Below are 144,179 nucleotides of genomic sequence, written 5' to 3' on the forward strand. Positions count from 1 at the left end.
AGGATCCGACCCAAGGCCCCCTCCCAGAGACCCTGCCTTCCCAGGGCCAAGCCAAGCATGGTACCTCCTTTCCCCTACTCCCCTCCACATTGTTCCTCACGCTCTGGCTTCCCTCCAGAACACCACAAAGCCTCCACCTTGGTTGCCACAGTTTCCACTGTCTCCACATTGCCCCTGGGGAGGGTGCTGTTGTCTCCTGCTGTCTCCCTGCTTCCTCTTCCTCATCAGTCTGCTCCTGACACAGAAGCCAGAGGGTCCTCATCTATATCCCTGGTGCCACCCTCTGTACTCAGGGGATGCCAGGTTCTCACAGGCCTTCGATCCCTGCAGGATGTACCCCCAGACCCAGACTTAACCTCCTTCCACTCAGCCTCTTCTCATCCTGCTGCCCCTCTGTGGGCTGTCCCTCTGCCCAATGCCCTTCTCCGGGTATCTGCATGCTCTCCTCCATTCGTCCACTTTCCCTCAGTGAGCCTCCCTTTGCCCCTCCCTCATGGAGGTGCTATGTGGCGTCATTCTCATGTTTTTCTGGTGCCTGTACCCTCTAATGACTGCACCTCACATCTATCCAAGGCTGTTTCCTCTCACACCGCATCCTCTCCTGGCAGAATGCATGCTCCATAGGACAGAGTGGCTGGCTCCCTGCTGCTCTGTGAGCACCCAGGCATCTCCTGGGACACAGTGGGTGCTCAGTCAGTGATATGGGTTGAGTAAGATGCTCAGGCAGTGGCGTGAGGTGTCAAGGCCATTGGAAGGCAGACTCACTGGGAGTTTAGGGCTATGAGCTCTTGGCACAGCACTCAGGGCAGGTTGTGGGAGCCAGTTGTTCCTTTTCTTGCAAGAAGGTGGTATAAAGAGAATGAAAAAGGAGCAGTGTGTGTTTTCCCTCAACTACTTAAAAGCTGATGACCTCATTCCATTCTTACAGCTGTGAATGGAAACCCTTAGATCAACCCTGTGAGGTGGGTTCTAGGATTATCTGAGATTCTGTGGAGAGTATATGGTATTCACCCGCCACAAGGATGGTTCTTAGTAACCATCAGCTTTTAGTGCTGTGATTTGTGCACTGGTTGGGGGTGGCCTGTAGAGATCAGCCTGCTGTGGGAGTGCTGCTCATCCTGGTCAGCCAAGCAGCTGTGGACCTGCCCTCTGAACAGTTGGTCTCGCTGTGGGAGCACTGCACACTGACCACCAGAGGGAAGCTCCTACTTTGAGCATTGGTCTAACTGTCTTTCTGATTGTTGTGCCATTTGGTCATTGGGCTTTTATTATGTAGGATTTTAATTATCCCTTATTAGATGTATCATTAATGAATATGTTCCTCCATAGAATGGGTTCCTTTAGAATTTTGAGGATGGTATCTTTTGCTGTGCAGAAGCTTTTTATTTAGATGAGGTCCCATTTATTTTTCCACAGTTTCTCTTGCCCTAGGAGGTATCAGTGAAAATTCTGCTACATGGGATGTCTAGATTTTACTCCCAATGTTTTCTACTAAGATTTTTATAGACTCGCCAATTACATTTGTCTTTTTATCCATTTTGAGTTTATTCTGGTATATGGAGTAAGTTAGAGGTCTGGTTTCATTTTTTTGCATGTACCTTGTCTAATATTCCCAACACCATTTATTGAATACTAAAGGCCTAGTGCACAAAATTCATACACTGGTGGGGGTCCTCAGCTTGGCCTGTGCCCTCTTGCAGTCCGGGACCCCTTGGGGGATGTTCACCTTTGGGGATCGGACCTAAGCCAACAGTCGGACATGCCTCTTGCAGTCCAGGACCCCTCACTCCTTACCACCTGCCTGTTTGCTGCTCCTTACTGCTTGGCTTGCTGCTCCTTAGTGCTGTCACAAAGGCAGGAGAGTTTCCTGCCACCACTGCTGCACTTGCCAGCTCTAAGCCTGGCTTCTGGCTGAGTGGCACTCCCCATGAAGTGCACTGACCACCAAAGGGAAGCTCCTGCATTGAGCATCTGCCCCCTGGTGGTCAGTTCTCATCATAGTGATTAGTTGTTCTGGATGTTCCACCATAATGGTCACTTGTATATAGACTAGTGGCCCATTGCACAAAGATTTGTGCAATAGGCCTTCCTTCCCCTGGCTGCTGGCACCAGTTTTCCTCCGGCATCTGGGACCCAGGCCTTTGGTCTGGCTACAGCAGCGAGGCTTGGCTTCTCTGCTCCGGCTGCTCCCAGCCCCTCCTTTTTTCCCCAGCTCCTCCAGCAGAGCCGAGGAAGGACTGGAAGCCTGGGTCACCCCCGGCAACCCAGGTCCCCAGCCCCTCCTTGAGTGGAGCTCAGGTAGGACTGGAATCCTGGGTTGTCCCTGGTGACCTAGGCCCCCAGAAACTCCTTGAGCAGAGCCCAGGACCCCAGCCCCTCCTTGAGGGGAGCTCAGGGAAGAATGGAAGCCTGGGTTGCCCCCTGTGACCCAGGCCCCCAGCCACTCCTTGAGCAGAGCCCAGGGTAGACTGGAAGCCTGCCCCCAGTCACTCCTTGAGTGGAGTCCAGGGCTGGCAGAAAGCTTGGCTTTCTCCATTGCTGGGAGCAACCCAAGCCTCCTGCTGGCTCCAGCTCCATGGCCACCACCATCTTCAGTCTTTACTCTGTGCCTGCATATGCAAATTAACCACCATCTTTGTTGGGTTAATTTTCATAGTTGCTCTGATTCACTGGCAGGTGTAGCAGAGTGGTAGAGTGATGGTTAATTTGCATGTTTATTAGTGTAGATACCTATTATATAGATACTTAACTCCACTGTATGCTCTTACCTTCTTTGTCAAAGATTAATTGATCATAATGGCTTGGGTCAATTTCTGGGTTCTTTATTCTGTTCCATTTTTCTATATGTCTTTTCTTGTACCAGTACCAGGCTGTTTTGAGAATAGTGGCTTTGCAGTATAACTTAATATCTGGTATTCTAACCTCTCCAATTTTATTCTTCTTTCTCAAGATTGCTGCAGCTATTTGGGGTCTTTTTTAGTTCCATGTAAATTTTTGGAGTATTTGTTCTAGATTTGTGAAATATGCCATTGGTATTTTAATAGGAATTACATTGGATTTATAGATTGCTTTGGGTAGTATGGACATTTTAATGATATTGATTCTACCAATCTATGAACATGGTTGATTCTTCCATTACTTTATGTCTTTTTTCAATGTCCTGTAGTTTTCCAAGTACAGGTCTTTTTACCTCCTTGATTAAGTTTACTCCTAAGAATCTTATTTTTTGCAATGGCAAATGGGATTGTTTGTTTAATTTCTCTTTTTGAGATTTCATTATTGGTGTATAAAAATGCCATGCATTTCTCAGTTAATTTTGTATCTTATGTTGCCAAAGTCGTTTATTAAATCTCTTAGTTTCTTTTAAATGTAATCTTTAGGTTTTTCTATGTATAATATTATGTCTCTGCAAATAATGGCAGTTTACTTCCTCTGTCCCTATATGAACAACTTTTACTTTTTCTTCTCGTCTGATTGCTGGGGCTAGGACTTCCAGCACTATTTTATATAATAAAAGCCTAATATGCTAAGTTTCCAGTCTGCCAGTTGTCTGTTCAACCAATCAAAGCATGATATGCTAATGATATGCTAAGGCTACTCAACTGCTTTCTATGATGTGCACTGACCACCAGGGGGAAGTCAACTGGTAGACCAGTTGCTATGATGTGCACGGACCACCAGGGGACAGATACTCCATTAGCTTACAGCTAGGGTCCAGCCAATCAAGATTGAGGGAGATGGGCCAGACATGCCCTGGAGCCCTCCCATAGTCCTTCTCAGCTGGCTAACCTCCTGTGTCCTTCCCTGGCCCTCGTGCACTAGTGGGGTACTCAGCCTGATCTGAGCCCTCTCAAAATCAGGGACCCCTTGGAGGATGTCAGAGAGCCGAGTTCAGCCTGATCCCACAAGCCAGGCCAAGGGACCCCATTGGTGCACGAATTCATGCACCAGTCCCCTAGTGTTGAATAAGAGTGGTTAAAGTGAGCATTCCTGTCTTGTTCCTGTTCTTAAGGTTTGCCCATAAGAACTCTTTTAGGTTTGCCAATTGAGTATGATGTTGATTGTTTTTCATATATACCCTTTTTGTTGAGGTATGATCCCTCTTTGCAGTTTTGACAATTTTTATCAAAGTGTGCTCTATTTGTTGAATGCTGTTTTTGGTATCTATTTATATGATCAATTGATTTTCATCCTTCACTTTGTTTATGTGATGTATCACATTTATTGATTTTAAAATACCATTTGAGTCTTGAATCCTCAAAATAAATCCCGTTTGGGTCTGGGGGATTTATTCTTTTTAATGTATTGTTACATCTAATTTGCTTATTATTTCATTGAAGATTTTAGCATCTATGTTATTCCAGGGTTTTGTCCTATAAGTTTGTTGCTTTGTAATGTTCTTATTTGGTGGTGAAATTTGGATGACACTGACCCTGACATCCTTTGAATAGTTTGAGAAGTATAGGAGTTTGTTCTTCTCTGAATGTTTGTAAAATTGGCCAGTAAACTCACCTGTTCCATGGCTTTTATTTGCTAGAGTTTGTTTTATTTTATTATGACTTCATTTTCATTAGTTATTGGTTTACCCAGGTTTTCTGATTCTGACTGAAATTTGGAAGATTATATGTTTCTAGGAATTTGTCTGTTTTGCCCATGTTGTCCATTTTGTTGGCATAATTCTGTTCATAGTATTTTCTTACAAACCTTTGTTTTTCTGTGGTGTCAGTTACTTCAGCTCTTTCATTTATCAATTTGAGTACTCTATTTCTTGAAGAGTCTGGCTAAAGGCTCATCAATACTATCTATATTTTCATAGAAGCAGATCTTGGTTTTATTGATCATTTGTATTGCTCTTATTTTAGTCTCTACATCATTCTATTTCTATCTGATTTTTTTAAATTTTCTTCATTCTACTTACTCTTGATCTTTTATTGTTGTTCTCCTAAATCTTTTAGTTGTAGAATTACATAGTTTGAGTTTTTTCTTATTTCATGAGATAGGCCTGGTAAACATTTGTTCATGATATCAACTTCTCTCTCAGGACTGTTTGCTTTGTCCTGGAGATTGGGTTTGCTGTATGTTCATTTTCTTTTCTTTTTTTTAAAATATATTTTATTGATTTTTTACAGAGAGGAAGGGAAAGAGATAGAGTTAGAAACATCGATGAGAGAGAAACATCGATCAGCTGCCTCCTGCACATCCCCCACTGGGAATGTGCCTCCAACCCAGGTACATGCCCTTGACCAGAATTGAACTTGGAACCTTTCAGTCCGCAGGCCGACGCTCTATCCACTGAGCCAAACCGGTTTTGGCATGTATGTTCATTTTCATTTTTTTTTTCTTGATCTCATCAAAAACCCATTCATATATATATATATATATATATATATATATATATACACATATATATACATATATATACATATATATATACATATATATACATATATATATATATATATATATATATATATATAACCCATTCATATATATATATAATCTAATATGCTAAGTGTCTGACCAATTGGTTGACCATTCGGTTGACCTCTTGAAAAGCTGATATGATGCATACTGGCCACCAGGAGGCAGATGCTCTGACAGTAGGTTAGATTGCTGTTGGGGTCTGGCTAATTGGGACTGGGCAAGATGGAATGGGCATGCCCTGGAGCCAACCTCACATGGTCCCTCCCCAGCCTCTAAAATATTTCTTCTAATTAATTTCCTTTCAATGTGCACAAATTCGTGTACTGGGCCTTTAGTTGTTTAATAACATACTATTTAACCTCATTAGTTTGAAGATTTTGTTTTTCCTATAAATTTCTAGTTTCATTCCATTGTGATCTGAGATGCTTGATGATTTAAATACTCTTGAACTTATAGAGACTTGTTTTGTGTAATAAAAGAGAATGTATATTCTGCAGCTTGGGGGTGGAATGTTCTGTAAATATCAATTAAATCCATTGCATCTCATGTGTTGTTGGTCGCTGGATTCCTTGATTTTCTTTTTTTTGTCTAGGGGATATATCCAGTTATGTCAGTAAGTCCCTTACCATGGCTGTATTGCTGTGGATCTCTCCCATAAATTCCTTGATATCAGATATAATATTCATTTTTTATATATATTTAGGTGTTCCTATATTGGGTACAAATGTTTACCAGGGTTTTATATCCTTCTTGGATTGATATCTTTAGTATTATTCAGTGACTTTTCTTTTGTTATGGCCTTCATTTGAAATCTATTTTACCAGATATGAGTATTGCTACTCTAGCTTACTTTTTTTCCCATTTAAATTTTTTCCCCCCATACCTTCACTTTTATCCTTTTTGTCTTTTGTTCTAAGGTTGGTCTCTGATAGATTGAATATTGTAGAGATATATAGATCATGTTTTCTTATTCATTCAGCTACCCTATGTCTTTTGGAGTATTTTATTAATTTACATGTAAAGATTTTATTTCTTGAGATAGACCTGTAATCATATCAACTTCTTTACTTGTTAATATCATTACTTGTTTATTGCCAGTTTTATTCTTTATTCTTAATTTGTTCATTTCTTAATTCTCATCCAAGGATATTTTTCCACTGATCTTTAGATAGAGTGGAAGAGAGAGGGAAAGATAGAAATATCAGTGTGAGAGAAACATCAATTGTTTCCCTCCTGCACACAACCAGACCAGGTCCTGGGGCTGGGAGGAGCCTGCAACATAAGTATGTGCCTTTGACTGAAATGGAACCCAGGACCTTTAGACCTACAGGCCAATACTCTATCCATTGAATAAAACTGGCCTAGGGTGCCAGTTTTATTATTTATACCTATGTTCCTTTCTCTATATTTCTTATTTTTATAGCAGTATCTGTAACATTTCTTGCATGGTGGTGATAAACTCATTTAGCCTTTTTCATCAGGGAAGCTCTTTATTTTGCCTTCAATTCTGAATGATAGCCTTGCTAGATAGAGTAGTCTTGATTTCAAATCCTTATTTTCATTACTTTAAATACTTCATGCCATTTACTTCTGGCTGATAGTGTTTGCTATGATGACTTCAGCTTACAGCCTTATGAAGCTTTGTTTCAAGTAACTGGCTATTAATATTCTTAGTCTTCAATGTTTGCTATTTTAATTATGATGTGTCTATGTGTGGTTGTCTTTGGGTTCATTTTGATTGGCACACTGTGCTTCTGAACTTGTATCTTTTTCCTTAATCAGCTTAAAGGAAGTTTTCTGTGATTATTTCTTCAACAGGTTCTCTATTCCTTGCTCACTTCCTTCGCCCTCTGTTCCTCAATGATAGTAGTGTTGTTCCATTTCATGTTATCCCGATGTTTCCCTGAACTATCATCATGCTTTTAAGTATTTTTTCTTTTTGCTGCTATTTGTTTTTTCCTACCTCATCTTCTAATTCACTTATTCAATCCTCTTCTTCATTGATCTTTTTATTTGCATTAAATATATATATATATATATATATATATATATATATATATATATATATATATATTTATGGATTTTAGAGAGGAAGTGAGGGAGTGACAGAAGCACCAATGATGAGAGTCATTGATTGGATGCCTCCTCCACACCCCCTACTGGGGATCAAGCCTGCAACCTGAGAAGGTTTCCCAACTTGGATTGGAGCCCATGACCCCTTGGTTCATAGACTGAACTACTCTGGCTAGGCTCCAGTATATTCTTGATATCAGATATAATATTCTTCATTTATGCCTGGTTCTTATTCATGTTTTCTGTATCCCCTGGCCTCCCCTACCCCCCAGTGTCTTATGTCCATTGGTTATGCTTATATGCATACATACAAGTCCTTCCGTAAGTTCCTTATAGTTTTAAGTTTCTAAAACATCTTTATAACCATTACTCTGAACTCTAGGTCTGGTAACTTTCTTACCTCCATCTCATTTAGGTCTTTTACTGGTGATTCGTGCTTTTCTTTAATTTGGGGGTTGTTTCCCAATTTTAGTTGTCTTTGTGTTTCTATCTATATATCAATATACTTGATATGCCTCCCAGGCTTCATGGTGTTGGCTTTTTTAGTATATGTCCTGTGGGACTCAGTAGTGCAATTTCTACAATCTCCTGAGCTGGACGTTCTAGAAATGACACTTTTGTGGATTACTTGGGGTCTCCTGTGGTAATTGAGTCTTTATTACTGTTGCCCCACTAGTGTGTGAGCTCTCCTCTCAGGGTAGCAAACTGTAAGGCTTAGCCACAATAACATTGTGATAGCTATTGTACATGTACTGACAGGGTAAAACAAAACCAAGCTTAAAAAGTGGGAAACAAACAAAAACATATTAAAGATCCCAACAACAACAGCAGAAACAACCACAAAAGAAAGAGAATTAGGAAAGAGAAAAGATAACAAGAATAAACAAAAAGAGAGGAAAAGTTAATAGGAATAGTAAAATAAAAAATAAAAAGAATACAAGAAAAGGGGCAGTAAGAAGATTTTGAAAGAAAAAAAAAAGGAGAGAAAGAAATCAATGTACAGTAGAAAAGGAGGAAGAATAAAGGTACTGGAATCTTTGAAGCACCAAAATATTTTAATATATAAGGAGAAAAAGGAAGGACTATAGGAAGGGGTTGAGAGATGAGGTATATTTGCCTTTGTGAAGTTTTATTTGCCCCAGTCTAGAATGAAACTGGCTTAATAAATCAATCACTGTATTCTGGTCCCAGTAATGCCTCTGGCATATGTTAATGTAAAAAAAACCATTGAAACCTGTAAAGAATTTTTGGTGAGTTTATTTGAGCCCAGCTGTCAACATATGCTGGGAAGCAGAACCTCAACGAATTGAGATAGTGCTCCGAAGAATGGCAGGGTTACAATTGTATTTATACATTGCAATCAAAGGAGGGACATAAGTGAGTTACATGAAATTCATTGGTGATAGATTAAGGAGGAGGGATAAAGTAAAGTGGGGAAACCTCCGGGTTTGGACAAAAAGTAAAATGATGGACAGGAACAGTTAACATGATAAATGAAGGAATCTGTGGTATCTGTCCTGGGCCCAGCACACTTGGCTGTGCCCTAGGGGCTCCATAAAAAGGGAAGTCACAAATTACCCAGACATCCCAAGGACATGTTATCATAGATGCAAAAGGACAGATAGGCTCAGTTACGGTAAAGGTGGACCTAGTCAGTGAAGATACTGGCCTAGGACGAAACTGCCCATCATAACTGCTTTTAGTTAAAGTTTAATTCAGACCATCCTTTGTGATTACTTTAGGTCTCCGAGTTTGCAAAACTGCTATGCAGGCCTCCTCTGAGCTTGTCAGGTCAGCATGTGGCCCCTTTCGTCCACACATAAGACTTCGGGAAGAAGAATACTAGATATTATGTATAGGACTTGAGCCTAAAACACTGCCTTTACTAGTTAGGTTATTAGAAACTCTGAAGGGACAAATTCTCAATAGGAAATAAAGTTCAGGTAACAAATAGGACTAGGAGGCAGCAAAATTTTAAAAAATACACAAACACTTTTGTGCTGTTGTCACAACTCTTGCTGCTGAGGGTAGGACAAGAATAGCAACGAGTTACAGAAGGAAACGAGGTTGTGAGACCTGAATCATTTTGTCCTAAGTTATTTTGGTTCCCGCTCATTATGTGACTATGGACTGTAGAATGTGTCAGGAGTATATTATCATGATCTTCTTCCTCTTCATACCCTTTCTCCTCTTGAACCTCCTCAGGTTTAATTCTTGAGCACCGGGGCTTTTTTGGCTCTACCTCTTCTTGAACAAGAACCTGACTCTTTCTACCCAGATTTACTTTCTGCTGCTGCTGTTGTAGCTTCTGTAATGTCTGGACCCTTGTCAAACTTCCTTGATGCTCAAGCTTCTCCACCTAGAATCATATACAGACAAGAAAAATAAGTTGTAGGCCAGTAGTCAGGCTTGCACTCTCTACCTACTTGGTGTAACTTCTTGGCTATGAACTGCTGTTTTACCTCTAAAAGTGTATGAATCTGTTTAAGGTCTGGAGGCTGCCCAGTCTGCAACAATTGCCAGAAGCTATTGTGTTCATCCAGTCTCACCTCAAGAAGATCCCCCTCCAGCATGAGCTCCTCCAGTGGGGCCCAGGTCTCCTCAGGCAGCTCCAATATGGGGCCAGTGAACTGTGGCAATAGTGAGGATAGCAGCCCCAGGTCTGGGTGGATTATGGGACAAGATAATTTAGATATTTGCCTCTGGCTGTATCCGTAAAGCCAAAAGACCATATATTCAGTAGTAATATCCAGTCAACAGCCTATCCACAGCCCAGACCTTCCTGTTTTCCTTAAGCCCTGTGCTAAGGCTACCTTCTCAGGACTGGTCAAGCTATCTCTATTCTCTGGCAACCTTTGAACCTGCCAAGGAGAGCAAGAATGGATTAACAGTACTAGAAGAATTAGGCATTATTCTTCATCCTCTAGCACAGTGGTTCTCAACCTTCCTGATGCCACGAACCTTTAATACAGTTCCTCATGTTGTGGTGACCCCCAACCATAAAATTATTTTTGTTGCTACTTCATAACTGTAATTTTGCTACTGTTATGAATCATAATGTAAATATATGATATGCAGTATGTATTTAGGCGACCCCTGTGAAAGGGTCATTTGACCCCCGCAAAGGGGTCGCGACCCACAGGTTGAGAACCGCTGCTCTAGCAATAACCTAGGGACCTGTCCACCTCCTGGAGGAGAAAGGCAGACACAAACTGAGAGCAGGGATGCAAAGTGGCAGGATGAATGAAGATAAAAAATGAGATAATAGTGATAGGACTAGACCCAAAAATAGGGGTAATGCTAGGCGATATAAGTTCAACAGCAGGGTTGCACAATTTACCTTAGGTATATTCTTGCCACTGACTTCTTTGACAGGCCCAGAGGTGGGGACTGAAGGATGGGTGGGGTCTCCTTGAACCTGTGTTCAGCCTGTAGCTGTTGATGAACTTCAGAGAGTCTTCCCAACAGAGTCATCACATTTTCAGAAGCCAGATCCTGTCTGGCATTGCCTTGCCAGACAATGGCTCTTTCTGTGAGGCACTGAAGGGCCTCACCCTCAGGCAGCCACACAGGCAGTCTCTTCAGACCTACTAGCAGTGCCAGGACAGTCTCCAGGCATGGGTGCTATGAGCGCATGCACAATGGACACAAAAATTTGATGTTCCATTCCCACCAGGCCAGCAGTGGGGATGAGGTGGAACTGGCCCTCAGGGAGCTGAGGAGGTGGGGTACTGGAACACATTGCCCATGGAATCAGTCTTGACACAGGTCACATTGTATAGCTCCCATCCCAGCTGGCACCTGACCACACAGACAGACGGAGGTTGCAAAGGATGCTGTGGTTGATGATGCTAGTCGGCCAGGCTTGGCGGAGTTGGTGTGTTGCAGCTGCAGGATACCCTCCTTCTCCTTCTGTTCCCCCATCTTGAAAGCCACAGTCTGTCATGCCCAGGATAGGGGAAGAAGTCAGTAGTCCTCCCTTCTTTGGTACTATTAACACCCTACTTCCAAACTAGGAGAACTGAGGCCCAGGGAACAAGTGGTCACTCAGGTCATAAACTTAATTACCCATTTGGGCCCAAATCCCTTACCACAAGGCCTGGATCCCTGAGGTCCTGTGCAGACAATCCCAGCAGCTCTGTGTCAGGTTGACATAATCAAAGTTCTTTGTCTGTCCACCGGTTGTGCCTGGTACTATCTGAGCTCAAATTTGCACATGGGCAAATCACCTGAAGCAGGAAAACAGAGAAGAAATGACCAGGATCCCCCAACCTCTTCCTCTACTCAGCACACAACACTCACCTATGTAATCATGAGTCATCTCAAACCAGCCAGGCCAGGAGGAGAGTGGATGGGTCAAGGCCTGAGGTCTTATATACAGCAATGTATAACTTGTATTCTTCAGGAAGGTCTTGGAGGCCTTCTTTCTCCAGGAGTGTGCTATCAGTACCTGCTGCTCTAGCTGTCTCAGCTTCTCAAGACACACAGGTAAGTCCCGGCCAATAGCCACTAGCCCCCCCCCCCCCCCCCAAGTCATCCAGGCAAGGATAGTGGTCACCATTCTGACATAGGGGCATTAGAAAGCTCATTAAAATTATGTCACCAACAAGTATATCTTGACTGCACTGAGAAATATTGAATATTTTCCTGTGCAGTAATATGTTATTAAGGAAAACCTACACTATTCTGAAAGAGCATATATTCTGATATTCCTTTCTCCCAGAATTCCTAGTTTCACTGCCTCAAAAAACAACAATACCCACTTAACAGGCCAGTTATTTGTTATGCTTTGATTCTTATTGACAGTGTCTGCCTAGACCCATATATATTTCTCTTCTTTCACTGTTATCCTAACAACTACAGTTCCTTTAGGCCTCCCTCAACCGGCTACCTCCTTTTTCTAACCAAACCCAATGGAGTTAAAAAGTCAAACTATCTTTTTTTGCCTGCACACCAATAGAAAGATATGAAACAAGGTCCTCACTTGGATCTCATCCACATCAGCTATCCATGCCTGTGCCTTAGTCAGCACTTGTTTGAGTGCCTAAATGTTAGGTAGGTGAACAGGGATGTTTTCTGCCTCATGAATTATGGTTTCCAGTATAGCTGGTCGATATTTCTGGCTAAATGTAATGGATAAAAGAGAAATACATCTTTAAAAGTCACATGTATGCAGGGCATATTTTTGGTCCTATTTCCTTGCCAAAAGCATAAGCTGGAAAAAATTGAACAGGGTAACAGACCAATAATTGCTGAAGTATGAGGAACTCTCTAAATAGTGAGGCAGACATGTGAGTATTTTATAAGTCAGGTGCCACATCTGTGATCTAAGAACTAACTCAGTCTAGGAATATTTCCTTTAATTACTGTTTTGACACAGTAGGAACATTTATGTAACTGGATGCCAAATATTTACAGTTTACCACATGCCTAAAGAGAGTCTGGTGCCACTGAACCCATATTTAGGATCACACACAAACTCTGAAGACTAGAATCAGCGTACATATGGGAGAAAGGCTAAGTCCCACCTGGCTTCCAGGCAAAAATGGGCTTTTTATTCCCAGTGCTCTGCAATGGTCAGCAGCTCCTGAAGCTCAGCCTGAGTCTTGTCCACAGAAGGGCTGCAGGCTACCTTGGCACCCCTAACCAACAACCCCTGCATGATAACCAGAGAGTCCCTTTGAGCTGAAAGGGGCCACTGCTTGCTTCACTTCATCTAGCCATCATGCCTGTTCCACCTGCTGCTGGAGCTGATGGGCTTCAGGCACCTTAACACCCAGCTGTTGCCCCCTCTCTAACAGCGATCTCAATAGCCCTAGACGGGGGGCTGTGAGGCTAGCTAGGGCCTTCCTGGCCTCCACTTGATAGACCTCCACTTGTTCCAGGATATCCTGCAGAGATATAGGATAAAGAAAAAATTAAGTCAGCTGGAAAAATGAACCACCTGGACCTGGTCTGCTACTCACCAACCTCCAGTGGCCTCTCCCCCTGCCTGGTCCACCCCTGATTGGATTCTCCCACCCCGATCAAGGGTGGGACCCAGCCAGCCAAACTCCCCCCACTCCATCCTCCCCCACGGGCCAGCCCTATCCCTGATCAGCCTGCTCCACCACAATAGGTCTGCAGCCCCTCCCCGCAGCTGGCCTCACCCCTGATCGTCCCACACCCACCTCAATATGGGGAGGGGCCGGTCAGCCAACCTCCTACAGCCCCTCTCCCTTCCCAGCCCCACCCAGATTGGCCCCCCACCCCAATCACCCATGATCCTTCCCCCAGGCCGCTGGCCCCTGGTTGGCACCACCCACCCCATTCAGGGGTGGAGCACCCCTCCCCCCAGTCAACCCAGCTCTGATAGGGTCGGATTGTGGCAGGCTGGCTGGCCAACCTCCTACTATCTCCTCCTCCTGACAGGTCCAGCCCCAATCCTCCCGGATTAGGGTCGGGCTGCCCAGACCCCACCCATGCACAAATTTGTGCATTGGGCCTCTAGTAAACATATATTGATTTACACTTATCTTCAACCATGCCCTGAGACATGTGCTTGATAGGTCCTGTATTTACTGCACAAAAACCTGCTTTTCCTGTAATTATCTGAAAACTTCTTGAGACTTTTTCTGCTTACCATTTTGTTTGGAAGGCCATCCCCTATTATAAGCTAACAGGCCTGAGAGAGTATTGGACTGCCCATATCCATAGCTTCTCAAAGAGATGTATTTATAAAGAGCTACATAGAATAATCAGGTTCTCAATTTTCCCTACTATCTGAGACTTCACTGGTATTTATTTTTAACCAGAATTCCAGCTTGCTGGGCCCATCCTCACCTTGACAGCCCTAATCTCATCCATAGCACAGGGCAGGCTGCCCATTTGCTCAAGAAGGATGTGGAGCTTTGTCAGGGTCAGCTGTGGAGTTTCAATCCTATGAGTCAGAAAGAAAGAACTCACTAAGTGAACCTTCCAAGGCTATAATTCATGAATCCAACATCCTTATTTCTCCTCCATGTCACAGTAATATCTTTGAAGGTTATCCTCTACATTCAGGGACCATCACCCAATACATTTGTATTTCTTTTCAAATACAGAAGTTAAAAATGTTCTATATGAAACATGAATTCATTAATATTGCTATCTTTACATTTTTAAAAACATAAGTGGACACACTACAATATACCAGTGATGTACTGTAGAAGTTTACACAAGAAATCTACATAATTTTATTAACCAATGTCACTCCCCCCCCCAAAAAATAAAGCATTGGTCGGTATGGCTCAGTGGTTACAACATCAGCCTACCACTGGAGGGTTGAGGCTTTGTTCCTGGTCAAGGGTATGTACATGGGTTTCAGGTTTGATCCCTGTCCCCTGTCATAAGCTTGAAGGAGGCAAGCAATTGATGTATCTCTCATATTGATGTTTCTCTCTCTCACTCTCCTCTTCACTTCTCCGTTCCACTCTCTCTAAAAAATCAATGGGACAAAAACAGTATCCTTGTGTAAGGATTAAAAAAAAATTAACCTGTGCATTAAAGAAAAGATTCCAAGTACATTTTAATAGTAAAATTGAAGTCTAAAAACTCTAAAGAAGCCAAAAGAAAATATAAAAAATATGCCGTAATTTTTATGAAAACTTTTTATGAAAATTTACACTACAAGTTGATGAAAAACAATACAAAGGTACATAATAGACTGTTAATAAGGTAACAATCCCTTAATAAGTTAATGTAAAGTAGTTTTAGTTGTTTTTTACTAATATAAGATAAATGAAGCATTCATAAGTATATTTTAAAAATCTAAAAAAAGGAGAAACCAAGATGGAAACATAGGTAAACACCTGAAATTGCTGCCTCACACAACCACTTCAAAAATACAACTAAAAGACAAAACAGACATCATTCAGAACCACAGGAAGGCGGCTGATTGGAAATTCTACAACTAGAAAGAAAGAGACAAGCACACTGAGACTCAGAGGAGGTGCGGAAGTAAAGTGCTGAGGTACGGAGGTCCTGCGCAGAAAGGGCTGGCAACTGAGGATGTGGTTGTCTTTTTCAATCCGGAGGGAGTCACAAGCTGCTCTGAAGTCCAGTTCTGGGTGAGTCTCTGGGGACCCAGACTCATATGGGGAGAAACTGGACTGTCTGTCACCAGGCAAAACTCGAGGGCAGCTTTCTCTCAGAGGTGCTTGCAGAGATTACCGAGGGACACTGAGACCCAGGGCCTCTTAGGGCAGGGCTGAGGATCAGCCATAGTGGTTTGCTCCATGCTGTTGATTCCCGGAGACCTTGCTCCACCTAAGCTGTGTGCAGAGGCTTTTGCAAATGAATGGCCTGGCCCTTTGCAATCTAAAATTACCTAACAAACTGCAGCTGGGTCAGAAAGACCCAGAACATCCAAAAGAAGGCCCAAGGCCCCACAGAAGCTTGCAGAGGCTAAATTAGCACCTCCTTAGAGATCCAAGAGCCAGTGTCCCCAGTGGTCAGAGTGGGACCATCCAGATTACAACCCCTCAGATCCATAAGGGATATACTCAGGGGGCAGACTCAGAGAGCACCAAAGCCCCACTGAAGCAAGACTTGCCCCATAAGTAGACATAGCTGATTCTCACAGCCAATTGGCCTGGAGGTCAATTCTTCCCACTGATACCAACAACAATCAAGGTTTACCTACAACAAGACTGTGCACACAGCCCACAAAGGGGTGCACCAAGAGTGTCCAACTCAGGTAACTAGGGAGGCTGAGCCACTGGGCCCTATAGGACACCTAGCACACAAAGCCACTCTATCAACACAAGGAAGCAACCAAAATTCAGAGACAAAGAAACAGGTCACAAATTACAGTAATGTAGGAAAGCAAACTACTGGATATAGAGTTCAAAACCACAGTTATAAGGTTTTTCAAGAATTTTCTAGAAAGTGCCAATAAATTTAGTGAGACACTTGATAAATCTAGTGAGATCCTCAAGGATATGAAAAAGGACCAACTAGAAATTAAGCATACACTGACTGAAATAAAGAATATTATACAGAGATTAAACAGCAGACTAGAGAATTGGAAGAATCAAGTCAAAGATTTGAAATATGAAGAAGCAAAAAACACCCAACCAGAAAAGGAAAAAGAAAAAAGAATCCAAAAATATAAAGATAGTGTAAGGAGCCACTGGGACAACTTCAAGCGTGCCAACATTTGAATTATGGGGGTGCCAGAAGAAGAGAGAGAGAAAGATATTGAAAACCTATTTGAAGAAATAATGACAGAAAACTTCCCCTACCTGGTGAAAAAAATAGACTTACAAGTCCAGGAAGTGCAGAGAACCCCAAATAAAAGGAATCCAAAGAGGACCACACCAAAATACATTATAATTAACCCCTAGAGTGCTGGGGAGCGCGATCGAACTCCTCCTGTCTTTCACCAAAAGTGCCAGGCGCGCTATCAAAGCTTCGAAATGGCGTCCAGTTCTAAGGCTGCTTTTATTAGTCATGATGATATTGCTAAATATGTCAATGTAGTAAAGGTTTCCTTAAGTTTTGAATATGTAACTTCATTTACTTGTGATTCATAATTTTGTTCCTAAACTGCTGTAAAATGAGCAAAAATACCTTGGCAATTTTAGCATAGTTCCTAAGACAGGGGTGGGCAACCTTTTTGTGAGTGCATGCCAAAACCAGCAAAATCTCTGACTCAAAATTCTTCTGCGTGACAACCCTAAGTTTTTTGAGAACATGTTACGCCTACTTGATTAGTTCTTAAGGTGTATGTATGTGAAGAACCTTGAAGAAATAATGAAATTCATTCGAGCGACAAAAAAACAGTATATGATGATGAAAAATACACTTATTTTTTAATGTATACATGTACATTGATAGTCCGACAGAAAACTTTATGACTCCATTTGATATTATCAGTGGGACTTCTGCTGCTGCATCATGATGACAGAGATTTGACATCAGGTTTATATTTTGTGACCATCAGAGATATGCACGAGCTACTACTTTCATCTGTCAGGCTACTCCTATTACGAGACTTAACAAAATTCATCACTGAGAACAAAGATTCACAAGCATATGTGGATGAAACCAAAACACTGGTCGGTTCTAGGAAGGCAGGGAGAGTTAAGGCAGAGTCCTAGAAATTACTCTTTCCCTCTCTCGTCCATCCATATCTATGGTCTTTAAGATAACTTGTTATGTAAAATTATTTATTTATCTAAGATGCACGTACACTGAATTTATCTGAAAAATAAAAAAGTCAATATTAAGAAAAAAATTGTAAATGGAAAATTATAAGAGAGGGTTTCGCGTGCCAATAAAAGTTACTGGCATGCCATGTTTGGCACGTGTGCCAGGGGTTGCCCACCCCTGTCCTAGGATATTGGTTGACACTCAAAGGGTTAAAATGCCAAGAGCAAAAGCAAAGGGAGAATCTTAAAAGTAGCAAGAGAAAAACAGTTAGTTACCTACAAGGGAGTACCCATATGATTGTCAGCTGATTTCTCAACAGAAACTATGCAGGCCAGAAGGGAGTGGCAAGAAATATTCAAAGTGATGAATACCAAGAACCTACAACCAAGATTATTTTATCCAGCAAAGCTATCATTCAGAATTGAAGGTCAGATAAAGAGCTTCACAGATAAGGAAAAGCTAAAGGAGTTCATCACCACCAAACCAGTATTGTATTAAATGCTGAAGGGTATTCTTTAAGAAGAGGAAGAAGAAGAAGAAAAAGGTAAAGATAAAAATTATGAACAAATGCATATCTATCAAGTGAATCTAAAAATCATAAAAAATACATATCTAAAAATACATATCAACAAGTGAATAAAAGAACTGATGAATAGAATAAACTGGTGAATATAACAGAATCAGGGGCATAGAAAGGGAGTGGTCTGACAATTCTTGAGGGGAAAAGGGTATGGGTGGTTCAGGAAGAGACTGGACAAAAATCATACACCTATGGATGAGTACAGTGGGAGAGTAAAGGCAGAGGGTGGGGTGGGAACCGGGTGGAGGGTAGCTATGGGGGGAAAAAAGAGGAACAACTGTAATAATCTGAACAATAAAGATTTAATTAAAAAAATTTTAAGAAAATCTGACTTGTACATTATAATAGCTCCTGTTCTTTCTATTCTTTTTTTTAAATATATTTTATTGATTTTTTTACAGAGAGGAAGGGAGAAAGATAGAGAGTTAGAAACATTGATGAGAGAGAAACATCGATCAGCTGCCTCCTGCACATCTCCTACTGGGGATATGCCTGCAACTCAGGTACATACCCTTGACCGGAATCGAACCTGGGACCTTTCAGTCTGCAGGCCGACGCTCTATCCACTGAGCCAAACCGGTTTCGGCTGTTCTTTCTATTCTTACCAGAAATTTACAAAGTATCTACACTAATATGTCGAGTAAGACTCCCTCCACGTTCTGCGTGGAGTAGGGTTCGCTATCTGAAAGAGGAGCCGCACAACAAATGAGAGAAAAAGACACGAGATAATTTTGCAATATTGGGGGACCAGGCGGCAAGTCCCGAAGGACTTCCACCAATGCTCAGGCTGCTCCAATCTTTTATTGATCTGGAGTAGCCCTTAGGGTAAGGAGGTTTCAATGACACACAGATCAGCAGACAATTTCCAGGAATAGACAAAGTATCTGATTAGCTCATCAATAGATTTCCAGGAATAGGCAGAGTATCTGATTAACAATAATCAACAAGGATCTACATAAGTATCGAAGGAATTAAGTGAACTAAGGTGGGGATGCTTCAACTATTATTAACTAAATTAACTGGGTGGTTCCTAGATTAACTGGGTGGTGCACAGCCCTGACCTTTGCTAGGACTTCAAAGGTTACTAGCTTTTGGGGGTCTCTGTCTAAACTCAGCTAGTGAAGACAATGAATGGACTCCAGCACTAATAATAGAGAAATATGTAAATTGGCCATACCTCTGTGATTCCCCACAGCCAATCAGGAGGGAATATACAAATTAGGACAAAGATGGTGGTGGCCATGGAGCCAGCTGGAGCGGGCAGCAGTCTTGGGTCACCCCCAGTGACTGAGGAAGCCAAGCTTCCTGCTCACCTGGGCTGGCCACTGAAGAAGGGGCCTGTGGGCAGTGGCCATGGAGCTGGCCTGAGCATACGGGAAGCTTGGGTCGCCCGGCCGGCTACCTAAGAAGGGGACTGCAAATGGCCCTCAGTCCCTCACCCAAGCTGGCCATGCCACAACCAAGGTAAGTGTCCTACTGGGGGATGTGGCCAGCCTTAAAACGGTCCTTAGCCCCTTACCCAGGCTGGACATGACCTGTGGGGTGAAGGTCCCTGCTGGGGGGTGTGGTCAGCCTGCAAATGGCCATCAGCCCCTCACCCAGGCTGGCAACACACCCCTAGGGAACCTCACCCCATGTGGGCATGGCTGGCCTGCAAACTGCCCCAACCCTAGCCCAGGCTGGCACCATCCTCAGTGGGGACCCATGGGGGCGTGGCTGGCATCCAAACCACCACAGGCCCCTTGCCAAGGCCACCCACCTCACAAGAGAAACCCCACCCTGATCCAGGACATGCTTCAGGGCTAATCAGTCAGCCTCCACCCGTGCACCAGGCCTCTATCTATACTAATAAAAGGGTAATATGGTAGACTGGGAGACCTTCCAGGAGACCTTCCAACATTCTTCTGGACAAAGCCATGGTGGCAGGGTCGAGGTAGAGGCGGTTAGGGGCCAGCAGTTGTGAGTGATCAGGCCAGAATGGGATGGCAGTTGTGGTGATCAAGCTGTGGGGACAGGAGAGGCACATTGGGGGTGATCAGGCTGGTAGGGGGACAGTGGGGGTGAGCAGGTTGGAAGGGGAAGCCAGTTGGGGGCAAGTACGCTGTCAGTAGAGGACAATTGGGGGCAATAAGGCTGGCAGGAGGGGCACAGTTGGGAATGAGCAGGGCAGCAGAGGGGGCAGTTGGGGATGAGCAGGCCGGCAGGCAGAGCAGTTAGGGGCAATCAGGCAGGCAGGCGGGTGAGTGGTTAGGAGCCAGCAGTCCCAGATTGCAAGAGGGATGTCCAACTGCTGGTTTAGGTCCGATCCCACAGGGGTCCCAGATTGGAGAGGGTGCAGGCCATGCTGAGGGACACCCTACCACCCTGTGCACGAATTCGTGCACCAGGCCACTAGTGTGTATATAACTATTAACTTGATTTCTCAGCCAGAAAAGTATCATATACTTTTGATGACCATTACATAAATATAATTTAAAAATTTCACTTTAACCCACAAAGCCAAGAATGACTTTTGTTTAAATCTTGATACCCAAATACATTTATGAAATTACATAAGTATGGTAGGACTACAATTCTTCTTTCCCATCTTCATTCTCATTGTTATTCACAGTAGAAGAAATATAAGTATTCCTCAGAAATATTACAGATTCAGTTCCGACCACTGCAGTATCTTGATAAAAAAAAGTCATAATCTTGTTGCTGATGGAGGATCTTGCTTTCAACTTGTAAAAAACAAAACATTCATGAAGCACAATAAAGTGAGCTATGCCTATACATCCTATATTTGAAACTCTTTTTCAATGATTTCTAGTTCATATTACATTGTTTCATGTCTTCTCTAGCCATTGTCTCTAGAATTTAGTGCTGAATCCATGATTCTTCAAATAGGTTATATGTAAGTTTTTATCACTAATGTGGCCACATATTACTTATTAACTTTTGCTATGTATATTATTTGGGATCTATCCATTTTTGTTATCCATTTCACATAATGCCATCCTTTTTCACCCTTTTCTTTAACTTACCTAGTCTCTTGGCCACTGATCAGCCCCAGGACTTCGGTAATACAAGCTTCTGCTTCATTCTTCAGGTGTTGAAACAGCTCACTGTTAGAAAAGCATTTCTCATGGGCCTCAGACTCCAGTGCCCTTAGCCCTTCAAAGTCTGCAGTCTCTTCTTCAAAGAGAAAAAGGAGGAAGAAAAAGTCTGTGAATGCTGAAACAAAACAGTTTGCCCATGTGTCTTTCCATTTCTCATCAACTTACTGCGCTTCTGGCCATTCTCTACCTCCAAGGCCATTCGTACTTTGTTTGCCCAGGAGTCACAGGACTCAGCTCGAATCTTCAGATTATGTAAGATAATGAGTAGCTCATCCAAGGTGTACCGATATCTGGAGGGGGGAAAACAAGGCAAGAAAAAAGACATCTGACACAGCTCTGATACTTCCTCTGTATCCTCTAAAATGATTATGTAAGATAATGAGTAGCTCATCCAAGGTGTACCAATATCTGGAGGGGGGGAAAAAAGGCAAGGAACGTTTTGTTTTTTTACAAGGAGACTGGGACAGCAGCAGCCTCTCGCAAGCACTGTTAGCGCACCCACTGTTAGCACCGGAAGCCAAGGGACCGAGCCCCACAGTGGAAGGGGCTGAGCGGGAGTCTGGAGGATGGGCTGAGACCTGCCCCTGTGCCCACCACAGCTTCACTGCCCAGTTTCTTTCAAAGTGCACAAATTCATGCACTGGGCCCCTAGTACACTGTAAAGACCAGGAGCAGGATTATGGACACCCCACTTCAGCAAACACTAAGCCCTTTTGTGGGCTCAGCCTTGTTAGGATAGCTGAAGGGAAATTGGAAGGAAAAAATATAAACACATGGTCTCTGTTTCCATTTAAAATGTCTGACTTAGAGATGCAGCATAAAGTGCTTATTCAATTTTTGTCTTTGTCTCTCTTCCATATTATACTTCAATGAATTTCTGAGCCCTGTACCCACTACCCACCCACCTTCTCCAACAAAGCTTTTCATAAACGTCGCTCCTCCTGCACCATTATGAACATCTCCTTGTGCACAGACCTAGCCAGATTCAGATCCAACTTCTCTGGAAAGGCAGCCATCTTGCAGATGAGCTTCTCATAGGAGAAGACACAGTAGCGCTGAAGCTGGCGGTAGTGTTCAATACATTGGCGTCCAGCTGGTAGCTGTAAGTAATTTAAGACACTGTACTATCTGGGAGTCAGTGCTTAGATGCTCCACAGTGACCTCTACCTTTAATCCTTGTGTCTGTCCATCTATAAGCCCACCATATCCTTAACTCACCCAGTCAGCAGTGCAAAAGTTGACAGCCTCAGCCAAGTTGTAGCCTTGGTTAAAACCACTGTGGTAAGCCCAAGGGAAAATAATAACAAATTCTCCTGCACACTGGTTTGTGTGAACAACCTAAGAAAAGAGAGAAAGGGGTTTGAGTCAGGACTAATGGCATGTAGGCTTAAGATTACCTCTGAGTCTTCTTACAGGTGCAGGGAAAGGAAGAGACATAAGCTCTATATTCATGTACGTGCTTTAAAAGAGAAAATGAGAGTGTGAGGTTAAAACTAATATTACAAGCCATGGCCTGGTGATTCAGTTGGTTAGAACACTGTCCCGTTTACCAAAAAGTTTGTGGGTTCAATTCTCACTCAGAGCAAAAATGGGAAACAACCAATTTATGTTTCTCCCTCTCCCCTAAAATCTATCTCTAAACTCAATAAACATTTCTTTGGGAGAGGATTTTCTTAAAGCAATACTTAGAGAAAAGTACAAAAAAAAAAAAAAAAAGAATGTGCAATACAAGAACTAAATATAAGTGAACCATAAGTATGAGAAAAAAATTTCAATTTCTTCAGTTAATTGAGAAATATAAATTCAAAAAGTTAGAAACTGCCACCAGAAATAATGAAAGGTAAACTCCAAAATTTCATCCCTGTACTAAACCAATGGTTAAATTGGAAGAAAACATCAACGTGATACCTTTGTAATTAGCTAGTTATTAATAAAGGAAAGGAGCAAAGAGAAGGCCAGGCATTATAAGCATGGTGATTTATGCAATTTGTCCAGGAAGCTGCACCCTCACAATCCTCAGGGATCACCAACCTATGCCCTACAGATCACAGGGGAAAGGGTCCAACAAAAAGGAGACAGTTGCATACCGAGGGAAACTGTGGTGACATACGGAAAGTATTAGACAGTTATATCTGGGGACAGATATCACTGGCCAGAGTGGATGTAGCCACTGTAAACTCATGAAAATTTGGGGATACATAGTCCCATAAACAAAGTAGTTCTCTCTGTTGTTCTTGTGACTCTTGGCTTTCTTGTATTTGCCTGTGTGGCCAAGGGCCAGGCAGATGCAACATGCAATAGACTGATGAACTGCAGCAGGAAAAACAAACTAAACAAGCCCAATGTTGGACTGGACTATACCCTGACATGGAACAGAGACTTTGGACACTGGCTCTAATTCTAGCCTTACAATTAAAGCCATAGCTACACCTATGGCAGGACTGAGGAAAGGGGGACCTTTGAAATCCAGGGTTTAATTCCACACAAAATCACTCGTAATTGCACCAAAAAATTCTTTTTCTTGGAATATTGCAAGAATTTCACTCCAACAAGCAACAGGTAGGGATGAGGATCTATCCCACCAGAAGCAAAAGTATTTTCAATACTGTGTAGTAGAATCACAAACTATAAATACCAGGAGAACATTTAATATAAAGAAACAAAACAGCAAAAAAGTAACCTCTAAATTTTGGTAAAAGAGTCTTGTGCTGTAATTATTTCAGCCTGTCTACAACCCCTCCAATGCATTCTCAGCAGCTACAATGGCAACAGCAGTGTAAGATCCTGATACAGCTTATCAGTGTCAGAGTACAATGTGGACCTTATTTCAAAAAAGTGAGAACATGTGTATTATTTCACCTGCCTGAGAGTTTCCTCAGTACTCAAGTGGATTCACAGGCTCTGTTTTTTGAAAGTATATAAAGTCAAATGTATTAGCCACAGTACAGCTACCTGTGGTAAGAGGAGAGACGATACAAACAACAGAAATTCTGAAATGCCTCAGAATAAAAAGGAAGGGTACAGAAATATTTGGAGGTGGGTTATTAAGTGTTCTGAAAAAGCTCCCACTTATTAGTGGAAACTGAAAAGGCTAGAAAAAGACATGAGAAGACCCTAAGTCCCCACTCTGGTAATCTTTCAACTAAACAAACTATGACTACTACACAAAAATCAGCACCAACCAGAACTGGGTATTGTGGGTAGACATGAGTTGTATAACATAATACTAAAATATTCAGTTTTTAAGAAAACACTAGGAGACATACAAAGAAACAAGAGTGTATGATATATTCAATACAACTATCCCTGATAGCCCAAGCACTGGATTTTCTCAACAAAACAGAAAATAAACCCTTAAATAGGCTCAAAACCTGAAAACAACAATAAAAAAACAGAATGATGCTCCACAAGAAGAGAATCTCAAATAAAGATGTAACAATTAGAAAAAGGCCAAAGAAAAGTATCCTGAAAGCTAAAAACTACCACAATTGAAGTGAAATTCACTAGCCAATTTTAATAAAGGTGGAAAAGCAAAAGAACTAGTGGGCTTTAAAATAGGTCAATTGACATTATTCAGTTTGAGAAGAAGAGCAAAAAGAGAACATAGGAAAATAAAGAGGCCCTGCAAGACCTATAGGGTACCATAAAGTAAACAATATATACAAATGGGACTAAAATAGGAAGAAGAGAGAGATAAAGGGACAGAAAGAATACCTAAATAAATAAAGGCTAAACAATTACCAAATTTTAGGAAAGAATGAATCTATACATCTAAAAACCTCAAATCCAGGTAAAGATAGTATAATCAAATTGTCAAAAACTAAAGACAGAGAATATTGAGAACAGCAAAAGAGAAGCAATTCATCAAATTAGTAAGTCCTTAATAAGATAACCCACAGATTTCTCACCAATCAGGGATGGCAGAAGGCATTGGGATAACATATTTTAAGTAGTGAAAAGGAAGGAGAAACCCTTAGTGATTTTGTCTGCTGTAAATATCTGTATCCTATCTAATAATAGAGAAATATGGTAATTAACCGTAACTTCGCTACCCTTCCCATTGGCTAATCAAGATATGCAAATTAACCACGAGCCAAGATGGTGGTTAACCACCAACATAGATGGCGGTTAATTTGCATACTGCAGGCAGGGTAGGACAGCGCCATCCCACCTGCCCACTGCCATCTGGGCCAGCTATTTGTGACCTGGGTGGCAGGCAGCCTATATGGGAACAGACCCAGGCTGGCATGGAACCCCAGCGATTGGCCACCAGCCACGCCCACAAACGGCCCTCCAGCGGGGATCCCCGGCCTACAGGTGCTAATGCACTGATTTGCCAAAATGCACACCGGGGCAGCCTTTGCCCTGCACAAACTATGCAGCCGGGAGAGGGGAGTGGGGCCACTGGGAGCAGGGTGGGAACTTCCTGGGGTTGATGTCAGGCAGCTCAGAGCAGCGTGGAACTATCCCTGCTGGTAGCTGCTTGCTCCTTTACTTACTCCTCATTCATTCACTCATTCACTCACTCATTATTCACTCACTCAGCAAACCCACTCAGGTCCATGGCACCAGGCCAGGCACTGAAGTTGAAACAGGATAAGACAGAGCTATGTCCTCAAGATGTTAGTAATTCAGTAGGGCGAAGCAGGCACATGAACGAGGCAGTTGTATGCACAGATGCAGTGTACTGGGTTCTGTGAGGGCTGTAACTAATGCCGACTTTGTTCTCTTGATAAAATGGGGCCTTGGGAGCCAGGCTGCCCAAGCCTGTAGGCCTGTGCCTAGGCCAGGAGTGGCCGGGATTCCGGAACATGACAGAGGGTGCAGGTCGGGCTGAGGGGTCTGGCCCCACTCCTCACACTCACCCCTGAGTACACAAATTTTTGTGCACCGGGCTACTAGTATATATATAAAAGTCTAAACGACCTTTAAAACCAAACAATAAGAATGACTGGTGAGTGGGGGCACCAGAACAAGGTGGGGTGCTGGTCACTGTTATTGGGGTAAGCCTCTGGTGGTTACTGATAATTCTTTGCTCCTGTGCACCACTTGGTACTCACACCTGCTGCCCTGATCGCTCAATGTAGTCAGCTGGTGCAAACGGTGGTTGCTGGTCCCAATTGCCCCTCAGGGCTTCTCCATCTCCCTCTGCTCCTGAGGAGTGATTGGGGCATCATCTGCCACTTGCACCCACTGTGGGTGCCAGCCCCAATCACTCCGTGCTGTCAGTGGGTGCGAACAGGGACAGTGTTGTCAGCATGTTGGAGCGGCGGCAGCAGGAGTGGGCTGCCAGCAGAGAGGGGACTAGGAATCACGACAGGAGAACCTGGATGGGGTCGTGGAGAATGGGACAAGACCCGCCCTTGTGCCCACTGTAGCCTCTTGGCCCACATTTCAAGGTGCATGAATTAGTGCACTGGAACTTTAGTCTATAATAATGATAAAAGGGTAATATGCTAATTAGACTGGACTTCATTCCAGATGTCCTTCCAGAGGGAAGCCCTGGTCCGAGGTATTTGCTGGCAGCTGGAGCGAAGCCCTACGGTCCAGGTGCCAGAGGGAAGCCAGTGCCGGTGGCCAGGGGAAGGCAGGTATACTCTTGCAGAATTTCACACTTCAGGCCTCTAGTCTATATATATAAAGAGGCAGTGACTGTGATGATCAAAATGAATGTTCAACCAGTCACCATGCGGTGTTAGCATAGATGCATAGACACAGGTAAAGTCTATGAGTGAACAAGGCAAATGCTTGCCTTTATGGAGCTCACACTGTAAGAAGGTTAGGTCAGGGATGAGAATTCAAAATTGCCAACAGCACACACCTGAGGTGCTGCTTCTCAGAGAGGACAGAGATACACCTGGTAGTGGACTGGGGGAGTGCCTGAAGGGCTGACATAAAGGCGGGCCATTCTGGATTTCCCAGAGGAGCCAATGGCTACCTAGGAGGCAGAGCTTTGGACAGTGACTGCCATAGAAACTGACCAATCAGAACCAGAACCAAATCTGGATCAACTGTGAGGAGCCAATGGCTGCCTAGGGGTTATGTGTTTTTTTTGTCTGCCAAGAGCATCTCCTCCTGCTGAAAAAGGCTTTCCCCCTCATTTAAGCAATCCTATCCTATATAATCTATCTATACTACTAAAAGGGTAATATGCTAATTAGATCAGGTCAACCAGCCATCTTCCGGATGTCCAACTTCCTTCCAGACAAAGCCATGGTGGTGGAGGCCAAGGCAGAGGCAGTTGGGGGCGAGATTAGGCCATCAAGGGAGGGCAGTTGGGGCGAGATCAGGCCTGCAGGGGAGGGAAGTTGGGGGCAAGATCAGGCCAGCAGGGAAGGGCAGTTGGGGACATTACGCAGCCAGGCAAGTGGTTAGGAGCCATTGGTCCTGGATTGCGAGAGGGTGCAGGCCAGGCTGAGGGACACCCCCCTGTGCACAATTTTCATGCACTGGGCCTCTAGTCTGTATATATAAAAGCCTAAGCAACTATTATGAACAAACGATAGGAATGACCAGTCACTATGACACACAATGAGCACAGGGGTCAGATGCTTAATGCAGGAGCTGCCCCTGGTGTTCAATGGGCTCCCCCAGTGGGAATGCCACTCAACTGACTGACCCGTGGCCATCAGCCTGGCCGCAGCCACTCACTCTCTCAGTAGTTCTGAAAGTCCAATCTCTGGAGAACAGGCCAGGCACTGATGGACCTGTACTGCTGGCATGATCCTGATAGCGCTGCTGGCCCCCTGGAAATTGGCCTTGGGCACTGTGGCCACTTCCTCTCTGTAGATGCTCCGCAAGGAAGAAAGGATATAAAAGCAGCTGCCAAGTAGCTCCTGACAACCAGCACGAACGTCAGTGGGATGGGTCTGGATCCCGGGCTGGCAAGGGTGTTCCACTACCTGCCCAGAGGGCCAATAGCATCCAGGCCCATACCCACCTATGCATAAATTTGTGCACTGTGCCTGTAGTTCTATATAAAGGCCCTGTCCAGGTAGAGCTTAATTGGTTAGAGTATAGTCCCAATACTCCAAGGTTGCAAGTTTGATCTCTGGTCAGGGCATATACAAGAATCTATCAATGAATACATAAATAAGTGGAACAACAGATCAGTGTTTCTCTTTCTCTCTTACCCTTCCTCTCTTTCTTTAAAGTCAATTACAAAAAAAAAGTGCTGTAGGAAGTCCTTCCGACTGAAATGACACTAGAGGGTAACTAGTAAAGGTGCCAAAATTGAATATTTTATGACTTCCTTATTTTCTTCATAATTGAAAAGTGCATGAAACAAACAGTAATTATGAAACTATGATAGTGGGCAAACAATGTGTAAAGATGTAATTGTGACATCCTATCCTATATAATATAAGGCTAAAATGCTAAGTGTGTGGTTGTTCATTCAACCAATCAAAGAATAATATCCTAATGACATACTAAGGCTGCTCAACTGCTCGCTATGACATGCACTGACCACCAGGGGGCAGACATTCTGACCGATAGGATAGATTGTTTCTCTTGCTGGGTTCCAGCTGATTGGGACTGAGCAAGACAGGCCGGAGTCCTCCCATGATCCCTCCCTGCTGGCCAACCTTCCATGTCCCTCTCTGGCCCCGATCATACACTGGTGAGGTCCCTTGACTTGGTTTGTGCCCTCTTGCAATTCAGGACTTCACAAGGGATGTACGAAAGCCAGTTTCGGCCCAATCCTGCAGGCCAGGTCGAGGGGCCCCAGGGTGCACAAATTTGTATGGAGCCTCCAGTAATATAAAGGAAGAGGTACAGAGCTAAATAGGATCATTTGTGTTTTTTAAACTTACTATTAAAGGTAAATTGTTATTAATTCAAACTCAATTGTTATAAAATAAAAGAGTAATTGTAACATGAGAATAACTAGGAAAATAATGAAATATATAGTGAAGATAAACATTAAACCAGAACACTAGAATAACCCACTTCATCTCAAAGAAAAAAATGGAAGAAGTGAAGAACAAAAAGATATGACATGCAGAAAACAATGAAAGAAGTTCTTCCTTATTAACAATTATATAACTTCAAAATTAAACTTGATTTGTTGGACCACTTATTTATATACTTGAGGCCTGGTGCACATGCACTGGTGGGGATCCTCAGCCTATCCTGCTCCCTGTCACAACCTGGGACAATTCAGGGAAGGTCTGACTGCCAGTTTTGGCCTGAGAGATGTCGTAGTATGTGAAATGGCAAGCAGTCAGGGAGGAGTCTGAGCTTGGGCCAGGTGCTGCTCCCACTCATCCCAGCCCCACTATGCCTGCTGCAGCTTGGTAGTGCACAGCCTTGGAGGTGGGAGAGGCTCATGCCACCACAGCTGTGCTCACCAGCCATGAGCCCAGTATCTGGTGCCTGTCAGTCAGCTGAGCAGTGCTCCTGCTGTGGGAGTGCACTAACCACCAGAGGACAGCTCCTGCATTGAGTGTCTGCCCCTGGTGTTCAGTGCGCATCATAGTGACCGGTTGACCAGTTGTTCAATCATTCAGTTGACAAGTCACTTAGGCTTCTATATGCAGTATATAGACTCATTGGTTGATTCTTGCATGCGACTTGACAGGCATATCGTGAAAATACTCTAACCAACCGAGTTAGCCAGCTGGGCCAATTATTTTGAGTAAAAAATTAAGTTATTAAGTTTTAAATTAAGTTATTATGAAATTTAGAAGGGTATTACATTTTGAGAAAATGGTTAATTCAGGAAGAAGACAAATGAAAAGTACAAAAGTAAAACAACAGACAATCAAAAAACCAAAATCTAGCTCCCTATAATAATGAACAAAAATTGATGAACACTTAAGTAAAACAATGACAAAACACTCAAATTATAAAGATAATATATAAAAACTAGAGGCCCAGTGCACAAAATTTGTTCACGGGTTGCGGGGTGTCCCTCAACCCTGTCTGCACCCTCTCCAATCTGGGACCCCTCAGGGGATGTCTGACTGCAGGATTGGGCCTAAACCGACAGTCCTCTTACAATCCGAGACTGCTGGCTCCTAACCACTTGCCTGGCCTGCCTGCATGATTGCCCCTAATCGCCTCTGCGCGCCAGCCTGATCGTCCCCTAACCACTCCTTTGCCGGCCTGATTGATACCTAACAGATCCCCTGCTTCCCTGATGGCTCCCAACTGTCCTGCCCTGCTGGCTTGACCACCCCCAACTGCCCTTCCCTGTTGGCCTGATCGCCCCCAACTGCCCTCCACTGCTGACCTGATTGCCAACAACTGCCCGCCCCTGCCGTGACCCACCTCCTCCATGTGAGGCGGCAGAGATGGCAGGACTGGCCTCCTCTATGCCGCACAGAGCCACGGGACCCCCAGGCCTTACCATGCAGAGCAGACGCCAGGCCCTGCCTCCGTTGTGGATGCAGCCATCTTGTGGCAGCTATCTTGTGATGATGTAGTATGAGGGCATGATGCCACCTAGGCTTTTATTATATAGGATGGGAATATTGCCCTGGCCAGTTTTGCTCAGTAGCTACAGCATCAGTCGGAGGACCAAAAGGGTCTGAGGTTTTATACCTGGTTAAGGGCACACACCTTATTTGCAGGTTTAATTCTTAGTACCAATAGAGCATGAGCAAGAGGCAACCAATTGCTCTCTCACATTGATGTTTCTCTCCATTCCCCTGGCTCCTCCTTCTCCAGCTCTCTAAAAAATCAATGGTAAAAAATATCCTCTCTGGTATGGTGAAGATTATTAACCTTACTAGAGGCTCAGGGCACAAAATTGCATGAGACCGAGAGTCCCATCACCACCGCCACAGGACCCAGAGTCCTGCCGCCTCCCCAGGACCCATCCATGCACTGCCTGGTGACCAGTCTCTTGGTCGTTCCAGCATTCTGTCCACTGGATTTTTACAATATAGATAGTAGTAAAATAAATAAAGAGAACAGTGAATAACACCAAATTAGGTAGCCTAGACAAAATATACAAATTCGAGTCCTGAATATGTTTGTGTGTTGAGTATATGTGGGAGGGGAAAAAACTGTGAAGAAAAATCATGAGGCAAGACCAATGGTATAACTTGGTACTTATATGATTTCACTATCATCAATATTCAAAAGCTTATGTTTTATTGAGATAATAAGGGCAAGGGGGGAAGAGAAAAACATCAACACGGGAGAGAAACATTAATTGGTTGGCTCCCGCGAATGCCGGTGATTGAACTTACAATGGAGGTGCATGCCCTTCACCAGGAATCAAACCTCAAGCCCTTTTGGTCCAAGTGTTGTAATGTACCCCACGAATAACAGAAGGACGCCTCAAGAAGTCGAATTAAAGAGTCACATTTATTGCAATCCGGGACTATGAGGGGTCATTCCCAAATCTCATAGCAATAAGATGATGGCAAAACCAGACTTATATAGGCAAAAATAACAAAGGTATTGATTATATCCCAGGGTTTGGAATGTGGCACCTGGCTCCCAAAAAAGCAGATTACAGAAGCAGAATTAAGCATGTTAATTACAGTTCAGGTCTTGGGGTCACTGAATTGACAGAAATACATTATCTAGACTCCTTGGGTAACCTGGGTTAAACTTAGGCATGTTATCTAAATTACAGTTTTGGGTCTCTGGATCACTGAGTTGATAGAAACACATTATCTAGAGCCCTTGGGTCTCCGACTACTGAGTTGTCAGGACAATTTAGGGTAATTGTGCTGTCCTGTTTCCAAGGTACAGTAGAATGTACTCTCTAAGACCAGTATGATAACAATCAATGGAATAGTCATTCAATCGATAAGGCATTCAATCAAATGGGATGACTTATACAATTTAGAAAATCAAAGTAACCTGTCTATTGTTAAACAAAGCAAATAGGTACCATACTTCACAAGGACTAACACTCTAGCCACTAAGAAAACTGGCTAGGGCAATATCACCACGGTGTTAAGGAAAGAAGTTAAAATTGCAAGTAAAAACTGATAAAATGTCATAAACAAAAGGGAGCCTTGCAGATGCAAGTCCAATTTGCACACATGGAAAATCTAAGGGAAGTGGACATAAAAGTGATAAGTTGAGCAGAGATTAGCACAGACCTTAAAGAAGTTCATAAAAGAAAAGGTACAGTATGTTGCATGGTGTATGTTAGTTTTGTTATAGACATTAGGGCTTATTCACTCTCTTTTGCAAAAATGGCTGATATAAGTCTATCCTGGAAATTCTCTAGTCTGAAACCACTTGCAGACTCCCATGGCTTTATGAAATTAGAATTTATATGTTATAACTAGCTGTACCCGGCCACACGTTGCTGTGGCTCAGTCTGATTAAATGGAAAAGAAAGAGGAGGGAGAAGGAAAATGGTGGAGGTATAAACGGACGTGTCCTGTGCCTTGTCCTGGAGCAGATAAGGGTGATCAGCTGAAACGGGTAACATACAGCCAAATAGGCAGAGGATATTCAGCTGCAAGACAGTCTGCAGTCGGGAAAGACAGAGAACTCCCAGAAAAAAAAAAGGACGGTTGGAGACTGCTGCTGAAACCTCTCCCGGTGCACCAGCGCAGCAACGGAGACCATGTCATTTTGAGTGGCTGTTACCGGCATCCAGCGATCAGCTTCTAACCTGGAAACAAGGGATCTCAAGCAGCGTGACTGCATGAACTCAGACGAGCACTGCTTCTTCTCACAGAAAGGTTAGACTTCCCCTAAAGATGTGGTTTGCAATTCAGGTTGGAGAGAGGACCACACGCGCTGCGCGCGCATGGGGCGAAATCTGCACCCCACAGAGTCCGCAGCCTTTGGGACCACCGTGACCCGTGAGTGGGGAAGGGGCCCCACAGGGCTTCTGGCAGAAGGGAACGCTAAAAATAAGACCATAGCTGGACTGGATGTAAAAAAAACAGCCTTGGATTTTGCCAGTGTGCCGGCTGCTTGGTGCCAGGGGCAAGTGGGTGTGCAGACCTGGAAGGTGGAGGCTTGCCAATTCGCACAACGTATCAGGCTCTTGTTGTTACACTTCCCCTTAGATCCGTGCATTTGACTATTAAACCCAGTGCATGGGATTCCCCAGTTGGGGTCATTCGCAGAGCCTGTAGAGGAAAGTTCTTTTTGGGGAGCCTGGGAAACAGAGCAGGGAGTAACTATTAAAGAACAGGCTCTGGGCAGTGGACTTTCCCAAACCAGGTTCAAATACCATAGAGAAAATAACCCCTACTGATAGAGAGGACGTATAGCCTCGGAGGTCAATCCAGACACACTGCCACCCAGAGTCAGAGCCATGAACTGTCTCTTCTGTAAACACAAAGGCAGTCTGGTAAACAAATACAACCTGCCTTAAAATCAGGACTGTGGTATACAGCATGGAGGGACAGTGTATCGCAGGGAAATTCAACACTCTCCTGAATGCCAGGCAGGACTAAGGCATGACAAAAAGAAGAATAGAAGATCCGAAACACCCTCGCTGCTGCACATTTTTATCTTTTTTTTTTTAAATTCATTTTTCACCATTTCATTAAGAACCTATTTTATTTTTATTTTATTTTTTTTATCACCTGATTTTACCTTTTTAATTACTACATTTTTTAACCAGTATTATTGCTATCATTTTACCATTTATTCAAGTGTCATTTTATTTATTTTTTCTTATTTTTCCTTATTTTATTTTGGGATTAGTGTTCTACACTCTATTTCCATCGTTCCTTTAGCATTATTTCTCTCTATCTCACATTTACCCTTAAGCCATAACTCTCTCCCTCACTTTTCCCCTTTTGTTGTCCTGTTTGTTTTACCCTATTCCTGCTTTAGATTTTCCCTATTCCTTCTTTTTACCCACTGTCTAAATTTCACCCTACTTATATACCTAATTTCCAATCCCTTGCTCTAAATCCATATACACCTCTCTCTTATCTTTCTTCACTATCCAATTTTTTTTCTCTCTCTCGCTGTCGTTTTGCTAGTGTTTGCTTGATTTTGAGTATATTGGGTTTTTTTATGCTTGTTTGGGAGATTGTTTTGTTTTTCGTTTTCATTTTTCTGTTTTGCTTATTTTTTCTTTCTCTGGTTATTTTTGTGCTTCTGTTTTCCCTTGCCTCGCTTGATATTAGTGGTTGTTTGTAGTTTGCATTAATCTCCAAGGATCTGCTGCTGGAATTCTTTGGGACTAGTTGCCGTTCCATTAGAGTTTTCTCCCCATACAAATAGCCTCTTCCCCACCTCTATTTCATTCTCTCTCTTATTTTTTTTCTTTTTTTTCTTTTTTCTTCTCTCCCTTTTACCAGTCTCATTTTGGCACTCCTTTATGTTTTTTCTTTTTCTCTTTTTTCTTCTTTATCCCCTAATTCTCTTCGCTCGGGTGGTCACCTTTATTTGGGGTTATTAATATCATGAATACATTCATGTTCAGTGCCTTGTACGCTGTGCCTTGTTGTGTTGTATTTTGTGCCTTTAAATCAATGCAGCAGAGAGAGAACTACATAACCAAACCCCTGGAGAAGAGCGATCATGGTGAAACAAAGAACCAACCCACATATGAAAGAAAAACAGGCATCATCAGAAAAGGAAGTAAACAAAATGGAGGCAAGAAACCTGTCAGAGAAAGAATTCAGAGAAATGGCCATAAGTGGATGAAAAGAATGGAAGACAAATTCAACAATATGTGTAGGAACCAAGAGGAAATGAAGAAAAACCAAGAAGAAATGAAAAATGACATCACTGTGTACTGGGCTGCATATCGGGGTGCACTGTACTGTCTGTTCCTGGAACAGACAGATAGGAAGGTACTGACATCAGGTTAGGCCTTGACATATGGTCTCATGGTCTCTTCTTAATATACTGTGCTCTCTGTTCCAGGAAAATATAGATAGGAAGGTGATAATGCTATATTGTGTCGGGAACAAATTGTGTAAACAAGGCTTTGTAACTTTGTAGTTTTTGTAAATAAATAGGCTGTAACACTTGTAGTCATGGCTGCAGTTCAGCCTTTGCTTTGGTGGAGTGCTGGGACTTCAGACAGCTGGCCAGCTTAATAAAGGTTTTTAAATTTAAATTCTGAGTCGGTGGTCTATCTCTCTGAGCCAACCCATAACATTTGGAGGCTCCAGTGAGATACCCCACACCTGTGGAAAACGACTACCAAGGAGGCCTCCACTCCACACAAAACTTTCAATTTGGAAACCGAGCCACCTGGATTCTCGAGAGAGGTAAGGACCGGTCATTAAACTGGAATTGGAACATCCCATGGAAGGACCTATACGAAGGGCTGGACACAGCGTTACTCCTGGTTCTGACCCATGGCCACGACGGTGGCCGGGGTTCCTGGTTAGTGCGGCTGTAGGCTGCACTGGGTTTGTCTGTCTGATATTTATTTATCTTGATATTTATTGTCAAAAAGTTGTTTACCTCTGTGTACACCCTGCTACAATGTTTTTTGAAAAATTTTCAAAACTTCAAGAAGGGAGCTGCAGGTTCCGGGCAACCTTAGGTTGCATTTGGCTGATTTATTTTGTCTTTGTTCTTTGTTGTCTTTGTCTTTGTCAAATGGGATAGGGTCAATCACCTTCGTCGACTCCCTATCAATCAGGCCCACTCGAAATGAGTGGAAGGGGAGCTTAATCACCTCCCGGGAAGCCATAGAGCTCCCTTAAACAATTAGTCAGGAATTAATTAAATTGTTTAAACTCTAAATAAACATTTAATAAAAATCAAAAACTCAAACTGTCTAATATGTAAATATAAATATAAAAATCTATATAAAATAAAAAAAACTAAAATTCTAAAATAAATTTAAAAATTATAATATTAATGCTTTTTAATTTACAGCGATTCTATAAACAAAAGTGGACCACTTTCAGGAAAGGTGGCCGGATGCAGGGTCTTTTGATCTGACCACTGCCTACTGGGTCCATTATGTCATATATGACCGCCCAGGGCATCCTGATCAAATTCCTTATATTCAGGTTTGGGTTGACATATTGTCCAAGAAACCCCGGTGGATGACGGCTTGCCTCCTGAGGGGAAAATTGAAACAGAGACAGACAGTCCTCTTGGCTTCAGCCTGGAAGGACAAAACTCCCCCTGTTCACCAGGGTCTAAGTGAGGAGGCACTCCCCAGGGTCAGGCCTCCCCCGTATGCTCCCCCACCCGCCGGTCCGACGGTGGCTAAAAACCCTGGCCCAGAACCTCTGCCTCCTCCACAGGCAGTTTCTTTTCCTCCAAAAACACCAGTCCAGGACCTGGCTTCGTTCTCCCCTCCTCACACTAGGCAAGGGACAGTGTGTGGAGAGAGAGAAGGAGAGGGGGAGAACCTGCAGGACCCAGCGGCATCTGCCAGTCCTGCAGTTCCAATGCTGCCACTACGGTAGGCAGGCCCTTTAGATTTGGGTCCAGACGGGCAACCTTTCATGGTCTATGTCCCCTTTTCTGCCAACGACCTGTACAATTGCAAGAACCAGAATCCTTCTTACTCCCAGAACCCACTCTTTTAGAGTCTGTGTTTTTTTTTACCCATCAACCTACCTGGAATAATTACCAACAGTTGATGCAAACTCTTCACTTCAGAAAAGAGAGAGAGTCAAGACGGAAGGAAAAAATTTATACTGGGTCCCAGTGGGCAGCCTACCTCTGACCAAGATAGATTAGAGACTGTGTTTCCCTCCAAATGACCTAATTGAAATCCCAATAATAAAAGAGAAAAAAAAAAACAAAACAAAAAAACCTCTCGATCGATTAAACCAGACTCTATTGGGGGGCATCCAAGCTGTTGCTCAGAGACCCACAAACCTCTCTAAGGTGACAGAGACAATCCTGACCCTAATGCCCCGGAAAGTCAAAGGGCTGTCATTGTAGCATTTGTTTCCCAATCAGCCCCAAATATTAAAAAAAATTGCAAAACTTAAAAAACTTAAAAAAAATCAATCTCTAAATTAATTAAAATGGCCCAAATTTTTTTTTAACAATCGGGAGGACCCTACAGCAGGTTTAAACACCCGGATGGCCAAGGTCCTCCTGGCCCTAAATAAAAAAAAAAAGACCCAAGGGGCCAAAATAACAATAAAAATTAAAAAAAAAAAAACCACATAAAAAAAAAGAAATCCAACCCAAACTTGAAAAAAATCAATGTACACTTTACAAAAACAAATAACACTGGAAGAAGGAATGCCCTAAACATGCAAGGGAACTGACTCCCGTGCTGATGGAAGAGGTGGATTAGAGTTGTCAGGGCTCAGCTGGCCCCCAAAAGCCCAGAATAACTCTGACAGTGGGGGGCCAAAAGGTGACTTCCTTGTGGACACGGGAGCCACCTTCTCTGTCCTGCAACAGCCAGTGGGTCCGGTCTCTAAGACCAAAATCGCCATCAAAAAGACAACTGGAAAAATGAAATCCTACCGATAGACTAAAGGTCGGATCAGCGACCTAGGAAACAGCTCAATGACTCACTCATTCCTAGTAATGCCAGAGTGCCCTTACCCTCTGCTAGGCTGGGACTTGCTAAGTAAATTACAGGCCACAATCTTTTTTAAAAAGCCAGGGCCAGAGGTCAAGTTGCAAGACCCAGGGACTGCGGGAATCTATCTTCTAACATTGCCCTTACAGGAGGAATATTTACTACAGGAGAAGGAGCCTGGGGAAGTCTCCGCACATGCCTATCTCCAACAACTAAGACAGGCTATCCTGGGAGTTTGGGCAGAGGACAATCCGCCAGGGTTAGCTAAACACCGGCCTCCAATTGTAGTCCAGCTAACCAGCAGTAACAACCCAGTCAGAGTCCGGCAATATCCAATGAGCCAGAAAGCAAGATTGGGAATTGCCAAGCACATTAAAAGACTGAAAAAGGCTGGAATCTTGATTCCTTGCCAATCTGCTTGGAACACTCCCCTGATGCCAGTACAGAAACCAGGGACTGAGGATTTCAGGCTGGTGCAGGACTTAAGGGAAGTAAACAAGAGGGTTGAGACTATCCATCCCATGGTTCCGAAACCTTACACTCTTCTCAGCCTCCTCAAGCCAGAACACCGGTTCTACACTGTTTTAGACCTAAAGGATGCCTAATTCTCCCTTCCCCTGGCAAAGCAGAGTCAATCTATTTTCGCCTTCGAGTGGGTGGACCCAACAGAGGGAGAGCCTGGACAGTTAACTCGAACTAGGTTGCCACAAGAGTTTAAGAACTCACCCACTCTGTTCGATGAGGCCCTAAACCAAGACCTCCAGGAGTTCCGTCAGGACCATCCACGGCTGACTCTGCTCCACTATGTAGACGACCTCCTACTGGCCATGGAGGAGGAACAGGACTGTAGACAGGCCACTCAAGAGTTGCTCACCACCCTAGATCATTTGGGGTATCGGGTCTCAACCAAGAAAGCCCAGCTATGCACTACCCAAGTAACATATTTGGGTTACAACATAAAAGGGGGTAGGCGAACTTTATCCAGGAGCAGAATAAAGGCCATCTTGTCAATCCCCAGACCTACCACCAAAAGGCAAGTCCGGGAGTTCCTCGGGGCAGTGGGTTATTGCAGGCTATGGATACTAGGTTTTGCAGAAATTGTGAAACCACTATACTCTGCAACAGGGGGAAAGGAGGCCGCCCTGGTCTGGACAGAAAAAGAAGAAGAGGCTTATAAAAAACTAAAAAAAGCCCTAATAAGCGCCCCGGCACTTGCCCCGCCAGACCTAACCAAACCCTTCCAGCTACATGTAGCTGAGAACAAAGGGGTGGCGAAAGGGGTCCTCACACAACCCCTAGGACCATGGAAATGCCCCGTAGCTTATCTCTCTCAGAGACTTGACCCAGTGGCATCGGGATGGCCCAACTGCTTGAGAGCCATTGCAGCCACCGCCCTCCTGGTAAAGGAAGCCTCAAAGCTAACCTTTGGCCAAAATCTCCAAGTAGTTGCTCTGCATGCAGTTGAGACCTTATTAAGGAGCCCCCCCCGCCCCCCCCCGGAGAGATGGATGTCCATCGCCCGCATTACCCAGTACCAGGTGTTACTGCTAGACCCACCACGAGTAAGCTTCCTGAAAACAGCTGCCATAAACCTGGCCACACTCCTCACTGACGAGGAGGCAGAGCCCCCTTTGCATGACTGCAAAGAGACATTGACTTCCCTCACTTCCCTCCGAGAGGACCTTGTGGACCAGCCCCTGCAGAATCCAGATGAGACAGTCTACACTGACGGGAGCAGCTTCGTAGAGGAAGGTAGCCGGTATGCGGGGGCGGCAGTGGTGACACAAAAGAAGGTTCTCTGGGCACAGACCTTAGGACGAGGCACCTCAGCCCAAAAGGCAGAACTTATAGCACTCACTCAGGCCCTCCGTTAAGGAAAAGAAAAAAAAAAGAAAGTAGCTGAAACCGGTTTGGCTCAGTGGATAGAGCGTCGGCCTGAGGACTGAAAGGTCCTAGGTTCGATTCCGGTCAAGGGCATGTGCCTGGGTTGCGGGCACATCCCCAGTAGGAGATGTGCAGGAGGCGGCTGATCGATGTTTCTCTCTCATCGATGTTTCTAGCTCTCTATCTCTCTCCCTTCCTCTCTGTAAAAAAATCAATAAAATATATTTTTTAAAAAAAGAAAAAAATGTGAACATTTTCACAGACAGTCAATATGCTTTCGCCACTGTACACATGCATGGGGCCCTATATCAGGAAAGAGGCCTCCTGACTTCAGGAGGAAAGGACATTAAAAATTCTTCTGAAATACTTAACCTCCTGGCAGCCATACGGGGGCCAAAAGAAGTGGCAGTAATTCATTACTGAGAGCACCAAAAGGGTAATAGTCCCGAAGCACAGGGAAATTGACTTGCAGACCAAACCGCCAAGGACGTGGCTAAAAGACCAATAGGGCCCCTAGAAGTTCTCGTAGCCCTGCCAGCACAAAGGCTCCCAGAGGAGCCTACTTATGTGACAGGAGAGCAGAGGCTAGCTGTAAAACTAAGGTCCCAGAAAGAAGAGACTGGATGGCTAATCCTGCCAGATGGAAGGCCTATAGTGCCAGAAGCCCTGGGGCGGACCATCACTTCCCAGACCCACCAGAGCACGCACCTGGGGGGAAGGAAGCTATAAGAACTACTGGGAAGAAAATTTTACATCCAAGGGCTCCAGAAAAATATCACAAAATATGACTAGAAGATGCCAAATGTGTGCCCGGGTAAACCAAGGGCCCCCTGTTGTGGCCGCGCCGGTGCAGCGATTCCGAGAACAGAACCCTGGAGAACACTGGAAAGTGGACTTCACCGAGATACCAGAAGAAGAAGAAGGGTATAAATACTTGCTGGTTTTCATTAATACCTTCTCTGGCTGGCCTGAGGCATATCCAACCAAGGCAGAGACAGCACAGGTAGTAGTTAGAAAACTCCTCACTGAAATTGTCCCCCGGTTTGGCCTGCCACTATACATAGGGTCCGATAATGGCCCAGCATTCATCGCCAAAGTTACACAATCCATAGTTAAAGTCCTGAAAATTACCTAAAAATTGCATTGTGTCTATAGGCCACAAAATTCTGAACAAATAAAAAAATAAATCAAACCTTAAAAAAAAAACATTAACTAAATTAAAATTAAAAACAAATAAAAACTAGATAAGTCTCCTTCCTTTTTGCTCTCCTCAGAGCTAGGTGCACTCCACACATAAAGGGACTCACCCCTTATGAAATTATATTTGGCAGGCCACCACCTCTTCTTCCCCGCCGAAGGGAGGAAAAAATTGCCCGGCTGTCTACCCGAAATTTGCTTAAGTCCTTACAGGCTTTGCAGAGCAGCACCTTGTCGGCACTACGGGTGGTGAGAGCCAGACAGGAGGAGGACGTGCTGAGATCCAGTCCAACACAGCCTGCCTTCTCTCCGGGAGATCTCATTTGGGTGAAGTGTCACGACCCTGGCAGCCTGGAACCTAGATGGTGTGGACCCTACCAGTTGGTGCAAAGCACTCCAACCACCATCAAAGTCACAGAAAAAAGGCACTGAATTCATCGTATGCAGGTTAAAAAAACGAACGACAGCATTGAGGGTTGGTGGGTCCAGAAGACTTGAGACCCGTTGAAGGTCAGACTCACTTGGTGTTCTTCCTAACTCTCCTCATCTGCCTGCAGTCGGGACTGGGAAATACCCATTCAGCCAGAAATAACTCTTAGGAAGTCACACGTACTATTGATGGAACTGTTATAAACTCTATTGTTGAAATAGGGGCGCCTGTCATCCCGACAGATCTCTGTAAACTATTTGAAAAAAACTGGAAAAATTCCCGTAGCAAAACTGCATCGACTGGGTATGGCTCGGGGGGCCATCCCCGGGTCACCAAAGCCAGGGGTTATGGGTGCGGAGACTTAACCCTAGAGCAAGAATTGTGGCACACTCGACATTATGTCTGCCCCCAGGAAGGGGGTAGTAACTATAGAGGAGAGGGTGACTTCTATTGCGCCTCTTGGGGTTGTGAGACCCTAGCCCCAGGGAAAAAACCTCCCACCGACAAGCTCCTCCGTCTGAACAGAGAGGTTCAACCTGGGGCCCCAAAGAAGAACTGCACGATCGGAAATTGTAACCCCGTCCTCCTCATGCCTCTCGCCTGGTGGACTGACCAATGGGAAGGGGGAAAGACATGGGGACTAAGACTCTATGTAAGCAGCCTAGACCCTGGCCAGCTCTTCACCATTCAACGCTGAACTCTTCCCCAATGGTTCAACCTGATTGGCCCCTTGCATCCCCTAGACAAGCCAGAGAGGCTGAGCCAGCCACAGCACCCAGCCCCAGCTAAACCTCCTGGGTCACAAAGCTCTGGGAGCCCCAGCCCTACTCCACATGCAGCCACGACCTCGCCAGCCCTTGGGAACCTACAACAGCTTTTGAATACAGACTGTAAAGTTAATAATTTTATACACCCAATACTCCAAAATCTTAGAAAAGGACACTGAATCAAAAATTTAAATCCCAATAAAACCAGTAGGGAATGTACTGGGCTGCATATTGGGGCACGCTGTACTGTCTGTTCCTGGAACAGACAGATAGGAAGGTACTGACATCAGGTCAGGCCTTGAGATATGGTCTCATGGTCCCTCCTCAATATACTGTGCTCTCTGTTCCTGGAAAACATAGATAGGAAGGTGATAATGCTATACTATGTCGGGAACAAATTGTGTAAACAAGGCTTTGTAACTTTGTAGTTTTTGCAAATAAATAGGCTGTAATGCTCGCAGTCATGGCTGCAGTTCAGCCTTTGCTTTGGCAGAGTGCTGGGACTTCAGACAGCTGGCCAGCTTAATAAAGGTTCCTAAATTTAAATTCTGAGTTGGTGGTCTATCTCGCTGAGCCAACCCATAACACACTGCTATAAAGAACTCAATAGAAAGCATCAACAGTAGACTAGAAGAAGAGGAGGACTGCATCCGCAAGCTAGAAGACAAGTAGGAAAAAACCCCCAAACAGAACAGCTTCTAGAAAAAAAAAAAATAAAGAGCAGGAGGAGAGCCTAAGAGAACTCTGGGACAACGCTAAACGAAACAACATCTGAATAATAGGGGTGCCAGAAGGAGAGGAAACTGAGCAAGGAATAGAAAACCTGTTTGAAAAATAGTAACAGAAAATTTCCCTGATATAGGGAAGAAAAAACTCACACAAATCCAAGAAGCTCACAGAGTCCCAAACAAAATGAACCAGAAAAGACCGACGCCAAGGCACATAATAATTAAATTGGCAAACACCAACAACAAAGCAAGAATCTTAAAAGCAGCCAGAGAGAGACAGAAAGAGAGAATCTTAAAAGCAGCCAGAGAGAGACAGTTACCTACAAAGGATCCCCCATCAGACTAGCGACCGATTTCTCAACAGAAACACATCAGGCAAGAAGGGAATGGAATGAAATATACAAAGTCATGCAAAGGAATGCTCTGAATCCAAGAATACTGTATCATTGAGGCTATCAATCAAAATTGAGGGTCAAATCAGGAGCTTCACAGACAAAAATGGTCTACGGGAGTTTATTACAACCAAACCAGCAATGCAAGAAATGCTAAAGGGTCTGCTGTAAATGGAAAAAATAGGAAACAAAGAAGGAACACAGCGGTAAAGAACAAAAATGGTGACTAACAAGTTTCTATCAATAATAACTTTAAATGTAAATGGATTAAATTCCCCAGTCAAAAGGCATAGGGTAACTGAGTGGATAAGAAAACAGGACCCATATATCTGCTGTCTACAGGAAACCCACCTCAGAAAAAAAGACACACACAGACTGATGGTGAAGGGATGCAAAAAAGGTTTTTCAGGCCAATGGAAGTGGAAAAAAAAAGTTGGGGTAGCAATACTTATATCTGACAAATTAGATCTCAAAGTGAAGGACATAAAAAGAGATCAAGAAGGCCACTTCATAATACTAAAGGGAGCAGTCCAACAAGAAGAAATAACTCTGGTAAATATATATGCACCCAATATAGGAGCACCCAAATACGTAAGAAATCTTCTGGAGAAGATCAAGGGAGAGATTGACAGCAATACAATCATAGTAGGGGACTTTAACACCTCATTATCACCACTGGACAAATCCGCTAAACAGAAACTCAGCAAAGAAACATCAATCCTAAATGACTCACTAGATCAGATGGAATTAATTGACATCTTCAGAACATTTCACCCCAAAGCCACAGAATATACATTTTCCTCAAGTGCACATTTGTCATCTTCAAAGATAGACCATATATTGGGTCACAGACAAAGTCTCTTCAAATTCAAGAAATTTGAAATCATATCAAGCATCTTCTCAGGCCACAAAGGCATAAAACTGGAAATCAACTACAACAAAAACAATCCGGAAAAATCAAACACATGGAGACTAAATAGCATGCTATTAAACAATGACTGGGTTACCAGTGAGATCAAAGAAGAAATAAGAGACATCATGGCAACAAACGACAATGAAAACACAACAATCCAAAACCTATGGGACACAGCAAAAAGCAGTCTTGAGAGGGAAGTTCATAGCTCTACAAGCCTACTGCAAGAAACAAGAAACAATGAGAATAAATGACCTAACTCTACAACTCGAAGAGTTAGAAAGAGAGCAACAAAGAAAGCCCAGAGTAAGCAGGAGGAAGGAAATAACAAATATCAGAGCTGAGATAAACGACATAGAGACCAAAAAAACAATACATAAGATCAACAAAACCAAGAGCTGGTTCTTTGAAAGGATAAACAAGATTGACAAACCTCTAGCCAGGCTCACCAGGAAACAAAGAGAGAGGACCCAAATAAACAAAATCAGAAATGAAAGAGGAGAAATAACAACAGACCCCATAGAAATACAAAATATTGTTAGAAAATACTATGAACAACTCTACTCCAACATACTACACAACCTGGAGGAAAGGGACATATCCCTAGAAAAATACAACTTTCCAAAACTTAATCAGGAAGAATCTAAAAATCTCAACAAGCCAATAACTACGGAGGAAATCGAAGCAGTAATCAAAAAGCTTCCAGCAAACAAAAGCCCGAGGCCAGATGGCTTCACAGGGGAGTTTTACCAAAGATTCAAGGAAGACCTAAAACCTATCCTCCTCAGATTATGTCAAAAGATCGAAGAGGAAGGAACACTTCCCAGCTCATTCTATGAAGCCAACATCACCCTAATCCCAAAACCAGATAAAGACAATACAATGAAAGAGAATTATAGGCCAATATTCCTCATGAACATAGATGCCAAAATCCTCAACAAAATCCTAGCAAATCGGTTCCAGCAGTACATTAAAAAGATCATACACCATGAACAAATAGGATTTATCCCAGGGATGCAAGGATGGTACAATATCCGCAAATCAATAAATGTGATACATCACATAAACAAATTGAGAGAAAAAAACCACATAGTCATATCGATTGATGCAGAAAAAGCATTTGACAAAATCCAACACCCTTTCTTGATAAAAACTCTCAGCAAGATAGGAATCATACCCATAATGAACGCCATATATGACAAACCCACAGCCAACATCATAATCAATGGGCAAAAACTAAAACCATTCCCCCTAAAAACAGGAACAAGACAGAGAATCACCTCTCACCACTCCTGTTCAACATAGTACTGGAAGTACTAGCTGTTGCAATCAGACACGAAGAAGTAATAAAAGGCATCCATATTGGAAAAGAAGAAGTAAAACTGTCCTTATTTGCAGATGACATGATACTGTACATAGAGAACCCTAAAGACTCCATCAAAAAATTATTAGACTTAATAAATGAATTCGGCAATGTAGGATACAAAATTAATGCTAAGAAATCCATGGCATTTCTTTACACCAATAGTGAACTTACAGAAAGTGAAACTACAGAAGCAATGCCATTTACCATTGCACCAAAAAAATTAAAATACCTAGGAATAAACTTAACTAAGGAGGTAAAAGACTTATATGCCAAAAACTACAGGACACTGAAAAAAGAGATAGAGGAAGACATAAACAGATGGAAGAATATACCGTGTTCATGGATTGGTAGAATCAACATCATCAAAATGTCCATGTTACCTAAAGCAATCTATAGATTCAATGCAATCCCCATTAAATTACTAATGGTATATTTCACACATCTAGAACGAACGTTCCAAAAATTCATCTGGAATTAAAAAAAACAAAACAAAAAAACCCTGAATAGCTGCAGCAATCCTAAGAAAGAAGAACAAAGTAGGTGGGATCTCAATACCAGATATCAAACTGTAGTACAAAGCCACTGTTCTTAAAACAGCTTGGTACTGGCACAAGAACAGACATATAGATCAATGGAGTAGAATAGAGACCTCAGAAATCGACCCAAACCACTATGCCCAATTAATATTCGACAGAGGAGGCAAGAGCATACAATGGAGTCAAGACAGTCTCTTGACTCCAATAAATGGTGTTGGGAAAATTGGACAGATACATGCAAAAAGATGAAACAAGACCACCAACTCACACCGTACACAAAAATAAACCAAATGGATAAAAGACTTAAACGTAAAATGGGAAACCATAAAATACTAGAGGAATCCACAGGCAGCGAAATTGCAAACATATGCCGAAGGAATTTCTTCTCTGATAATGCTCCTAGGGCAATGGAAACTAAAGAAAAAATAAACAAATGGGACTACATCAAAATAGAAAGCTTTTGCACAGCAAAGGAAACCATCAACAAAACACCACGAAGACCCACTACATGGGAGAACATATTTGCCAATGATACCACCAATAAGGGTTTAATTTCCAACATTTACAGGGATCTCATGAAACTTAACAAAAGGAAGATAAACAATCCAATAAAAAAATGGGCAACGGACCTAGCTAGACACTTTTCAAAAGAGGACATACAGAAGGCCAAAAGACATATGAAAACATGTTCAAAGTCACTAATTATATGACAGATGCAAATCAAAATGACAATGCGTTATCATCTCACACCTGTCAGAATGGCTATCATCAACAAATCAACAAACGACAAGTGTTGGAGAGGATGTGGAGAAAAAGGAACCCTTCTGCACTGCTGGTGGGAATGCAGACTGGTGCAGCCACTGTGGAGAACAGTATGGACCTACCTCAAAAAACTAAAAATGGAATTCCCATTTGACCCAGTGATCCCACTCCTAGGAATATATCCCAAGAAACCAGAAATGCCAATCAGAAAGGATATATGCACCCCTATGTTCATAGCAGCACAATTCACCATAGCTAAGATTTGGAAACAGCCTAAGTGCCCATCAGCAGATGAGTGGATTAGAAAACTGTGGTACATCTACACAATGGAATACGATGCTGTAGTAAAAAAAAAAAGGAACTCTTGCCTTTTGCAACAGCATGTATGGAAATGGAGAGCATTATGCTAAGTGAAATAAGCCAGTCAGAGAAAGATAAATACCACATGATCTCACTCATTTGTGGATTATAGACAACAACATAGACTGATGAAAAGGGACAGATCCAAAGACTGAGAAACAGCAATCAGGCTATCAATCCCCAGAAGGAAAGTAGGGAAGGGTGGGGGTAAGGGGAAGAGATCAACTGAAGGACTTGTATACATGTATATAAGCCAAACCAATGGACATGGACAACAGGGGGATGGGATCATGAGTGTGTGTGTGTGGGGGGAGGTTGGGGGTTAATGGGGGGATGAGGACACATTTGTAATACCTTAACTAATAATAATAAAAAAATAAAGAAAGAAAGAAATGGGGGAGAAATGGGAGTTATGTAATACCTTCAACAATAAAATTTTTTAAGTTTTTTTAAAAATAAAAAAAATGGGAAAATAAGAAAAGAGAAAGTGCATGTTTCTAATATGTTTAATTTCACAATGCTTATGGGTATATAATATTTTTTGTTGTTCCATTGTCTGTGCAGATATAGATTGTCTGGTTTACCGACTCTAGAACACGCAACATATAATTGTCCATGTGAGAAGCAATCCGTGTCTAGATCTAAACCGCACAATTCTAAAGATTGGCCCTGAGCTTTGTTGATGGTGACTGCAAAAGCCAATCGAATTGGGAATTGCAATTTCTTAAATTGAAATGGCATATACGTTGGAATCATAGGAATGAGGACATCTTCACCTTTGAAAGGTCCTGTCAAGATTGTTGCTTCTACAACATTGCTCATTTATTATTTTACTGCAAGCCACGTGCCATTGCAAAGCTTTGGCTGGTTGATATTTTGCAACATGATAATTGGCACACCGATTTTCAATTGCAGTACGTGCGGTGGCATCCCTGGCAGATTGAGTGAATTAAAAAATTCTGTTGGATAATTTACCGCTTCATCTTCTTCCACAATGTCGACAGACTTGTATGTGACTGCCTTGCTTTGAATGTTAGACTGAATAATACTGTTAGGTTTGAGATGTCTTTGTTCTTGGCCGCAAGAATAGCTCGTTCAAAAAACAAACAAACAAACAAACAAACAAACAAAAACACAAAACGAATAGCTTGTTCACTCAGCCAATCGTGATTCTTATAATTGGATTGAATATTGGGAAATACTTTTTCAACCAATTCTTCTTTTGACATCACTAAATTGCAGGTTATGAGGCTATGAAATTCGTTCAGAGGTCAGATCAACCAGCACTTTTCTGTTCCCAATTTCCAGCAATTGATGTGAGAATATCTCAACTGATTGATCGTTTTGCAGCTAGACACGCATATTTGTAGTTAATTTTATCTACAATTTATAATTGTAAACAGAAACATTGAAATGGAATCGTAAAATATTTAGCATAGCGTGTGTTGCTTTTACATCCAACAGATGGCACTGCTTTTCAAAAAAGGCATGTTTTTACCTGTCACAGTTGTGACATCTATATAATAGTAGGTATATAGGTATATAAAAACACGCGCATATTCAAATGCAACATTGTGTCAATTTCAAAGCAATCAATGAAGAACTTTCGGAGATTTAAGATTTTGAACAAATGAACATTTACATTTTTATTTATATAGATATAAACAGAAGACCAATTCTAGACTGAAAGGTAGATTAAAAGGGAAAATCCACGTTTGAGCTTTTATGTTATTAAATAAATTATCTCAACTTTCCTTTCTTTTCCTTGTTATGATATACAAATAATCTGTATAGGTTTGCAACTTCACACTAACATAGAAAGGGAAAGATATGAGAGTGAGCCTAGTCTCGACATCAAAATGCATATAAATTTATTTCCTCAAACAAGTTCTTCCTCATTCCTTCCCCACACTTGAGCAGGATTAAATTCCTTTTGCCCTTTATTTCCAGGTACTCAGGGGAACACCATAGGCCATGAGGGTACTGGGATTCATCAGGGTAACAAGTTGATGTAGAATGTCAGGCTGGCTATCAAACCACTCAGGTGTCAGCCTCTTCATCACGTCCTCCAAATGTTCTGCTGCAAATGAGGGCACCCCATACCAGGTCTTTGGCTCACCCCTGTTCAGGTAAAGAGAAGACATAAAAGTTTGGACATATAAAGTGAATCTTGAGGTCCAGCCCAGCTATTGGGATCTGCTCATCAGTGTAGGTAGTTGATGGAGTAACTCCAGTGATTCTCAATATGCCAACAAAATGCTGAGAAAATTATGCCAACATACAACCAGGGAACCTTCATGCCTGAGATGTCTGCATTGATATGGCAAAAAACAGACTGATCCAGCATTAGCATCACATTCAGGTTCCAACCACTGGTTGCATACTCCTGTCAGTTCAGAGATTTGAAAGAGCAGGAAAGGTTCAGTATTACATAAAGAAAGGCAAATTAAGACAGACTTATACAGAATGACATAAACAAATTAAACAAAACTATGGAATAAATAAAAGTTAACAGTGATTGCTATCTGAATAACGCATCCATTCCTAATTAAAAACAACAACATGTAAAAATGGTTTAAACGAATAAAACTTTAATATAAAACATATCCATTATATTCATTGCTTAACAGACACCATTAGAAACAATTTCATTTTCTGCTATTGTTTTAGAAGCAACAGCCAAAACAGTCAGAGGAAATAAAATACCTGAATATAAAAACTAGAGAAATGACAGAACTGTACTTATCAATAGTATTACTGAAAATCCACCCAAAATTCCTACGTACTTAATATATATAATTTCAATTTTATATTACACTAGTGGCCCGTTGCAAAAAGATTCACGCAATAGGCCTTCCTTCCCCTGGCTGCTGACACCAGTTTTCCTCCAGCACCCGGGACCCAGGTCTTTGGTCCAAACCTGGCAGCAAGGTTTGGCTTCTCTCCTGGAAACCCAGGCCCCCAGGCCCTCCTTGAGTGGAGGACTTGAGCCAGAGACCTTGAGCCAGAGGCCTTGAGCAGAACCCAGGGCCAGCAGGAAGCTTGGCTTCCTCCATTGCCAGGAGCAACACAAGCCTACTGCTTGTTCCAGCTCTGTGACCAATGCCATCTTCAGTCATCTTCAGTCTTCACTCTGCACCTGCATATGCAAATTAACCTCCATCTTTGTTGGGTTGATTTGCATACTCACTGATTGGCTGGTGGGTGTAGCAGAGTGATGAAGTGATGGTTAATTTGCATGTTTCTCTATTATTATATAGGATTGTAGTTAACTATTGAGAGAAATCATAAAGAACCGAAAAGTGGAAGAAATATTTAAAAGGATAAAACCTAAAAATATTAAAGTGTTTTACAAATAAAAGTTCTAAAACTAATGTGTGACTTGGATATCAATAGTTTTGCTGGCCAAAACTTAAGGTAGAAGATAAAATTTTAGGTATTAGAGACCTAAACCTAGAGTTATAACATTAAACATTAATTTTACTGTCAAACAAGTTAATTTTACTGAAGCTGAAGAATGTAGGGAAAAGAAATCTCTAAACATAAAGTCAATATACTTTCTGCCTCTGTAAGAGAACAAACCAAACCAAATGCTCCTGAGAGTTCTGATCCATAACCCCTCATCAGAGAAATTTGAACCAGAATACACACAAAAACATGCCAAGTAAAAAGTGGATTAGAGTTTTGAATTGTGTCCTCAGTCATTTAGCAGAAAATATGATTGGTGGGAATGAAATGACTGAAAAATTTTTGAGAAATCATCAAACTACTCAACCACAACCAATAAGAGTATAGGCAGTAAACTTATCAATATATTAAAAAACAAAACAGCAAAAGCTGCAGGAAGAAAATTTTCCTTAATCTTGACCAGAAAACTCTAAAACACAATCAGGAATTCTAAATATAAAAACATACAATTAATATTAGAAACCTGAAGAGTAAAAGTGGTCCAAAAATAATAAACTTTTAAGAAAATTGGTAAATTTTAAAATTATGTTTAATAAATTACTGAAAACACAGGAGCCAGAGAAAAAAGAAAATATGAAACAGATTAAGAATCATGAAGATGAAGTTAGAATAAGAACATAAGATTATTGCATGTCATGATAACAAGAAAGATTTAAGATAAAAAGAAGTTATATTGGAAGGGTCAATGCCCAAGAATTTTCTAGAATTGAAGAACGTTGGATCCTCAGATTTGAGAAACACAATACCAAAAACACTTGCAATTAGCCAGAAGAGATCTTGTAGCAATAAGAAAAACAGATTAAATTACATATAAATTAATGTAATAATTACAGTTAATGTCTCAAAGGTAACAATATACCAAGTATTTTTAATGTTCTGAAAGAAAGTAACTCACAAATCAGATTTGAACATAGCCAGCAAAATACGTTTTTTAAGAATAAAAGTAAAGGAACACAATTTTTTTTTGTCAAATAAAAAATATCTCAATTTGCAAAATTTTGTAATAATTTACTATGGAAATAAAAATAGCACACAAAAAAAGATCGGGGTTTCAAGAAGGGTAAACAATAAACAAAAGCTATTCATGTGACGAAATCTATATGAAACATGAAAATGTAAACTGATAAAAAAATGTACCTATCCAATTTGAGCAAAAATAATATTAAGAATGCGCAATTGAGCATATCATCATGTGTCAATTTCTGGGTTCTCTATTCTGTTCCATTAGTCTAGATGCTTCTCTTGTGACAGAACCAGGCTGTTTTGAGTACTATGTCTTGGTACAGCTTGTTATCTAGCATTGTAACCCCTACAACTTTGTTCTTCTTTCTCAGGATTGCTATAGCTATTTGGGGTCTTTCTTTATTCCAGATGAATTTTTGGAGAGTTTGTTCTAGATCTGTGAAATATGCCATTGGTATTTTAATGGGGTTACATTAAATTTATAGATTGCTTTGGGTAGTATGGACATTTTAATGACACTGATTATACCAATCCATTAGCAGGGTATATTCTTCCATTTGTTTATGTCTTCCTCTATTTTTTCAACGTCCTGTAGTTTTCCCAAATACAGATCTTTTACCTTCTTAGTTAAGTTTATTCCAAAGTATCTTAATTTTTTTTGCAATGGTAAATGGGATTATTTGTTTAGTTTCCCTATCTGAGAGCTCATTACCCTATATAATAACAGGGTAATGTGAAAATTGACCCTAACAGTGAACAAGTAGAAGGACTGGTTGCTATGACACGCAATAAACACCAAGGGGCAGACACTCAATGCAGGTGCTGCCTCCTGGTGGTCAGTGCACTTCCACAGGGGAAGCGCTGCTCAGCCATGGCTCATGGCTGGCCAGCACAGCAGCAGTGGTGGGAGCCTCCTCATGAGTGCACTAAGGATGTCTGACTAACGGCTTAGGCTTGCTCCTTGTCCTAATCCGTTAGACATCCCCCAAGGGCTCCCAGGCTGCCAGAGGGATGTCTGACTGCCAGCTTAGGCTTGATCCTCTGGGGAGTGGGCATAAGCCAGCATATGGACATCCCCTGAGGGTTCCCAGATGGCGAGAACACAGGCCAGGCTGAGGTTCCCCCCGAGTGCATGAATTTTCATGCACCAGGCCTCTGTATGGTGTATAAAAATGCAATAGATTTCTGGTTAACTTTGCATCCAGCTGCACTGCTGAATTTATTTATTAAAACTAGCATGTTTTTGTATGGCGTCTTTAGGGTTTTCTATGTACCGTATCATGTCACCTGCAAATAATGACAGTTTTACTTCTTCACCAATTTGGATGCCTTTTATTTCCTTTCCTTGTCTGATCCCTATCACTAGCACTTCCAGTACTATATTGAACAGGAGTGGTAAAAGCAGGCCACCTTGTCTTGTTCCTGTTTCTCAGGGGAAATGGTTTTAGTTTTTGCCCATAGAGTGTGATGTTGGGTATAAGTTTGGTATATAAGTGTTTTATTATGTTGAAGTATGATTCTTTTAATCCCATATTATTGAGAGTTTTTTTATTAAAAAAGGGTGTTGATGTTGAAGGTGAGAGCTGTTGAAACTAGGAGCCTAGCATCAAAACTACACAGCTTGGCCTCCAAAATCCCAAATAGCTGCAGCGACCCTGAGAAAGAACAACAAAGTAGGTGGGATCTCAATACCAGATATCAAGCTGTATTACAAAGCCACTGTTCTCAAAACTGCCTGGTAGTGGCACAAGAACAGACTTATAGACCAATGAAATAGAACAGAGAACCCAGAAATCAACCCAAGCCTTTATGCTCAATTAATATTTGACAAAGGAGGAAAGAGCTTACATTGGAGTCAAGACAGTCTTTTCAATAAATGCTGTTGGTAAAATGGGACAGATACATGCAAAAAAATGAAACTTAACCACCAACTTACACCACACACAAAAATAAACTCAAAATGGAGAAAAGACTTAAATGTAAGATGTGAAAACATCAAAATCCTACCAAAAGCCATTAGCAGCAGAATTTAAGACATCTCTTGTAGCAATATCTTTATGGATACATCTCCTAGAACAATGTAAGCTAAGGATAAATTAAACAAATGGGACTACATCCAAATAAAAAAACTTCTGCACAGCAAAAGAAACTATCAACAAAATAACAAGAGAGCCTAGTGCATGGGAGAACATATTTGCCAATGATACATCCAAAAAGGGGTTAACTTCCAAAATTTACGAGAAACTCATACAACTTAATAAAAAAAAGAAAAACAACCCAATTAAAAATGGGAAAAGGCCCTATGTAGACACTTCTCCAAAATGGACATGCAGAAGGCCAACAGACTTATTTAAAAAATGCTCAAAGTCACTAATCATCCCAGAGATGCAAATAAAAATGACAATGAGATACCATCTTACACCTGTCAGCATGGCTATCATCACCAAATGACAAGTGATGGCGAGGATGTGGAGAAAAAGGGAATCCTTGTACACTGCTTTTGGGAATGCAGACTGGTTCAGATTCTATGGAAAACAACTTGGAGTTTCCTTAAAATTAAAATGGAACTCATATATCCCAAGAACTCAGTAAAACCAATCAGAAAAGATATATGCACCTCTATATTCATAACAGCACAATTTGCAATAGCTAAGTGCCCATCAGCAGATGAGTGGATTAAAAAGCTGTGGTACATTTATACAATGGAATACTAGGTGTAAAAAAGAAAGAAATTTTACCATTTGCAATAACATAGATGCAACTAGAAAGCATTATGTTAAGCAAAATATGTTAAGCCAGTCAAAAGAAGATAAATATCACATGATCTCACTCATATTTGGAATCTAATGAGCTACAGAAACTAATGAACAAAAATAGAGACATGGAGACATCCATTGGATTTTCAAACCTCAGAGGGAAGGCAGAGGAAGGTCAAGGGGAGGCAAGAGATCAACCAATGAACTCATGTGTATATGTGCATAACTCATGGACAAAGATGGTAGGGTGGTGAGGGCTTGGGAGGAAGGAAGGTAGGAGAGGGCAATGGTGGAAAAGGGGGCTTATGCAATGCTTTTAAAAATAAAGATTTATTTTTAATAATGCAGTCTGTAGAAGAAAAGAAAACAATCTCTTTAAAATGCAATGTTTATCATTTTAGGAAAATAAAGCATATTTAAGATAAAAAAATCACAAAAATATCAAAATATTTTTCATATTAGAAGAGAAGGGGAACAGGATAATAATCCTATCTAATAAAGAGGTAATATTCAAATTGACCATCACTACAACACACAAGATTGCCACCACCATGTGGACACAAGATGGCCGGCACAAGATGGCCAGCAGGGGATGGCAGTTGGGGGCACCCAGGCCTGCAGGGCAGGACAGTTAGGGGTGGCCAGGCTGGCATGGGAGGGCAGTTAGCGGTGACCAAGCTGGCAGGGTAGGGCAGTTAGGGGCAATTGGGCTGGCAGGGGAGTGTTTAGGGGTGATCAGGCTGGCAGGGAGAAGTGGTTAGGGGAAATCAAGCAGGCAGGAGAGCGGTTGGGAGCCAGCAGTCCTGGATTGTGAGAGGGATGTCCGACTGCCTTTTAGGCCCAGGGCAGTCAGACATCCCTTGAGGGGTCTCAGATTGGAGAGAGTGTAGGATGGGCTAAGGGACACACACCCCTCTGTGTAAAAATTTCATGCACCAGGCCTCTAGTCTATAATAATGGAGGAATATGCAAATTGTCCTGGACACCTTCATAGTAATGACTGAACAACAGGCTGAATGGGGCGACCAGGCCAGCAGGGGGGTAATTGGGGGTGACCAGGCTGTCACGGTGGGCAGTTGGGCATGACAAGGCCAGCAGGGGTGGGGACAGCTAGGAGCAACCAGACAGGCAGGGGTGGGCAATGATGGGAGACTAGGCCAGCATGGGAGGGCATTTGGGGGCAACCAGGCCCGCAAGCAGAGGTGGTTACAGGTAATTAGGCTGGCAGGAGGGCAGCTAGGGGCTATCAGGCAGGCAGGCAGGCAGGCAGGCAAGCAGTTAGGAACCAGGAGTCCCGAATTGTGAGAGGGATGTCCGACTGCTGGTATAGGGGTCCCAGATTGGAGAAGGTGCAGCCTGGGCTGAGGGGATTCCCCCCCTTCCCCATGCATGAATTTGTACACTGGGCCTCTAGTAGTTAAATATTGCTTGAGAGTAAAAGAGGTACTAAATAAATTTAAAGGTTAAGTTACATTAAACAAAGTATTAAGCAATATGTATATATACATACACATTTATATTCAAACTAGGGACCCAGTGCCTAAATTCATGCACTGGTGGGGGTCCCTCTACCTGACCTGTGATTGGGGCTGATCGGGGCCATCTTGCCCAGTCCCTATCAGGGCCAACCTGTTAAGGGGAGGGACCGCAGTAGGCTGGCCGCTGGCCAGCGGGAGACTGACTGTGGGAGCTCACTGACCACGAGGGAGCAGCTCTTTTGTTGAACATCTTCCCCTGTGTGGTCAGTGCATGTCATAGTGACCAGTCAACTGGTTGTTCAGTCAGCTGGTAATAATGGTTGCTTATTTTATATATATATAGATATATGTAATTACTAACCTAAGGGGTAATTAACAATGGAATTGGGGGGAAATGGCCAAAAAACCCCCCAAATCCTAAAAAATTGGAAAATTAAGTACTAAGATAGGAAAGAATGTGTGCAAATTATCAGTAATCACAATGAGTGAAAACTGACTCAGTTAAAATATAAAAACTCTACTTGGATTTGCTAAAAAGTCTCTTGCTACTTATAAGAAATACATGAAAAGTCTAAGTATACAGAAAAATACACACCACATAGAAACATGATCTAGGAATTAAGAAACCAATTGGAATGAGAGCCAGTGGCAAGAAAAAGATCACTGTATTTGCTTTATAAAAGCTATAAAATTGATTATACTACAACCTCAGTGGGGAAGGGAATATTATGTACAAAAATACTACATGTACTCATATATCTACATATACATTTGCCCATGTTTTACTTGCATATTGTATAAGTACCTTAGGCTCATATAATTATGTTAACAGTTTGCTAAAAATATAAAGTATATGCTTTAAAAAAATCTATACTTATAATAACTAATAAAAAAGTGAAGACATGAATAGTTCTCTCACTGGTCTGGGTATTCCTTGGTAGAATCACAATCCAGTTACAAAATATATAAACCAAAAATTTCTTCCTTCAGAAGAAATATTCATAGGCTCTCAATAAGGATCAAATATTGGGAGCAATCCAACAGGACAATAAATAAATAATAAAATACTAGCAGCCGCCCTGGCTGGTGTGGCTCAGTGGTTGAGCATTGTCCCGTGCACCAAGAGGATGCTGGTTCTATTCCCTGTCAGGGCATGTGCCCAGGTTGCAAACTGGATCCCCAGTAGGGGGCGTGCAGGATACAGCCAATCAATGATTTTCTCATTGATGTTTCTCTCTCCCTCTCTCTCACTCTCTCTCCCCACCTTTCTCTCTCACTCCCCGTCTGAAATAAAAAAAAAAAAATACTAGCAGCCTAGTGCACAAAATTTTTGCACAGGTGTGATCCTAAGGCCTGCCCGGCAATTAAAGTGCAAGCATCTAGCATGCAAGGACAGGTCCCAGCTGACCTCTGGGATCTGGGTAGCACCTGGGCCCCTGGGCGCCCCCCTCTGCCTGAGTCACAGTGCCCGAGTCCCCATGCCGAGATGAGGTGAGTGTAGCCAGATGCTGCAGGCTGGGGCATCTCTTCTGCCAGCCTCTCAGATGGGCTCCTGAATGAACCCATGGGGAGCCCAACCAGTCCCTGTGGTTCCGGCAGCTGTGGCCCAGCTCACCCAGAAGAGGCCATTAGGGTGCAAGGCAGCATCCTTATAGGTGCTCTGCAGCTGATAACAGGGGCTTCCCCAGTGCACAAGCCCTGGCCTCCTGTGGTAGGATAGCAGGGGGAGTGAAAGTAAGCTTGGGAGGCAACCCATCCCATCTCTATACCTGTCACCCCTGTCTCACGGTAGCTGGGGAGAGGTTGTAGCCCCCTGCCTGGGTGCCATGGGAGGTTATTCGCCACCGCCCACCCCCAGTTCTCTGACCCGACCCAAGGCCCATTCCTGATCAGGCAATCAGGGCTTGTCAGACACTGGTCGCTGTCTGAGGAGCAATGGGTTGGGGCCAACTCTCAGTCTGGCTCCCTCAATGCTTGGGAGTCGGGTGGAAGCCCTGCCCCCTGCCCATGTTACCGGTCATCATCTGCAAGACAATTGGCAGGGTAATTGCGCCTCTGACTTGCCCTGGTGCCATCTGATCACCTGCTCTACCATCCTGCTGTGGTCCCACTCTCCTCAGGGCTGGCAATGCCTCTACTGCTGTCCATTGGCAGTGATGCGTCGCCAACACCTGCCATGTTCTGCACAACCCCCTGGTGGTCAGTGCACGTCAGCAAGTGGTCAAACTCACAGTAAAACAATTTGCATTATTAGGCTTTTATTAATAGGACTAGGGGCCTGGTGCACGAAATTCGTGCACTGGGTGTGTGTGTGGGGGAGTGTCCCTCAGCCCAACCTGCTCCCTCTCACATACTGGGAGCCCTCAGGCGTTGACCCCCATCACCCTCCAATCGCAGGATCGGCCCCTTGCCCAGGCCTGACGCCTCCGCCAGAGGTGTCAGGCTTGGACAGGAGACCCCCATCTCCCCCCGATCACTGGCTCTGGCCCCCGCCCAGGCCTGAGGCCTCTGGCCCAGGAATCATGCCTGGGCAGGGGACCCCTATCTCCCTCTGATCGCGTGCTCCACCCCCTGCCCAAGCCTGACGCCTCTGACCCAGGCTTCAGGCCTGGGCAAGGGGACCATCATATCCCCCCAATCCCCGGCTCCGCCCCCCACCCAGGCCTGATGCCTCGGCCAGAGGAGTTGACCCTCATCACCCTGCGGTCACCAATCACCGGATCGGCCCCTTGACCAGGCCTGAGGCCTCCGGCAGAGGTGTCAGGCCTGGGCAGGGGACCCCCAGCTCCCCGCAGTTGCAGGCTCCGCCCCTGCCCAGGCCTAACGCCTCTGGCCTAGGCGTCTGGCCCAGGCAGCGGGGACCTGCAGTGGCAGCGGGGGGCGCCGCGATCGTGGGCTCCGCTTTAGGCCCAGGCAAGGGACCCCTAGCTCCCGAGACTGCCAGCTTCGACCTTGCATAGTTCCCATTGCTGGCTCTACCCCTACTTCCTGCTATCACTGGCCAGGGTGGCAAAGGCGCCTGATTCTCCGATCATGGCTGGGGGGCAGGGCAAAGGCGGCCCCAGGGATGCCTTTGCCCTGCTCCCCAGATCTTAGCTCCCCCCTGGGTTTCAGATCACTGTCAGTGGCAGGGGGCTTCTTCCTGCTTTCCCTTTCGCCTCCCTGCATTGTGCCTACATATGCGAATTAACCGCCATCTTGTTGGCGGTTAACTGCCAATCTTAGTTGGCAGTGAATTTGCATACAGCCCTGATTAGCCATTGAAAATGGTATCGCTGTACGCCAATTACCATTTTTCTCTTTTATTAGTGTAGATTACACTGTATTATATCATGTAAGATTACATAAAAGGAAAAAACCTGACAAATTAAAGGTGTAAGCAGGTGGCCAGTGCATCTCAGTGGTTGAACATTGAACCATGCACTAAGTGCCATTCAATTCTGGTCAGGGCACATGTCCGGATTGTGGGCTCAATCCCCAGCAGGGGACGTGCAGGAGACAGCCAGTCAATGTTGTTGTTTCCCTCTCATCGATGTTTCTATCTCTGTCTTAGGTTCAAATGTGGCTCAAAGATAGTTTACATTATGTTTTATAACTAATAAGGGGATCACATGTGATTCTTTTATGGTTCAAAATCCCATGACTAATTTCTTTTAATTTCCAAAAAGCAATTCAAAGTACACCAAAGTGTTAATAGGGATGGCCATGATTGTTTTCTTACCTTTTCTTCATTTATATTTTCAAATTTCCACAATCCTATATAATAAAAGCATAATATGCTAAGTGTCTGACAGTTCTTTTGACAGTTTGTTTGACCATTCCACCAGTCACTATGACACATATTGGCCAGCAGGGGGTAGACACTCCAACCAGTAGGTTAACTTGCTGCTGGGTTCTGGCTTATCAGGACTGAGCAAGATGAGCCAGACATGCCCTAAAACTCTCCCGGGGTCCTGGGGTCCCACTCTGGCCTCGACTGGGACTGGATGAGATGGGTCGGGCACCCTCTGGAGCCCTCCCACGATCCCATCCTGGCCGGCCAATCTCCTGCAATCATTCCCTGACAGCCCAACCTCCCACAGTTTCTCCCCAGCCAGTCAGCCCCCAATTGCTGGCCAGGCCAAGGGACCCCACTGGTTCATGAAACTGTGCATGGGGCCTCTAGTTATGTACTTTATACATAACTAGAGGCCCTGTGCACGTATTCATGCACTGGTGGGGGGGGGTGTAGCCTATGGGGACTGGCTCTCTGCGGGAACACTACTCATCCCAGCCAAGCGGCTGTGGACTTACCCTCTGAGCAGCTGCTCCTCCTGTGGGAGAACACTTTCCACCAGGAGGCAGCTCCTGCATTGAGTGTCTGCCCCATGGAGGTCAGTGCATGTCATAACAACTGGTCGACCATTGTTCTAGTTGTTCTGCCATTTGGTCACTGGGCTTTTATTATATAGGACTAGAGGCCTGGTACAAGAAATTCATGCACAGATAAGGTTCCTATGCCTGGCCAGTGATCAGGATTGATCAGGGCTTTCTGGCTGTGAGCCAGGGCCACCTTTCCCGGCTACTGACCAGGGCCTTCCTTCATTCTCTGCCACCCCGTGGTGGTCAGTGTACATCATAATGAGCAATGGGTCTCCTGGTCGAACGCCTGCAGGGGAAATTTGCATATTAGGCTTTTATATACAGACATACTTCTATTAAAAAACAAAACTGAGACCTAGCCAGTGTTCCACAGTGGTTGGAACATCAGCCCAAGCACCAAAGGGTCATGTTCCATTCCTGGTCAAAGGTGCCTACCTGAGTTGCAGACTCAGGGTGGGTGTGGAAGACAGCCAACAAATCTCTCTCTTCCTCTCCCTGTCTCTCTTCCACTCTAAGGATCTGTGGAAACATTATCCTCCGTATTAACAAACAAAAAAACAAAACCTGAGCAACCTATTTTTTTGTATAAACAGACTCTACAAGTGCTTTTATACACATACTAGAGGCCCAGTGCACAAAAATTTGTTCACTCACCGGTTCCCTCAGCCTGGCCTGTGCTCTCTCGCTGTCTGGGATCCCTCAGGGGATGTCCACTTGCTGTCTTAGGCGCACTCCCTAGGGAACAGGCTTAAGCTGGCAGTGAGGCATGCCTCTGGCAGCCTGGGAGTTCTCGGGGGGTGTCCACTTGTCAGTGGGGAGCAGGCCTAAGCTGCAGTTGGACATGCTTAGCACTACTGCTGAGGAAGCAGGAGAAGCTCCTGCCACCACTGCTGTGCTGGCAGCTGGCAGCCTGGCTTGCGGCTGAGTGGAGCTCACCCTGTGGGAGTGAACTGACCACCACGGGGAAGCTACACAATTGAGTGTCTGCCCGCTGGGTGTGTGTCATAGTGACCAGTCATTTTGCTGTTAGGGTCAATTTGCATATTACTCGTTTTTATAGAGGATAGCGGCCTGGTGCATGGGTGGGGACTGGCTGGTTTGCCCTGAAGGGTGTCCCGGGTCAGTGTGGGGGTCCCGCTGGAATGCCTGGCTAGACTGGATGAGGGGCTGATGGCTGTTTGCAAGCTGGTCAAGCCCCCTAGTGGGGACCCTCACCCCATGGGGGTGTGACCATCTTGGGTGAGGGGCTGATGGCTGGCTATACCCCCTTCAGAGTGGAGGTCCCTACTGGGGTGCCTGCCAGCCTGGGTGAGGGGCTGAGGGCCATATTCAGGCCACACCCTCTGGCAACCCAAGCTCCAGCCTGTCCTTTTTTTCCTGGGATTTATTTATTTTCTATAATTGAAATTTTGTAGCATTGAGTGGAGCCCAGTGCCTGCCAGGGCAGGCAGGAAGCTTGGCTTCCTCCATTGCCAGGGCAACCCAAGCCTCCTGCTCACTCCAGCTCCATGGTCGTTGCCATCTTTGTGATGGAATGACAGAGTGATGGTTAATTTGCATATTACTCTTTTATTAGATAGGATATATAGTAAGATAGTATGTATACCTAAAAAGTGAAAATTTCTATCTTCTTAAGTCACCACTTTTACTATCTGGACCAACTGTCTCCATAAAGCATACATTTAGGTCAATCTATATACAAAGTCAACAGCTAATTCTTTTGGCTCTGGCCAAGATGGTTAAACAAAAATTATAAAAGGAATAATTCCTCAACAATATATGAAATGGGTTATTTTTTTTTAAATTAGATCTTTATTGTTCAGATTATTACAGTTGTTCCTCTTTTTTCCCCCATAGCTCCCCTCCACCAAGTTCCCACCCCACTTTCTGCCCTTATCCCTGCCACTTTCCTCTTCCATAGGTGTATAATTTTTGTACAGTCTCTTCCCGCACCCCCACACCCCTTCTCCACTGAGAATTGTCAGTCCATTCCCTTTCTATGTCCCTGATTCTTTTATATTCATCAGTTTATTCTATTCATCAATTTATCTATCTTCTTAAAGGATACCTTTCAGAATTTCATATAATACTGGTTTGGTGGTGATGAACTCCTTTAGCTTTTTCTTATCTGTGAAGCTCTTTATCTGACCTTCAATTCTGAATGATAGCTTTGCTGGATAAAGTAATCTTGGTTGTAGGTTCTTGCTATTCATCATTTTGAATATTGCTTGCCACTCCCTTCTGGACTGCAAAGTTTCTGTTGAGAAATCAGCCGACAGTCATATGGGTACTCCCTTGTAGGTAACTAACTGTTTTTCTCTTGCTGCTTTTAAGATTCTCTCTTTGTCTTTTGCTCTTGGCATTTTATTTTATTTTATTTTAATTAATTTATTTTTTTTATATATTTTATTGATTTTCCACAGAGCGGAAGGGAGAGAGATAGAAAGCTAGAAACATCGATGAGAGAGAAACATCGATCAGCTGCCTCCAGCACATCTCCTACTGGGGATGTGCCCGCAACCCAGGTACATGCCCTTGACCGGAATCGAACCTGGGACCCTTCAGTCCGCAGGCCGATGCTCTATCCACTGAGCCAAACCGGTTTTGGCTGCTCTTGGCATTTTAATTATGATGTGTGTTGGTGTGGTCCTCTTTGGATTCCTTTTGTTTGGGGTTCTCTGTGCTTCCTTGACTTGTAAGTCTATTTCTTTTACCAGGTAGGGGAAGTTTTCTGTCATTTTTTCTTCAAATAGGTTTTCAATATCTTGCTCTCTCTCTTCTTCTGGCACCCCTATAATTCGGATGTTGGTATGCTTGAAGTTGTCCTAGAGGCTCCTTACACTATCTTCATATTTTTGGATTCTGTTTCCTTTTTGTTTTTCCAGTTGGGCATCTTTTGCTTCTTTGAATTTCAAATCTTTGACTTGATTCTTGGGATCCTCTAGTCTGCTGTTGGGTCTCTGTATAATATTCTTTATTTCAGTCAGTGTATGCTTAATTTCTAGTTGGTCCTTTTTAATATCCTCAAGGGTCTCACTAAACTTATCAGCGGTTTCTAGAAAATTCTTGAAAAACCTTATAACCGTGGTTTTGAACGCAATACCCAGTAGTTTGCTTTCCTCTATTTCTTTCATTTCTGACCCGTTTCTTTGTCTCTGCATTTTGGCTGCTTCCCTGTGTTGGTAGAGTGGCTTTGTGTGCTAAGTGCACTATAGGGCCCAGTGGCTCAGCCTCCCCAATTACCTGAGGTGGACACTCTTGGTGCACCCTTTTGTGGGCTTATGCACAGTCTTGTTGTAATTAACTCTTGATTTTTGTAGATATCACTGGGAGGAATTGACCTCCAGGCCAATTAGCTGTGAGAATCAGCTGTGGTTATGGTGGGAGAACTTCTGTGCTAGAGACACCCTTCTGGGGCAAGACTTGCTTCAATGGGACTTTTTTGCTCACTGAATTTTCCCACTGAGTGTGCCCCTTATGGATCTGAGAAGTTGTAATCTGGATGGGTACACTGGCTCTTGGATCTCTAAGGAGGTGCTAATTTAGCCTCCTCCTGAGGCTATCCAGCAGGAGCTATGGAGAGATCTGCAGATTCCTCTTCTTTGGGATTTGGAGGTACCCAGATGAGGCCCAGCTGTGAAGCAATCCAAGCTTCTGTGGGGCCTTGGGCCTTCTTTTGCATGTTCTGGGTCTCTCTAACCCAGCTGCAGTTAATTAGGTAATTTTAGATTGCAAAGGACCAGGCCATTCATATGCAAAAGCCTCTGTGCACAGCTTGGGTGGGGCGGGGTCTCAGGAAATCAACAGTGCAGAGCAAACAGCTATGGCTGATCCTCAGTCCTGCCCTAAGAGGCCCCGGGTCTCACTGTTCTGTGGTAATTGCTGCAAGCGCCTCTGAGAGAAAGCCCCTCTTGAGTTCTGCCCGATACAGACAGTCCAGTTTCTACCCATATGAGTCTGGGTCCCCAGAGACTTGCCCGGAACTGGAGTTCAGAGCCATCAGGAGCGTGTGACTCCCTTCTGATTGAAAAAGACACTGGTGTCCTCCGTAGCCAGCTCTTTCCGCACATGCCTCTGCCTCCGTACCTCTGCACTTTACTTCCGCACCTCCTCTGAGTCTCAGTGTGTTTTTTCTCTTTCCTTCTAGTTGTAGAATTTCCACTTGGCCAGCCTTCCTGTGGTTCTGGATGATGTCCATTTTGTCTTTTAGTTGTTTTTTTAAAGTGGTTGGGTGAGGAAGCAATTTCTGGTGTTTACCTATGCCGCCATCTTGGTTTTTCTGAAATGGGTTATTTTTATTTATTTCTCCCATCCAAGTACTAACCAGGCCCGACTCTGTTTAGCTTCTGAGATCAGACAAGATCGGATACATTCAGGGTGGTATGGCTGTAGACTATTTCTTATCCCCAAATAAGGTTGCTTCATCCATCAAATTGTTTGGCTCTCCATATGGGCAGAAATATTAATGTTACAACTTGGGACTGTAACTAATGGGTAATCTAAATGGGTCTTTGTCTATAAAAGAGATTACCTGTATTAAAGGATGAAATAAGTGGTTTCTGTATTGCTCCATCTATACCACAAGATGTATGCAAATGGGTATTTAGCAATGAATATACCTTCCTAGTGCTTTCAAAGTACAAAAATAACTAATTTGGTCATAGCACTTGTTTATCTCTATAATGCAGATAACCAGAATGTGGTAATCTTCTAACACTTAAATTTAAGGAAAGCTGAAGGATCACTGTGGAACCTAACTGAAAATTCCAAGTCATCATAATGTGCTTGTGTCTATCGACATCAGGAATGCAAGGAGGGAAAAGTGGTGGTTATTGTGATTATCCAAAATTATGGGTTGCTGACAGAACATCAATGGCATTAAATCTTACTTTAAGATTTAATATGTAAAAATAGCACTAAGAGGAAGGACTTATGAGGACAGAGGCTTTCAAATTGCAAAAATGACTTTCCTAGACTTATTCTTAATATGTATTATCAATCATATTACCTCATCCTCAGGGGACAGGTTTCCTTTGCTACTGCTGACAGGAAAACCTTTCCAAATTCTTTGGAATGAATGTCTGCTCCATATTCAACCATAACATCTTTCTCAACGCTGCTTAGCAACCTCCAGAATTCCTTTTCCACAAGTTCTGTACGTAACATCTGTAATAATAGATGTAGAAAACAATCATACCCACTATACTTCAGCTCATCTCCATGACAGACATCAACCTCTTCCCATCCCATAATCGCATACATGTGCAGGCATGTTGAAGTAGTTTGCCTTGAGGAATCAGCCATCTCACTAAAGCTCTGCAAAGTGTACTCCTGAGTAGCCTGCTCAAAGCCAAAGGCTTCAGGGGGCTTTTCACACTCCTAAAATAGAAACTAGTTCAGCAACAGAGAAACAAAAAACATAGAATCCAAAAGTACAGCTTATATCTCATGCTGTATCTCCATTTTTTGTTGTTGTTGTTCTTCTTTCCAGGTAAGGTAAGTTTCTTAATAACCACAAAAACAGATTCCTACCCAGCCCCCTACCCCATTATTTGTATAATGTGGACTATAGTTCTCCTTTTCTTAATTAAGGATCTACGGATCTATAAATTCTAGTCCTTGTTCTCTCTTTTTTTAAAAAATATATTTTATTGATTTTTCACAGAGAGGAAGGGAGAGGGACAGAGAGTTTTAAACATCGATGAGAGAGAAACATTGATCAGCCACCTCCTGCACATCCCCTCCTGGGGATATGCCCGCAACCAAGGTACATGCCCCCAACTGGAATCGAACCCGGGACCCCTCAGTCCACAGGCCGACACTCCATCCACTGAGCCAAACTGGCCAGGGCCTTATTCTCTTTCTTAAGTCTCCACCATCAAACAGCTAGTCTGTCAAACCATTCTTGCTTATCATGTTACTGACAGGTAATTTTTTAAAATCTTTATTGTTGAAAATGTTATACATGTCTCCTTCATCCCTCTCCCCCCATTAACTTCTTCCAGCTCACTCCTATTCCACCCCAGGCCCTCCCTACCCCATTGTCTGTGTCCAGAGGTTATGCATATATGCATATAATTCATTGGTTTATCTCAACTGACAGCTAATTAATAGCTAACAGAAGTATTAACTTAACTAGGAGGCTGCATTTAAAAATTACCAAAAACTAAATTTAAAACATCTATGTTGAATAGGCCTTACCGCCATGACACATGTTGGACACCTCCAAATCCCTCTGGGAATTTCAGGAAGAGATGGCAATAGGAAGAAGATGTGATAATTGTCATAACAGCCATCACAGAAAAGAAATTTATCATCTTCATCCTCTTAGGAACACATCTGGCAAACATGTGAGTCAATCTACCAGAAAAATAAAATGAAAATAAATATGCAATGTTTTATTCTTGACTTCATCCATGAGTTCTCTATCTGATGGCAAATACGACAAAACATAAAGAATTTCTAAATAATATAACATGTTAAATATGAACCATGATTAAGATGCTTCAGGAATAACAAAATAGACTTTCTAGACAAGGGTCAATGGTATAAACACAAATCATAAAGGTATAAACTAGCATTAATAATTCAGCGAATTACATATGGTTAACAATTTGTATAGACTGCGAGAATTTACAAATGCACTATGTTTGCATATACTTATATAATCTAGGTCACATCCAGTTCCAATTCTATGTATGTATACATGACAGAAATGCCTACATAGCTTAACTAGAGTCATATACTGTATTAATAGCATTCATAGTAGCCCCAAACTGTAAACTACCAAAAATAAATCCATGAAGAGTAAAACAGATTATGAAACTGTCAAGTAGTATTCAATAAACTTTAATGAAACACAATGAGAACTCATACAACATGAATGAATATCACAAATACAACTTTTAAAAAAAAACCAATAGAGGATATATATTGAGATATTGCTTGTTGAGAAGTAGAAAAACAAGCAGAACTAATGTTATTTTTTGTGTTGAAAGGGTGAGGGCTACGCCCTCCAGCTTACTCCAGATCCTCCATTTTGGCCATGTGCTCAGCAAGGAGCTTCTTCCCAGAAACCCAAGCCTGTGCTAGCCACACCTAGGATTTCTTTAAACTAACCAATGACAATCAAGGGAAGTGCACGCCATAGACACAACCACATCCTGTGTAACAAGACCCCGACTTGCACCTGGCCAATCAGCAGGGCTCACAGTCCTCTCTCCTCCCCTTACTCCAACTTCCCTATAACACCCCTCTTCCCACAGGGCTCTCTCTCTCTGCACTCTGCCACTGTGTTGGCAAGTGTGGTGGACAGAGAGCTCGAGATAGCTCAAATAAAGACTCTTTTTGCTTTTGCATCAGACTCGACTGGCTCCCTGGTGGTCTTTTGGGGATCCTAAAATCTGGGCATAGCATTTGGGGGCTCACCCGGGACCCCAAGATCCTTGAGGGACCCCCGATCCAGAGAGTCTGACTGGCCACGGTAGGTGTCTGTGTGTTGTGTATTCTGTTCTGAGTGTTATATGTTCTGTCCTGTGTGAGCTCACTTCTGAAATTCTGTAGTGCCCGAAGCGGTCTAGGTGGATGCACTGCTGAAGTACTATGGGTGGGGAGAGTTGGAAGAAGTTCCGCTCTTCAGGACGGATGTGTATTTCCCTCAAGGTTTTGAGACAAGGAGGGTCGTTCCCGCCGGTTGGCGTACGGCCATTGTCTAGCTTTCGGGTTTGCCTCCATGGAGTTGGAAGACGGTACTTTGGGGCCCTTTGGTTGTCTGTGTTTGTGTTTTTTCTGTTTTATTCTGTGGACTTACTGGACGGACATTATGGGACATGCAAACTACTCCTTTAAGCATTATGGTTGTTTTAAAATCAAGGGCTGGGCCAGGCCTGCCTTGCCAGCATCAGGTGTGGTTTTCCAGAGCTGCTGGAAACTTGAGACCTTGGAGCTTACTGAATTCAAATGATAAAAACTTATGTCTAGGTATTTTGAAGTGAAATAATGCTGAAATATTGCTAGAGGACAGAACTGAATCTGTTGGTTGATTATGTCTTGCATTTTTGAAGTTTATTCTTAAAAATGTTACTGATTGAGAAATGCCGAATATTTGACTTGCCAACTAAAAGTTTAAGATTCAGATTGAATTGGGAAAAATTGTGTAGTTGTGGTAGCTGAATGCCTTTGCTTATTGGTCTGATTAAAAAAGAGGATTAATTTTATGACCTCAACTGAAAATTTTTAATACAAAAACCAGTTTAAATTGAATTGATATTCTTTAAGATAATTATAAAAGGTATAAACAGCTAATGAGATTTCAGTTTGTCTGCAATATAATGTTGGCCATCTATCTTTTAGGGATTTTGGTTTGCTTGGTCAAAAACAAAACAGTGTAGACAGCCACCATTTTGGGCTGCATGACTTGGCAGCCACCATGTCAGCCACATGGCTTGCCGTGCCCCTGGGGGCTGCCATCTTGAAACAGCAAAAGGCCCCTCCCTCTGATTTAGCAAAAAGGGAATGTCTGCTCTCTGAGGCAGGATGGAATTTCAGGGGTGGAGCTTTAATGCAGAGTTTTACTACAGAAATGTGGATGGGGCAGGAAGTGTGCTTGCCTCACGGATTTATTTAATACTATTATTATTATTTTTTTAATATTGTAAAATGTTTTTTAGTCTAGAGTGTGCTGAATGTTCCTAAAATATATCAGGTTCTCAGCTTGAATTTAATGTACTGTTATAAATGATATCACATCCTTCCAAGCCGATTTTCTGCTTAATGCTAAGCTTCTTTGCTGGGGAAATCATGTTTTCAGATCTCAAGTATGAAAACATTGTGGGGTTAAACTCTCCCTTCTTCTCCCACTCCCCACCCCAATCAGTTACCTCTCTATAAAACTTGTCCTGAGTCTTGCTGGGAGGGATGGGCAGTTGGTCAGGCCAGACGGTTGGTCGGAAAAGGAAAAGGAGTGAGTGGGCTACTGCAGAGGGAACAAGATTCCATTGAAAGTCCAGAGACTCAGATTTCAGGATCTGCTCAGTAATCCCCTCCTGTGTGACCTTGGGAAAGTCTCTTTCCCTCTCTGGATCCCAATGATCTCAATCAGAAAATGAGAATAATTAATATCTAAAGAGATTTCCAGAGCTAAACATTTACATACTAGTGGTCCGGTGCACAAATTTGTGCACATTGAAAGGAAATTAATTAGAAGAACGATTTTAATATCACTATTCTCCATTTATCTATAATAGAAGTGTCAATCAAATTCACGATCAACAGTTACAGATTGAAACACACGACTGTGATTGGTGCCAGCGAGAGTTTTATATGTATCATGCATGGGCGAGTCAACTTAGCTTTTATAGATATAGAATAAACTTGCTTAATTAGACCTGCTTTCTGATGTAGCTAAACTTTTTCTAGCCCAGCGAAGCACCCAACTTCTCTTTCAGGTAATTGTCAGCAACACAGCAGTAAATATCAACACAAAGAAGATTATTATTGCAGATCACGCAGGGAGAACAACGGGTAAAATATTTAACTGCAGCAGTGTTTGACTATATTCTGGGCAGTGAGAAAACCTGAAGACATTTTAAAGTTCCATCATTTTTTTTTTTTTTTGATTTTCGACATCTTTTTTTTTTTTAATATTTTGCTAAAAGTATTACAAAGGGTATTACATATGTGTCCATTTTATCCCCCCGCCCTAGACAGTCCCCTAGCCTCCTCTATTCACCAATGTCTTATGTCCACTGGTTATGCTTATATGCATGCATACAAGTCCTTTAGTTGATCTCTTACCCCCATACCTCCTGCCCCCCAACCCTCCCCGGCCTTCCCGCTGCAGTTTGACAATCTGAGGCAGCTCTGCCTCTGTATCTATTATTGTTCAAAAGTTTATAATGGTCTCTATTATCCATGAATGAGTGAGATGATGTGGTATTTTTCCTTCATTGACTGGCTTATTTCACTTAGCATAAGGCTCTCCAGTTCCATCCATGACGTTGCAAATGGTAAGAGTTCCTTCCTTTTTAGAGCAGCATAGTATTCCATCGTGTAGATGTACCACAGTTTTCTAATCCATTCATCTACTGATGGGCACTTAGGCTGTTTCCAGATCTTAGCTATGGTGAATTGTGCTGCTATGAACATAGTGGTGCATATATCCTTTCTGATTGGTGTTTCTGCTTTCTTGGGATATATTCCTAGAAGTGGGATCACAGGGTCAAATGGGAGTTCCATTTTCAGTTTTTTAAGGAAACTCCATACTGTCTTCCATAGTGGCTGCACCAGTCTGCATTCCCACCAGCAGTGCACAAGTGTTCCTTTTTCTCCACATCCTCTCCCGCACTTGTCGTTTGTTGATTTGTTGATGATAGCCAGTCTGACAGGTGTGAGATGGTACCTCATTGTTGTTTTGATTTGCATCTCTCGGATGATTAGTCACTTTGAGCATGTTTTCATATGTCTCTTGGCTTTCTGAATGTCCTCTTTTGAAAGGTGTCTACTTAGGTCCTTTGCCCATTTTTTGATTGGATTGTTTATCTTCCTTTTGTTGAGTTGTATGAGTTTTGGAGATTAGGCCCTTATCAGATATGACATTGGCAAATATGTTTTCCCACACAGTGGGTTTTCTCGTTTTTTTGTTGATGGTTTCTTTTGCTGTGCAGAAGCTTTTTATTTTGATGTAGTCCCATTTGTTCATTCTCTCTTTAGTTTCCATTGCCCTAGGAGCTGTATCAGTGAAGAAATTGCTTCGGCGTATGTCTTATATTTTGTTGCCTTTGAATTCTTCTAGAATTTTTATGGTATCCTGTCGTATATTTAAGTCCTTTATCCATTTTGAGTTTATTTTTGTGTATGGTGTAAGTTGGTGGTCTAGTTTCATTTTCTTGCATATATCTGTCCAATTTTCCCAACACCAATTATTGAAGAGACTATCTTGGCTCCATTGTATGTTCTTGCCTCCTTTGTCAAATATTAATTGAGCATATTGGTTCGGGCCGATTTCTGGGCTCTCTATTCTATTCCATTGATCTATATGCCTATTCTTGTGCCAGTACCAGGCAGTTTTGAGAACAGTAGCTTTGTAATACAACTTGATATCTGGTATTGAGATCCCACCTACTTTGGTCTTTTTCAGGATTGCTGTAGCTATTCGGGGTCTTTTTTTATTCCAGATGAATTTTTGGAGAGTTCGTTCTAGATTTCTGAGGATGCCATTGGTATTTTAATGGGAAGTGCGTTGAATTTATAGATTGCTTTGGGTAGTATGGACATTTTAATGATGTTGCTTCTACCAGTCCATGAACAAGGTATGTTCTTCCATCTGTTTATGTCTTCCTCTATATCTTTTTTCAACGTCCTGTAGTTTTCTAAGTAGAGGTCTTTTACCTCTTTAGTTAAGTTTATTCCTAGGTAGATTAATTTTTTTGGTGCGATGGTAAACGGGATTGTTTTTATAATCTCTCTTTCTAAAAGTTCACTATTGGTGTATAGAAATGCCTCAGATTTCTTGGGGTTAATTTTGTATCCTGCTACATTGCCAAATTCATGTATTAAGTCTAGTAGCTTTTTGATGGAGTCTCTAGGGTTTTGTATGTATAATATCATGTCGTCTGCAAATAAGGACAGTTTTACTTCCTCTTTTCCAATTTGGATGCCTTTTATTACTTCTTCTTGCCGAATTGCAATGGCTAACACTTCCAGTACTATGTTGAACAGGAGTGGTGAGAGGGGGCATCCCTGTCTTGTTCCTGTTCTTGTGGGAAATGGTGTTAGTTTTTGTCCATTGAGTATGATGTTGGCTGTGGGCCTGTCATATATGGCTTTTATTATGTTGAGGTATGATCCTTCTACTCCCACCTTGCTGAGAGCTTTTATCAAAAATGGGTGTTGAATTTTGTCAAATGCTTTTTCTACATCAATTGATATGACCATGTGGTTTTTTTCTTTCAATTTGTTTATGTGATGTATCACGTTTATTGATTTGCGGATATTGTACCATCCTTGCATCCCTGGGATAAATCCTACTTGGTCATGGTGTATGATCTTTCTGATGTACTGCTGGATCCGATTTGCTAAGATTTTGTTGAGGATTTTGGCATCTATGTTCATGAGGGATATTGGCCTGTAATTTTCTTTCATTGTGTTGTCTTTACCTTGTTTTGGTATTAGGGTAATGCTGGCTTCATAGAATGAGCTTGGAAGTGTTCCTTCCTCTTGAATTTTTTGTAGTCATCTGAGGAGGATAGGTTTTAGGTCTTCCTTGAATGTTTGGTAAAACTCCCCTGTGAAGCCGTCTGGTCCTGGGATTTTGTTTGCTGGAAGCTTTTTGATGACTGCTTCAATTTCTTCCATAGTTATTGGCCTGTTGAGATTTTTAGATTCTTCCTGATTGAGTTTTGGAATGTTGTATTTTTCTAGGAATTTGTCCATTTCCTCCAGGTTGTCTAGTTTGTTGGAGTAGAGCTGTCCATAGTATTTTTTAACAATCATTTGTGTTTCTGTGGGGTCTGTTGTTATTTCGCCTTTATTGTTTCTGATTTTGTTTATTTGGGTCCTCTCTCTTTGCTTCTTGGTGAGTCTGGCTAGAGGTTTGTCAGTCTTGTTTATCCTTTCAAAGAACCAGCTCTTGGTTTCATTGATTTTCTGTATTGTTTTTTTGGTCTCTATGTTATTTATTTCTGCTCTAATCTTTATTATCTCCTTCCTTCTGCTCACTATGGGCTTTTCTTGTTGCTCTCTTTCTAATTCTTTGAGTTGTAGAGATAGCTGATTTACTACCATTTTTTCTTGTTTTTTGAGATAGGCCTGTAGAGCTATAAACTTCCCTCTCAGGACTGCTTTCATGTGTCTCATAGGTTTTGGATTGTTGTGTTTTCATTGTCATTAGTTTCCAGGATATTTCGAATTTCCTCTTTGATTTCATTGGTAACCCAATCAATATTTAATAGCATGCTATTCAGCTTCCAGGTGTTTGAGTATTTTGGGTTGTTTTTATTGTAGTTTATTTCTAATATTATGCCATCATGGTCTGCGAAGATGCTTTTTTTGATTTCAATCTTCTTGAATTTGTGGATACTTTGCTTGTGACCCAATATATGGTCTATTTTTGAATATGTCTTATGAGCATTTGAATAGAATGTATATTCCCTGGCTTTGGGGTGAAGTGTTCTGAAGATGTCTATTAAGTCCATCTGATCTAGTGACTCACTTAGGATTGCTGTATCTTTGCTGACTGTTTTTCCAGAGGGCTTATCCAATTTTGTCAGTGGTGTATTAAAGTCCCCTACTATAATTGTATTGTTGTCGATCTCTCCTTTGATATCTTCCAGGAGTTTTTTTATGAATTTGGGTGCTCCTGCATTGGGTGCATATATGTTTACCAGAGATATATCTTCTTGTATTGATTCCTTTAGTATTATGAAGTGGACTACCTTATCTCTTGTTATGGCCTTCACTTTGAGGTCTATTTTGTCCGATATAAGTATTGCTACCCCAGATTCCTTTTCCTTTCCATTTGCCTGAAAGATATTTTTCCATCCCTTCACTTTCAGTCTGTGTGAGTCCCTTCTAATGAGGTGGGTTTCTTGTAGACAGCAGATGTATGGGTCATGTTTTTTTATCCATTCAGCCACTCGATGTCTTCTGTTTGGAGCAATTAGTCCATTTACGTTTAAAGTTATTATTGAAAGGTACTTGTTTGTAGCCATTTCTGTTTTTGTGTGGCTGTTTTCTTTCTGAGCTTTTTATTTCTTATTTTTATACCAGTCCCTTTAGCATTCCTTGCATTGCTGGCTTGGTGGCGATAAACTCCCTTTTTTTTCATAGCCTATTTTTGTCTATGAAGCTTCTTATTTCCCCTTCAAGTTTGAATGATATCCTTGCTGGATAGAGTATTCTTGGATTCAGTCCTTTGCTTTGCATCACTTTGTAAATTTCTGTCCATTGTTTTCTGGCCTGATGTGGTTCTGTTGAGAAATCATTTGACAATCTAATGGGAGATCCCTTGTATGTAACTTTCCGTCTCTCTCTTGCAGCCTGTAAGATTCTCTCTTTGTCCTGAACGTTTGCCATGGTAATTATGATGTGTCTTGGTGTGGGTCTTTTCAGGTTCACCTTGTTTGGGACTCTCTGGGCTTGTGTGACTTTTTTCTTCCCCACCTCAGTGAAGTTTTCTGATATTATTTCTTCTAATAGGTTTTCTAATCCTTGTTCATCCTTCTGCTGTTCTGGTACCCCTATTATTCGTATGTTGTTTCGTTTCATGTTGTCCCAAAGCTCCCTTAGGCTCTCCTCCTGTCTTTTAATTTTTTTCTCCAATTGCAGTTCAGTTTGTGTGTGTTTTGCTTCCTTGTCTTTTAATTCACTAATTCGGTCCTCCGCTTCTCCTAGTCTACTGTTGATACTTTCAATGGAGTTTTTCATTGCAGCTATATCACTCTTCATTTCTTCTTGGGTCTTACTTAAGTTGTTGGTTTTTTCATCTCTTTCTTCTAGCTTCTTGCAGAGGTTGTCGATTTTTTCCTCCATCCGGTTTATGCACTCTAGGACCCTTATTCTGAATTCTTTTTCTGTCATGTTGCATGCCTCTGTATTACTTAGCTGCTTTTCTGGCGAGTCCTCCTTCTCTTTCCTTTGGGGTTTCTTTGTCTACCCATGTTTGATCTCACTGACATATCTAGACATTGAGTCATTCAGTGGTTGCTCCCTTAGTGGCAGTGACTCCTTGGTCTTTGGTTGCTCTTCGGTCGGTTGCGGTAGCAGCTGCTCTTCAGTTGGCAGCAGCCCCTCTGGTGGGTGCTGTTCACAGCTGTGGTTGCTCTTCTGGCTGGTGGGGTGAGGTTTCACGAAGTGCTGCTGTTCCTCAGCAGAGGGTGTTGGTGCTCAGGAGGTTGCTGTTGCTTGGATCTGCTGCGTTGATTTAAAGGCACAAAATACAACACAACAAGGCACCACATACCAGGCACTATACAAAAATTTATTCATGATATTAATAACCCCAAATAAAGGTGACCACCTGAATTAAGAGAATTAGGAGATAAGAGAAATAGATAAAAGAGAAAAATGAAAGGAAACGTAGGGACCAAAAATAGGAGTGCAAAAATGAAATTGGGAAAAAGGAGGGGGGAAAATAAAAGTGAGAAAAGAAAAGAAAAAAAATAGCGAAAAGAGAGAATGAGGTGGAAGAGGGGAGGAGACCTTTTTTATATGAGGAGAATACTCCTATAGAACAGCCATTAATCCCAACAAATTCCAGCAACACCTCCGTGGAGATGAATGCAAACTAGAAACAACCAATAATATAATGATGAAAATAGAATGGAGAACACTAATCCCAAAATAAAATAAAGAGAAAATAAAATGACCCTTTAAAAAAACTGGTAAAATGGTAGCAGTAATAATCCTGGTTAAAAATAAGAAGGTAGTAATTAAAAGGGTAAAATCAGGTGATGGAAAAAAGAAGAAAGAAAAAAAAAAGAAAAAAAAAATAAAAAAAATAAAAAAAAATTGGTTTCGTAGTTAAAAGGTGAAAAAAGAAAAAAAAAATTGCAGTAGTGAAGGTCCTTCGGTTCTTCTATTCTTCAGTGTGGTTCGCCTTAGACCTGCCAGGTATTCAGGAGAGTGTTGAGTTTCCCTGCGATACACTGTTCCTCTGTGTTGTAAACCACAGTCCTTATTTTAAAGCAGGCTGCATTTGTTTCCCAGACTGCCTTATTTTGTGTTTAGCAAAGAGTCAGTTTGTGGGTCAGCCTCTGGGTGGCAGTGTTCTGGGGTTGGCCTCTGAGGCTATAGGGCCTCTCTGTCCAGTGGAGGTTCACTGCCCAGAGCTGGCTGCGTAATAGTTAGTTACCGGGGCTGTGTTGTTGCTGGGATTGAAAATCCCTCTATAGGCCAGACCCTGTTACCTCCCAGGGACTGATCAGGTTATTTTAATCTTTGATCTCCTACAGGGTGGAATCTGGGTGTGGCTGTGCTCCTTGCCTGGGGGCTTAGGGGAGGAGTCTCACTCCCCGGAGAGAATGTCTGCCCCAGACCTGGGCTCGGGGGTGTCTCAGCACTCAATTCGCTGCCACCTCTCCCGGCCCCCCTTCTCTCCTCAGTCTCTCCCCAGATTCCACTCCTCTGCACACTCTCCCTCTCTTCAGCACAAGTGAGTGTCTGTATCCGAAATGTCCCATGAACAGGATTCAGTAAAAACAAACAAACAAACAAACAAACAAACAAACAAACAAACTCTGGCCGCGGAAACGGGAAAGGTTTGGTTTCTGTAAGCTTCTTCTCTTACCAGGACTGCATGGTCTGGTCAGCTCTTCAGGCTGCCCCCTTTAGGCTCAGTCCTCTGTGATCACAGAACCCAGCTCTCAATTCTCCTGGCGGCGCCAGGAATCCCGCGGTTCTCCTTTCCCCTGTCAGGGGCTGTGCCTGTCCCAAGGGACGCGGCTGTCTGCCACGCGGTCTCCCTTCGACTCTCTGGGTTCAGAGGTCTGGCAAACTTTCCTGCCCAAATCCCTGTTTTTTTTTTTTACCTTTCCAGGGGAGTTCTGCTCTTCCCGGCTGCAAACCATCTCACCAGCTGAGCAATTTCGCCAATTCGGGGTGGATGTTACTAGTTTCAGCTGCTCACTCCATTTGCTCCGGGACACAACCTGGGACGCGTCTGCCTATACCGCCGCCATCTTCCCAGACCTCTAATATTATTTTTACGCTAATTTCTTAAATCTAGAAAACCCTGCTTTCCTTAAACTAAGGACAATTAAAGATTATATGTTCCCTCCCTAAACAAAAGTTAAGTAGCTTATGTCAAAGTCTTTAAAAGGGACTGGTAGCAGTAATTCAATCTCTAAAGTGAAGTATGGTAAAATTAAGTTGTCATGATATTCTTACATGGTATTATTCTACAAGTTTCATTAGTATTTTTTGATGCTTTATCCCAAACAAACATAAATTAATTCTTTGAATGTTTGGGAGCAACTTAAGGACATGAAAGGATTTATCCCCTTCCATTGTGTGGAAGGCCCCCTGGGATGGAAATTAAGCATTCCGTATTGACCTCTCTTGTCCTTTTTTTGCCAAGAGGATTCCAATTGTCTACAGCTGTTATCTGAGCTCTCCCTTCAAGCTGAGATCATGAAAAGCTGGTACCATGGATCTATCTCTTTTCCAATGGTGTAAGCTTGGCCCTCTCTGGAGAAGAAACCTGGGTTCCCCATGATCAAGGCTGGGGCCAGCAGGTGAGGGGATCCAAAAACAGTTGCTGGGCATGGAGGCCAGAGGGACATAGGTTAACAAGGAGACAGAACTGAACCTCACATCACCCTACTTGGCCCAGAGGATGGCTGGTAGTCAATGACAGGTAAGACCCTTCAGGGAGGGGCGACCTAAGACAGGCACAGTCAGAGGGCCAGTAGGAGAGAACTTGGGTTTCAACAAAGGTGGGGCACAGATCCTCACCCCCCCCCCCCCAATTGTGCAGGGGCTTGAACACTCGCCCCTTCTGAGGACGGTTTCCTGTCCCCATGGCTGCTTCTTGCTTCCCATGCCCAGCCCAGATGAGGAACCAAACAACAGGAAGAGATTTGGTCCAGCTGCAATCAGAATCCAGATAAACGGAGGCTTGTCTAACAGACCCTATGTCTAAATCTAGCCTAACAACAAGGAATGCTCAGAGCCTTCACAAGGATGTAAATTAAAATTATTGTTAGATTATTAAATTTGACAGTAAAATAGTTGTCAAGTTTTCAAATTAATTAAATTTGGCTAACTTGAAATAGGTAATTATTCAAAAGGTATTAACCAAAAGTTTCATTTCGTGGTAAGCTGCTGGAAGACATCTTACCCAGGTATGGTTTTCCTGTTATGATAGTATCTGACAATGGACCAGCCTTTATTTCACAGGTAATGCAGGTAGTAGCCAGGGCTATTGGGGTAAATTGGAAATTACATTGTGCTTATACGCCCCAGAGATCAGGGCAGGTAGAAAGGATGAACAGAACTCTAAAAGAGACCCTTACCAAATTAACCATAGCGACTGGCAGGGACTGGGTGGATCTCCTACCGTATGCCCTTTACTGGGTAAGGAACTCCCCCTTGTGCTGGGGTGAGGGACTGCGGCATGGAAGGGTTACAGAATGTTACAGAATGTGCTAAGGGGAGGAAATGGGACATGAGAAATTGAATGTGCTGGGACGGGGGACTGACGTATGGAGGATTGTGTCAGGGTTAGGAACCATAGAAGAAAAATTGCTAGATTGTCTTAGAAAAACAATGTGTTATGATATGCTCCAGCCAGGTGTGACTCTGTTTACCCCCCCTTTGTTCTTATGAACTTTCTATGAACTTCTAAGGAACAGCTAATGGAATGCTTTGTATTTTTTTCTAACACTGTTTTGCTATAAAGGATCATACTGCACCCTTGATCTCTGCCACATGCTCTGAATCTCCCAGAGGGGGAGATAGGTGCTGTGGTCAGCTGTCCAGCTTAATAAAAGGCTCTTAAATTTAAATTCTGAGTCAGTGGTCTATCTCGTTGAGCCAACCCATAACATTTGGAGGCCCGCAGCGAGATACCCGGCAGGGAGGAGAGGGACCCCTTATTTAGGGCTGGAGGCTCTCCCCCGACAGGGAGGAGAGGGACCCCCTATTTAAGGCAGGAGGCTCTCCCCTGACAGGGGTGAGAGGGACCCCTTGTTTAGGGCAGGAGGCTCTCCCCTGGCAGGGGTGAGAGGGACCCCCTATTCAAGGCAGGAGGCTCTCCCCCACTTGTTGCCGGGCACTCAGCAAGATACCCCACACCTGTGGAGAATGACTACCAAGGAGGCCTCCAGTCCACCCAAAAACTTTCAATTCAGAAACCGAGCCACCTGGACTCTCGATAGAGGTAAGGACCGGTCGTTAAACAGGAATTGGGACGTCCCACGGAAGGACCTATATGGAGGGCTGGATGCAGCGGTACTCCTGGTCCTGACCCGCGGCCACGACGGTGGCCGGGGTCCCTGGTTTGTGCGGCTGTAGGCTGCACTGGGTTTGTCTGTCTGGTATTTGTTTGTCTTGGTGTTTATTGTCAAAAAGTTGTCTGCTTCTGTGTACACCCTGCTGCAATGTTTTTTGAAAATTTTCAGGACTTCAAGGAGCAAGCTTCAGGTTCCGGGCAACCCTAGGTTGCATTTGGCTGATTTATTTTGTCTTTGTTCTTTGTTGTCTTTGTCTTTGTCAAATGGGATAGGGTCAGTCATCTTCTTCGTCGACCCCCTATCAGTCAGGCCCACTCCGGGTGAGTGGAAGGGGAGCTTGATCACCTCCCGGGAAGCTATAGACCTCCCTCAGAAATTGGGAAATTGTTAGGAATTGGGTGGATTGTTTAAACTCTGAGTGAATGTCTGGTGAAAGTGTGTGAATGTGGAGGGAGGGGGCCTGCCCTCTCCTCTCCTTTGTGTGGCTCCACAACTTCGGTTACGGAGTCCGAGTGGGCCCCAACCTGCAGTTCCGCGATTTGTCATATGGCATAACGGTGACTCATCCCCATGTGGAGGTGACCAGGTCCAGGGTTTATACGGGTGCACCTTAGCTACGACAAATCTAAGCTCCCAAGGGACGCGGCCAGGCGGGAATCTGCGTGAGGATCTGTGAAAACAGGTCACCCCCTCCCTTGTCTGTCTCTCACCACCAATCATAATGGGGTCAGGAAAAAGTTTGTTTGTTTGGGACTAGCCAAATTACTACAGAGAAGGAGGACTAGATACAGCTCCAGCCTGGGCTGATCTACTAAGAAAGTGTAAATCATTACTGGTCTGTGTAAAGTAAAAGCTACTTTGATTTATTCTGCTTTCTGTTGATACGCTTGGCTGAACGTTTGGGCTGGCCCCTTTAATAGTCTTCAAAGCCTCTTGCAGCTGCGAGAATTATTTTTTCTCAGAGTCTTTTGCTCACTGTTAAAGGGAATCAGCCTACTTAGTTAATAAAGATTTCTGTCTATCAGTTGCTCTTACCTGGGTTGTAATTTACTGTATTAAACTGAAGTTCTGGGGTAGATTTAAAAGTTATAATGTTAATGCTTTTGATTTACAGCGATTCTGTGAATGGGAGTGGCCCACTTTCCAGGAGGGGTGGCCGGATGCAGGGTCTTTTGATCTGACCACTGCCTACCGGGTCCATTATGTCATATACGGCCGCCCAAGGCATCCTGATCAAATTCCTTATATTCAGGTTTAGGTTGACATATTGTCCAAGAAACCCCAGTAGATAAGGGCATGCCTCCCGAGGGGAAAATTGGGACAGAGACAGACAATTCTTTTGGCCGGGCCCCAGAAGGGAAAGGCTCCCCCGGTCCTTCAGGGAGAGATGGGGAGAACCTGCAGGACCTTGCGACATCCACCAGTCCTGCTGTTCCTATGTTGCCACTAGGGCAGGCCGGCCCTCTATAGATCTGGGGCCAGACAAGCAGCCCTCTGGTGATGTAAGGCAGATAAAGGTGCTATTCCCCAGCTCCCGACCAGATTGGGGAATGAATGATCAAAGAAGGGAGGCTGGATGCCTGAGCTGCCTGCATTGGCCCTAAAGAAAGAGAAGCAGCAGCAGCAGCAGCAGCAGCAGCGAGAAAGTACTTAGGCCTTTGGCTTGCAGGCTACAGCAGTTAAGCCATAAGCCAGTGATTGGTACTAGCCTTCCTACAGCCCCAGAAATAGAGTAGCAAGCCTGAGATCTATGAAAACTGCAGATAGAACTAGTAAAAGCTCCCTGCTTGCAAATGTACTGAAAGGGTTTAGTACCTGTTGCTCCTGGAAGAGGAGGGGCTGATATCCCCTTCCAGCACACTCCCTTCAAAGAGGCCTGGTCGCTGCTCTGCCATAAAGGGGACTGGTGGGAAGACAAGGAAAGCAGGGCCCTGTAACTAATAAACAGAGTTAAGAGCACTCTCTCTGGACCTGGGAGCCATCAGGACTTTGAAATTCTCCAAGAGAGGAGGAGTCTGACTCAGAGACTAGCTGAAACCTCGTTGGGTTAGGAGGACCGGAGGCTGCATATTGAACTTATAGACTGCAATTTGCTAGGCAGAGGTCCAAGCTCAGTTGTATAGGGGTTAAGCTACCTATGTACAGCAAAACAACTTTCTCCTGTGCCAGAATACATTTTAAGGAAATTGGACAAACTGTATTTGTGGCTAGAAAGAATAACTGGCCTATATGTAAACTGTCCTGGAAGAAGGCTATGTAGGGTAAACCCAAAAAGTAAAGGGTGTCTAGCTGCCGAGAGGGCAGTTGCCCAGGTGGGCAAAGAAGAATACCCATTAAATTTTGGTTTCTATTGAGAAAGAGTTGACAGTTAGCAACCTGTATGCTGTCTTACAGGCCTGTGCGACCATGCACATGTCAGGGGTGGCATAAAACCTCAACTGTAGGAAAATGGGAAAGGCCTGTCTAGAACAGAAGGGGTTAATAAAGTGATGAATACTAGCCCTCTGTTACAGGAATTACAGACCCTGTGAGGTCCTGTGACATGTAAGACCCTATAAGGAAATAAAGCTCCTTTAGTACAGATTAAAGGCTATGTTTCCCTCCAGGCAACCCAACTGGAACCCCTATAGTGACAGGGGAAAGGAGGCTCTCGATCGGTATCGCCAGATTCTATTAGAGGGCATCCGAGCTGCTGCTTGGAGATCCACAAACCTCTCTAAGATGACAGAGACAGTCCAGGGGCCTAATCCCGATGCCCCGGAAAGTCGGAGGGCTGTCAATGTTGCATTTGTTTCCCAGTCAGCCCCAAATATTAGAAAAAATGACAGAAGTTAGAAGGCTTTGAGGGGAAATCAATCTCTAAGTGGGTTGAGGTGGCCCAGAAGGTTTTTGACAATCGGAAGGACCCGATGTCAGGTTTAAACACCCGGATGGCCAAGGTCCTCCTGGCCCTGAGCGAGGAGGGAGGCCCAAGGGGCCGGAGAGACAACAAGGGCAAAGAAAAGCCTCTCGGAAGAAAAGGAGTCCAACCCAGGCTTGGGGAAAATCAATGTGCATTTTGCAGAAAGGAAGGACATTGGAAAAGGGAGTGCCCTGAACGTGCGGGGGAACCGACTCCCTCCCATGCTGGTGGAGGAGGTGGATTGGGGTTGTCGGGGCTCAGCTGGCCCCCAGGAGCCCAGAATAACCCTGACAGTGGGGGTCCAAAAGGTGGACTTCCTTGTGGAACTCATAGCACTCACTCAGGCCCTCTGGTGGGAAAGGGAAAAAGAGCAAACATTTCAGCTTCCTGAAAACAGCTGCCTTGAACCCTGCCACACTCCTCCCTGAGAGGCCCCTTTGCATGACTGCGAGGAGACACTGACTACCCTCACATCCCTCCGCGAGAACCTTGTGGACCAGCCCCTGCAGAATCCGGAGGGAGCAGCTTTGTAGAGGAAGGTACCCGGTATGCGGTATGCGGGGTGGCAGTAGTGACATGAGGAGGAGCCAGGGGAGATCTAAGAAGCCCTGGTGAGTGCCCCGGCACTAGTCCTGCCAGACCTACCCAGGGACTGCAAGGATATATCTCCTCACACTGCCCTTACAGGAGGCCAAGGAAGTGGCTAAAAGACCAGTAGGGTCCCTAGAAGTTCTCGTAGCCCTGCCAGCACGAAGTCTCCCAGAGAAGCCTACTCATCTGCCAGAGGAGCAGTGGCTAGCTGAGAAACTAAGGGCCCAGGAAGGAGAGGCTGGATGGCTAATTCTGCCAGACAGGAGGCCTATAGTGCCAGAAGCCCTGGGGTGGACCATTGCTTCCCAGGCCCACTAGAGCACCCACCTGGGGGGAACAAAGCTATCAGAACTACTAGAAAGAGAATTTTACATCCCAGGGCTCCAGAAAATATCCCAAGACTTGGCTCGAGGGTGCCAAGTGTGTGCCCGGGTGAATCAAGGGCTCCCTGTTGTCGCCGCGCCGGGACAGTGATTCCAAGGTCAGAACCCTGGAGAACACTGGGAAGTGGACTTCACCGAGATACCAGGACAAGGAGGGTATAAATAATTGCTGGTTTTCATTAATACCTTCTCTGGCTGGCCTGAGGCATATCCAACCAAGGCAGAGACAGCACAGGTAGTAGTTAGAAAACTCCTCACTAAAATTGTCCCCCGGTTTAGCCTACCACTATATATGGGGTCCGACAATGGCCCGGCGTTTATCGCCAAAGTTACAATCCATAATTAAGGCCCTGAAAGTTACTTAGAAATTGCATTGTGTTTATAGACCACAGAGTTCTGGACAGGTAGAGAGGATAAATCGGATCTTAAAAAAACATTAACTAAGTTAAAATTAGAGACTGGCGAAAACTGGGTAAGTCTCCTTCCTTTTGCCCTCCTCAGAGCTAGATGTACTCCGTATATAAAAGGACTCACCCCTTTTGAAATTATGTTTGGCAGGCCGCCACCTCTTCTTCCCCGCCTAAGGGAGGAAAAAATTGCCCGGCTGTCTACCCGAAATTTGCTTAAGTCCTTACAGGCTTTGCAGAGCAGCGCCATGTCAGCACAACGGGTGGTGAGAGCCATACGGGAGAAGGACGTGCTGTGATCCAGTCCAACACAGCCTGCCTTCTCTCCAGGTGATCTCGTCTGGGTGAAGCGCCACAACCTAGATGGGATGGACCCTACCAGGTGGTGCTGAGCACTCCAACCGCCATCAAAGTCGCAGGAAAGAGGCACTGGAAATTGGAACCCCGTCCTCCTCATGCCTCTCACCTGGTGAACTGACCAATGGGAAGGACAAAGACATGGGAACTAAGACTCTATGTCAGCGGCCAACCCAATTCTTCACCATCAAATGCTGAACTCTTTCCCGGTGGCTCGACCCCTACATTGCCAAATGCCTCCTCAATTTCATATCGTAGAGAAGGGCACTGAATCAAAGATTTGATTCGGGCATAAGACCAGTAGGGAATATGCTAGGGTGAGGGACTGCGGCATGGAAGGGTTACAGAATGTTATAGAATGTGCTAAGGGGAGGAAATGGGACATGAGAAATTGAATGTGCTGGGACGGGGGACTGACGTATGGAGGATTGTGTCAGGGTTAGGAACCATAGAAGAAAAATTGCTAGATTGTCTTAGAAAAACAATGTGTTATGATATGCTCCAGCCAGGTGTGACTCTGTTTACCCCCCCTTTGTTCTTATGAACTTTCTATGAACTTCTAAGGAACAGCTAATGGAATGCTTTGTATTTTTTTCTAACACTGTTTTGCTATAAAGGATCATACTGCACCCTTGATCTCTGCCACATGCTCTGAATCTCCCAGAGGGTGAGATAGGTGCTGTGGTCAGCTGTCCAGCTTAATAAAAGGCTCTTAAATTTAAATTCTGAGTCAGTGGTCTATCTCGTTGAGCCAACCCATAACACCCTAAACCCTGGGCTTTACTCCCTATGAAATCATGTTCGGCAGGCCACACGCTATCATTCCTAACCTTAAAGCTGAATTTTTTGCTGAATTTGAAAATCAAGAACTATCTTTCCCTGAGAGGGCTCCAGAGGACTCCATTTGGCCGCACCTCCGCACCATCTATGAGACCGGCCCAACACCAACTCCTCATCAGCACAGACCAGGAGATTGGGTCTACGTCAGAAGGCACCACCGGGAGACCCTCAAACCACGTTGGAAGGGTCCCTACACTGTGGTGCTGATGACCCCCACTGCTCTCAACGTAGATTACATCGCGACCTGGGTCCATCACACTCACGTCCGGTCAGCGGACCCATCTGTGATCCAGGAAGACTTCGTCACCAAATGGAGCGTCGATTTTATCAGTGCAGGGAAGTTGGGATGTTGTACACTATTGACCCAGGAATGTTGTTTTTACATTGACCACTCAGGGATTGTAAAAGAATCCATGGCCCTTATAAGAGAGGGACTACAAAAGTGAAAATTGGAAAGGGAGCAGTCTCAGACCTGGTATGAGTCTCTGTTTAACTGGTCCCCTTGGTTAATTACCCTCATCTCAGCCCTCGTCGGGCCCCTCACAATCCTGCTGCTGCTGTTGACCCTTGGCCCCTGCATCATTAACAGTCTAGTTCAGTTTGTCAAGGAGCAGGTAGGGATTGTGCAGATGATGGTTCTACACACCGAGTACAGGCCACTAGCAGCAGAAGGTGAAGTAGAAATGCAAATCAACCCATGATTGGGTCTGTAAGTCTCAAGACAAGGGGGGAATGAAAGGGCGAGGGCTACACCCTCCATCTTACCCCGGATCCTCCATTTTGGGGCAGCAGCCATTAGCCATGTGCTCAGCAAGGAGCTTCTTCCCAGAAGCCCAAGCCTCTGCTAGCCACACCTAGGATTTCTTTAAACTAACCAATGACAATCAAGGGAAGTGCATGCCATAGACACAACCACATCCTGTGTAACAAGACCCCGACTTGCACCTGGCCAATCGGCAGGGCCCACAGTCCTCTCTCCTCCCCTTATTCCAACCCCCTATAAAATCCCTCTTCCCACAGGTCTCTCTCTCTCAGCCTCCTGTCGCTGCGTCGGCGAGTGTGATGGACAGAGAGCTCGAGCTAGCTCGAGTAAAGACTCTTTTTGCTTTTGCATCGGACTCTGCTGGCTCTCTGGTGGCCTTTTGGGGATCCTGAAATCTGGGCATACCAGTGTATGTATCCTATCTATAATAATAAAAGTGTAATATGCTAATTAGACCAGATAGCCAAATGACCTTCAGACAAACTTCTGGACGAAGCCAGAGCACAAGGGCTGATGCAGCTGCTGTGGCTGCAAGGGCCCAGCCTTGCATGGATTTTATGCATCTAGTATTGCAATAAAAATAACAAGGGATCAATGAGTTTTAGGAGTTGGAGAAAAAGTATAGACTCTCAAATTATATTACAAGTTCTGTGACAGTCCAAAGCAGAAGTATAGGATCAACTGAGGACATTTGATTGTAACAAAGACAATATCTCAGTGATCAGGTGAAGATGATTATAAGAAACATAGGCATGTGGAACTCAAAATAGTAAGCTATTCAAGGATAAAATTTCTGGGAACATCACCATTTACAGAATAGAAAGGGACAAACAAACATTATTAAAACAAAGTCAAATCAGCCAGAAAGGAATGAAGATAATCAAGAAATGGGATTTATCATTTTATAAAAATGTAGAAACTCTAGAATATTTGAGAGATTTCAAAAATATTTTAGGTAAAGAGTTAAGAAAAAGGAGGGGGGGAATTATATATGTATGACACAAGTAAGCAATCAAAGAAGAGAGGCACCATTATGTAACATAGAGTAGTTTGATGAAAAGTTCTAAGAAACAGGTGATATAACTTTTGCTCCCTACTATAATACCTTGAATATGTTTCTTCTTTTTCCTGGCCATCAGTCTCTTCATAACAAAGTTGCAGAAGTAAATAGAAGGAAAGACAAAGAAAGGTGTATGGAATAATTTTTAGATTCTATCCAGATCTAATAATTCAAAAACACTGCTAGAAAAATCACAGATGAGTCCTTACAAACTGGGTACTGCTGTGATTCTTTCGTAGCCACATTGTCATGTTTGGTGCAGGGCTTTAAGCTTTGACTCAAGCCTTCTTGGACAATGTTGATATCACTTTCCCATCTCCTCTTGGTTCCTCCTTTATCATAACAATGTGGGGGTATATGGTATCTCTTTAAAAGGGTCAGAAAAAAATTTAAAAAATAAAAGATCTATTCTCCATCAGGATTAACAAACCATCTCCCCCACAATACTTTAGTACTTTATCCCTCATACGTTATCATTCAGCCTATTAAGCTTCACACCTTTCTTCCTTAAAGTCTTATCTTTGGCCATGAGGCCCAAGCCCATCATCTTGGGACCTGCCCCATAGATCTGCAGCTTCTTCAATTCTGGATTCTTCTCAATATCCTCCTCTGTGGGCACAGGCTATTGAAAGATTTAAAAAAAAACACAAAAAACATGAATTTTATCGATAGAAACATAAAAGCAAAAGGGGTCATATTAAAATCAATCAATTGTTGCCCTAGCTAGCGCAGCTCAGTTGTGATTGGACTGTCATCCCCTTCTACTGAAAGGTCACAGGTTCGATTTTCAGCCAATGCACTTACCCAGGTTTTAAGTTCTGGTACTGGTGGGGGCATATATGGGAAGCAACCCCTGGATGTTTCTCTCTCACATCAGTGTTTCTCTCTTTCTTTTCCTGCCTCTAATTATTGATTTAGGTCAATAAACACATCCTCAGATGTGAATAAAAAAAAAAAAAAACAATCAAATGTCTCCACCCACTTTTAAAGGTTTACAGTGTACTAGTAATTTCACCTGGGGAGTAAAGTATGGCTAAGCAGGAACAAGTGAACAGAGAAATATGGGAGGTTAATTCCTATTCTCAACTGTCTTAATGTTATAAAGGAAATGATAGAATTAATATTCCTATGTTTGCAAGACTACTAGGCGTAAATATCATGAAGTATATAATTTATGCTCGAGAATTTAATATATTATAAACAATTCCATTTCTGCAATTGAGTTAAAGATTAAAATATTCTGTTTGGAACTCAGATCATTACAGTAACTCCTTTCTCCTCAAAATGTAATCAGACAGACCTGAGAAATTAAAAAATCATTTTATATAAAAAATTACATATATCATATTACAACATTTTCACAATATATCTCTTACTGGAACACCATGAGACACATTTTTAAATCTATTCTTCACACAGCTTTTGTTCTACTTTTAAATTAAAGCACTATTACCTTTCTACTTTTCATTTAAAACTTGACTTTTACTTTTATAGGTTTTCTACACACATATACAAACACACATATTTTGTGCTTTTGCTTTATTCCCAAACTTATTCAGATGATAATGCATGTTATTTGACAACATCCATGAGAAACAGGATCAATCTGGGACATAGATCACCCAGAACCACAGGAACGCTGGCTGAGTGGAAGTCCTATAACTAGGAGGAAAGAGAAACGCATACGGACACTCAGAGGAGGCGCAGTGCTGAAGTCAAATTCTGAGGTGTGGAGTGCGCGGAGCGGGCTGGTGGAGGAGGGCACGGTTGGCGTTTTCAATCGGGAGGGAGTCGCAGACTCTGAGCTCCAGATCCGGGCGAGTCTTTAGGGACCCAGACTCAAATGGGAGAAGTGGGACTGTCTGGCTTCGGTCAGAGCGAGTGCAGCTTTCTCTCCGAGGTTTGCAGCGGGTGCTGGGACTCAGAGAGGCAGAGCCCCTGGGGACAGGATTGAGAGTCGCCATAACTGCTCTCTCCGGCCCACCCTGTTGATCCTGTGCGACCTGCCCCGCCCAAGCCCTGCACAAAGGCATTTGCCTGATAGCCTCAGGCAAAGGCTAGATTAGCACCTCCCTAGAGGACAGAAGTTCTCTCACTGCTGACACAGCTGATTCTCATAGCCACTTGGCCTGGAGGTCAAACCCTCCCTGGAATTAGCTACAACAATCAAGATTTAACTATACGACTGCGAACAAAGACCACTAGGGGGTGTACCAAGGAAGCATAACAAAATGCGGAGACAAAGAAAAAGGACAAAATTGTCAATGGAAGATATAGAGTTCAGAACCACACTTTTAAGGTCTCTCAAGAACTGTTTAGAAGCCGCCGATAAACTTAATGAGATCTACAAGAAAACTAATGAGACCCTCGATCTTATATTGGGGAACCAACTAGAAATTAAGCATACACGGACTGAAATAACGAATATTATACAGACTCCAGACAGCAGACCAGAGGAGCACAAGAATCAAGTCAATGATTTGAAATGCGAGGAAGCAAAAAACACCCAACCGGAAAAGCAAAATGAAAAAAGAATCCAAAAATGCGAGGATAGTGTAAGGAGACTCTGGGACAGCTTCAAGCGTACCAACATCAGAATTATAGGGGTGCCAGAAGATGAGAGAGAGCAAGATATTGAAAACCTATTTGAAGAAATAATGACAGAAAACTTCCCTCACCTGGTGAAAGAAATGGACTTACAGGTCCAAGAAGCACGGAGAACCCCAAACAAAAGGAATCCAAAGAGGACCACACCAAGACACATCATCATTAAAATGCCAAGAGCAAAAGATAAAGAGAGAATCTTAAAAACAGCAAGAGAAAGAAACTCAGTTACCTACAAGGGAATACCCATACGACTGTCAGCTGATTTCTCAACAGAAACTTTGCAGGCCAGAAGGGAGTGGCAAGAAATATTCAAAGTGATGAATACCAAGAACCTACAACCAAGATTACTTTATCCAGCAAAGCTATCATTCAGAATTGAAGGTCAGATAAAAAGCTTCACAGATAAGGAAAAGCTAAAGGAGTTCATTACCACCAAACCAGGATTATATGAAATGCTGAAAGGTATCCTTTAAGAAGAGGAAGAGGGAGAAAAAGGTAAAGATACAAATTATGAACAACAAATATGCATCTATCAACAAGTGAAACTAAGAATCAAGTGAATAAATAATCTGATGAACAGAATGAACTGTTGATTATAATAGAATCAGGGACATAGAAAGGGAATGGACTGACTATTCTTGGGGGCGTGGAAAGGGGTGTGGGAGATGCGGGAAGAGACTGGACAAAAATAGTGCACCTATGGATGAGGACAGTGGGTGGGGAGTGAGGGCGGAGGGTGGGGCGGGAACTGGGAGGAGGGGAGTTACTGGGGGGGAAAAAGGGGAACAAATGTAATAATCTGAACAATAAAGATTTAATTAAAAAAACACACAAAAAAACGAAAAACAAACAAAAAAAAATAAAATAAAATCCTTTTTCTGATTTTCACCATCTCCATTCTTGCTTATTCTCTGCTGGACCTCAGTGGTGAAACTCCAAATGGGGTAAGCCAACTCTCTGCCTTTAGGGCTCCTGCACCTTGAACATAAAAAAAAAAAAAAAAAATCTGGGACATAATAACATAATAAACATAATCTCCCAATGATCAAGAAGAGGTAATTCAAAGAAACAAACATTTGGAGCTCAAAATATAAGTCTGTTCAAGAATAAAATTTCAGAGATATACATACATACTAGAGGCCTGGTTCATTGTGTGGATAGGGGTCTCCTCAGCCCACCTGCGCCCTTTAGCAGTCCGGGAGCTCTTGGGGGATGTCTGACTGGAGGAGTGGGCCTAAACCACAGTGGGACATCATTTGCGCCCCTACCACCACCACTGTGCTTACCAGTTGTCAGCCCAGCTTGTGGACTGCCCGCCTCCCCCCCCCCCCCCCCGTGACCTCCAAGAGTGCACTGACCACCAGGGGGCAGCTCCTGTGTTGAGTGTCTGCCACCTGGTGGTCAGTGCATGTCATAGCGACCAGTTGTTCTGCCATTTGGTCGATTTGCATATTACCTTTTATTATCTTGGATCATATATATACCAGAGGTCCCTCAGCCTGGCCTGCAGGATCAGGCCAAAACCAGCTCTCTGACATCCCCCGAGGGGTCCCGGATTGCAAGAAGTCACAGACCTAGCCAAGGACCTCCATCAGTGTACCATCAAAGCCAGGAAGGGACATGGGGTATTGGCCAGCTAGGGAGGGTCTGCAGGAGGGCTCCAGGGCATGTCAGGCCCATCTTGCTCACTCCTGATCAGCTGGACCCCAGCAGCAAGCCAACCTACTGATCGGAGGTTTACCCCATGGTGGTCAGTGCAAATAATAGCAACTTGTCTACTGGTCAACGGTCTGCCCCTTTCTGGTCAGCACACATCATAGCGAGTGGTTGATTAGCCTTAGCATATCATTAGCATATTATGCTTTGATTGGTTGAATGGCCGACCAAAAACTTAGCATATTGGGCTTTTATTATATAGGGTAATTTTTCATTATGCATTATGTTAATTTTACCATGTACATTATCCTATCTAATAATAGACAAACACCCTTCCAATTGGCTAATCAGCAGGATATAGAAATTAACTGCCAACAAAGATGGCGGCCGGCAGCCACGCAGCTGAAGCGAACATGAGGCTTGGTTGCCCCGGCAATGGAGGAAGCCAAGGTTCCCTGCCTGCTGCGGCCCAGCTCTGAACTCCAGATGCAACATTGTTGCAATTATGGAAGCTAAACAAACCCCAGAAACCTGCTTTCAGCCACCAGCGGGCTCAGTGCTTAGAGCGCCAGTGATGGCAACAGAGTTTCAATTATAGAAGCTAAATAAACCCAGATACCTGCTTTCAGCCGGCAACAGCCTCAGAGCTGGAGCTGGGCTTCAGAGCTGGAGCCAGCGCTCAGCTCCAGTGATAGCTATAGAAGGTAAATAAATCCTAGAATAAAAAAATAAAAGAAAAAAAAGAGGCTGGGAGCTTCATTCGCCCGCCAGCCTGAAAACGGCCCTCAGCCCCTCATCCAGACTGGCCAGGCACCTCAGTGGGGACCTCCACCCTGAAGGGGGTGTGACCAGCTGCAAACAGCCATCAGTCCATCATCCAGGCTGGCCAGGCACCAAGCGGGACCCCCACCTTGATCCAGATCACCCTTCAGGGCAAACCAGCCGGCCCCCACCCGTGCACCAGGCCTCCATCCTATATAGTAAAAGGGTAATATGCAAACTGACCCTAACAGCAGAACGACTGGGAATGACTGGTCACTATGACACACACTGACCACCATGGGGGAGATGCTCAATGCAGGAGCTTCCCCCTGGTGGTCAGTGCACTCTCACAGTGGGGAGTTCTGCTCAGCCACAAGCCAGGCTGATGGCTGCCAGAACAGCGGTGGTGGTGGGAGCCTCTCCTGCCTCCTCAGCAGCGCTAAAGATGTCTGACTGCAGCTTACGTTTGCTGCCTGCTGGCAAGTGGACATCCCCTGAGGGCTGCCGGGCTGCCAGAGGGATGCCTGATTGCCAGCTTAGGCCCAGTCCCCCAGGGAGCAGGCCTAAACCAGCAAGTGGTCACCCCTGAGAGGTCCCAGACTGCAAGAGGGCACAGGCCAGGCTGAGGGACCCCCTACCCCTGAGTGCACAAATTTTTGTGCACCAGGCCTCTAGTATCCTATATAATAAAAGCCTAATATGCAAATAGACCAAACAGTGGAATAACTAAACAACCGAACAACTGGTTGCTATGACATGCACTACCAGGGGACACACACAGAACATGGTGGGTGTCAGCAGCAGGTGGCAGAGCACAGAACATGGCAGGCGTTGGCCGTGGCAGGATGGTGAATTAGGTGAGCTGGGATGCCAGACCAAAGCAGGGCGCTGGTCGCTGTCATCAGGGCAAGCCTCTGGTGGTTACTGAAAATTCTTTACTCCTGTGCACCGCAGCCTGACCTGGCGCTCATATTTGCTGCTGGCACAAACCCCGTTTACATCAGCTGCCAGCCCTAGAGCTGCCACTCACACCTGTTGCTGGTGCCTGATGCCAGCCCTGATCACTCATTGCCATCAGCTGGTGTGAGCAGAGATTGTGGGCTCCGAACTCCCCTCAGGGCTTCTCCACCTCCCTCTACTCCTAAGGGGCGACTGGGGCCAGCAGCCACCACTTGCTCCCACCAGTTCCAATTGCTCCACACCCACAGTGGGTGCAAGCAGGGCTGGCGCCATCAGCATGTGGGAGTGGTGGCCGCAGGAGCAGGGCTGCTGGCAGACTGGGGACAGGGGGATGCAGCAGGAGGGGATGGGCAGGGGCACAGAGGATGGGCCGAGACCCGCCCCTGTGCCCACTATAGCCTTGCAGCCCACAGTTCCTTTCAAGTGCAAGTATTTGTGCACTGGGTACCTAGTATTACATATTACTTAATGTATAGATTTCTAGCAAAGCAAATACCATTTATTTAGTTATTCATTTATTTTTATCCTTGCCTGAGGATATATTTTCCATTGATATTTTTTTAAGAGAGTGGAGGGAGGGAACAGGGAAGAAGAGAGAGAGACGGACAAAGAGAAAGAAAAACATCAATGTGATAGAGAGACACATTGACTGGTTGCCTCCTGCTCCTGGCCCTGGAGATCCAACCAGCAACCAAGGAGCTCTTAACTGGGAATTGAACCTAGGTGAGGTGGGCTGGTACTCTAACCACTGAGAAACCACCTGCCAGGGCACAAAGAGCTTTTAAAAAGCTTTTTTTAAAAAAGAAATAATTCCAGATGAATTTTTGGGGAGTTTGTTCTTGGTCTGTGAAATATGCCATTGGCATTTTAATGAGGATTGCACTGAGTCTATAGATTGCTTTGGCTAGTAAGGACATTTAAATGATGTTGATACGATCAATCAATTAACATGGTATATTCTTCCTTTTGTTTATGTCTTCCTCTATCTCTTTTTTCAGCATCCTGTAATTTTCTGAGTACTGGTCTTCTACCTCCTTAGATAAGTTTATTCCTATGTATCTTAATTTTTTTGTTGCAATGGTAAATGGGATTGCTTTTTTAGTTTCTCTTTCTGTAAGTTTATTATTGGTGTATAAAAAAGCCATAGATTTATGGGTGTTAGTTTAGTAACCTGCTACATTGCCGAATTCATTCATTAAGTCTAATAGTTTTTTGATGGATTCTCTAGGGTTTTCTATGTACAGCAGCCAATTCCGGAGAAAAAAGAACCAAGTAGGAGGGATCTCAATACCAGATATCAAGCTATATTACAAAGCCACTGTTCTCAAAACTGCCTGGTCCTGGCACAAGAACAGAAATACAGACCAATGGAACAGAACAGAGAACCCAGAAATCGACCCAAACCGTTAAGCTCAATTAATATTTGACAAAGGAGGCAAGAGCATACATTGGAATCAAGACGTCTCTTCAATAAATGGTGTTGGGAAAACATACATGCAAAAAATTACAACTAGACCACCAACTTACACCATACACAAAAATAAACTCAAACTGGATAAAGGACTTAAACATAAGGCAGGAAACCATAAAAACCTTAGAACAAACCACAGGCAGCAAAATATCAGACCTTTGTTGCAGCAATACAGCTAATACAGCTCCTAGGACAATGGAAATTAAGGAAAAAATAAACAAATGGGACTACATCAAAATGAAAAGATTCTGCACAGCAAAAGAAATCATAAACAAAACAACAAGATGGTCCCCTGTATGGGAAAATATTTGCCAATGTCATCCCTGATAAGAGTTTAATTTCCAAAATTTATAGAGAACGCTTACAACTTAACAAGGGGAAGATAAACAACCCAATAAAAAAATGGGCAAAGAACCTAAATAGACACTTTTCAAAACAAGACATAAGCAAGGCCAAGAGACTTATAAAAACATGCTCAAAGTCACTAATCATCTGAGAGATGCAAATAGAAACGACAATGAGGTACCATCTCACACCTTTCGGAATGGCTATCATCAACAAATCAACAAATGACAAATGCTGGAAAGGATGTGGAGAAAAAGGAACCCTCATGCACTGCTGGTGGGAATGCAGACTAGTGCACCACTGTGGGGAACAGTATGGAGTTTTCTCAAAAAATTAAAAAGGGAACTTCCATTTGACCCAGTAATCCTAATTCTAGGAATATATCACAAGAAATCAGAAACACCTATCAGAAAGGACATATGCATCCCTATGTTTATACAGCACAATTTACAATAGCTAAGATTTGGAATCAGCCTAAGTGCCCATCAGCAGATGAAAGGATTAAAAAATCTGTGGTACATCTACACAATGGAATACTATGCTGCTGTAAAAGAAGAAAGAACTCTTACCATTTGCAACAGCATGGATGGAGCTGGAGAGCATATGCTAAGTGAAATAAAGACAATCAGAAAGATAAACATCACATCCCATCACTCATTTGTGGAATATAGTGAACAACATAAACTGATGAACAAAAATAGATCCAGAGGCAGAGAAGCATTATCAAATGTCAAAGGGAAGGCAGGGTAGGAGGAGGGGGTGTGTGTCAGAGATCAACCAAAGGACTTGTTTGCATGCATATAAGCATTACCAATGGACACAGTCACTGGGGAGGGTTGAGGGCATTTGCTTGTGGGTGGGAGTGGCCAGAGAAAGGTCAATGGAGGAAAAGAAATATTGTAATAGCTATGTATGGGCTGAAGAAGGTACTTGAAATATTAGGGGGACCACTCTATAATGTATATGTTTGTCTAACCACTATATTGTGAAACTAATACAGAATTGCATTGAATGTGAACTATAATGGAAAAAAAAATAATGGAAAATTGTGTTTTTCATCATCATAATAATAAAAAAAAATGAAATGAGCCCTGGCTAGTGTCCTCACTAGATAGGGTGTTGACTCCTCCACTGAAGGGTCTCAGGTTTGATTCCTGATCAAGGGCACATACTGGTTTGCAGGCTCAATCCCAGGCCATGTGTGGGAGGCAACCACTTGATATGTTTCTCACATTGATGTTTCTCTCTCTCTCTCCCCCTGCTTCCCTCCCTTCCATTCTTTCCAAGGATCAGTGGAAAAAAGTATCCTACCATGAGTATTAATAACAAAAAAAAAGAGATAACATAGGGTTATTCTTATTTCATATATTTTACTATTCATTCTGTATTGCATACTGCTGGAAGCTGGTCCTTCCTTGCTGCTTGACACAGTCGCTGCAGGGAAGAAACATCTGCACAGCATATGTTTCAAGGGACCTGGTGTATATGGCATACTGTTCTTGATATGTTTGCTCCCCTTCTTAGCGCTATGTGTTTTAACCAAGGTCACCTCTCTGAGAAAGGTTGTTTCCCCAGGTGGGGATTTTTTCCCTGGAGTTAGGGATTAACAGGACTAAGGGAATAAATCCATAAAACCCCTTAACTAAGTGTCCGGGGGGGGGGGTAGTTAATCACTTTAACTACGAACAATCACGCTTAAGCTACATAATCTTTACTTAGGATAATCTTTCATTTACTTCTTTGTAGCTTAATAGAACAATAGAGCAACCTTGGAATGGAGATAAGAAACACCCTAACCTTTGGAATAGAATGTAGGATTAAAATCAATTGGTATAAATACAGATGTAACAGGACAATAAAGACAGAACCTGGCAGGAGAACCTGGCTATGATGCTGATCAACTGAATGCTGCCTCCATGTCATTCCTTCTTCGCCGACTTCGTCCACACCTTTAGGAACCCCTGGATCTGCTGGGGTTGGACCACAACAGCATACTTTCTGCATAAGGTGAGGAAGATGTGTTTTTCCTTATAATTTATTTGTTACTAGAGGCCCAGTGCACGTGCACAGGTCCCTAGTGGCTGCCAGCTGGAAGTGCCTTCCTCCCCTCCGCCCACCTTGCCGGCCACCTGCTGCCACTGCCAGCATGGCCCCCTGGTCAAACTCTTGGTGGAGAGGATAATTTGCATGTTAGGCTTTTATTATATAGGATACTAAATTTACATTTTTTTCTGCTTTATGGAGAATTTACTTATAACTTTTTTCTTTTAAATGTTTTGAAACTACAAACACTTTGTTTATTTGTATTCCTAACCATACAGTTTTTAAGAATTTTGAAAACCTTTTCTGCCAAGTAAACAATACCATTCTTAACAACCAAAGTGTCTAAAGATCGATTTTCAAAAAATTTTGTATCCTTATCGGGTACTTCCAACTTTCCAACAAATGTTACTGAATGCCAACTTAATATGCTCATATTTTTACTCAATTTCCACACACTTCTGCTGACAAAAAACTTTAAAAAGTACCTATAAAATTCAGAACTGAAAGGAATTTCTATAGTCTGAACTAGATAACTGTATCTCCTTTCTTCATTTTATATATTTTAATGTTAAAAAACATTTTAAAATTTAATATTAGATGGTTAGTCACAAAATATGGAAGGATACACCATCTAATCCCAATTTAAGATATTTCAGGAATAGAAACTGACAAGAAAAACAACACTGAGTTGTCCTAAATTAAATTACAGCAAGCTGGAGTGTGAGAGGAAGAGACAATTAATGTTAATCGGTTAACAGAGTTAGGTTAAAAAGAAGTTTGGGGCTGAAACTAACAAATACTGAAGGTTTCTGAATGTATGTAGAAACTTCAACCCCTCTTCTAGGCACTCTTTCATCTCTCATGTAGAGGTAACAGCTACCACTGCTCTCTGATTACAAATGAACTGTTCAGACTGTTGCCCACAAGCAGCAAACACTTCTTTTTATGGACTATAGTCACCTATTCAGAAACTTTCTCCCTTTCACTTTTCCAGTCCCTTTATGTAGAGCCAGGGTAAATTCTTCCAAATCAACTTCTTCCTCAAACTCATTGTCTGAGAGAGCCCCCTCAAGCCCAGGATGCAGACATGTTTGTCTTCTCCACCTGCTGCTGCTGATTAGACTGTATGACCCAGGACCAGGTCCCTGTTCTGGCCAGCATGTGGCTCAATAAAACCGGTCTGTCAGAAAAACTTTCAGCCCCAGACATGTTTAAGAAAACTTCCAAATTTTGTGAAAATGTAGTGGACATAGAAATAGACTTAGCAAGATAAATTTTATGACTAAATTGTTTATATTTATTTTCTCTAGGATGTTTGACATCTTAAAAATCCTTTTTAGCTTAAAAGAGAGGGCCCCTCTCAGGACAGCCAATTGTTAAAGATAGCAAGTGATGCAGCAGAGTATTCCATTGATACGCAAACAAATTAATCCAGAGCCTTATTTCCTCTGCCTTAATCATTCCAACACCAAGTGCTAGGCAATTAGGGCCCACCCCCAGAGGTTACAGCCTATGAAAATTATTCAAACTAGCAAACTATTAAATCCTAAACCATATTCTGCCTTGCCTTGCCATTCCCTCAAAAGCACCAATAAAAGTGATGTCAGAGGCTTTCCCCTCACTCTTGCCCCTTCTGCTTCCTAACCTATGGACATGCTTTTTGCTGTGGCCTTTGTAGCAAGCCATGTCTCTTGAGTATAATAAATTTTGTTTCCTACACTTCTCGTGCATCACTACCTATTGTATGACATCTGACTGATGAATGCAACAAAAAACAACTGTACATTGTACTTTTGTGAAAACCATCACAAAGATTCACAAAAATTAAACCCTTAAAAGGATAATTTACAAAAATGATTGCTCTTAAAATCTATAAAAGTTAGACTACAAAACCAAAAATACTGAAAGTCATACCCATGAGACAAAATAACTCATTCACTTTTAATTAATACAATCTTGAGGAAGCTAAATTTTAAAAAAAGCACAACAAAACAGTGTCTTAGCCCTGGCCGAGTGGCTCAGTTAGCTAGAACGTCCTCCAGTACACCAAAAAAGGTAGCAGGTTCAATTTTTGAGCAGGATGCATACCAGAGGCATGCATTTTATTGATATTTTCTCTCTCACATCGTTGTTCCTCTTTCTCTCTGTTTTTGTCTCTCTCTCCCTTCTTCTCTCCCCAAAAACCAAAGAAAACATATATCTGGGTAAGGATTAAAAAGAAACACACATAAAAACAACAACAGTGTCTTATAGAAATAAACTGTCAACTAAACCAAGTTCCAGATAAATGTTAGCAGTTTATGGGTGGAAAAAAAGAAGCACTTACGTCAGGCTGTAGTCTTTCCCCCCAGAAACTGTAGCTGTGTTAAACTTGGAAGGCTTCACAGACTGTCTAAGGGGAATGCTGTGGGGTCTGTGTAACTTGTCTTTTTCCTCATTGTCAACTTGATGAGTATTACACTGCTGGAAATGGGGGAGAGGGAGGAGGGAATTAAATTATCAGCAAATAACAAAGGTATTCCTTCATTCTAAATCTCTGGCAAAGAAAGCTCTACTTCTTTTGAATTTACACTAACCCATCCCCCTTTTGTTCTTTGGAATGACAGAAAATTTATCATCATCCACTACATCTTACATCATTCCTCTATGTGTTACATATTTCTTTGCCTAGTGAATAAAATGAGCATCTCATCTGAAAAGATGGAAATAAAAATGTCAACTCTAACAGAATTATGAATATTAAATAAAAATGCATTTATACACATGTATTAAAGTATTTTCATAATAAAACTTAAAAACCATTATTTAAAATACCAGCTAAGTCAGTTCCCAATTCTCAAATAAAGCAAGGTTTTATCCGTAGACACTCTTTATTTGAACTATTCTCAGTAAGTGTAGTAATTTCATAATTATTTAATTATCTTTTTCGTGGAGGATGGTCTCAAATAAGAACTGCTTTTCTCTAAGTTCTACTGCAAAATCTTGTCCATAAAGAGATTCTAGTAGATAGACACCAATTCAATAGACAAAAAGAAAGAATTCTACAGTTTTCATCTAGCTGGCCTAGCAAATATAAAACTTCATATTCATACAGGCTGCAAAATATTTTTCAGGGCTTCCTCGAACCTCTATTAATGATCTTAAGACTCTCTAAATATTGACTATGCAGGAGAAAGCCCAACCCAGAAAAGGTAAGACAGCAAAAGGCACAAAATAACATCAACCTGCAAATCAGCTAAGGGCCCTCACCTGCAAATCAGCTAAGGGCCCTCACCACAAGGCTGGTTCCAGACTGAAACATTTCATAGGGGTAAATGATGCTTTCATAGTGGGATCGTAGCAGGGATCCAATGTTTTTGCCTGGTGGGAATTTGAGGCACTGGGCAACTTGGGCTCACCCAGGTCCCTGCAAACAGCTGCATAGCCACCTTCCTCCATCACAATCTAGAATACAGAAGAGTAAAGTTAACTGTAGGCAGAGGGGAGAGATCTAAAAATAGCAATGAGGCTTAAAATATGGACACTGTGTACTCCCCCAATACCAACCATTCCAAAGACTCAAAGATTCTATCAAGAAATGTCGGCAGGCTGTATGTTCTCTCCTTTTTTGTTCAGAGACACAATGTTCAACTACAGAGGGTTTCCCAAACAACACTTATTGCTTGCTTGTCCTTTTGAAAATAGAACCACTCTTACCTTATTAAGGCTATAGAGGTCCAAGATCTTCTGCTCCACATTGGAAATTTTTAATGAAGAACCCTGGAATTCCCAGAATTTTGCAATTTGATCCAAATAGTTCAGTTTTACTCTGGTCTGAGCATCAGAAAGAGAAAGGGTTACTCCTTAATCTGAGTTTGGTCCAGCATAAAGTAAATGAGCAAGTATCACTTTGTCCTAGCTACAGTTCTATACTAGGTTAGAGCCTAGACTTCATTGCCTAAATCACCATTACCACCTACAAAAATCAAATAAATTGATTCTGATTCTTTCACTGGAGAGGTGAAGTCAGAAAGTGATGCTGGAGTCAAAATCCTTTATCCTGAAATGTAAAACATGATCACTGGGCTCAATGAGAGCTGAACAAGAGTGTTTAGGTTCAACTTATATCTTAAGATGCTACACCCATCTAGTATCCACAGATACAGAACTGAAGGGGAAAAAAAATTTCCCATATGCTAAAAACTTGGGCATGAAACTACTTTGTGAATTACCTTTCTGTTACCATAAGTCATTTTGGAACTTCCAACCCCTAACCATAGCCAAAATTTGTAATAGTAAAGAAAATGCCAAATTATTCATACACTTTTCATATTTAATACTAAGCTAAATATAGTGTCAACTGCTTTAAAAAATAAGCTTTGCCCTGACACCAGAAGATCTCGGATTTGAATCTGGGTCAGGACACATGCCCAGTTTTCCGGTTTGATCCGTGGTGAGGGTAGTACAGGAAGCAGTGGACTGACTTTCTGTTCTCACATCAATCTTTCTCAGTCTCCTTTGTCTCTCTCTCTAAAGTCAATAAAAGGAAAAAGGGGACAAAAAAACAAGCTTTGCCTTTCCTATTTACTGACATATTCCTAAATATAGTACAGTTTTTCCAAGAAGAACAAACATAACCACCAGCCTTAACTGGAAATTTAGGAGACCAAATTTGTGAACTGAACTTTGCTTTTGTTAAAGAAATCAGGGAAAATCCAAAATAATAAAATATGGGTATGGAGACAAAAAAATAAGAATATATAGCCCATCCTATAAAAACTTAAAACTTTAATCTCTTGGCATTTTGCAGAAGATTTTCTACAAGACTAATAAATATTCTAGGAAATAATGGAGCTAAAGTTACAATAAAAATATATTTGACTTCACTTGTTCTCAACTATACTGTTATAAAACTGTAAGTAAAATAATATTAGAGCTCATATTCCACTATAGAAAGGTGACTTTCCAGTTTACCTCTAGTTCATTTAGCCTCTGGATTCTAGGAGTAAATCTGAAGTTGTCAACTTCTACTGAAAAGAGGGGCTACCAGTCCTAGAAGTAAACAAAGAAACAAACAAAAACCCCCACACTGGTTATTAGTAAAGGATGAAGATGATTAGAATTAGAATTGTCTGTTCATCTTTTTTTTTCTTTCAATTTATTTAGCCAATATGTGTTTATTGAGTGCTTTCTGCATGTCTGAAGCTGAGTCTACAGAGATAAATAAAACATCCACCCTCTTCATCCTCATAGACCACCAAGTCTATGAGGACAGACTAAATAGGCCATTGCCAAGCTTAATCCTTGCAATCATGGAAAGGGATGGGGGACATAATTGAGATGCTGGGTTCTAGGGATGCTATTCTGAAGAAGCACCATTCAGGCTGAGAACTGAAGGATGGAGGGGAGATGCAGCACGTGCCAAGGCCCTGTGATGGGTGAGAGCACAAGACCCGGTGTGCGGGAGGCTCATTACATGCTACTGTGACTTCCCCAGAGGCTGGGCTAGTTAATGATTAGGGACCGTGGGCTCTGGAGCCAGCCTGTCTGAATGCAAATCCTGGCTCTGCTCCTGACTGGCGCATGACATCAGGCAAACGTCTCAACTCCTCTGGGCTGTGGCTTCTCATCTGTAAAATGGGGACAATAAAATACTGCCCTCTTGGGGTTACTGAGAGCAAGGATGAATTAGCTTATATAAAGCATTTAGAACAGTGCCTAGCATATCAATACCACTCTACATAATAGCCATTCCTATCATGATTCTTCCGCTTTTCCTCTGAAGTCTTTACATGAATGCTATTAGGAAAGAGAAGGCAAAAGTCTTGCTGGAAGGAGACATAGCTGGGCTAGGAACTAAAAAAGAACAACGGAAAGTTATGGGAGTTCCTGCCTAATAAAATACCAGGTACCCGCCTGCCTCTCCACAAATGGTACAATCCTTGTGTCACCTTGCATAGTGCCACTGGCACTCCTGAGGTGCCTCCCAGGGGAGTCCCTGGGGCCTGCCCTTGGTTCTCTGGATTTGAGCAAGGCTACGAAGATTCCTGGAAGCAAGTTTAAATCCAAGACAACATGTTATTTAAAAACTCACAGGATAAAAGCAAACAAATAAAAAAAACTCTAGGGATTTCTTCTTCTTCTTCTCCTCCTTCTCCTTCTCCTCCTTCTCCTTTTTTAAGATGCTTTTGTGGATTTAATATCCACCTAGAAGCCAGGAAAATTGCTGTTTATTTATCCTGGAGCTTCTGAGTGTCTTCCCTCTCCCTGTTGCAGGCCATAGATGTGATTAAGAAAGCTCTCGTCATGCTCTTAAATGACTGCACACCCCGAAGGAGAGAGTTCTGGGGGCAGGCCCCTGATAAGGAGGAGAGGAGATAGGTCAGGCCTTGGGAGTCAGGCAGGCTGCTCCCCCACCCACTGACCTCTCCACAACTGAGGCAGCTCCCCCTGCTCTCCCTTGCTTGTATGAATCTGTGAATGTTTCCCAGAAAGAAACAGTAACTTCTCCTTTTTCTGGCAGGGACGCCTGATGAAACTCCCTGCAAACAGGGCCTCTCCTCCCCTTAGCGCTGGTCTCACACATGCTAATGCAAATGAGTCCTGACCCAGCCAGGGGTCTGTGGGAAGGCTGCCAGGAGCTTTAGAACAAACACGCAAAGAATGTTATTTTATTTCTGGCAACCTGGGGAAAGAGGGACAGAGAGAGGGAAGCTGAGCAGTGAGGGGTGGAGGGAGCCATCTTTTAAAACTTCAGTTGTTCTTTTTGCTCCAAAGTATAAAATTTTTGCTCTTTTAAATTACATAAATTGGAATGGGAGTGAAACTAATAATCCAAAACTCTCTTTTGTATGTTTCCTACAAAAAAGGAAACAAAAAACAAAAGCCAAGAACTTTACACCTAAAATCTGTTTAAAATGAAGCACTTTAGTAAGATCTGGCCTATTTCTGTTATGATGAAGATAAACTAAATGCAGCTAAAAACTTGTTAGATTTCAAAAGGTTGGTTATTACCTCTTCTGAGCATTAGCAATCTGTGAAACCTGATTAAAAATATGTTAGTAATACTGAGAAAAGCATATCCATCCAATTAGATGGAAACCAGTGTTATAGTTAGGCGGAGCTACTCACAAATGAGCCATATGCTATGAAGAAGTTGACACTATAGATATCATATTAGTAGTTTAAACTGGTGGTCTAGGTTCATTGCAGTATGCATGGTCAAATACCTGTTTCAATGAGAAGTTCTGAGTATATGAAACGAAGGAGAACGTTTAACCAAAATAATACCAGTTTAATTGTGATGGCGACTCTATATTGCTTTTTAATCTAATCTATGTCTGGTTAAAGACATCTGAAGTCATAAGGGAAAATGAAATCATCCCAAGGCTCTGGTTAGTAAGAAAAATTCTCAATTTTTTGTAGCTTCGGTTACCTATGAAGTAATTCTTAATACGCTGAAATTTTGTTCAATGGATGTTCAAAAAATAAAAATATGCATGGTATTTAATAGTAGCATAATGCAGAACCTCTTTAAAAAAGGATTTTTTTTTTCTTTTCTAAAATAGTTATATTTGTAAGGCCACGGAATCTGACGATCAAATATGAGCTTTTCCATGGAGAGTGCTGTAATGAAACATTTACAAAATGAGAAATTGGTGGCTATTTGAAGGACTAAATTAACTGCTAAGGGTGTTGTGGACCAACATCCGCGAGAATAAGACCATGGACTCCAATTAGGTCTTAAACAGCAAACGAGGATTTATTGAACTGGCCAGTTACTGCCACAGGCCCCTCCTGTAACAGCCCCAAGCTTTGTGTTCCGCGAGCTTTTATCCCCAGAAAACACAAACGTCCTTGATTTACAGTTACAAGGGTCTAATCAGGACCTTGACAACGATGTCTAGGAGTGGGAGACTTGGAGTTATGCCTGGTTACCTATCCTTGACCCCATCCTTGTTAAAATTTTTTACTGACGTTCAATTCATCAAAGGGTTTGTGGTTCTAAATATAAGGCCTTGTTACAGAACAGTACACTCAATGTAAACACCACCTCCACTTCAAATTTTCAGAGGCTTACCTCAGGCGGGCGGATCTTGCAAATACCCGACTTTTCAGCGATGGGCCTGATTTTTGCAATCTATCCAAGAGGGTCTCGAAATTTGGTCCAGGTAGGTTCCAAAACCGGGCACTCCGGAGGCAGGTAGAATTCTTCCATCCCCAAATTCATGTCTTGTCCAGCCTCTAATAAGTAAAGTTTGTCTTGATCGTTCTTCGTTAGCGCATGAATCTCTCCTAGAAAAAAATGAAGGCCCACCAGGACCTAATCTTCTAACAAATTCTAGGGTTATTTTAACACATATAGCTGCCTACAAATTCTCGCAGATCTCAGTTTTAATGTTTTGGTTTGTTTGTTTGTTTTGTTTTGTTTTTTAAGGTAATCGTGTCCCTCAATAATTGTGTGTGTGTGTGGGGGGGGGGGACGGAGAGGAGAGGTGAATAATTCTGACAGATTTCATGAAGAGATCCAAAGTCAAATTTATGAAAATGCAGTATTTTGACCCTTGAGCTTTTCCGGCTTCTTTACCTATGCCTTGTCACTTCCGCGGATTGATCCTTAAGCTCTCAATTACGTCAGAATCTGAGAGAAATGCAGGTACAGAGTAAAAGCTGAAGACGAAAAGGAACTTCACCAGGATAAAAACGCGCGACAAACCGCTCGTCAAAAGATTTTAAATAGTTCTACAAATCAAATGGGAGAGTACAATATAAACAGAATCACCGGATCTTTTTAAAAAACGGTACACGGAGCATGTTATGCCTGCCCATTAAAGAGGAAGAACTTAAAAGGCATGAGCATGCGCAACAATGACTTTATCTAAAACACAAAAAAACAGCAACCACCTTCATTTGCATTAACTGCATGCAACTGCTCTTTCTCTAATCTATCTATAGCAAAGATAAGTAATCAGCCAAAGTCCTTGGGATTCTCTACAGATTTACCAGATTTCTGGATCCCACCTGGCTATATAGAAAAAAAATCTCCTTTTTTATTAATTAAATCTTTATTGTTCAGATTATTACATTTATTCCTTTTCCCCCCCACCCCCAATAACTCCCCTCCACCCAGTTCCCACCCCACCCTCCGCCCTCACTCCCCATCCACTGTCCTCATCCATAGGTGCAGGATTTTTGTCCAGTCTCTTCCCGCATCCCCCTCCCCTCTTTCCCCCCAAGAATAGCCAGTCCACTCCTTTTCTATGCCCCTGATTCTATTATAATCACCAGTTCATTCTGTTCATCAGATTATTCACTTGATTTTCAAATTCTCTTGTTGATAGATGCGTATTTGTTGTTCATAATTTGTATCTTTATCTTTTTCTTCTTCTTCCTCTTCTTAAAGGATATCTTTCAGCATTTCATATAATACTGGTTTGGTGGTGATGAACTCCTTTAGCTTTTTCTTATCTGTGAAGCTCTTTATCTGACCTTCAATTCTGAATGATAGCTTTGCTGGATAAAGTAATCTTGGTTGTAGGTTCTTGGCATTCATCACTCTGAATATTTCTTGCCACTCCCTTCTGGCCTGCAAAGTTTCTGTTGAGAAATCAGCTGTCAGTCATATGGGTACTCCCTTGTAGGTAACTGACTTTCTTTCTCTTGCTGCTTTTAGAATTCTCTCTTTGTCTTTTGCTCTTGGCATTTTAATTATGATGTGTCTTGGTGTGGTCCTCTTTGGATTCCTTTTGTTTGGGGTTCTCTGCGCTTCCTGGACTTGTAAGTCTATTTCTTTCACCAGGTAGGGGAAGTTTTCTGTCATTATTTCTTTAAATAGGTTTTCAATATCTTGCTCTCTCTCTTCTTCTGGAACCCCTATAATTCGGATGCTGGTATGCTTGAAGCTGGCCCAGAGGCTCCTTACACTATCTTTGAATTTTTGGATTCTTTTTTCATTTTGCTTTTCTGGTTGGGTCTTTTTTGCTTCTTTATATTTCAAATCGTTTACTTGATTCTTGCAATCCTCTAGTCTGCTGTTGGGAGTCTGTATAATATTCTTTATTTCAGTCAGTGTATGCTTAATTTCTAGTTGGTCCTTTATCACAACCTCGAGGGTCTCATTAGTTTTCTTGTAGATCTCATTAAGTTTATTGGCAGTTTCTAGAAAATTCTTGAAAAACCTTAAAAGTGTGGTTTTTAACTCTATATCCAGTAGTTTGATTTCCTCCATTTCTGTCATTTGTGTCCATTTTCTTTGTCTCCCCATTTTTTATGCTTCCCTGTGTTGATAAAGTGGTTTTCTGTGCTGAGTGTCCACTAGGGCCCAGTGGTTCAGCCTCCCCAATTACCTGAGGAGAGCACTCTTAGTGCACCCCCTTGTGGGCTTTGTGCACAGTCTTGTTGTAGTTAAGCCTTGATTGTTGTAGTTATCACTGGGAGGAATTGACCTCCAGGCCAATTGGCTGTGAGAATCAGCTGTGTCTGCAGTGGGAGAACTTCTGTGCTGGAGACACCCCTCTGGGGCAAGACTTGCTTCAATGGGGCTTTGGTGCTCACTGAGACTGCCCCCTGAGTGTGTCCTTTATGGTTCCACGGGGCTGCAAACTGGATGGTCCCACTCTGACCACTGGGTTTCCTGGCTCCTGGATCTCTAGGGAGGTACTAATCTAGCCTTTGCCTGAGGCTATCCAGCAAAAGCCTCCCTGCAGGGCTTGGGCAGGGCGGGTCCTACGGGATCAACAGGGTTTGGGGGGCTAGCAGTTATGGCTGCTCTCAGTCTTGCCCACAGGGGCTCTGCTTCTCTGCATGCACCTTTGTACCTTAGTATTTTACTTCCATACTGCGCCTCCTCTGAGTCTCGGTATGCTTTTCTCTTTCCTTGTAGTTGTAGAATTTCCACTCAGCCAGCCTTCCTGTGGTTCTGGATGATGTCTGTTCCGTCTTTTAGTTGTATTTTTGAAGTGGTTGTTCGAGGCAGCAAACTCCGGTGTTTACCTATGCCGTCATCTTGGTTTCTCAGAAAAAGAATCTCTTAATTAACAATTTTACAATCCTGGTACCATGATATCATTTAAATTATATTGATGTTAATCTCCATCTCTTTCTGCAAGTAAATAAAATATCCAACTATAGCCACCTCTTGTTGAATGGAATCCTTTGAGTTTAGCACTTATTATCTGACCTATTGATTTGGCAATCCTAGGGTTTATGAAGTAGTATCTCACTATGGTTTTCATTAGCATTTTCATAATTAGTAATGATTATGATTATCTTTTCATGTGTTTTGTGGCCAATTGTATATCTCTTGTGGAGAAATGTCTATTAAAATTATTTGTCCCTTTTTAAATTGAAATTTTTGTATTTTAGTTGTTTAGATGTTAGTGTTTTAAATAACCTAAATGATCCTCATCTCTCTATATAAAAGCCTAATATTCCAAATGATGGTCCAACCATTCGAATGGTCCGTAAGATGTGCACTGAACACCAAGGAGCAGATGCTCAATGCAGGAGCTGCCCTCTGACAGTCAGTGCATTACTACAGTGGGAGCACCACTCAGGTGACCAATGGGTGCCAGACATTGGACACATGGCTGTTGAGTGCAGCAGTGGCATGAGCCTCTCCTGTGGACAACCACCTGCCCACCCCTTCCCCTTCTGGACTGGCACTGGCATTGGGACTGACTGGGCGCGATTCTGCCGATGGCTGCTTCTTGGTTATGGGCATGCCGGTATCACCCTAGGATGGGCGCATGGAGACTGCACAGCTGCAGTGAGTCTACTGAGCGGTGGCTGTGATGGCAGATTCAGCGGGGCTGGGATGAGTGGTATCAGTGCCTGTCCTGGGCTGAAGCTCCTCTCCAGCCACCTGCTGCTTTGGGAAATGTCAGACTACTGGTTTTAGCCCGATCCTTGAAGACCGGGTCAAGGGCTCCCACTGGTGAACAATCTGTGCATGGGGCCTCTAGTTATAGTATAAAACACTAGAAAAACTTTTTCCCATTCCATGGATTGTCTTTCACTTTTGTAATGATGTCCTTTGAAGCACAAATTTTTAACTTGATGACTATCCAGTTTATTTTTTTTGTCATGTAGGCTTTCACTGCTTAACTAAGAATGCTTTGACTAAAACAGAGTCATAGATTTATTCTTCTATTCTCTTCAAGGAGTTTTAGTTTTGACTTTTACAATAATTTTTTTTTTATTTATTAGGAGTTAACTGTAGGGTAATGGTCCAACACTACTTTTACATGTGTGGCCATGTTACCAAACATAAACACCTTGTTCACCAGACCTCAATGGGTTCGGCACTGGGATATACAATCCAGGAAGGGATGTTTGTGTTTCAGGGTTCCAGGGCAGGAATAGGGAAACTGAGACAGGAAATTTAAAACAAGGTCAACAGTGTGGGCAATTTGTAGCCAGCTTATAACTAACAAGCATTATCTTTCCCAGTCAAGGACACTTGAGAGCAAATGGTTAAAAAACCTTCCCTAATGGGAGCATGCAGAAAGGGAGGAGGGAAGGGAAAAAAAAAAAAAAAAAGGCTATTTTGCTCCCTAAATAGAGAATCTAGCAATCTCAAGGCTTGGCAAGATAAAGTTTCCAGGTGCTTCTCATGATTTCTGGGAAGGCCACACAAAGTAAAAAAAAAAAAAAAAAAAAAAAAAAAAATGATCATGAGAATTAATCGGTACCAAAATACTTAGCAGAGAAATTCTGAGGCATATGATCAGGAGGTATATAATGCCCCAGACCCTCACCCAACTCACTCTTCAGATTAGCTGAGAGCCCATCTGTGCTTCATAAGCCAGATATATAGCTTTGCTTGCTTTGCTCTTGCTTTTTTCAATAAAAATGCATGCTTTATTTGCTTTAATAAACTGGCTTTTCACAACATAGTCGAGGTCTCTCATATAAATTCATTCATATGAGAAGATAGTATCAAGGTTGGGGACAGACCTTTCCAATGGCTCAGGGGCCAATTCTATCTGGTAACACCTCTCTGAGAGGTGTGTATAATAGTTGTCCCCAAATCAGAGGTTTTGCTACTGTAAACAATATGTAATTATATATGTGTTTTCCGATGGTCTTAGGCGATCCCTGTGAAAGGGTCATTCAACCCCCAAAGGGGTCATGACCCATAGGTTGAGAACCGCTGCCCTAGTTTTATTTACTTGCTACACTAAAGGAGATAGAAGATTCACATTAAAAGTTTTACTATAAGGGAGGCTTAGACACACACACACACACACACACACACACACAATTGGGTTAATTTCATGTTTATTTCTTGTTGTATTTAGCTATATTTATCCCAGTTGAGTTCCTGTCAGACTTATCCTATTTCAAAATACTGTGTTACATTTAAGACCGAATGACCAGTTGCTATGATGTGCACTGACCACCAGGAGGCAGATGCTCAATGCAGGAGCTGCCCCCTGGTGGTCAGTGCACTCCCACAGCCAACCTCCCACGGCTAGCCTATCTCCCATGGTCCCTCCCTCCAGCTGGTCCCACCCCCAGTCAGCCGGCCAACTCCCACAGTCCCTCCTTCTGTTCCTCCAGCCAGCAAGCCCCAATTGGCCCGGCCCTCATCAGGACTGAGCAACATGGCCCCTAGGGACCCCACCTGTACACAAATTCATGCACCAGGCCTCTAGTTTAGTAAGAAATGCCCAGATCTTGAGACCTTTTGTAATAGGTATTCCAACCCATTTTGATGAAGCCACCATTTTTCTCTCATTGACTGTTTTTAGCATCTTTGATGAGAAGTCATATAGTGGTCATCAATATATGAGTTCAATTTCAGATTCTTAATTCTGTTTCATTAATCTATGTCCAGACCATAATGTCAATAGCAAACTGAATTATTTACTGTTGATTTGTTGTATGTGTTGAATTTGGAAAAGTGTGTCCTGCTTTGTTTCTCAAGATTTTTTCAAGATTGTAGTGTGTCCCTTGTTTTTTCATATGAATTATGGGACCAGTTGTGTATTTCTACAAATAATCTGTGATTTAGATAGGAAATATGTTGGATTTGTAGAAAAATTTGGGGACTATTGCAATCTTAACAATGTCTTCTAATTCATAAACAAGGGGTGTCTTCCAATTTATGTGGATATTCTACAAATTTTTAAAACAAAGTTTTATACTTTCAATGTAAACATTTTATTTTTATTAATTTATTTCACATTATATTATTATTTTATGCTACTATAATTATAACTTATTTTTTTACCCTTTTTGGGTTGTTCAATGACAGTGTAAAGAAAATAACTAATTTTTGTATGTTTATTTTGTGTCATGCAATCTTTCAAGACTTAGTTATTCAAATAGGGTTTTTTTTTCCTGTGGCTACCTAGAATTTTTTATATACAGAAGATCATGCCATTTGTAGCAGCTACTTTGCTTCCTTCTCCAACACAAAGCTCTGATTATTGGACATTTGGTTTTCTCTGAAACATCTAGAAAGATATGTGGTCTACACCAAAGGTCATGACATTTGGTCTTGTATGAACTGTCCTGCATTTGATCTATGTTGAATGGTCCTTGATATTTTGTTCTCTCCAAAACATCCAATTAGAAGATGTCCCTGAGTTCAAATAGCCAAAACACTTATTTCTACTTTGAGTTTAGAAGATTCACACATAAAAAATATTATTTCATTTGTCCAACATTGTGGCTATATTGCTCTATAATCTCGGTAGCCTCCCCACTTTCTCCATCTCAGCCCACATGACTGTAATAATTATGCAATGCCTTCTTCCTATAATTCCTACTGTAATTCCTACATCCCATATAATCTTTGTCCTACCCAGTATAAGCAGCTGGCTTATGGGGAGAAGCAGAAATGTTTGTGGGTGACTGCTACTCTCCCTTATTGCTGGCAGTATTGGAGTAAATGCTCATATCTGATTCAACCCTGCTTAATTGGCTCGAGTATTGACAGCACAGACCAATTTATTGTCTAGTTTTACTATTATTCAGTTACTTGCAGTGGTTTTTTAATTTTGATTTTTGTGTGAGATCATTGAGCTCACGGTGACATCTTCTGACCATTTGCTATAGATACAATTTAGGATTGTAGCTGCTGTCTCTGATAATAAAGGAAGTTTGGTTTTCTAAAGATGAGAAGCAGTTGACTCCTGACTTTAGTGTGCTCCCAGGAAACTTGGAGATTTTCAAGGGTTTCTAGATTCATTATCAGGGACCTGCAATAATGTAATAGTCAAAAGGGAAGTGAAACTATATGAGGGTGATTTTCACTCCAAAGACAGAGTCACTTTTAAGTTATGGAAATTCAAGGCCCCAAAACTTTCTCTTCTTTAGGAACACTAGCTGATACTAATATCTATATTAATAAAAGGGTAAGATGCTAATTAGAAGAGATGTCTTCCGGATGTCCTTCCTGGTAAAGCCACAGTGGCTGCAACCCCTGTAGCCTTGGAGGCTAGGAGGGCCGGTCCAGCACAGCGGTCCCCTTTGCAGAGGCCATGGGAGAAGGAATAATAGGAGAAGGCAGAAGGGAAAAGATGGCTATGCTGGAGAAGGGAAAAGAGAGAAGGCCAGCACCTCACAAGACAGGAGAAGGTAGAAGGCCAGAACCCCACAAAAAGGGAGAAGATGAGAAGGCCAGAGCCCTGGGAGAAAGGAGAAGGCAAGGACTGCACCAGAAGGCAGAGAGGGGAAGGACAGCTCAGTGGTAGAAGGGAGAAGGGAGAGGTGGCAGTTTAGGGAGATCAGGCCAGATGGGGACAGAAGTTAGGCATTTAGGGAGATCAGGACAGGAGAAAAAAAGCAGATAGGTAGAGGGGGATCAGGCTGGCAAGGAAGAGCAGTTAGGCAGTTAGGGGAATTAACCCAGCAGGGGAGAGCAATTTGGCCTTTAGGGGGATTTGGGCAGGAGGGGAGAGCAGTAAGGCAGTTAGGGGGATCAGGCCAGGAGGTAGAGCATTTAGGCTGTTAGGGGGATCAGTACAGAGGGGAGAGTAGTTAGGCAGTTAGGGGCATAAGGCTGGCCGGGGAGAGTAGTTATGCTGTTAGGGTGATCAAACCAGGTGGGGAGAGAAGTCTCAGGGATCAGGCCAGGAGGAGAGAGCACTTAGGCAGCTAGTAGGTTCAGGCTTGGTTGGGGAGCATTTAGGCATTAGGGATATCAGGCCAGGAGAGGAGAGCAGTTTGGACTTCAGTGGGATCAGACCAGAAGGGGAGAATAGTTAGGCAGTTTGGGTGATCAGGCCAGTAGGGGAGAGCAGGCAGTTAGAGGGATCAGACTGACAGGGTAGAACAGTTACGCAGTTAGGGGGATCAGGCCAGGGGGGGAGAGCAGTAAGGCAGTTAGGGGGATCAGGTTGGCAGGGGAGAACAGTTAAGCAGTTATGAGGAGTAGGCTGGCTGAGGACAGCAATTAAGCAGTTAGGTCGATCAGGCCTGGAGAGGAGAGCAGATCAGCAGTTAGTGGGATCAGGGTAGCACAGGACATTATTCAGGCAGTTAGGGTAGTCAGGCCAGTAGGGGAGAGCCTTTAGGCAGTTAGGGACATCAGGCCACAGGGTAGATGAATTAGGCAATTAGGGGGATCTTGTTGGTAAGGAATAGCAGTTTGATGGATTAGGCTTTCAGGAGAGAGCAGTTAGGTTCATCAGGCAGTCAGGCAGGTAAATTGTTAGGAGCCAGTCATTCTGGATTGTGAGAGGGATCCTAGATTGTAGAGGGCTGAGGGACCTCCCCCACCCCCACTGTGCATAAAGTTTGTGCACCGGGCCTCTAGTAAGAATTATGAAACCAAATCATGTATGTATATCTTTAAATAGGTTAAGCTTATTAAAAATGGCATGCCCTGCAGTACCCTGAACTTTGCATTTCTGGATGGCAAAACTGGCTCTTTTGCTATCTAAATAAAAATACTGTATAAATATATTTTGCAATTAAAATGTAAAGTTGATTATAATTCGCTTGTAAAGAGCTCTGTTTAATCAACTTAAAGGAATTAAATGTTTATCTAAATATAGAACAGGAGCTAACCCAAATATTTTTTCAGGTTCTGTGAAACTGGTGGTAAAGCTAATTTTAACTATGTTGATCTAATTAAAACAGAGGTGCTTTTTTATTTTATTTTATTTTTTAATATATTTTTATTGTTGTTAGTATTATAGATATCTTGTATTTTCTCCCCCTTAGCCTCCCTCCTCCCCGCCTTACCACCCCTTGACATGTCTTTAGAGTTATCAGTATTACAAATAATATTTTCATTTTATTAGTACATGGGTTATTAGATTAAGTTAATCTTATGTCTGTTGCAGGGTTTGTCAACATGAAAAATAGCTTGGGAGAATAATTGACTTTGTCTAATGATTCATGAGATTATCATGAGTAATCCTATCTAATAAAAGAGAAAGATGGTAATTAGCATACAACCACTACCCTTCCCATTGGCTAATCAGGGAGATATGCAAATTAACTGCCAGCCAAGATGGCGGCCGGCAGCCAGGCAGCTGATGCGAATAGGGAGGCTTGCTTGCTTCAGTGACGGAGGACTCCAACGTTCCCCGCCTGACTTGCCGGCCTCTCAGCTGCAACTCTAAGCAACTATGTTGCAAATATAGAAGCTAAAAAAAACCCCCAGAAACCTGCTTTACTCATCCGGGCTTCAGCCAGCCGGACTGCAACATTGTATCAAATACAAACGGTAAACAAAGGCCAGAAACCTGTTTTCAGCAGCCAAGGCCTCAGAGCTAAAGCTGGCCCAGAATAAAAAAGAAAAAAAAAAAAGAAAAAAAAGGAGCGGTTGGGAACTTCAGTCACCCGACAGCCTGAAAACGGCCCTCAGCCCCTCAGCCAGACTGGCCAGGCACCCCAGTGGGGACTCCCACCCTGATCCATGACACCCTTCAAGGCAAACCAGCCAGCCCCCACCTATGCACCACGCCTCTATTCTATATAGTAAAAGGGTAATATGCCTCCCGGCACCGGGATCAGCGTGACAGGGGACAGCGCCCAAACCCCCTGATCAGCCCTGCTCTGTGGGTGATAGAGGGTGGTGCCCCAACCCCCACTCCCCCCCCCACGGGCCCTGCTCTGTGTGTGACGGGGTAGAGCCATAACCTCCCCATTGGCCCTGCCCTGAGTGTGACAGTGGCAGTGCCCTAACCCCCTGATCGGCTCTGCTCTGTGTGTGATGGCGGGCGGTGCTCCAACCCCCCTGATGGGCCCTGCTCTGTGAGTGACAGTGGGGAGCTCCTCAACACCCTGATCAGCCCTGCTCTGTGTGTGACAGGGTATGGAGCCCCAACCCCCCTGATGGGCCCTGCTCTGTGCATGACAGGGGACAGCGCTCCAACCCCCTGATCCACCTGCTCTGTGCATGACAGGGGGTGGTGCCACAACTTCCCTATCGACCCTGCCTTGAGTGTGACAGGGTGCGGTGCCCCAACCCCCCAATCGGCCGTACCCTCAGCGTGACTAGGGGTGGCATCGCAACCTCCAGATCCGCCCTGCTCTGTGCATGACAGAGGGCAGCGCCCCAACTCCCTGATCAGCCCTGGTGTGAGCCCAACCAGGGGCTGCACCTAGGGATTGGGCCTGCCCTCTGCCACCCGGGAGCAGGCCTAAGCCAGCAGGTCGTTATCTCCCGAGGGGTCCCAGACTGCAAGAGGGCACAGGCCGGGCTGAGGGACCCCCACTCCCCCACGAGTGCACAAATTTTTGTGCACCGGGCCTCTAGTTTAAGTATAATTTTTAACAATAAACTTCCCTGGCTGGGTGGCTCAGTTGGAGCATCCTTCTATACACCAGGAAAAATGGTTGTAGTTTCATTCCTGGTCAGGGCACATACTTAGCTTTCAGGTTCAATTTTTGGTTGGGGTGTTTACAGGAGGCAACCAACCATAGATGTTTGATGTTTCTCTCTTCCCCTTTCTTCTAAAGTCAATAAAAACATGTCCTCAGATGAGGATTAAAAAAAAACAGAACAAGTTCATTAAATAGATATAAAATGAGATAAAAATATTTGGGTCAACTTTTTAACAGTTATATGAATGTATGTACCTAAAAAGTTTCTCAAAATCTTTTTGGTAACTTAAAATCTTAGAGTTATAATAAGTAAAATGATGAAAATTATTGAATATCTAGATTTCAATAATTTCCAATTAAGATAAAATAATGAAACATTATTTACTGAACACAGGCTTCCTATTATATAGGCACTAACAATATTTGGGTTTTTTCATAAATATGTTTTGTGACACATTGAAAGCAGTTATCATGAGCAAGAATATATTTCTAAAAAAAATTGAAATATACTTATAAGTTGCTGCAGGATATTAACATATCATAGACCAGTAGTTCTCAACCTTCCTAATGCTGCAACCCTTTAATACAGTTCCTCATGTTGTGGTGACCCCCAACCATAAAATTATTTTCATTGCTACTTCATAACTGTAATTTTGCTTCTTTTATGAATCATAATGTAAATATCTGATATGCAGGATGTATTTTCACTGTTACAAATTGAACGTAATTAGAGCATAGTGATTAATCACAAAAACAATATGTAATTATATATGTGTTTTCCGATGGTCTTAGGTGACCCCTGTGAAAGGGTCGTTGGACCCCCAAAGGGGTTGCGACACACAGGTTGAGAACTGCTGTCATAGACAGTTCACAATTGCCTGCTAGCTAGCTTCCACTGGAAATCAAGGATAACAAGTAGTTAAACATATTGGAAATGAGCTTAGAATGCAAGATAAATGAAAGCTATGTGGACAAAAAGTCACCACATGATAACCTGACAAGTTCAGGGAAGTCCTGCATGGTGGCCTTGCTAACTATAGAGACCTAAAGTAACCGCAAAGAATGATCTACAATGAAAATTTTTTAAATTAAAAAAGCAGTTTATGTATGCAGTGTAGATTCTTTCCTGACAAAAATCAATCTTTGTCTTAACTAAACCTGTTTGTTGTGTTTTGCATCTAAAATAACATACCTGCATAATAACAGGGTAACTTGTAATTTTCATTTTTTCAGACATCTCATGGCACAATTAATACACCTGGCAGAGACCACAAATTCCTTCATTGTTACCTTGTTAACTAGAGGCCTGGTGCATAAAACTCATGCATGGAGCGGAGTGGGGATGGGTACCTCAGCCCGGCCTGCACCTTCTCCAAACTGGGACCACTAGCTCCTAACTGCTTGCCTTCCTGCCTGCCTGATCGCCACCTCTGCCTGCCAGCCTGATGCCCCTGACTGCTCCCCTGCTGGCCTGATCACCTCTAACTGCTCTCCCCTGCCTACTGATCACCTCTAACCACCTCTGCATCGGCCCTGCCACCGTGGCTTTGTCTGGAAGGACATCCAGAAGATGTCCAGTCTAATTAGCATATTACCCTTTTATTAGTATAGATTGTTGACTGTTAACTATCTTGCACTCACCTATGTAAAAGAAACATGTTAATTTTAATCCAGTTCAGAGGTTCACTGCACCCTGTTTGCTTTCTCCTGCCTCCCTAAACTATCACCAATGGATTTCATGTAACCTTCTTATGTAACCTCCTTTGATTATCTATATATATTAAAGTTTAAGTGACTGTTATGACCGAACGACTGGAACAACTGGTTGACCAGTCACTATGACAAGCACTGACCACCAAGGGGCAGATGCTCAATGCAGGAGCTGCCCCCTGGTGTTCAGTGCGCTCCCACAGACAACCTTCCATGGTCAGCCAACTTCCTGCAGCCCCTCTCCCAGGCCAGCCGGCTCCCCCATAGTCCTTGATTGCCAGCCAGGCTGAGGGACCCTATCTGTGCATGAATTCATGCACAGGACCTCTAGTAGTGTACAAAACAAAGTGAAAAACTACCATTCTCTAGAGCAGCGGTTCTCAACCTGTGGTTTGCAACCCCTTTGGGGGTCGAACGACCCTTTCACAGGGGTCGCCTAAGACCATCAGAAAACACCTATATAATTACATATTGTTTTTGTGATTAAGCACTATGCTTTAATTATGTTCAATTTGTAACAATGAAAATACATCCTGCATATCAGATATTTACATTACAATTCTTAACAGAAGCAAAATTCCAGTTATGAAGTTGTTACAGGGTGTGAGACTGAGCCATGGAAGGGTTACAGAATGTTACAGAATGTGCTGAGGGGAGGAAATGAAACTTGAGCAATGAATGTGCTGGGAGAGGGGACTGACGTATGGAGAGGGATTGTGTCAGGGTTAGGAACCATAGAAGAAAAATTGCTAGATTGTCTTAGAAAAACAATGTGTTATGATATGCTCCAGCCAGGTGTGACTCCGTTTACCTCCCCTTTGTGCTTATGAACTTTCTGTGAACTTCTAAGGAACAGCTAATGAAATGCTTTGTATTTTTTTTTTAACACTTTTGCTATAAAGGATCATACTGCACACTTGCTCTTTGCCACATGCTCCGAAGCTCCCAGAGTGGGAGATAGGTGCTGTGGTCAGCTGACCAGCTTAATAAAGGCTCTTAAATTTAAATTCTGAGTCAGTGGTCTATCTCGTTGAGCCAACTCATAACAAAGTAGCAATGAAAACAATTTTATGGTTGGGGATCACTACAACATGAGGCACTATTTTAAAGGGTTGCGGCATTAGGGAGGCTGAGAACCACTGCTCTAGAGCATTATTCCAATATGTTGAGATTCTACTTCTTGGCAATTGTCAATAGTTTGGCTCAAATAAACTCACAAAAATTTTTCATAGGTCAGAATTTTTTTTATATTAATAGACAAAATGTCAGAACAGTAAGAATAAATAAAATAAATTCACTTCATAAAGTATAGAATGGGCCCGGCTGGTGTGGCTCAGTGGTTGAGCATCGACCTAGGAACCATATTGGTACAAAAGGTGTTTAAGATTTTGCTCTCTGTTTTCTTCTAAGATTTTTATATTTTTATGTCTTACATTTAAGTCCTCCTCCTCCTCCTCCTCCTCCTCCTCCTCCTCCTCCTCCTCCTCCTCCTCCTTGCCTTCCTCCTCCTCCTCCTTCTTCTTCTTCCTTTTCTTCTCCCCCCTCTTCCTCCCCCTCCTCGATCTCCTCCTCCTCCTTTTTCTCCTCCTCCTTCTTTTTCTCCTTCTCCTCCTTCTTTAAGAATACCCTTCTATGCCGAAACCGGTTTGGCTCGGTGGATAGAGCGTCGGCCTGCGGACTGGGGGGTCCCGGGTTCGATTCCGGTCAAGGGCATGTACCTTGGTTGCGGGCATATCCCCAGTGGGGGATGTGCAGGAGGCAGCTGATCGATGTTTCTCTCTCGTCGATGTTTCTAACTCTCTATCTCTCTCCCTTCCTCTCTGTAAAAAATCAATAAAATATATTAAAAAAAAAAAAAAAAAGAATGCCCTTCTACATTTCATGTCATACTGGTTTGGTGGTGATGAACTCCTTTAGCTTTTTCTTATCTGTGAAGCTCTTTATCTGACCTTCAATTCTAAATGATAGCTTTGCTGGGTAAGGTAATCTTGGTTGTAGGTTCTTGCTATCCATCACTTTGAATATTTCTTGCCACTCCCTTCTGGCCTGCAAAGTTTCTGTTGAGAAATAAGCTGAGGTGTCATATGGGTGCTCCCTTGTGGTAATTAATTGCTTTTAAGATTCTCTCTTTGTCTTTAACCCTTGACATTTTAATTATGATGTGTTTTGGGGTCCTCTTTTTGGGACTTATGATTCCTGGACATGTAAGTCTATTTCTTTTACAGGTAGAAGAAGTTTTCTGTCATTATTCCCTCAAATAGGTTTTCAATGTCTTGCTCTTTCTTGTCCTCCTGACAACATCATCATGTGAATGTTAGTACGCTTGAAGTTGTCCCAGAGGCTCCTTAAATTATCTTCATATTTTTGGATTTTTTTATGCTTCCTCATATGCTTCCTTGTTCATTTGATTCTTAGGATCCTCTACTCTACTGTTGAATTCCTGTAAAGTATTAATCATTTCAGTTAGTGTATGTTTAATTTCTGACTGGTTCTTTTTCATGTCTTTGAGTTTCTCACTAAGATACTTGAGTCTCATAAAGATCCTTGAGTAACCTGATAACTGTCGTTTTGAACTCTGTACTCAGGAGCTTGCTTGCGTCCATTTCTTTCATTTGTGACATATTTGTCTCCCTAGTTTGGCTGCTCCCCTGTGTTTGTTTTTATGTGTTAAGTAGGGCTTCTATGCCTCCTGGACTTGGTAGAGTAATCTTGTGTAGTAGGTGTTCTGTAAGGCCCAGTGGCTCAGACTTCCCATACACCTGACCTGGGCACTCTAGGTGTGACCCTATATGGGCTGTGTGCACAGACTTCTTGTAATTAAGCCTTGAATGCTGTTGGTGTACTGGGGGAGTTGACCTCCAGGCCACTGGCTGTCAGAAGCAGTTGTGACTATAGTGTGGAGAGCTGCTGTGCAGGAGATACTCCGATGTAGCAGGATTTTCTCCAGTGGGGCTTTGGTGTTTACTGAGTCTGCCCCTTGAGTGTATCACTTATGGATGTGTAGAGTTATAATCTGGCATGGTCTGAAGCTGTCCACTAGCATGGTCTGAAGCTGTCTAGGGCCTCTAGGGAGGTGCAAAGAAAGCCACTAGCTGAGGCTAAACTGCAGGGGCTATTTGTATTGGGCATGGAAGTGCCCAGGTGAGGCCTGGCTGAGAAGAAACACAGGTGCAGGGTCTTAGAACTTTTACTGATAGGTTTGGGGCATGTTGGTCCAGCTGCAGCTTGCTAAAGAGATTTTAGGAATATCTGAAGCCTGAGCAAGAATAGGCAATTCATATGCAAAAGCCACTGGGTGGGGCTGAAAATTGGGTGGAACAGGATCTTAGGGAATCACTGGGATGGAACAAATAGATATGGCTATCAGTCATCTCTTTAACAGGGGAGGAGCCAGCACAGAAAAAAATAACCCCTGGGAGCACCTCCATCTGGGAGAATGCCAGCCCCACTTCCAACCCTGCTGCCAGGCAATCCAGTTCCTCTTTGTATATGTCTGGGTTTCCCAGAGACTCTCCTTGGTGCTGGAGCTCAGAGGAAGCAGGACTTTGTAAGTTCAGTTCCTGTGCTGGCCCTTTAAAAGGATCACCTGGGTCTCTAGCAGCCTCTGTGTCACTGAATCCCAATACCTGCTTGCTTTTTACAGCCATAGTTATGGGGACTTCTTTTCTAAGTTCTGAGAGTCTAGGCTGGGGGTCTGGTGTGGGACTGGGGCCCATTGCTCCTCACAGTGAGCCTCCATATGTTGTAATGTACCCCACAAATCACAGAAGGACGCCTCAAGAAGTTGAATTAAAGAGTCACATTTATTGCAATCCGGGACTATGAGGGGGGCATCTTGTTTTCCCAAATCTCATAGTAATAAGATGGTCGAAAAACCAGACTTCTATAGGCAAAGATCACAAAGGTATTGATTACATCCCAAGGTTTGGAATGAGGAACCTGATTTTCAAAAAGCAGTTTACACAAGCAGCATGTTATCTAAATTAGAGTTTTGGGTTTCTGGATCACTGAATTGACAGAAACACATTATCTAGAGCCCTTGGGTCTGGAATGAGGAACCTGGTCAGACTTAAACATGTTATCAAAATTACAGGGACATGTTAACTGGAGTCCTCTGACCTTGGGATAATCGTGCTGTCCCTCCCAGGTAAAGGAAAATGTGCTTTCTAAGACCAGTATGACCACAACCTATGGGATATTCACAGTACAATCAATAGGGTATTCAATTGAATGGGGTGATTTATATAATTCAGAAAATCAAAATAACTTTTCTATTGTTAAACAAAGCAAATAAATACAGAAGCCAAACAGCAGAGCTAAAGTTAAACTATAATTTCTACCTGAGATGATTGCTACCATACTTCACACAGAGACAATCTTTCTGCTGATTAAAAAAACAACACCACATGTGGGTGCTGGTCCAGCCCTTTCAGACTCTGCCCATCCTACCCATCTCAGTGTGCTTTCTTCATTACTTCTCTAGTTGTAGGACTTCCATTCAGCCAGCTTTCTGGTGGTTCAGAATGATGGCTGTTCTGTATTTTAGTTGCAATTTTGATATGGTTGTGGGAGTCAGCAAATACAAGCATTTACCTGTGCTGCCATTTGGTTCAACTCTATTCCATAGGTTTTGGGCTGTGTGTTAATTTTTTTTTTCTAAGAAGTTTCTAATTTCTTGATTGATCTCATTGATAACCCATTCATCTACACTAATAAAAGAGAAAAATGGTAATTGGCGTATGGCGATACCCTTTTCATTGGCTAATCAGGGCTATATGCAAATTAACTGCCAACTAAGATTGGCAGTTAACTGCCAACTAAGATTGGCAGTTAACTGCCAACAAGATGGCGGCTAATTTGCAAATGTAGGCACTATGCAGGGAGGCGAAAGGGAAAGCAGGAAGAAGCCCCCTGCCATTGACAGTGGTCGGAAACCCAGGGGGGAGCTAAGAGCTGGGGGGCAGGGCAAAGGCAGCCCTGGGACCGCCTTTGCCCTGCCCCCCAGCCATGATAGGAGAATCAGGCGCCTTTGCTGCCCTGGCCAAGAAGTAGGGGTGGAGCCAGCGATGGGAGCTGGGCACGGTTGAAGCTGGCAGTCCCAGGAGCTAGGGGTCCTTTGCCTGGGCCTAAAGCGGAGCCCACAATCGCAGCGCCCCCCACTGCCACTGCAGGTCCCCGCTGCCTGGGCCAGACACCTAGGCCAGAGGCGTTAGGCCTGGTCAAGGGGCCGATCTGGTGATTGGTGATCGGAGGGTGATGAGAGTCAACTCCTCTGGCTGAGGCATCAGGCCTGGGTAGGGGGCGGAGCCAGGGATTGGGGGGATATGATGGTCCCCTTGCCCAGGCCTGAAGCCTGGGTCAGAGGCGTCAGGCTTGGGCGGGAGGTGGAGCAAGCGATCAGAGGGCTGGGGGTCCCCTGCCCAGGCATGATTCCTGGGCCAGAGGCCTCAGGCCTGGGCGGGGGCCAGAGCCAGTGATCGGGGGGAGATGGGGGTCCCCTGTCCAAGCCTGACACCTCTGGCAGAGGCGTCAGGCCTGGGCAAGGGGCCGATCAGGCGATTGGAGGGTGATGGGGGTCAACGCCTGAGGGCTCCCCGTATGTGAGAGGGGGCAGGCTGGGCTGAGGGACACTCTCCCCCCCCCCCCCCACACACACCCAGTGCACGAATTTCGTGCACCGGGCCCCTAGTTGTTTAATAACATGCTAGTTAGCTTCCATATATTTGAGTGTTTTTTTAATTTAGTTGATTTATAACTTTATGCCATTGTGATCCAAGAAGATTGCGTGATATAAATGTTCTTGAATTTGTATAGATTTGTTTTGTGTCCTAATATGTGGTGAATCTTTGAGAATTTTCTATATTTTCTTGAGAATAATGTATATTCTGTTACTTAGGGGTGAAATGTTTTGTAAATATCAATTAGATCCATCTGATTTAGTGCATCTTTTAAGACTTCTGGTTCCTTGTTGAGTTTTTGACTGGAAGATCTATCCAATGATGTCAATAAGGTTTTAAAGTCCCCTATTCTGACCATATTGCTGTTACTCTTTCTCTTAAAGTCTATCAAGAGTTTTTTTATGTACATGGGTGCTCCTATATTGAGGACATATTTTTTTTTAATTTTTTAAAATTAAATCTTTATTGTTCAGATTATTACAGTTGTTCCTCTCCCCCCGCCCCATAGCTCTCCTCTACCCAGTTCCCACCCCACCTTCTGAACTTACTCCCCTCCCCCACTGTCCTCATCCATAGGTGTACGATTTTTGTCCAGTCTCTTCCCTCATCCCCCAAACCCCTTTCCACGCCCCCAAGAATAGTCAGTCCACTCCCTTTCTATGCCCCTGATTCTATTATACTCACCAGTTTATTCTGTTCATCAGATTATTCACTTGATTTTCAGATTCACTTGTTGATAGATGTGTATTTGTTGTTCATAATTTGTATCTTTACCTTTTTCTTCTTCTTCCTCTTCTCAAAGGATACCTTTCAGCATTTTATATAATACTGGTTTGGTGGTGATGAACTCCTTTAGCTTTTCCTTATCTGTGAAGCTCTTTTTCTGACCTTCAATTCTAAATGATAGCTTTGCTGGGTAAAGTAATCTTGGTTGTAGGTTCTTTCTATCCATCACTTTGAATATTTCTTGCCACTCCCTTCTGGCCTGCAAAGTTTCTGTTGAGAAATCAGCTGATAGTCATATGGGTACTCCCTTGTACGTAACTGACTGTTTTTCTCTTGCTGCTTTTAAGATTCTCTCTTTGTCTTTTGCTCTTGGCATTTTAATTATGATATGTCTTGGTGTGGTCCTCTTTGGATTCCTTTTGTTTGGGGTTCTCTGCACTTCCTGGACTTGTAAGTCTATTTTTTTCACCAGGTAGGGGAAGTTATCTGTCATTATTTCTTCAAATAGGTTTTCAATATCTTGCTCTCTCTCTCTTCTTCTGGCACCTCCATAATTCAGATGTTGGCACACTTGAAGTTGTCCCAGAGGCTCCTTACACTATATATTTTTGGATTCTTTTTTCTTTTTGTTTTTCCGGTTGGGTGTTTTTCGCTTCTTTGTGTTTCAAATCTTTGACTTGATTCTTGCGATCCTCTAGTCTGCTGTTGGAACTCTGTATAATATTCTTTATTTCAGCCAGTGTATGCTTAATTTCTAGTTGGTCCTTTTCCATAACATCGAGGATCTCACTAAATTTCTTGAGGGTCTCACTAAATTTATCGGCAGTTTCTAGAAAATTCTTGAAAAACCTTGTAAGTGTGGTTTTGAATGCTATATCCTGTAGTTTGCTTTCCTCCATTTCCGTCATTTGTGACCTGTTTCTTTGTCTATGCATTTTTTATGCTTCCCTGTGTTGATAGAGTGGCTTTGTGTGCTAGGTGTCCTATAGGGCCCAAGGGCTCAGCCTCCCCAATTACCTGAGGTGGATACTCTTGGTGAACCCTTTTGTGGGCTTTGTGCATAGTCTTGTCGTAGTTAAGCCTTGATTGTTGTAGGTATCACTGGAAGGAATTGACCTCCAGGCCAATTGGCTATGAGAATCAGCTCTGTCTATGGTGGGAGAACTTCTGTGCTGGAGACACACTTCTGGGGCAAGACTTGCTTCAGTGGGGCTTTGGTGTTCACTGAGTCTGCCCCGTGAGTGTGTCCCTTATGGATCTGAGGAGTTGTAGTCTGGATGGTCTCACTCGGACAACTAGGTATGCTGACCACTGGGTATGCTGGCTCTTGGATCTCTAAGGAGGTGCTAATTTAGCCTCTGCCTGAAGCTACCCAGCAGGAGCTATGGAGAGATCTGCAGGTTCCTCTCCTTTGTTTGGGGTTTGGAGGTGCCCAGATGAGGCCCAGCTGTGAAGCAATGCAAGCTGCTGTGGGGCCTTGGGCCTTCTTGTGGAATTTCTGGGTTTCTCTGACCCAGCAGCAGTTTGTTAGGTAATTTTCAGATTGCAAAGGGCCAGGCCTTTCATATGCAAAAGCCTCTGCACACAGCTTGGGTGAGGCGGGGTCTCAGGGGATCAACATGGCGAAACAAGCAGCTATGGCTGCTCCCCAGTCCTACCCTAAGAGACCCCGCAGCTCAGTGTCCTGGTAAATTGCTGCAAGCACCTCCAAGAGAAAGCCACCCTCAAGTTTGGACCGATGCCAGACAGTCCAGTTTCCCCCCGTGTGAGTCTGGGTCCCCAGGGACTCGCCTGGAATTGGAGTTCAGAGCAGTCGGGAACTTGAGACTCCCTCCCAATTGAAAAATACAACCATAACTTCAGTTGCCAGCCCGTACCTTTGTACTTTACTTCCGCACCTTCTCTGAGTCTCAGTGTCCTTTTCTCTTTCCTTCTAGTTGTAGAATTTCCACTCAGCCAGCCTTCCTGTGGTTCTGGATGATGTTTGTTTTGTCTTTTAGTTGTATTTTTGAAGTGGTTTTGTGAGGCAGCAATTTCCAGTGTTTACCAATACCACCGTCTTTGTTTCTCGAGCACATACATGTTTAATAGGGTTATATTATCTTGTTGAATATTTCCTTTTAGTACTATGTAGTGGCTTTCTTTGTCTCTTGTTATGGCCTTTGTTTTTAAGTTTCTATTGGCTGATATGAGTATTGCTACCCCAGCCTTTTTTCCTTTTTATTTGCATGGAATATATTTTTCCATCCCTTTACTCTCAATCTCTATGTATATTTTGTTCTTAGGTGAGTCTCTTGTAGACAGCATTATATAGGTCATGTTTTCTTATCCATTCAGATAAGCTATGTATTTTGACTGAAGCATTTAATCCATTTACATTTAAGGTCATTATTGATATATATTTATTGCTATATTTTCTTCTTTATGCCTATAATCTTCTTGCTTTCTTTTTCTTATTAGGCAGTTCCTTTAACATTTCTTACCTTGCTGGTTTGGTGGTAATGTACTTCTTTAACCTTTTATCTTATTTTATTTTGTCTGGAAAGCATTTGATTTCACCTTCAATTTTAAATTATAACCTTGCTATTATATAGTAATTTTGGATTTAGGGTCTTGCTTTTCATTATTTTGAATACTTAATGCCACTCCCTTCTGGGTTGAAGTGTTTCTATTGAAAATGCAGCTGACATTCTAATGGGATCTCCTTTGTAGGTAATATTCAGTCTTTCTCCTGCTGCCTTTAAGTTTCTTTCTTTATCATGAACATGTGCCATTTTAATTATGATGTGTCTAGGTGTGGATCTTTGGGTTCATCTTGATTAGAACTCTTTGTGCCTCATGAACTTTTGTGAAATTTTCCATCACAAGGTAAGGGAAGTTTTCTACTATTATTTCTTTAAGCAGGTTCTCTGTCTCTTGCTCACCTCTTCCATTTCTGGTATTCCTATGATGTGGATGCAGTTACATTTCATGTTGTGCCAGAGCTCCCTTAAGCTATCTTTCTGTTTCTTAATACTTTTTTCTACTTGCTGCTCTCATTGTGTATTTATTTCTATATTGCCTTCCAAATAGCTGATTGAATTCTCTGCTTCATACAGTCTACTTTTAATTTGTTCCAGTGGGTTCTTGATGTCAGATATGTTATTCTTCATTTCTTTCTGGGTCTGGTTCATGGATTCTATTTCCCTTTTCATGCTGTTGTAGTTTCCACTTAGTTCCTTCTAATTTGCACTAAGTTCCTTAAGAATCTTAGTAACCATAATTTTGTTTTGTTCTCTTTATTGATTAAGGTATTACAAATGTGTCCTTACCCCTCCCCCCGCCCTATTGTTCTCCCTATCCTCCCAGTACTGCCTTCACCCTCACCCTCACCTCCTGTTGTCTGTATCCATCACTTATGCTTATATGCATGCATACAACTCCTCTTCCCCTTACCCCCACCCTCCTCTACTTTCCCTCTGAGGATTGAGCATCTGATCAATGCTTCTCTGTCTCTAGATCTGTCTATGCTCATCAGTTATGTTGTTTATTATAATCCACAAATGAGTGAGATCATGTGATATTCATCTTTCTCTGATTGACTTATTTCACTTAGCATAATGCTCTCCAATTCCATCTATGCTGTTGCAAATGGTAAGAGTTCCTTTCTTTATATAGCAGCATAGTATTCCATTGTGTAGATGTGCCACAGGATTTTTTTTAAATATATTTTATTGATTTTTTACAGAGAGGAAGGGAGAGAGATAGAGAGTTAGAAACATCGATGAGAGAGAAACATCGATCAGCTGCCTCCTGCACATCCCCCACTGGGGATATGCCCGCAACCAAGGTACATGCCCCTGACCGGAATCGAACCTGGGACCTTTCAGTCTGCAGGCCGACGCTCTATCCACTGAGCCAAACCGGTTTCGGCGTGCCACAGGATTTTAATCCACTCATCTGCTGATGGGCACTTAAGGTGTTTCCAAATCTTGGCTATTGTAAATTGTGCTGCCATGAACATAGGGGTGCGTATGTCCTTTCTGATTGGTGTTTCTGGTTTCTTGGGATATATTCCTAGAAGTGAGATCACTAGGTAGAATGAGATTTTCCTTTTATAGTTTTTTAGGAAACTTCATATTTTTCTCCACAGTGGTTGCACCAGTCTGTATTCTCACCTGCAGAGCATGAGGGTTCATTATTTTCAGCATCCTCACCAGCACTTGGTGTTTGTTGATTCGTTGATGACAGCCATTCTGACAGGAGTGAGATGGTACCTCATTGTCATTTTGATTTGCATCTCTCAGATGATTAGTGACTTTGAACATCTACACTAATAAAAGACAAACATGCAAATTGACTGTAACTTCGCTACACCATAAGCCATGCCCACCAGCTAATCAGAGTAACTATATGCAAATTAACCCAACCAAGGCAGCGGCCAGGAGCAATGGAGCTGCAGCAAGCAGGAGGCTTGGTTGCCCCAATGATGGAGGAAGCCAAGCTTCCTGTATACTGCAGCTGGCTCTGAGCTCCACTCAAAGCAACAAAGTTTTAATTATAGAAGGTAAATAAACCCCAGATACCTGCTTTCAGCTGGCCATAGCCATGGAGCTGGAGCGAGCAGGAAATGTAGGTTGCCCCTGGCAATGGAGGAAGCCAAGCTTCCCTCCCGCCTGCCCTGGCCAGCTTTGAGCTCCTCTTAAGACTACACAGTTTCAATTATAGAAGGTAAATAAATCCCAGAATAAAAAGAAAAAGAAAAAAAGGAGAGGCTGGGAGCTTCTGTCGCTGGGAGGCTTGGCCAGCCTGAAAACAGCCCTCAGCCCCTCACCCAGACTGGCCAGGCACCCACCCCAGGGGGACCTCCCACCCTAAAGGCAAGCCTGAAAATAGCCATCAGCACCTCACCCAGGCTGGTCAAACCTCCATGGGGTGAGGGTCCCCACTGTGCGGGACTCAACCAGCCTGCAAACAGCCATCAGCCCCTCACCTAGCCTGGCTAGGCACTCCAGTGAGGACCCCCACCCTGATCTGGGACACCCTTCAGGGCAAACCAGCCAGCCCCCACCCATACATGAGGCCTCTATCCTATATAATAAAAGGGTAATATGAAAATTGACCCTAACAGCAGAACGACTGGGAATGACTGGTCACTATGACACACACCAACCACCAGGGGCCAAACGCTCAATGTAGGAGCTGTCCCCTGGTGGTCAGTGCACTTCCACAGAGGGAGTTCTGCTCAGTCACAAGCCAGGCTGATGGCTGCCAGTACAGTGGTGGTGGTGGGAGCCTCTCCTGCCTCCTCAGCAGCGTTAAGGATGTCCGACTGCAGTTTAGGCCTGCTCTCCGCTGGCAAGTGGACATCCCTTGAGGGCTCCCAGGCTTCCAGTGGGATGTCTGACTGCCAGCTTAGGCCCAATCCACTGGGGAGCGGGCCTAAGCCAGCAGGTGGTCATCCCCTGACGGGGTCCCAGACTATGAGAGGGCACAGGCCGGGCTGAGAGACTCCCCTGAGTGCACAGATTTTTGTACACTGGGCCGCTAGTATTTTCATGTCTCTTGGCCTTCCTTACGTTTTTATGTCTTACATTTAAGTCTCCTTCTTTTTCTTCTTCTTCTTCTTCTTCTTCTTCTTCTTCTTCTTCTTCTTCTTCTTCTTCTTTTTCTTCTTCTTCTTCTTCTTCTTCTTCTTCTTCTTCTTCTTCTTCTTCTTTTTCTTCTTCTTCTTCTTCTTCTTCTTCTTCTTCTTCTTCTTCTTCTTCTTCTTTTTCTTCTTCTTCTTCTTCTTCTTCTTCTTCTTCTTCTTCTTCTTTTTCTTCTTCTTCTTCTTCTTCTTCTTCTTCTTCTTCTTCTTCTTCTTTTTCTTCTTTTTTTTCTTCTTCTTCTTCTTCTTCTTCTTCTTCTTCTTCTTCTTCTTCTTCTTCTTCTTCTTCTTCTCCTTCTCTTCCTCCTCCTCCTCCTCCTCCTCCTCCTCCTCCTCCTCCTCCTCCTCTTTTTCCTCCTTCTCCTCTTCTCCAAGAATGCCCTTCAAGAGGTTCATCATCTTCTTTTAAAAAGTATCTATTGAAGTCCATTTCCCATTTATTGACTGGGTTGTTTATCTTTCTTTTGTTAAGTTGTATGAGTTTCCTATAAATGTTGGAGATTAAACCCTTATTGGAGATATTGTTGGAAAATATATTCTCCCATGTGGTAGGTTTTCTTGTTGTTTTGTTGATGGTTTCTTTTGCTGTACAGAAGCTTTTTATTTTGATGTAGTTTATTTTCCCTTTAGTTTCCATTGCCCTAGGAGCAGTATCAGTGAAGAAATTACTTTGGCATATATCTGAGATATTGCTGCCTGTGGATTCCTCTAATATTTTTATGGTTTCCCATCTTATGTTTAAGTCCTTTATCCATTTTGAGTTTATTTTTGTGTCTGGTGTAAGTTGGTGGTCTGGTTTCATTTTCTTTGCATGTGTCTGACCAAATTTCCCAGCACCATTTATTTAAGAGACTGTCTTGACTCCATTGTATATTCTTTCCTCCTTTGACAAATATTGAATATAGTGGTTTGGTTTGATTTCTGGATTCTCTATTCTATTACATTGGTCTATATATTGGTTCTTGTGCCAGTATCAGGCAGTTTTCAGAACGGTGGCTTTTGTAATACAACTTGATATCTGGTATTGAGATTGCTCCTACTTTGTTCTTCTTTCTCGGGATTGCTGCAGGTATTCGGTTTTACTTTTATTTTTTATTATTCCAGATGAATTTTTGGAGAGTTCTTTCTAGATCTCTGAAATATGCTGTTGGTATTTTAATGGGGAGTGAATTGAATCTATAGATTGCTTTGGTAGAATAGACATTTTAATGATGTTGATTCCACCAATCCATGCACATGGTACATTCTTCCATCTGTTTATGTCTTCCTCTATCTGTTTTTTCAACATCCTATAGTTTTCTGAGTAGAGGTCTTTTACCCCCTCAGTTAAGTTTATTCCTACGTATCTTAATTTCTTTTTGTGCAATGGTAAATGGGATTTTTTTAAAAATTTATCTTTGTGTAAGTTCACTATTGGTGCATAAAAATACCATAGATTTCTTAGCATTAACTTTGTATTCTGCTACATTTCCAAATTCATTTGTTAAATCTAATAATATTTGATGGATTCTTTAGGGTTTTCTATGTACAATATCATGTCTGCAAATGACATTTTTACTTCTTTTCCAGTTTGAATACCTTTTATTTCTTCTTCTTGTCTGATCGCTTTGGCTAGCACTTCCAGTACTATGTCAAACAGGAGTGGTGAAAGCGGGCATCCCTGTCTTGTTCCTGTTCTTAAGGGAAGTGGTTTTAGTTTTGCCTATAGAATATGATGTTGGCTGTAGGTTTGTCATATAAGGCTTTTATTATGTTGTGGTATGATCCTTCTATTCCCACTTTGCTGAGAGTTTTTATTAAGAAAGGGTGTTGGACTTTGTCATATGCCCTTTCTGCATCAATTAAAATGAGTATGTGATTTTTGTCTCTCAACTTGTTTATGTGATGTATCACATTTATTGAATTGCAGATATTGTACCAGCCTTGCCTTCCTGGAATAAATCCCACTTGGTCATGGTGTATGGTCTTTCTAATGTAATGCTGGATCTGGTTTGCTAGAATTTTATTGAGGATTTTAGCATCTATAATTCTCTCCATTTGAGGTGTCTATCTGGTTTTGGGATTAGGGTAATGCTGGCTTCATAGAAAGAGCTTGGCAGTGTGGCTTTCTCTTGAATTTTTTGGAATAGTCTGAGAAGGATTGCTTTAGTGCTTCTTTGAATGTTCAGTAGAACTCCCCTGTGAATCCATCTGGTCCAGGGCTTTTGTTTGCTGGAAGCTCTTTGATTACTGTTTCAATTTCATCAGTGGTTATCAGCCTATTCAGTTTTTTTTTTTTTATTATTCCTGATTTAGTTTGAGAAGATTGTATTTTTTTAGGAATGTGTCCATTTCGTGGGGGTTTTCCAGTTTGTGGAGTAGAGTTGCACACAGTACTTTATTTTAAATAATATTTTGTATATCAGTAAGGTCAGTTGTTACTTCACCCCTTTCACTTCTGATTTTGTTTATTTGGGTTCTCTCTCTTTGTTTCTTGTTTAGCCTGGCAAGAGATTCATCAATCTTGTTTATCCTTTCAAAGTACCAGCTCTTTGTTTCATTGATATTTTACTTTATTTATTTATTTATTTATTTATTTATTTATTTATTTATTCATTCATTCATTCATTCATTCATTCATTCATTTATTTATTGGTCTCTATGTCATTTATTTCTGCTCTGATCTTTATTATTTTCTTTCTTCTGGATACTGTGGGCCTTTTCTGTTGTTCTTTTTCTAATTCTATAAGTTACAAGGTTAGATACTTTATTGCAAGTTTCATTTTTTTTTTTAGAGGTATGCCTGTAGAGCTATGAATTTCGCTCTCAGGACTGCTTTCATTGTGTCTCATAGATTTTGGATTGTTGTATTTTCATTGTCATTTGTTTCCAGGATGCTTTTTATTTCTTCTTTGGTAACCGAATCATTGTTTAATAGCATGCTATTTAGCCTCCAAGTGTTTGATTTTTTCATTGTTTTTATTGTATTTGATTTCTAATTTTATGCCATTGTGATCTGAGAATATGCTTGTTATGATTTCTATCCTCTTGAATTTAAAGAGACTTTGTCTGTGTCCTAATATGTGGTCCATCTTTGAAAATGTCATGGGTGCACTGGAGTACAATGTATATTCTGTAGCTTTGGGGTGAAATATTCTGAAGATGTCAATTCCATCTGAACTAGTGAGTCATATAGGATTGCTGTGTCTTTGCTGTTTTTTTTTGTTTGTTTGTTTAGAAGATTTATCAAGTGGTTTCAGTGTGTTATTAAATTCCTGTACTATGACTGTATTGCTATCTATTTCTCCCTTGATATCTTCCAGAATTTGTTTTATGTATTTGGGTGCTCCTGTATTGGGTTCATATATGTTTACCAGAGTTATATATCCTTGTTGAATTTCCCCCTTTTGTATTGTTGTAGTGGCCTTCCTTATCTCTTGTTATGGCCTTTAATTTGAGGTCTATTTGGTCTGATATAAGTATCACAACCCCAGCTTTTTTCTCATTTCCATTTGCTTGAAAAATTTTTTCCATCCCTTCACCCTCAGTCTGTGTGAATCCTTTGTTCTGAGGTGGGTCTCTTGCAGACAGCAAATATATGGGTCATGTTTTCTTATCCATTCAGCTACCCTATGTCTTTTGATTGGAGCATTTAATCCATTTACATTTAATGTTATTAGTGATACGTACTTGTTTGCTGTCATTTTTATTGTTAATGTTTGTGTTTCTTCTTGTCTTTTTCTTTCTTCTTTTTACAGCAATTCCTTTAACATTACTTGCATTGCTGGCTTGGCTGTAATAAACTCTCTTAGCCCTTTTTTTTCTGTGAATCTCCTAATTCCACCTTCAATTTTGAATGATAGCCTTGCTGGGTATAGTATTCTTGGATTTATTTCCTTGCTTTTCATCACTTTGTATATTTCATTCAATTCTCTCCTGGCCTGTTCTGTTTCTGTTGAGAAATCAGTTGATATTCTAGTAGGAGATCCCTTGTAGGTAACTTTCTGTCTGTCTCTGGCAGCTTTTAAAATTCTTGCTTTGTCGTTGGTGTTTGCAAATTTAATTATATGTGTCTTGGTGTTGGTCTTTTGGGGTTCATCTTGTTTAGGACTCTATGTGCTTCTTAGACTTGCATATTTTTTTTTCTTGCCAATATAAGGAAAGTTTTCTGTCATTATTTCTTCAAACAGGTTTTCTATTCCTTGCTTGTCTTCTCTCCTTCTGGTATCCCTATTATGTGAATGTTATTTTGTTTTGTGTTTTTCTAAAACTCCCTTAGGCTCTCCACTTGCTTTTTAAATGTTCTTTCCAGTTGCTCCTGTGTTTGTGTGTTTTTTCCTACCTTGTCTTCTAATTCGCTGATTCGATCCTCAGCCTCTTCTAGACTGTTGTTTAAGTCTTCCATTGTGTTCTTTATAGCAGCTATGTTATTTTTAATTTCCTCTTGGTTTTTTTTTTTTTTTTCTGCTGGTGACATTCTTATTCAGCTCCTTAGAATTCTCATTGAGTTGTGTGTATTTGTCATCCAGCCATTTCAGCATCCTTATAACCATGACTCTGAATTCTTTCTCTGATATGTTACTAGCCTCAATTGCATTTAACTCCCTTTCTGGTGATTTTACCTTTTTCTTTTTTGGGGGGATTGCTTTTCTGTCTTCCAATGTTTTGCTGTAATATTTTAATTGTAGCTCTGATTGCTTTGCAACCCAGTTTCTTTTGGGTATGGTGCTACTGGTGTGACCTATCAGGTCTCATGGGCTTGGTAGTCTAGTGGAGCTCCCTATGTGAGCTATTTGGGTTCTTTTCATGTAGGCCTGCAAGCTGGAAAGGTGAAACTGCATTGTCCAGAAGTCAGCAGACTTGGATGCTTCCTTGTGCCCTTGGTTGAAATTGTGCAAGCCCAGCGGGGATTCACATTGGAACCCAGGAACCATCTGTTGGGTTTTGGGACTCAGGAAGCCTGTGCTCTGGAAAGGAGGGACTGTGGCGTCCAGAGTTCTGTAGTTGTGAGATGATCAGATGCAGCTTTTGCTGCTGCCTCTGTGGATGGGTACGTGGACCCCCCAGTGATGGCGTGTTTGCCATCAGGGCTTACTGACTCTCTCTGATGGGCCCTGGTGCTGAAGCCATGGGATTGTGTTGTCTGGGGAAGGTATTCCAGAAGAGGGAATTCGGCATTTCTACAGCCCAGCAGTACTTTCCTGTTTGTATAAGTGCATGCCCAGAGGGGGCTTACAGCACTGTCCAACAGCACCCTGTGGGTAGACGGGCTCTGGGGCTTGCTCATTGGCAATGCATGACTGTGGCAGTGTGTTTGCCTGTGCAGAGCTTTGATGCCCTCTGAGGGGCCCTGGTGCTGATGTTGTGCAGCTGAGTTGTCTGTAGGCAGTTATTCAGGAAGAGAGAATTCAGACTTTCTACTGTGGGGCAGTGTGCCCTTGTCTGTATAAAATCACACTCAGCGGGGGCTCATAGTGGCTCCTAAGAGGTGACTGTGGAATGGTGTACCCTGGAGGACTGTGTTCTGGAAACACGTGAATGTGGTTTCTGAAAGTCTGCTGCTGAGGAGCAGGGGAAGTTGCACTTATTGCTGCGGGAGCAGTGCACCTTTGGAGATGGAAGTCTCAGGGTCTGCGGATCTGTGGTTGGGGCAGAAGGATTTTGGCTTTAGTGGCTGCCAGGTTGCAGGCAGTGTCCAAGGCTTGTCTTGGTAGTGGTCGCTCTCCCCTTCAAGATGGTGTGGGCTCTTTGCCTGAGTCCCACAGTTCAGAAAGTGCCTGTAGTGGTGGTAGTCTCTATCAAGAGAAACTGGTCTTCCAGCCCCTGCTGCTCTTGCCAGATTTAACTGTCCTCACTCAACCACACACACACATCCACATACTCTCCTTTCATCCCCTCACTCACATCCTCTCTCTCACCTCCATCCTGCCAGCCACCATCTTTCACTCCTTTTTTTTTGTAACCATAACTTTAACTCTGTGTCTGATAAGTTTCTTGCCTTCATTTGATTTCCTTCCTTCCTTCCTTCCTTCCTTCCTTCCTTCCTTCCTTCCTTCCTTCCTTCCTCCCTCCCTCCCTCCCTCTCTCTATCTCTTTCTTTCTTTCTTTCTTTCTTTCTTTCTTTCTTTCTTTCTTTCTTTTTCTTTCTTTCTTTCTTCTTTCTTTCTTTCTTTCTTTCTTTCTTTCTTTCTTTCTTCTTTCTTTCTATCTTTCTTTCTTTCCTTTCTTCCTTTCTTTTGAGATTCCTCCTTTTCTTCCATTTGGGGGTTGTTTCTTTGTCTCCTAAATTTAGCTGCTTCTTTGTATTTGTTTCTATGGATTAATCAGAACTGTTTTGCCTCCCTGTCTTCATGAAATGGCCTTAAATAAAAGTGTCTCAAGGGGTTCAGTGTTGCAGTCTCTTTGTTAACTTAAGCTGGATGCTCTCTGAAGTCCCATGTGTGTGTGTTATTTGGGCTTTCATGTTGTAATTGGGACTTTTGTGGAAGGATTTCCCCCTCTGACTTGCTGACAGAGACTCTCAACTTCAGCATTGCCATTTCAGCTGTTACATAGGTGCTGTCATAAAAGAACAAGACACAACAGGATAAAATGAAAAACACCATAAAAATCAAGCTACTCATGCAGCAACAGGAAATACTATGAAGGAAAAAGAAGAGAAAGAAAAGCAAAGAAAAAATAAAAAGAATACAAAAATACTCACAATCAAAGTCTTAGAGGGGACATTTAAAAAGGAAGAAGGAAATATGGCTATATGGAACAAAGAGAAAGCTAAAAGAACTACTATAGAAAGAAAATAGAAAAGGAAACATTAAATGAAATAATAAATAATAATTTTTAGATCATAATAATAGTGGGTATATTAAGGTATACATAGGAAAAGTAAAATGGGAAAAATAAATATAAAATAAAAATTAATCATATTAGACAAAAGTTCAATAAAATAAAATAAAAGAGTGAAATGGGATATATGCAAGAAAAAGAGGGAAGAAAAATAAAGGTATAAAACAAACAAACAACAAAAAGACAGAATATCAGTTACACACACCAAAAAACAAAACCACACACACACACACACACACACACACACACACACACACACACAACACATTCAAAACCCTTTGGGTTTGCTTATTGTGAAGCTTTCTGGATTTTGCTCCACTGTTGTTAAATCTGGTTCCGTGGTGTGTCTATCCTGAGCTTCCTGGGAGCTTCTCTGGTGCAGTAAATGTGGGTTACTGTTCCATTTTGGCCCTGGTCTACCTGATTGAGGTCTGAGAGGTTGAAGTTCCTAGTAGACAGGCAGGTTGGGATTCCTTATCCAGAGACTGGCTCTGCCATAAGTCTCATGCCTTTATTGCCTCTGTTCTGAGCTTTACTACCTTCTGCTATGGAGCTGGTCCCACAGGTGTCAGTTGCACAGGGTCAGGGTTCTGCTAGTGTTCACTTAGGTGCATTTTCCTGGTGGTGTCTGAAGTAGGCATGCAGAGGTTTGGGTTGTGTTCTTGGGGCCCATGTGTGTCCAGGGCCCTGTGAATTATTCTTTATATTAGTTGCTGTATGCTTAATTTCTAACAGGTCCTTTTTCATGCTTTTAAAATTCTCACTAAGATTCTTGAAGCTCATTAAATTCCTTGAAGCTCATTAAGATCCTTGAGTAATCTTATAACCATTGTTTTGAACTCTGTATTCAGGAGCTTGCTTGCTTCCATTTCTTTCATTGGTGACATATTTCTTTGTCTCCCCATTTTGGTTGCTTCCTTGTGCTTTGCTTTTTTATATGTTAAACAGAGGTGTTATGTCTCCTGGATTTGGTAGTGACCTTGTGTAGTAGGTGATCTTTAGGGCCCTGTGGCTCATCCTCCCCAGTCATGAGCTGGGAGCTCTAGGTTTGCCCCTGTGTGGGCTGTGTGCACAGTCTTGTTGTAGTTGAGACTTGAGTGCTGTTGGTGTCACTGGGGGGAACTAAACTCAAGGCCAATTGGCTGTGAGGACCAGCTGTAACCACAGTAGAAGAGGTACTGTGCATGAGATACTCCTATGTAGCAGGATTTGGTTGAGTCGGGCTTTGGTGCTCACTGAGTCTGCCCTTTGAGTATGTCGCTTTTGGATAGGTAGAGTTGTAATCTGGTATGGTCTCAAGCTTTCCACCAGGTACACTAGCTCTGGGGCCTCCTAAGAGGTGCAAAGTCAGCCATGGCCTGGGACCACCTTAAAGGACCTACAGAGAGATCTATAGATAGCTGCTAATTATTTTGGGCTTGGAAGTGCCCAGGTGAGGACCAGCTTTGAAGCAAGGCAGGCTAGTGTCAGGTCCTGGGTCTTTTACTGGTAGGTTTGTGGCACAATGATGCCAGCTGTTGCTTGTTTGAGAGATTTTAGGGAAGTCTGAAACCTGTGCCAGGACAGGCCATTCATATGGAAAACATCTTGGGTGGAGCTGAAAATTGGATGGGGTGGGGTCTCAGAAAATTGCCAGTGTGGGAACAAACAGTGTGAGCCACACTACTGGAAACTCAGATATCATTTCCAATCAGCTCAGATGGTGAAAGTCCCAGCACAGGAATAATTATCCCTATGAGTACCCCCATCTGGGAGAATGCCACTCCTGAGTTCCTGCCCTGATGCTAGACAGTACACTTCGTCACTGTATGTCCCTGGTCCCCCCAATGCCACCACTCAGTGCTGCAGCTCAGAGGAAGTGGGACTGTGTAAGCTCATGCACCAGCTCTTTAAGAGGGGCTCCCGCAACCCCTTGTCACTCATTCACAGTACCCTCTGGTTTTTACAGCATTAAGTTATGGGGACTTCTCTTCCCAGCTCTGGGACACTGGGATGAGGGCCTGGGACTGGGACCCCTTGCTCCTCACTGGTGGCTTCTGCAAAGGAGATGTCCCTCCTGATTTAAAAAAAGCCACACATGGATGACGGAGTAGCCAGTTTTATGCTACCACCCCTCCTACTAGTCTTGATTTACTCCTCTAGTTATAGGACTTCCATTTAGCCAAATTTCAGAAGGGTCTGAATGATGGTTGAAATGATGGTGTTGTGTATTTTAGTTGAAATTTTTATAAGGTTGTGGGAGGCGACAAGGATGTGTTTACCTGTGCTGCCATTTTGGTTCTCCCAATTTTCTTTTCTTTTCTTTTTTCTTTTTTTTTTTCAGACATGGCTAGAAAACAATAAGGTTAAAAGAAAATGACTGTATTTGGAAAGTGGGATGTATATTTTGGATAGACGAAGGCATGACAAAAATAGATGTATTTTTGTTAATGAAAAAGAAATAGAATGTGGGTTTTTGATAAATAAATATATAGAGATTATGGGTGTTTATGGGAAAATAAAATAGATAACTTTGTTTTAAAGATAGGATGAAAGCTGAGCAATACACAAAAATTCCAGATGACTTTTGGAAGTTATTAAAAGTTTGTGGAAGTTACAGGGGGCAAAGGAAGCTTCAGAAATGAATTTTATGTATGTAAAACCTAAGTGAAAGGGTTAAAGAGAATAAAATGGGGCAGAGGCAACTTACTGTGTTTAGCAGATATCTTGCAGAAAGCTTGCAGCCTTGACCTCTGTATAGCCTAGATAACCAGGCAACATCTGGCGATGGGAGGAACCAAGGACCAAACCCTCCAGTCAAGCTCTGGGTCAGCAGAAACTGTTTGTAGGCAGCAGAAGCTGATAAAGCCTTGCCTCTCCTTCAGTCAGGGCTGACTCCCTTTTCAGATTCAGCCTGTCTGCACCCAGGCACTTGAAATAAGTTTTTTTATTATTATTTTTTATACATTATGGCCTCATGTCATAGGTGTGAGACCCTGGCCCACTCTGAACTTTTCATTTGGAACTGAAACCAGGGAAGGTCAAGTAAGGGGTCCAGTAAGACCATTGCATTGTTCTAGCAACAGGTAACTTGGTGCTCAATTGATACCATGATAGGCCATCTCCTGAGTTCCTCTTGTGTCTGGGGAAAGCCCCAGCCATGCTTCTGCATGGCTGAACTTCTTGCAACACTTACTTAGGACCCCTTAACCTTTATCCAGATCAGTCTGGGTCATTCCCATGACTGGATAGTGGACCTCTCCTCACCTTGCCTTCTCCTCCATCAACACCAAGGATAGATTCACAAGTAACTGGCTTTAGTCTTTTTTCCCACATCCCGGATTGTCCAGTATAAGGGTTTGAAGCCAGGACTCTGGGCTCTTACTATACAGCTGGCCCTACAGAAATTCCAGTGGTGGTTGGGACAAGTCCTCCAGGAACCAGGTTCCCGTACCCACTCTCCTGATGGAAACACCTGTCAGGGAGGGAGGTCTCTGTCCATTTCTGTTGAACTTTAGGTGAAGACAGGGATGCCTTGGGGAATTCGCAGTTGACCCTTCCCTGCACCACACCCCTGGGCTGTGTCCTAAAAACCTAAAGACCCTAGGATTTCTGCAGGACTTATGCAATAGCAACTTATTTTTTTTTTACTAGAGGCTGGGTGCATAAAATTGGTGCATGGGGTGGGGGTATCCCTCATCCCGGCCTGAGCCCTCTGCAATCTGGGACTCCTTGGAGGATGTCTGACTGCCAGTTTAGTCCTGATCAGACTGCCAGTCGAACATCCCTCTCACAATCCAGGACCACTGGATCCTAACCGCTCACCTGCCTGCCTGCCTGATTGCCCCCAACCACCTCTGCCTGCCAGCCTGATTGCCTCCTAACCACTCCCCTGCTGGCCTGATTGCTGCCTAACTGCTCCCCTGCTGGCCTGATCACCCCCAGCTTCCCTCCCCTGCCAGCCCAATTGCCCCCCACTGTGCTCCCCTGCAGGCCTAATCACCCCCCAACTGCTGTCCCCTGTCGTCCTGATCTTGCTTCTAACTGCTTGATTCCCCACTGGCCTGATCACCCCTAACCGCTTGCTCCCCTGCCAGCCTGATGGCCTCTAACTGCCTCTGCCTCAACCCCCACCATCATGGCTTTTTTTCGGAAGGAAGTCAGACATCTAGAAGATGTCTGGTCAACCTGGTCTAATTAGCATATTAGACTTTTATTAGTATAAATTTCAATACTCTCTGGCCTCAGTATAAATTAGACAACAGGTTTCAATGCCCTGGTAATGGCACTTTCAATTTCTAAATCCTAACTGACCTTGACAATTTCTATCATAGGCAGGACAAGTATTCTGACGTCCTGTATATCTAGGAATTTTTCACATTCAGAATACATTCTTCTCTTGGTAACAGCTGCTCTCCCTCACAGATTTTCCTACTTCACATTAGGCCCCTGGAGGATCCAGAATCCCCTTTCTCCTTCACCACCTTTGATCCCACCCATCATCCCTTGGTCCCCCAGCATATGGCTCTCCCATCTCAGCAACCTAAGAGCCCATCACCCTACCCAGTGGAACCCACTGCTACCACCCCATATCACACCCACTCAGGGGCAGTTTTTAGCTCTCTTCTTCCCCCTACTCCATCACCAGTCTTAGAGTGCCCCCTTTGGGATGTTTCTGGTGCCAAAATAATTGTATGTGTTTATGTGCCATTCACTCTTTCTGATGTATCTCAGATCAACAAAAGACTTGGTTCCTTTAAGGAAGACACCACCAAATAAAGCCAGGAATTTGAATATCTCACCAAGTCATATGACCTGACCTTCACAAATACTCTCCTCCACTCTAAGCCCAGAGAATAAAAGGAGAATCTGGCTTTACTTCCAGGCCACACAATACCCTCGGCCCCAGCCCTCCCAGTCAGAGAGGATGCTATCCCTGACAGGGACCACAATACAATTATCAGGAAGGGGAGGCAAGTGGCAGGTCTCAAGACCACATGGGTTCTCTGCCTGCTAGAAGGACTGAGAAAGGCAGCCCACAAAACAGTAAATAATGAAAAATTAGCAGAGGTCACCCAAGAGACATGAAAATCCATCAGTCTTCCTCTCTTGCCTTACACAAGCCATGAAAAAATACACCAATTTTGACCCTAAAAGCCCAGAAGGGATAATCAACTCAATTTAAGATTCATCTCCCAGTCCATCCCAGACTTAAGAAGGAAACTAAAAAAGTTAGAGGAGGGGCCTCAATCCAGCCCCCCCCCCCCGCCCCAATAAGACCTTATTTTATTTTATATTCTGTCTCTATATCTGTTTTTGTTGATCGGTTTATGTTGTTCATTATAATCCACAAATGAATGAGAGCATATGATATTTATCTTTCTCTGATGACTTATTTCACTTAGCATAATGCTCTCCAGCTCCATCCATGCTGTTGCAAATGGTAGGAGTTCCTTCCGTTTTACAGCAGCATAGTATTCCATTGTGTAGATGTGCCAAAGTTTTTTAATCCATTCATCTGCTGATGGGCACTTAGGCTGATTCCAAATCTTAGCTATTTTAAATTGTGCTGCTATGAATACAGGGATGCATATATCCTTTCTGAATGGTATTTCTGGCTTCTTGGAATATATTCCTAGAAGTGGGATCACAGGGTCAAGTGGAAATTCCATTTTTAGTTTTTTGAGGAAAGTCCATACTGTTCTCCACAGTGGCTGAACCAGTCTGCATTCCCACCAGCACTGCACAAGGGATCCTTTTTCTCCTCATCCTCACCAGCATTTGTCATTTGTAGATTTGTTGATGATAGCCATTCTGACAGTTGTGAGATGGAACCTCAGTGTTGTTTTGATTTGCATCTCTCGGATGATTAGTGACATTGAGCAGGTTTTCATATGTCTCTCAGCCTTATGTCCTCTTTCAAAAGGTGTCTATTTAGGTCTGTTGCCCATTTTTTTAAAATCTATTTTTATTAATTTCAGAGAGGAAGGGAGAGAGAGAGAGAGATAGAAACATCAATGATGAGAGAGAATCAGTGATTGGCTGCCTCCTGCATGCCCCCTATTGGGGATAGAGCCTGCAACCTGGGCATGTGCCCTTGACTGGAATCAAACCCAGGACCCTTGAGTCTGCAGGCCAATGCTCTACCCACTGAACAAAACCAGCTAGAGCATGTTGCCCATTTTTTGATTGGGTTATCTTTCTTTTTTTATGTTGTATGAGTTCCCTGTAAATGTTGGAGATTAAACCTTTATCAGGGATATTATTGGCAAATATGGTCTTCTATTCAGTGGGTTTTCTTGTTTTGTTGATGGTTTCCTTTTCTGTGCAGAAGTTTTTTATTTTGATGTAGTCCAATTTGTTTATTTTCCCTTTAGTTTCCATTGCCCTAGGAGCTGTGTCAGTGAAGAAATTCTTTCAGCATATATCTGAGATTTTGCAACCTATGGATTCCTCTAATATTTTTTATGGTTTCCCATATTACGTTTAAGCCCTTTATCCATTTTGAGTTTATTTTTGTGTATGGTGTAAGTTGGTGGTCTAGTTTCATTTTTTTTTTGCATGTGTCTGACCAAATTTCCCAGCACCATTTATTAAAGAGCCTGTCTTGACTCAATTTTATGTTCTTGACTTCTTTGTCAAATATCAGTTGAGCATAGTGGTTTGGATCGATTTCTGGGTTCTCCATTCTATTCCATTGGTCATTTCTTGTGCCAGTGCCAGGAAGTTTTGAGAACAGTGGCTTTGTAGTACAGCTTGTTATCTGGTATTGAGATCCCTCCTACTTCGTTCTTCTTTCTCAGGATCGCAGTATCCTGAGTAAAAAAACCCAAAGGGTCTTTTTTGTTTGTTTGTTTTTTGTTCTTTTTTTTTTCCAGATGAATTTTTGTAGAGTTCTTTTTAGATCTCAGAAATATGCGGTTGGTATTTTAATGGGAGTGCATTGAATCTATAGATTGCTTTGGGTAGTATGGACATTTTGATGATGTTGATTCTACCAATCCATGAATACAGTATGTTCTTTCATCTGTTTATGTCTTCCTCTATCTGTTTTTCAATGTCCTGTAGTTTTCTGAGTAGAGCTCTTTTACCTCCTCAGTTAAGTTTATTCCTAGGTATCTTAATTTCTTTGTGTGCAATGGTAAATGGAATTGTGTTTTTTTAAAATTTCTCTTTCTGTAAGTTCACTATTGGCATATAAAAATACCAGAGATATTTTTGTGTTAATATTGTATCCTGCTACATTGCCAAATTCATTTATTAGGTCTAATAATTTTTTGATGGAGTCTTTAGGGTTTTCAAAGTACAGTGTCATGTCATCTGCAAATAATGACAATTTTGCTTCTTTTTTTCTAATTTGGATGCCTTTTATTTCTTCTTCTTTTCTGATCTCTTTGGCTAGCACTTCCAGTACTATGTCGAACAGGAGTGGTGAACGCAGAAATCCCTGTCTTGTTCCTGGTCTTAAGGGAAATGGTTTTAGATTTTGCCCATTGAGTATGATGTTGGCTGTAGGCTTGTCAATAAGGCTTTTATTATGTTGAGGCATGATCCCTCTATTCCCACTTTGCTGAGAGTTTTTATCAAGGGTTTTGTACTTTGTCAAATGCCTTTTCTGCATCAATCTATATGATTATGTGATTTTTGTTTCTTAACTTGTTTATGTGATGTATCACATTTATTGATTTGTGGATATTGTACCAGCCTTGCATTCCTGGAATAAATCCCACTTGGTTATGGTGTATAGTCTTTCTAATGTAATGCTGGATCCGGTTTGCTAGAATTTTGTTGAGGATTTTAACATCTATGTTCTTCAGGGATATTGGCCTGTCATTCTCTTTCTTTGTGATGTCTTTATCTGTTTTTGGGATTAGGGTGATGTTGGCTTCATAGAAAGAGCTTGGAAGTGTTCCTTCCTCTTGAATTTTTTAGAATAGTCTGAGAAGGATTGGCTTTACTTCTTCTTTGAATGTTCAGTAAAACTCCCCTGTGACTCCCTCTGGTCCAGAGCTTTTTGATTACTGTTTCAAATTCATCAGTAGTTATTGGCCTATTCAGGTTTTTTGATTCTTCCTCATTGAGTTTTGGAAGCTTGTATTTATCTAGGAATGTGTCCATTTCATCAAGGTTGTCCAGTTTGTTGGAGGAGAGTTGTTCGTAGTATTTTTTGACAATCCTTTGTATATCAGTAGGGTCAGTTGTTACTTCACATCTTTCATTTCTGATATTGTGTTTTTGGGTCCTCTCTCTTTCTTTCTTGGTGAGCCTGTCTAGAGGTTCATCAATCTTGTTAATCTTTTCAGAGAACCAGCTCTTGGTTTCATTGGTCTTTTGTATTTTTTTTTTTTTGGTCTCTATGTCATTTATTTCTGCTCTTATCTTTATTATTTTCTTCCTTCTTGATACTGTAGGTTTTTCTTGTTTCTCTCTTTCGAACTCTTTGAGTTATAGGGTTATATTATTTACTAGAGGCCCGGTGCACAAACATTTGTTCACTTGGGAGGGGGGGATCCCTCAGCCCAGCCTGGCCTATTTGCAGTCCAGGGCCCCCTGGGGGATGTCCACCTGTAGACTTAAGCCCACTCCCCGGGGGATCAGGATTAACCTTGCAGTCAGACATCCTTCTGGAAGCCAGGGAGTCCTCAGGGG

The 144,179-nt window shown here is 42.7% G+C and overlaps 1 pseudogene across 1 annotated transcript; it reads right to left on the reverse strand.

Annotated features, from left to right (window-relative positions):
• Positions 1-9,436: 9,436 nt before the first annotated feature.
• Positions 9,437-100,450, reverse strand: LOC308512299 (lysine-specific demethylase 5D-like; annotated as a pseudogene). Its single transcript has 24 exons — positions 100,430-100,450; positions 99,915-100,031; positions 99,493-99,662; positions 98,545-98,681; positions 86,844-86,996; positions 86,584-86,739; positions 66,323-66,481; positions 65,382-65,500; positions 65,130-65,287; positions 49,299-49,480; positions 49,053-49,215; positions 22,570-22,689; positions 22,249-22,451; positions 21,517-21,641; positions 21,277-21,415; positions 14,320-14,416; positions 13,026-13,388; positions 12,482-12,620; positions 11,873-12,059; positions 11,589-11,726; positions 10,838-11,436; positions 10,267-10,358; positions 9,960-10,203; positions 9,437-9,856 (listed from the first exon to the last, which is right to left on the reverse strand). The product of its transcript is annotated as a lysine-specific demethylase 5D-like (transcript).
• Between the last annotated feature and the right edge of the window lie 43,729 nt (positions 100,451-144,179).

Source organism: Myotis nattereri, assembly GCF_964212035.1.
Source record: "Myotis nattereri genome assembly, chromosome: Y".
NCBI lineage: Eukaryota > Metazoa > Chordata > Mammalia > Chiroptera > Vespertilionidae > Myotis > Myotis nattereri.